This window comes from Oryza sativa, chromosome 6, assembly GCF_034140825.1.
Source record: "Oryza sativa Japonica Group chromosome 6, ASM3414082v1".
NCBI classification, from domain to species: domain Eukaryota; kingdom Viridiplantae; phylum Streptophyta; class Magnoliopsida; order Poales; family Poaceae; genus Oryza; species Oryza sativa.
The window spans coordinates 23085912-23226809 of NC_089040.1; the positions used below are offsets into that span (position 1 = coordinate 23085912).

Consider the following 140898-nt stretch of genomic DNA (forward strand, 5'->3'; position numbering starts at 1 on the left):
CGTTTCAGTCAACGGATTTGGCCCACATATTGCCAATAGAGGAATTCGGCCTTTGAATCAAATTAGCCCATTAGCCCATCAAAGAACACGGCAGCGGCGATCGCCTTCATTCCCTGCTTCTTCCGGTGACCGAGCCGCTCCTCCCTCGATCTCCTCATTTGTCAGATTCATTTCAGGACCTGACACTCCTCTTGCATTCATGTGATTATTGTTCCATCCGCATCTTTGCCTGGTGCTCTGACGAAATAACGGCATAATTATGCAGTTGTGGCAGCTTCCAAGTTTGATGGATTTGTGCATGCATTTCGGGTCAACAATCTCAGCGTGCCGTTTTGATGTTTAGATTGCTCTTGGCTCTATGTTCAGGAAAGATTAATGATTAATTAATAGTTATGTATACTGAACTGAACCTGCATTTTTACAATAATTTTCACCATTTTTACAATATATAAGAAGTGTTTGGATGAGTTTGGATTTAAAACTTAATTTTTAGAGTTGATTTTTAGTTTTGTTTTTTATTTTGTAGTGTTAGCTTTTAAGTCACTAAGAATACATATATAAAATGTTTATATTGCTGACTAGTTAGTGATGAAGGCCAAGGAAACTACTGACGATTATCTAATACTCTATCCATTTTAAAATGTTTGACACCGTTGACTCTTTAGCACATATTTGACCGTTCGTCTTATTCAAAAAATTTGTGAAATATATACAACTATACGTGTACATGAAAGTATATTTAACAATAAATCAAATGATATAAAAAGAATAAATAATTATTTAATTTTTTTAATAAGACGAACGGTCAAACACACGCTAAAAAGTTAATGGTGGCAAACATTTTGAAACGGAGGGAGTATATGACTATCCTCAATTATGTACTTTTACATATAATAGAGTGTCAAAACTTTAATACCTGGACGAAATCTGGGCGTAAGCTTCATGTGTTTAGCCTGCTACAGGCTACAGCTTACCGAAGTACCCAAACTTTGCTCGTCCTAGTAAACAAGCGCTCGTTTTCTCTCTCTTTTTGAGAGAAAATAAACTTGGCTCATTGAATTCTTTTGATATGCATCTGGGTTTGCAGGTTGCTAGTAGGGAGGATGATTCAGTGCCACGCACGCATCACGCTTGCGCAGATGTTACTTGTGTTGCAAACAACTTGCAGGGTTGACTTGGTTTTGTCTTTTACTACTGAGTACTGTAGATCTCAGATGTGTTAGTATTTAAATCATGCCATCGGTTTTGAATCTGGAAGTTCATCACATTGCGCAATAATGTTTTATTCTTTTGGGCAAAGGAATCATCCCGCATTTTGTGCTGCTATATCCGGTAACAAAATAATGGGAAGATGCTTATTAATTTTCATAGAAATAATTGCTAATCACATTCGGTGTGGTGGGTGCAGAGAGGAGGGGGGGTCTTGTAGAATTAATTTTGATTATTGGATCCACACCACGATTCGTGTCATATCTTATTCTCCTCCGGCAACCAGCGGTGACCCGATGAGTTAGAGTTTAGAGTTTGGGTAGGATCTGAGGTAGGAGTGGGCCGGGGGGGGGAGTTTAGATGAATAATCATGAGTAGGGAGGGTAATTTTACCTGTGGGTATGGGTAGCCACAGGTACTGCATCCAATGGATATAGGTATAGGTTAGATTTTGTGCCCATGGATATGCCAGATCTAAACCCAAGGTATTAATAGGCGTAGCATGGGTTTTATTCTATGCCCGTGGGTAACTAATGGGTACCCAAATATTTGTATTCGTACATGATTTTTTTTTAGAAAATTGTGTGTCAACACTAAAACATGAATATGTAAGTGCAATAAAGTCATATATTACTATTGGCTTAATCATTTGCTTTCTTTCACGGTGATGAAATAAACTATAATTGTAAAATTTATAGATTTTGGCCCATATTTAATACTTTGTGAATTTATAGCTTGTGGTTTTATACTTATTGGCTAAACATATATGTCTAATTGTGATGGTATGTATGTATTAATCGATATATTACATCACGCTGTTGAAAACCCATGGGTACCCGATACTCAACGGGTATGGGTTTTATTTATTTTACGTCCGACGAGAGTAGTGGGTATGGGCAGGCGATGAGTTTTGGGTCTTGAGTCGGGTATGTTCTTGCTTCGGCCGAACCCGACTTGACCCATTGTGCAGCGGAACATACGGTTGGAAAGGCGGCGGAGATACCATAGGAGCCACGTGATTGGTAGTAGATGGTGGGTCGACATTGACTAGTAGGGCAAAAAAGGAGCGAGTGCTTAGGCGACGTGCGGGGTGATGGTGCCATCTCTGTTGGGCGGGGAGCCGCTGGCCGAAGACGAGGAAGATAGCGGTAGTGAGGGCACCTTGCCACCACCAACTTGAGGAGGAGGAGAGGTGTGAAGGGGAGGTCTAGCAGGCCGCCAGGCCTTGCTAGCATCATTGGCCCCTCCTGGTGCCAAGAAGGCGGCGCAGTAGCGTGGTAATGGTGATGAAAGAGTGGGAGGCAGAGAAGTAGCAGCATCGGGGGTGAGGAGGGAGGAGAGGAGAGGAGAGGTTGGGGTTGGGGGAGTATCGCACGATCTCAAAGTGATCCAGTGGTCCAGAATTCATATAACTTTTTGGTTTTTCTTTCAAATACTCTCTCCGTTTAGAAATATAAGGATTTATAGGTTGTTAACCAAAGACTAAGATCAGGTCAAGTGATTCTCTTAATCACTTTAGTTATTTCAGTTATCAATTTCTTAATTTTGAATGGTTTATATTCACATTCCAAGCTGATTGGTTTTGCAACCATTGAAATGATGAGAATCGTGGAAATATTGTGGTATAAAATTTGAATCCTATAAATATTTATATGAGTAAATTTCACAAAACTACAGGTGTTTTGCACAATTTATCACAAAACTACAGATTTAAGAGCTTATTTCACAAAACTACAGATTTAGTGTCTTCGTTTATCACAAAACTACAGGTACATTGTACAATCTATCACAAAACTACAGATTTAAGAACTTGTTTTACAAAAATATAGATTTAGTGTATTCGTTTATCACAGTGCTACACATTTAGTGTCTTCATTTATCACAAAACTACATATTTAGTGTTTAAACGTGTAGTTTTGTGAGAATGGAGACACTAAATATATATTTTTGTGATAAATGAAGATATTAAACCTGTAGTTTTGTGAAAAATGAAGATATTAAATCTGTAGTTCTGTGAAACAAGTTATTAAATCTGTAGTTTTGTAATACAGTGTTCAAAATACCTGTAGTTTTGTGATAAACGAAGACATTAAATCTGTAGTTTTGTGAAACTAGTTCTAAAATCTATAGCTTTGTGATAGATCATGCAAAGTATTTGTAGTTTTATGAAATTTACTCTATTTATATTATGGAACGGAGAGAGTAATAGTATCTATGCTACGCAGTCTTTATTTTTTCTTTCTGCTGAAATGGAATCCGATCTTCTTCTTTTTTTCATCTTTAGAGGCCAGCCATATATAAGAAGGATGCATGAGGACTGAAAATGACAGATTGGCAGCGAAGTAGTTAACAACAAACAGAGATCAAACGAGAGAGAGATGGAGGGTAGCAAGAAAGTGGCAATATGCAAGGTGCTTGCCGTGACGATGCTCCTGCAGCTGTGGTTGGTTGCTACTCCGTCGGCTGCCCAGTTTTTGGCCTACACTGAATCCTATACTGAAGGCTGCGTTCCTTCGTGGATGCCGTGAGTCCATAATAACGTTGGGACGTCGTCGCCAATTGCCGAGCAAAGCAACTGTTGTGAGCCAGGGTTTGTCTGTTCTAGTTTGCCTTCTAACGTCGATATCTGCATACCAAATCCTAATGCAGCGAACCCCTAGAATGGTTTTTATTTTCTCTCACTGGAAAATGTGCTCTTAGTTGTTCTTAATTTCCTCTATCTGATGAGAGTGCTAAGTTTGTTGTTGTTAACTGCAATGTTTCTTTTATTTTCTCTGTTATTGGGGAGGTAGGAGAGGATGTACTGTACACCCTTTTTTATTTTCTCCTCTGGTTGAATAAAAGGGCAACGTGTGCTATGCTTCCATTGTTGGATGTGTACGCAACTGCACATCAATTGCTTTATGATTTTACACCTTAGTGTATCTATCTTATATGTACCTATGTGCCTTTCATCTAAACATTTTGTTTTTGTGTACTAGTTATATGTGTCCATTCTTTGCATCATAACAATTTACTAACATTAATACTGTTGGCACAATCTGAAACTTGCATTGCATATATCTAGAATGTAAAAAAAATGAGTTGCTTCCGATCACCTCTTTGTCCGTAGTCCATTGTCTGTCTTTGTCCGTCGCACACTGGAGAATCGAGGCATCGCAATCGTTTTTTCTTTTTTTTGTTAAAACATGGCTTTATCCGATCATTTTCTGTAATCCATCAGTTAATGTCATGTGCATGTCGTTCATGCATAATTCCCAACCCACGGCGCATGATCGCAAATCTAGTTCGGACTCAGTTCTATGCACACAAACGAACCCCTATCATTTCGTATTGGTACACCTATAAATTCCATAGACGGGCACACTATTATTGTAATGAATTTATCCTGTTATTTCCAATTTGTTCCCTAAATTATTATAAAACAGATTAGTTGTTCCATGCTTTGAAAATACGTATTTAAAAAAAGTTGTCTACTGTACTACTACTTGGACCAAATTATTTGTCAAATTATGTTCTAAAAATATTTAATTAATCCTTTTAATAAAGAAAAGGATCTGTGCCAATATTCCGTTCAATAATCAAAATCAAATTAGGCCTTAGCTGTAGATCAAAATTTCAGTTCTTCTCCCTATACTGTTTCTCCTTGCAACTACAAATCAAAGAAATCTCAACACAACGCGTAACATCATCTGTTTTCAATTACCCGCGATAGATAAACATGTTGCGCCATTCTTGGATTGAATCCTCCATTGCAGCAACAGCAGATCCCAGCACCAGGGTCCTGGACGCGCACTCTGCTCACTTCCTTCACCAACAGCCGAAAACGTTAATCGTCTATCAGGTTTTCATTTGGGGAGGCTTTTGTTGAAACTTTTTATTCTTGCACGTCTATACATATACGTACACATAAACATATAAATTTTATATTATAAATTTATGAGTAAATTTTATAAAACTACATATACTTTGCATAATCTATCACAAAACTATATATTTTAGAACTAGTTTCACAAAACTACAGATTCAATGACTTCATTTATCACAAAACTACAGGTACTTTGAACAATATATCACAAAAATACAGATTTAAGAACTTGTTTCACAAAACTACAGGTTTAATATCTTCATTCATTAAACTACATGTTTTAACAATGCTAAAACCTGTAGTTTTGTGAGAATGGAGACACTAAATCTGTAGTTTTGTGATAAATGAAGACACTAAATATATAGCACTATGATAAACGAATACACTAAATATATATTTTTGTGAAACAAGTTCTTAAATCTGTAGTTTTGTGATAGATTGTACAAAGTACCTGTAGTTTTGTGATAACCGAACACACTAAATCTGTAGTTTTGTGAAACAAGCTCTTAAATCTGTAGTTTTCTGATAAATTGTGCAAAATACCTGTAGTTTTGTGAAATTTACTCTAAATTTATATGTGTATGTGTGTGTATGTATAAATATAAAGTTTATACGTCTAATATAAATTTTATACATATAGTTTTTTATAATACATATGTATATACACATAAATAAAACATTTATATATACATATATAGATATAGATACAGAGTTGATACATATAGATATAAAATTTTATATGAGTACAAAGCTTACATATAAAATTTATACATATAAATACAAAGTTTATACGGATATAAAGGTTGTACATATATATGGGATGGACGTGTGTGGTTAGTCAGGCATTAGCGCTCCGCACCGACACATGCAACAATGGTGGTTGTGCGGTCATGGTTACACTTTATTTGTCGAACGAGAGGTTGGCCCACTATTGAATTTAACCCAGGTATTTCTCGCTGAAATGTTTAGCCTACAAGTGAATTCTACCCACTTAATTCCCATCAACGAAATTGACCCAACGCTAAACTTCGCCTACAATTTCCATCAACAAATTATGCTTAGAACTGAATCTACCCAGTTAATTATTCGCCAAAGTTTGGCCCATAAGTACCGGCTGTGTTTGGTATTGGGTGTTTACAACTACATACACATAAAACGGATAACTCATTAGCGTATGATTAATTAAGCAATAGCTAAAAAACTGAACTTTAGTTCCAAAAAGTGTGTGCGTGAAAAAGAGACCGTATATAAGTTGGGAAAGAGTACTTCCGAATGTGCCCACGAGTGAATTCGTCCTACTTAAGGCTGTGTTCTTCGGTGAAGGTTCCCAACTCTACTCTCTCTATTTTCACGCACACGCTTCCTAAATAACTAAACGGTATTTCCTCCGTTTTACAATGTAAGACTTTATAGTATACTCCCTCCGTACTCGTAAAGAAAGTCGTTTTGGACAGCGACACGGTTTCTAAAACACAACTTTGACTTCTTGTTTCTATAAAAATATTTATTGAAAAGTGATATATGTATATTTTTTATGAAAGTAATTTTCAAGAAAAATCTATTCGTATAATTTTTACATTTTCAAACTTAACAATTTGAGAGTTATCATGATTTATATTTCCAAGGTTTGACTTAAACATTGTCCTAAACGACTTTCTTTACGAGTATGGAGGAAGTATATAGTAATGAATCTAGACTATATATGTCTAGATTTATTAACATCTATATAAATATAGACAATGCTAAAAAGTCTGGCAATATAAAACGGAGAGAGTACGTTTTTTTTAAAAAAAATTATAGAAAAATTGTTTTAAAAAATCATATTAACCCATTTTCAGGTTTTTTAGCTATATTTAATTAACCATGTCTTAATCCGTCACTCTGTTTTCCCAACCATCACCTTATAACACAGCCTAAATCTCGCCAACAAATTCGGCCCGCAAGTGAATTCAGACAACCTTGTTCCCGTTGACGAATTCAGCCCACATCTGAATTTGGCCTACCCAATGCCAATCAACGAATTCGGCCTCCGAGTTAAATCGGCCCACGTAGCGGCCATCAACGAATTTGGCCCACCAACTTTATGGCCCGGCCAGCGAGGACACGGTGGGCCGTGACGAATCTTGCCTGTTGCCCCCTGCGCCAACGGCTGCGGCTGCGGCTGCTCACCGCCGGTGAACCGCGCCTCGCCAACTACCGGCGGCGCGGCGCTTCGGAGCGTCTCCGGGCGCCCGCCGGGGGCGTGCTCCGCCGACGACTCCGCGCCGCTTCCTCGGTGACGACTCTCTCCTTCCTCAAATCTCCTCACCACCCCCCCAAACCCTCTCTCTCTCTCTCTGTGTCTCGCTCAACGCAATCTTGATCCGTAGGTCACTTTCTATCAGCGTTTAATTTGGTATATGCAATTTGCTTGGTCCTGTATACTCAGGAAAGAAACTGTACTGAACTAGACCTGCATTGCTAGTTGCTAGTACAATAATTTTCACCATGGGGATAGTCGTAGTAATTTCGAGATGAGGAGCACCACTGACCAGTGAGTGATCGTAGGAACTTAACTGCCGTCAGATAGTCGCTTGTTGCACATACAATTGGATAAGTGCTGAAGTGTACAGGGGATTAGGGATAGAGCCATAGTGGAGTGAGATCAATCAATGTACAGCAGAGGAGAAAGAATGTCAAAGGTATGCCAAATGGAGACCTTCTCAGGAAATTCAGATCTAATGTTATGTCAAAGGTAGTCTGTAAGTTTGTAGTACATAATATCGCGCACCCGCAAATTTCAATTTCGTAATTTTATTGCTTTCCGGCCTCGTTTGGGATAGCTGAAATTGATGGATTATCTTATTTTTGTTATAGCTATTTTGAGGGTATAAACAAATGAATTGACCACTACAAAGTTGAAAAGTTGCTTTAGAAAAGTATTCCAAGAAAAAATTATATAGAATTTTTTTGGCACAAAATACATAGTTTAGGAGTTTAGGAAGCATTCAAACGAAAATCCATGTTGGTCAGAATACAGAATCATAAAATAATAGAATTGTCCGGTCGATCATGTTGGTCATTTTTCCATGCATTCCATGTCTAACTGTGTCGTATAGCCGCGGTCAAGTTTGGGCATGGTAGTGGTGAAAGTCTTGTGGTTTAAGGTATCTGGTGGCAAATTTTCCTTTCATCGTCAAATATCAGCCGTCATTCTCCATGCAAATCCTTGCGATGATGTTGAAGTTTGTGTTCAACACCCAGCACTCATATTTGTCAGATAAGATTGCGCGGGATTTCTAAGATAAGATTGCAGTAACTATTTTTCATGTCACTATATATCATTAATCAAAGCTAACACTGTGGTTACATTACATGCATCTTCTCAACAAATAGGATAAGAGGAGATAAATGCCCTTAAATTAAATGCCTAGGTGACAAGTTCTCCATTATATGTGGGACTGTTTGATCAAACACGAGTGTTGAGAATTCAAGGACGCAAAAGCATGTTTATGTGCCTTATTATCCCTGTTCATGTGTCCTCATGTACTGAAATGGGTTAGTTATCAGTTTTATCATTGACCTGATACTAGTCACAATCACCGTCCCTACGGTGTGCCGTGACAACTCTGAGATGGACCACCAGTACCATAATGGTAGGCTTGTAATGTAGTAGCTGAAGTGTCAATCTCATCCAGCAAGATTGCTTTTTAATTTCCTAAATGTATTTCACTGAATCTCTTGTACCTAAAAGAGTAACAGCATAGAAGTAAAGAAATATAAAAAAGTAATTCCATGACACCCAATCCATCATGATTCATGATCTATTCAGACCAATTTGGCGTTCAGGATACACTTCTTCGATTCTGCAGCGCTGCAGGCTTACATTTTGCAGATTTTTCACGCATTTGTTCATGATTATATAGCACAAGGAAGACATGCCCGGTGCCTTTATGTTTCCTTTATACTGTGGTCCTTGAGATCTGCACTTTTTTATCCACCCGGCAAATATCCCTGTCAGATTCCATCTTCCTTAGGTGCTTCCATTGTTCAGCAACAACTAACATTATATGGTTGGATGGGCCTTCAGCACAGAGCTGTGTTCTATGTATAAGGTCATTGCTGCATTTTGGTGGTATCACGTTGCTACACTGCCCTCTTTGGAGCTGAATTCGTTGTTCCCTACGATGGCATCGTTGATGGCATGTTGAAGGGCAGATCATGAATTCGGCCATGGATGCACCAATTCATAGATTGTCGACAAAAATGCCGGATGAAGGAAGCGCTCATCTTGAAAGCAGTGAGCAAACCACCACTAACAGGTGGCATTTTTTTTTCTGTTTTCAGATGCTAACATGTTGTCAGTATGCAACTGGTACGAAGGGCTGGTCTTGTTTGAACCAGCTAAATTTCTAGGTATCAAAGTCTGAAGTCGAAGCTTCACTTGTTTTTGGTGTCAGTATTAGAGTTTGTGGATGGGGAGCTCTGGCTATTAAACCATCAATCAGGCCAGCTTCCTTGTGCATTGTTGGTGTCATATTGCTGTAGTTCTGATGTTTGTTTCTTGGAACAACGATTGTGATTGGCATTAAAACGTGGCTTAGAATGCAGAGATCCTGGCAGCTGGAGTGCTACAATAGGTTCAGGGTGGTGGTTTAGATTTCTCAGTCCAATTATCTTTGAGCAGAAATATGTTCATCTACCATATGTTTCAGTTAAAACCTTTGCTGATTAATTGTCACCTTACTGTTAGTCTTACTGATTGGATTTCTGGCATTATGCAATGCAATGGCTATTTTGACAGATAAGGACAGAGAGTGATAAGAATTCCCAGTAGGATGGAGCTGTGAGGAAGTAACTGAAGATCAGAGCTCTGGATAAGGAAATTGCGTGTGGAAAGCTGCTAGTTGCATAAAGCAGATGTGTTATCCAAGATCAACACATCCTTGTGTGTGTGTGTATTCTTTGCCTAGCTACCCCTATCATTTTGTGCCTGAGCATGTGCTGCTACATTAAAAAACTAGGTGCAGTTGTTGCGTACTGGCGCATTGGATAAGAGGGTCTTGCAGGTGTTGAAATTTGTCGTCAGAGCAGTCTTAGTGGATCTAGTCAGAAGAGATGTGATCTGTAGTCAATATTGTGTGATATTGTATTGAGTAGTACATGTTTTGCTAGTTGTGATGCAAGATTTGAGTGGTTGGATTAGAATACTAGATTGGTTTATTTGTCAGGCTTAGAGCTACCATGTCTCCTAGGAACTAGAAATAACACCCTTTTGTTTTACTTGTCAGAGGAAGCTAAGCAAAAGGTGCACGAGAGGGTAACAAGAAGGAAGCAAGGAAGATGGGGTTAGCTCAGTATTTTCAGGAGATAGGATGAGCATATGTATAACTTGCACGTAATACTTTTACAGGTCAGATGGGTTGCTTTTCTGGTGGGACAAATATATCCATATTCCCCATCGTTATCCCTTTTTTTTAACAGCCTCACTCTCTTTGTAATACTGTACTGCAGCATGTTATGGTTTGAAGTGATGATAAATGAGATTGAAGGTAAGAAAAAAAAAAAGGTAATGGCAAGAAAAATTTCACCTCACTGAATTCCTTTTTTTTACCGCACTGAACTTTTTTTTTACTAACTGAACTTCTTTTTTTTCCTTACTGAACTGTAAAATAGTATGTTGTAGCTCAATTGCACTTGATGGATATTAGTTGAACATGCCTTTCTTTTGCTTTCGAGGTGTAACAAATATTTTGCAGGGGATTGTCTTGGTCCATTTGCTATAATTCTAATTAAATATGCTAGTGACAAGTTTGAGATCATTGCGATAAGGTTTGCATCTTGCATCTCTTGTTTTGGCACCTATGTTTTGTATAGGATATATACCAGTCATGAAGAACCGTTCTGATCTTGAACTTCTCCAGGCCTTAGGTCTGGAGAGATAAACAGATTAGATCTGGATTAGATCACTGCGGTTGTAAGGTGCATGATTCTTTGTAGATTCATCAGCTAAAAGCATAAGAAGTACTATTTTCATAAAATAAAAAGGATAGCGACGTTGCATAGCTGCGTCTTGGTTATTAGTTTTCACCGTCACTTTCTGAGTATTTTGGCATCTTTCAGTGAGAAAGATAGGAACGTACAAACTTCAGATTTTTTTATTATGTTCATCAGATAAAATGGAGGATCTGATTTTCTTTTTTCATTCTCTTGTTACTGTTAGTCTATTACTTGCTGTTGCTTTTGTTCCAACTAGAGGTTGATATTTATTGGGTCAATTGCTTTCATATAATCTACTCGAGTGCCAATGGACATTGCATCCAGACCACTTGTAGCATGGGGTTGTTGGCTATGAGAAAATGAAAAGAAGGGAATATATCCTCCTTTTATTTTTTAAAATTTCGTGCTGATACTGTCTTCAAGACTTTACAAGCTACTCAGATTGAAAATTTTGTGCTGTCATTAATATAATTATTAGAGCATTATGTCCATCTCTAGTACAAGATCAAAAGTTTGTGAGTACTATTGCCCAGTTATCTTGATCAGTGCATAACTATGGATGAGAAAGATATATGGCCAAAGGGAGGGTATGATTCAATTATTGACTTGAAAATGGTGTCAAGACTCGACCAAGGTCATCAAGGGTAGTTAGTATTTGGTAGAGAGAGGGAGAGAGCGCAAGATGCTCCCTAATGAATAAACAAAAGAAACAAGATTGCCAACAAGTGTAGTGCTGTTGTTAGGTGTGCTATCAGTATTCTTACCCTCTTTGTTAATGCCACTAAAACCTGCAGTGGTTCATGTTTGTGTAATTTATATCACCACCATGTGCTTTCATGGTAGTGGTATTTTCACAATGTTCATCACTAAACTGCAATCATTTTTTAATTTGGTATGTTAATCTCGATCGATAGCTTTACCCTGAAAGTCTTGGTAACTAATTAATTGCTATAGTAATATCTTGTATTTAGACTTTCTATATTGAAATAACATAAGTCATTTTCATTTTTTTTTCTTTTTGCAGAGCAAACTCTGGCCATCAGAAAGATGATGGATCGCACTCTCAACCAGGTTGATGAATTAACGCTTCTTTTTAGAGGCTTGGTCAGTAGGCTTACTGATCAAGCAAGAACTTTAGACTTTTGGTGCCTAGCACATGACTTCATGCTGTGAAACAGGATTAGTTCTTGTCACTGGAGTTGTCAATTAATCCAAAGAAGTTGGTCTGTCTCCTATGACATTATCCATCACCTGTCCAACGGAATTAACAGTTTGATTATATTTGATAGAGACCTGATACTTTGATATTGACAGAACTACAGAAGGATTAGTATTGTTGAGAGGCAGTACACCCAAAGGTGGTTTCAGTCTGAACTGATTCAGATCCTTGATGTTTGAGAAATTTAGGGGCATTGAGCATTGCAGAGGATTCCTAGTGATAAAAGTCAAGCATTTTTTTCTGCATCGTTTCTCACCATAAAGAATTTCCTTATGGAGATATCTTTTATTTTTATGGAAGATATGAAAAGAGATACACATCATTATCAGCATGCATCATGCACAAAGAAACAGCTTGGTCCCAGGCCTCTCCATGACCAAAGGCTTGAATTTTAAGCATTCCTTCCTGGCACTCTTAGCTGCAGACTCATCAATTTCTTGATGCCTTTTGCCAAATTTTCAGGTTGCGTCCTCTCTTGGCTAATCCTATAACAGTTGTCCTCTCATTTAATTTTATTATTCTTTTTTTTCAGAATATTAGTCCTTTGATTATTTGCCCAAGGAAAATAAAAGAGGTACTACGTATCAGCAAAGCATAATTCTTCATTAGTTGTACTTAGATTGTCCATACATGTACTGACACTGTAGATTAGATCTTAATCTTATCACGGCCATGTATGTGTAGGTGATGAGTGATGACTGGTCACTGATGAGTTGGAGTTGTTAGGGTAGGCCTAACTCTTGAGGTACTTCATTGTTGTTGGCTTGTGCTGGTATTGGCTGTTCTTTTGGGCCCCAGAAAATCTCCAAACATGGCAAGCCAAACCTCATATGACACCATCTGCACCTGAAATTTTTACATTTTAATCTGTTTTGATAACTTATTTTATAAATAAACTTTAAAACCCTTATTCCAAGAAGAGGCTTTTTTTTTCTCAACACAAGTGGCCCTGGTGCCGAGGTCATCATTAGCGCCGACACCCTTGCCTCACTACCCTTGCCTCACTGAGGAAGAAAAGTTACTGATGTGAAGGGGGTCGACACATTGGCGCGACGCCGACCACTTCACTCTAGTAACTTAGCTTACGTAGAGGAGCGAGGGTGTTGGTGCCAATGACGTTGAACTGCAACGTCAATGACCCTGGCGCAAGAAAGAGTCTATTTCTAAAATAAGTTTTTCTATGGGTCTATTTGTAAAAATAAGTTTTTAAAAGGGACAAAATGTAAAAAAATAATAATACAGCCATATGCATACGAAAACACTATTTAGCTAGGTTCCATTTGAAATGAGGATATTTCTTAGAAAACAGTTTAACTTCTACAGCAGCAGCAAAAACAATAAAAATAAAGCTTGGATTACAAAAATGGGGATTAATAATGGTTTAATTTATTTTAATTAGTCGGCTAAATATTACTACTTAGTTGAGTGGTACTGTTGTCACGATCCATTGTTAGCTGTCACTTTGTCTTATTTTTCTTCCTAATTATGCAATTTGCCATCTTGTCTCATTAATTGTCTTCTTTTTTATTATGTTCTCTTTTGTTGTCTAGGGAAAGTCTTGTCTTATGCATGATCTAGTAGCTGGCTCTACATCTACAGTACTAAAATGTTTTGTTTTACATATCCATGCATAGCTAATCATTCCAATATATTGAGGCAATGATGTTAGAAGCACGTACTACATGTATTACATTACACTGACAAAGTGACAATTATTTCAGTTACTCTGTGTGATATTGTACAGTATGAAAGAGAGTTAGAACCACTCTTTTCAATTTATGGACTTATGGGATTATTATGCGTATGACGTTTCTCAAACTATAATTTTAGAGCAATTTTACAATCCTTGAGGAAGTACCATGAAATACTAAAAATTTAGTGTAAAATTTGGTACCTCATAATATCTAGGTATCAAGAATACCAAATTTACAATAGAAAAATTGGTACCTCCTTAAGGACTGTAAAATTGTTCATAATTTTATCAACAAACTTTCTGCATCAATTAATATTGCTTAGATAATATATAATATTTTCATATATATAAACAATTATTTACAATATGTCCAATCACCTGTAAATAACAGAGCTTTACTCTAGTGACCTTTGTCTGTCTACTGCATTTTTTTTAACAAAATGCCTAATACAAATAACCATTCTCACATTGTTTTTTTAGAAAATGTGACCAAAACAGCTCGATTTGCGTATCTTCTAATGTGGGCTCTATAACTTTAGTTCAAAAATGCTGCTATTAACTGGTCCTCACTAATGTAGTAGCCACTCTTGGCCAAATGAAAATTAATTCGGGCCTACTTATATAGAATTTCCTGTCAAGCTAATCAACCTTTTAATTTCTTTAATTATTAATTAGGTGCATGAACGGTAATGACTAATAACGGATGAGCTAGCTTTAGCCAGTGCAGTTCAGCATATGCATAGTCGTTGGGGATTTAATTTTTTTGATGAGACGTCATGCAATGGGGATTAATCACACCCCCAACTAGTTAATTGGCCCATGAATTCTTTCTCTAACCTCCGCGTAGCATTCATTGTCGGTGCAGCTAGCTTTGTGAGTGAGTGATGAGCTTTTGGTTGTTGAGAGATCTTGTTCAGGGTCATGATAATAAGAGAATCAAATTATGATTTAGAATTGGTCATGGCAACTCGTTGACACCCTATCATTGTCACTCGCAATGGAGAGGTCGAAAAGATGGTCTTAACCACTAACTTGCCAATTTAATCACAATATTTGTCACCACACACTCCATATTTCTATAATCCATCTGTTTAAAAATATAAGGCATATTTTTATTTCGTCGCGACAAGGTTTGATCAACAATTATTCTGTTAGGATATAATTTTTGTGATGCAAAATTAAATTTATTGGATTTGTATTCAAAAGTAGTTACTTATGATAATGCTTTTGTATCATGTAAATAATATGATAATAGAACAATCATTAATAAAGTCTTGTCGCAACGAAATCAAATATACCTTATATTTTAAAATGGAGTAAAATGGAGGGAGTATGGCCTTGGTACATCCATTACAGTGATACATTCTGACGCTTAAAGGATGTACTACATTATATCGGCACTACTATTACACTATTACTTTCAGAAAGGCAAAGATGATACTACAAAGCTATGCAGGACTGATCATTGTTTATGTGCTACTTAATAAAAGATAAAAGCTGCAACCGTCGATAAGATGATGATTGTCCTCTTTGATTAATTTATGACTAAGCACTGTCTCGAGCCATGTAGCTAGAAGATTAGTAAGATATAAGAAATCGCATGCATGGGGAATAATCGAATGGTGCACTGATGCCAATCATCAGACCAGTGTCCTGTTCAGTACCAGACTACCAGAGAATAATAATCACCTTGCGTGTAGCTAGCAGCCATTTTGCATGCTTGAATCTTGTTATCTGATTATTTCATTCTTTTTGGGTCACACGAAAGACATTCTCACGTGCAAATCATCACACACACCATCACAAGCATGTTTGGTAAAACTCTAGCTAACTTCTAAATTTACCTCTAAGGGTAGAGTCTGAAGTGGAGTTGTAAAGCAGCCTAAACTCAAAACTTAGCTCCACCTCTCTAGTTCATTTTATGATAGCACTCCAACTCAGCTCCATCTCTCTCTAGTTCATTTTATGATAGCACTTTACCTAGCTCCGCTTCTATTTTAAGTGGAGCTGAAACTGTTTGGCTGGACTCCAGTCCTAGAAGAGGTGAAGCTGTAGCTGTGCTAAACGGCCCACGTAAATAAAGCTGAGTGTTTCGTCAAAATTTAACCCCTAATTAGTGGAGTCATGTAATTACAACTTTACTGATATTCCAGATACAGTAATCCTGCGTAGCCTATGTTTTCATAACTATGAAAAATGAGGCTTTATATCGTTTCTCATTTGTATTATGTGTACGTTGGACTGTCATCTTCGGCTAGGCTGATAATTAAGCTGATTGTCACTCTTGTCCCGGAGCTGTGACACGTGTCCACTCCCAAAACCTGCCACGTGTGCAGCGCGTGGCAACACGCACACGCATTCACCGTGCAGTCCTTTTGCATTGAAACTGGCGATCTCTCTGAGGATTTCGAAAATAACGGAACTGCATTGCATGCGTTGAAGCTATAGGCATGTAGCTTCGCTTTTTTTTTTATGCCTTATCTGAAAGCTCAGTTTCACCTCTCACAATTTGCAAAAAGTCATGGGGTTAGTTACGAGTTGCTACACCTTTAAGAAGCACAACTTTTACCCTAAAAAAAGGCTAAGCTTTGGATGAAGGGAATTAGGCATTTCTGCTTTAACTATTCGTCGGAAAAATGACTGATTTTGTGCGACTACGAAACATCATCACATTTTGACATGAGGTATATACTGTATTTCTCATTATGTAAAAAATATATATATACAACGCATTTCGTATATGGTATTTCCCAAACTGAATTAACCACCATTTTAATATTATTAAGTTAGTCATTTTAATATAACCATCCATATGCGTTGTGTCCACTCATGTTCCAAACCTGGTCAGAGATTGGCGCACGCATTCACCTCTCTTCTTAGAACCATCGATTTAAAAACTCCTCTTTCCATATCTACTCTCTCCGGGCTGATAATACTAGTCACTAGTCGTTTTAGACAAGGGTGAGGTCAAACTTTAGAATCTTTGATTATAAACCATTTTTAAAATATTTGTCTTTCAAATATGGTGACTACATGTATAGATTCGTCTTAAAAAGTATTTTAATAAAATCATATATTTGTTAACACTTTTATACATATTATAATGAAAAATAATGGTCAAAGTTGTTTTTTTGGAGACCGTGCCCTTGTCCAAAACGACAAGTATTATCAACCCGGAGGGAGTAGCTTTTTATATATATATATATAGGAAATAAACCAGGTTCTATATCAAGATATATCCAAACTCGGTTTAGGATTGCTAGCATTGAGTACCTAATTTCCCCCATGCTGCTACAATTAACTTCTTCCAGAATTGTTCTGTCTTTAACCATAAGCGACTAAACCTGGGGTTCCTTCATATCCACTCCTGCATAAGTATTAGACTTTTCTGACCATCAATCTTAAATGCTTTCCATGAACGGCTACAACCGAAAAGTGAGTGTAACCGCTTCATCAACCACCAAAATTCATCAAACGCTCATGAACAATGTTCATCCGGACTTATAATTGGGATGACTGGGACCAGGATGAACCGATGGCATATGCTATATTGTCAATTTGTCATGCATTTTCACTTGGAAGTAAAAGGCACTGCTGAATGGATGGCATGATTTCTGTCCAATTATCAATGAGATTTTTGACGCTTCTGCCATGTTTCCCCTCTTTATCATTCAAGTTTTTTCTCTATGCAATTATCGATATCGAACAACTTGGGTGCCTTTTAAAGGGCGATCTTAAAATAGTGAATTTTCAAAGAACTAGAGATTTTATCGGACGGATTTTCAGACGATCATAATTCCAAACATAATCTTTATCTTAGACGTAACTTGTAGCAAATTGCTCCATCGGTCATGATGTCGCTACCCTTTCTTATTGTCGGCGTTGTCATCCATCCAAAACCTCTAATCGCAAATGTATCCAAACTCCCGAGCTAATTCGCGTTAGCTTCCACCCTGTAACCTTTCTCACAAACATATACAAAACTCCCGAGCTAACCCTTTTACACAAGGGAAGACATAAGCAGTAAACAACATCATAGGATCGAGCTGGGCTGACGTGTTACACCCCTGGCAAATCCAGCGTGGAAAATGCAAGATTACACGAAAGGGGAGGGGAAATAAGAAAAAGAAAAACAAACCCCCTTATATATGTATAAGACAGAAATTTAGAAAGCCAAAAAAGAAATTTGATAAAAGACACGAACAGTGGGCCCCACACGTCTCCTCCAACCCCAGGGCTCCCTTCCAGCAGCATCAGCCAAAAACTCCTCCCATGCAGACTTCTTCTTCCTCCCCTGCTTCTTCTGCTTCACGCTTTCACCATTTCACCCCTCACGCCTTGCTCTCTCTCTCTTCCCTCTCCAATGGTGAACAGAATGGCGGTAATCCAAAAGCGAGGGAATACAATCAAACCAAGAAATTAAATTTAAATGAGAAGAAAAAATGCACAGATAATATAAATTGAGACACCGAAATCAAGAACTCGTATAAAAAGCCCACCACCACCACCGCTTCTCTCCTCTCCCACTCCTCTCCTTCTCCTTCTCCTTCTTCTTCCTCCATTGGCATCTCCAAGAAACCCAAGCCTTTCTACGTGCTTCGAGCTCGGCCACCGGCCGGCGGACGCGCGCGCGCCAGCCACCATGTCCGGCGGCGCCGTCGCCTTCCTCCTGCTCGTCGCCGCCGCCGCCGTGGCCAATGCCGCCGTCACCTACGACCACAGGTCGCTCACCATCAATGGCCAGCGCCGCATCCTCATCTCCGGCTCCATCCACTACCCTCGCAGCACCCCCGAGGTACGTATCCTCTCCAAGCTACCCAAGCAGTTCATCGCTCAGAGCTCGCTCGCCTGACCAAATTCCTCCCGTTTCCATGGCGGCAGATGTGGCCGGACCTGATCCAGAAGGCCAAGGACGGCGGCCTCGACGTGATCCAGACCTACGTCTTCTGGAACGGCCACGAGCCAGTGCAGGGACAGGTATGTAATATGTTCTTGCAAACTGATGAAAGTCTGAAACCAACACAAGAAAATGGAGAAAGAAAAGGTTAACTGAAACTGTTCGATCGCCATGGATGGATGGATTCCATGGCAGTACTACTTCAGCGACAGGTACGACCTGGTGAGGTTCGTGAAGCTGGTGAAGCAGGCAGGGCTCTATGTCAACCTCCGCATCGGCCCCTACGTCTGCGCCGAATGGAACTACGGGTGAGAAATCTGAATTCCGAACGAACCCAGCAGCAGCAGCAGCATTCGTCGAAATTCAGAGCTTCTTCTTTTTTTGGATTTCTGACAAATTTTGTTTCGGTTTTGGATTTCGCAGTGGGTTTCCTGTCTGGCTCAAGTACGTCCCGGGCATCAGCTTCAGGACTGACAATGGTCCATTCAAGGTAATATTGGTGACAAATTAACAGAGAAAATTTGGATGCTCTGTTTTACTCTGTTTTTTTTAAAAAAATAAATTCGATATGCAGGCGGCGATGCAGACGTTCGTGGAGAAGATCGTGTCGATGATGAAATCGGAAGGGCTGTTCGAGTGGCAGGGCGGCCCGATCATCCTCGCCCAGGTAATCAGCCAAAAAAGAACAGTTCAATCTTTGATTTTCGTTCCAGCTCAGTGACCATGGGTAATTGATCGCCGGTGATCACCGGAACTTCTTGATTTGAGAAAATGAGAGATGATCGGTCCGCGCATTGGCAGGTAGAGAACGAGTACGGGCCGATGGAGTCGGTGATGGGCAGCGGCGCGAAGTCGTACGTCGACTGGGCGGCGAAGATGGCCGTCGCCACCAACGCCGGCGTGCCCTGGATCATGTGCAAGCAGGACGACGCCCCTGACCCCGTGGTAATTTTTAACTGTCACTTTCCTCGTCTCTTTTTTTTTTTACTTCTCATTTCTCACTGCAATTGTGTCAAAGAAAAACTGGAGTTTTTACAAAAATGTAACTAAGTTGAGTGACTTTCTGGTCCTTGGTACCACTTTTAACTTTTTAGGGTACATAATTTTATCATTCTTAAGTAAGTAAAGGGAGATACTTATCTCGATGTATTAAAATTTTGATAATTACAATTACTTTTCTTACGAAAGATAAAATTTCTCTAACTTTTAAGGGTACCTCTTTGTACCGTCTTAATAAACAGTAAAAATTTCATTTTTTAAGTTGGGTTAAAAAACTTAAAATAGCTAATAAATTTGCATTAGCCACTCCACTTTGCTGGCGCCTAGCCCATATGCTTTCGTTAGGACATCACTACCAGCAGCATTCCTTTCCAGCAAGGCTGCCAACTTTGCTTCTTGGTGCCAAACAATTATACATGCCCTGCAATTTGTGCTACACTTTATTTCCAAAAAAAGAAATATCTTTTTTGAACATATTCTTTTTATATCTTTTGTTAATTCTTGCCTTGCGCCATGGATGGCCACAGATCAACACCTGCAACGGATTCTACTGCGACGACTTCACCCCCAACTCCAAGAACAAGCCTTCCATGTGGACAGAGGCCTGGAGCGGCTGGTAATAATCCAATCAAACTAAACTGAACTAAAACTGAATTCATGGATCAAAATCTTTAAAATAACAGAATCCGAATCGTAATCTCAAATACGAAAAAAGAATATGATCATTTTTGTTTTGTGTTTAAGGTTTACGGCTTTCGGTGGCACGGTGCCGCAGCGGCCAGTGGAGGATCTGGCGTTCGCCGTGGCGAGGTTCATCCAGAAGGGCGGCTCCTTCATCAACTACTACATGGTCAGTGCAGTGCAGCACCTTACCTGAACCCACATGGCTCTCACATTTTGGTCACACCAGTTGTTGACTTGTTTGATGTGCAAACATCATGTGTTATGTTCAGTACCATGGCGGCACCAACTTTGACCGGACAGCTGGCGGCCCGTTCATCGCGACGAGCTACGATTATGATGCGCCGATCGATGAATACGGTAGCAGTTTGTTGCGCATTTGCGTGAGATTTCAGCTGTATTTTCAGTTTTGTCTGAATTTGTGGACGTCTGAAGAGTTGTGTGTTCTGTGTTTCAGGTCTGCTTCGGCAGCCCAAATGGGGTCACCTGACGAACCTTCACAAGGCCATCAAGCAGGCCGAGACGGCGCTCGTTGCCGGCGACCCGACCGTCCAGAACATCGGCAACTACGAGAAGGTCCATCTCATCACAATTTTTTTCTGCAAAATTTCATACTTAACCAGCATTTTACCGTACTTAGGAAGTATTGCGAGCTACCATATTTTCTAATATAAATTTTGGTAACTCTCAGTACCTCCAATATTATAAGGTACCAAAACTTGTATTAAAAATTTTGGTAATTCTTGATACTTCCCCGCTTTAGATTATAAGTCATTATGACTTTGGTCAAAGTCAAATAGCTCTAAGTTTGACTAAGTTTGTAGACAAATATAATAATATTTACAACACCAAATTAGTTTTATTAAATTAATAATTAAATATATTTTTATAATATATTTATCTTAGGTTGAAAATGGTACTACTTTTTTTCTACCAACTTAATTAAATTTGGAGGAGTATAGCGACTCATAATCTGAAGCGGAGGGAGTACATATTAAGAACCGTAAAATTTCTTTAGCCTGCAAGTTCATGGCCGTGATCATTCTTTTCCTGCATTCTTTTTCAGGCATACGTGTTCAGGTCGAGCAGCGGCGACTGCGCGGCGTTCCTGTCCAACTTCCACACGAGCGCGGCGGCGAGGGTGGCGTTCAACGGGCGGCGGTACGACCTCCCGGCGTGGTCCATCAGCGTGCTGCCGGACTGCAGGACCGCCGTGTACAACACCGCGACGGTGACGGCGGCGTCGTCGCCGGCGAAGATGAACCCGGCGGGCGGGTTCACCTGGCAGTCGTACGGCGAGGCCACCAACTCGCTGGACGAGACGGCCTTCACCAAGGACGGCCTCGTCGAGCAGCTCAGCATGACGTGGGACAAGTCCGACTACCTGTGGTACACCACCTAGTAAGTGATCCGATGCCAACCAAACCATCTCCGATCAGGTCCTGACCTCTGAAGATCGGGTAATTTTACCATTCTTGATAAGATACCTAGAGGTAATATATTTTTATCTTAGGTACAAAGTATCTTAAGGCACCAGAAAATTTAGTGCAGAACTTAGGTACCTCGAGGTACTTTCTAAAGGATAGTAAAATTTCTCTATTTTCTAGTGTAAAATTTGATATCTCTAGATACTCCATCCGTTTCAAAATGTTTGACACCGTTGACTTTTTAGTATGTGTTTGACCATTCGTCTTATTCAAAAAATTTAAGTAATTATTTATTCTTTTCATATCATTTGATTCATTGTTAAATATATTTTCATGTACACATATAGTTTTACATATTTTATAAATTTTTTTAATAAGACGAATAATCAAACACGTGTTAAAAAGTCAACAGTGTCAAACATTTTAGAACGGAGGGAGTACTATAAGTAACTTAAAGTACTAAAAAATTTTAGTGTAAAATTTTGGTACCTCAAGTGACTATAAAATTCCTCTTGAATATTACTTGCTAATTAATTGTGTGTGTTGGCAGCGTCAACATCGACTCCGGCGAGCAGTTCTTGAAGTCCGGCCAGTGGCCGCAGCTGACCGTCTACTCCGCCGGGCACAGCGTGCAGGTGTTCGTCAACGGGCAATACTTCGGTAACTCTCACTGAAATTTCTTCTTGATGATGATGATGATGATGATCAGACATTCAGACAAATTAACCAACATTGATCTTGAGATCGGTTCACTGATGATTCACTGATGAATGAATGAATTTCGATGGTGTCGCAGGCAATGCGTATGGTGGCTACGACGGGCCGAAGCTGACGTACAGTGGGTACGTCAAGATGTGGCAGGGCAGTAACAAGATCTCCATCCTCAGCTCCGCCGTCGGCCTCCCGGTGAGCTCATCTCATCGATCAGTCATGATATTCAGATGATTCAAGATTTGTCATTCAGATTTCAGACTTTTCATGTTCAGAATTCAGATTATAATTTTTCAATCTTGGCCGTGATTTGTGCAGAACGTCGGCACGCATTATGAGACGTGGAACATCGGCGTGCTCGGCCCGGTGACGCTGTCCGGCCTCAACGAGGGGAAGAGAGACCTCAGCAAACAGAAATGGACATACCAGGTATAGTCCTATACTTCCCTCGTTCCACAATGCAAGTCATTTTAGCATTTCCCACATTCATATTGATGCTAATGAATGTGAGAAATGCTAGAATGAGTTACATTGTGAAACGGAGGGAGTACTACTTTACTAATCACGGTGGTCTTTACCGATAGTATTTTTTATTATCACAGTAAAAATAATCTCAACCACTAATTTATGAGTTTTGCTATCAGTAAAAAAAAATTACTACAAGTAGTTAATATGATGGGATTTGCTTCGGTCCAATAAAAAGTATGTCGAGGTACCAGTACCTTACGGTACTAAATTGTTTCCGATTATTAGGTCTAACAATGTCCATCCTACTTAACTAGATCCAATGATCAGAAACTAATATGATAGAAAAAATACATATGATTTATTAGATTAGAAGAAATGTATAAACTGATATCATCTCTGCTGCATCTATATGCTTAGATTGGCCTGAAGGGGGAGAAGCTGGGGGTGCACTCCGTCAGCGGGAGCTCCTCCGTGGAGTGGGGCGGCGCCGCCGGCAAGCAGCCGGTGACGTGGCACAGGGCCTACTTCAACGCGCCGGCCGGCGGCGCGCCGGTGGCGCTGGACCTCGGCAGCATGGGGAAGGGCCAGGCGTGGGTGAACGGCCACCTCATCGGCCGCTACTGGTCCTACAAGGCCTCCGGCAACTGCGGCGGCTGCAGCTACGCCGGCACCTACTCCGAGAAGAAGTGCCAGGCCAACTGCGGCGACGCCTCCCAGAGATGGTAAATTATTAAATAAATTTACTCAAAACGGTTAAATTTTGAGCTGGATTTGATCGAATTTCTGTTCTTGTTTGCCTGGAAATTTTAATCAGGTACCATGTCCCAAGATCATGGCTGAATCCTAGCGGGAACCTGGTGGTGCTGCTGGAAGAGTTCGGCGGCGACTTGTCCGGGGTCACGTTGATGACGAGGACGACATGAACAGGAGGAAGAATTGAAGTGGAGATGATTTGAATTGTGGATAATTTAGCAGGGGGAATTGCAGAATTGGGGATTTGGGAGCGAAGGAAAGTGGGGGCGTATAGCAATTATCTATACATACGGCGTAGATACGGATACGGCTGGGTATACGTACATACGTATACGTATATGAACTGGTAGAGTACTGTTATTTATTGATGGCTGCCGCGCTGGCCGGCCGTACGCCGGAGCGGCTGCAGGAACTGCGGCTCCGGTCACGGCTGCCGGCGGCCGGTGTACGGTCGCCGTCGATTATTTATTATTTTACTAGTTATTTATTCTGAGCCGTGGATGATGGCTTTGAGATCAGTGCACAGGTGCTTGGAGCCTTGGATCGCTTTACTCTCTCTCTCTCTCCAATTTTCTTCAGTTCTATGAGAAAATTTGCAACGTTGAGTTGTAAATGGGAACAGCACTTAGAATTATGAATGATAAATTATTGTCACCTGATTTATACCAAGAGGGAATAATTATTCTTTTGTACTATATTGCAAGTTTTCTTTGTCCTTCCCAGTAATTAAATGGTGAGATTTATACGTCTAAATTAATACACACATGGGCTAACAGTGTGATAGCTGCACAACTGCATGTACGGAGCATAGACAGCAGAAGTTGGGAAAAAGTTAGTTTGGTCAGTACTGTTCTAGTACAATCAGAGATCTATTTTGAAAGCATCAAAGGTACAGGCAGAGCAAAATTCAGCCACGATATATTCAGAATTTTTAGGTGACATTATTCTCTCTGTAAAACTTCAAAAATGTCAGGAGGGAGGAAATATGTTTGGTCCAAAAACGATAAGGGAAAAGTGCCGAGGAATAATTCGAATGCAGTCTTGCCGAGGAATAATTCGAATGCAGTCTATCTGGTTCTTCACCATCTGTAGACTGTAGTACTACTGACTACTGAGGGCTGGTTTAGGTCCCAAAAATTTTTCTCCAAAAACATCACATTAAATCCGTGAACATATGTATGGAGCATTAAATATAAATTAAAAAAAAAACTAATTACAAAGTTAGGTGAAAAATCGCGAGACAAATCTTTTGAGCCTAATTAGTCATCTCGCGGTTTCCATGTGAATTATGAAATTAGTTTTTTTTATTCATGTCCGAAAACCCCTTTCGACATCTGGTCAAACATCAAATGTGATATCCAAATGTTTTCTTTTCGCGAACTAAACAGATTTTGATGGTGATGGAAAACTAAGTCCTACATGTGAAATTATGAGAGCTCAATCAACTTTCATAACAGAGGGGTGTGAGAAAAAGAGAGAGAGAACTTCTGTTGAGTTGTTTCTGTTAGTTGGCAAGTCAGTACAAGAGCAAAACAGCTGGACGTACGGCCAAGATCGATGCAGAAACTGCCACTGCTCACTGCCAGTGTCACCGATCAGCAGCTCCTCCCCTAGCTTAAGTGCAACCATCAAGAAAATGACGGAATATTGAAGCAATAACAACCAACAGATTTATGTGACGATCCAGCAAAGATATATCATGATCAGTTGGTGACCAGTTCCTTTCTTCCCTCAATTCTTCTTCACCCAACAACCATGTCAACAATCTCCACTGCTTGCATTTGCATGCATGCATGAATGAATGAATGCATTTTCTATATGATATTGCACGCATAGCCCCCGCAATTAGAGGAGGTTCGATGGAGCTGACCAATCGATCGATCTTTGCAGCTAGCCCAGGCAATAATTAATTCTGGCGGTTGGTGCAAACAGGGAAAAAGGGGGTGTTTTCTGGTTGGTGATTGCTGTGCTCTTCGTGTGATTGCTTCCATGGATTCTTCTGATGGATGATGATGATTCGTTTAGGACGCTCCATTCGATTTGGAGACGCTCGTGGAAATAGTAGTACTACTGTAGAAGCAACAGCAAGAGCATGTTCGTTCCAGCTCGCCTGTCAGAGTAATGTCGTTTCGTCGCCATTTGTTGTTTCCTCTCGTTTTATTTATCCTCAAGGAATGCATTCAGCATTGCATCGTTGCATGCTGCCACTGTGCCCGTGCCACTAATGTTGCTGTCCAGACTGAACTGACAGTGCAAGTCCAATCAAATTAACGGTTTAGATTAACCCAACCTTATTATAAGAATTAGATTAACCCTACCTTACATCCCAATCACTATCATGCTTCTCTGTCCTAAACAAACGGTATTACTGTTCATAGCGTACTTGAGCCGGACAGTGATGTTTCTGTTCTGTGGGGCCTACTAAGATTAAGATATGATGAGATGGGCCGGGTACAAATTACAGCCCATTCAGATTGGGACTAGCTATCCATCACGCGACAGATTTTTGGGTCCAAATCACACAGATTTTAGATAGTTGGATTAGGCTCATTTGATTACTAGATTAGAAGAGTCTATACATGTATCAGCATATATTAATTATATATATTGCATGTATTTTATTTTTTAGATCTTTACATTGCAAAAAAATTATCACCAACCCATCTACTAAAAGTTACAGTGTAATTTTACTATAGTTACAGTGTAACTACACTATAGTTACACTGTAACTATAGTGTAATTACGTATAGTTGCACTGTAATTATAGTGTAATTACATGTAGTAACACTATAACTATAGTGTAATTACGGTATAACTATGTAAGTACACTTACATGTCACATCAACAGAATTTACAAATGTAATTTTAGTTATATAGGACTGTAAGTTTAGTAATTACACATGTAAGTTTAGTATTTGCACACTATAATTACACATTGTGGGGGCATTGTTGCTATTTTTTGTTGCATTGAGCCGATAAACCTAGTGAAAAAGATACTACATCATGTCAGGCTTAGAGTAAAATAAAACTCCTACCTCAGGGGACGGGTACCGAACACCCGATCTGACCCTACATCACAGCCTCAGTACAGATCTATACGTAATCCAACGGATGAAAATCTGACAAATTTTGACCGAGAAATCTGTCGCCAGATGCCTAGCAAATTCGTTCAGATTCGTTTGAACAGACCGAAAACCAGGCCCATATACATTTATGGGCCCATCCAAACATGGTTATCCAGGATGGGCCAGTATTTAGCCCACGCCAAACACGGCCGCACTCCAGAAAATTTCCCATTTTATTCTTTCTTTTTTCTCACTTTTGCCTCGAAACAAAAACGCGGGAAACCGCCACGCTCCCGCGCAACCACCTCGACGATGGAGCAATGGCTGCCGCTGTTCCGCTACCTCCTCGCCTCTCCGGCCCCCAACGCCGCCGCCTTCTCCTCCTCCTCCTCCTCCTCCGGCGACGACGACGTGCACTGCCCCACCGCGCCTCCTCCTGCCGCGGCCCTCCTCTGCCTCCTCCTCTCCCCGGCGCCCACGCTCCCGGCCTCCGATCCCCCCGCCATCCTCTTCCAGACCCTGCCGCCGCTCGCCCAGTCGCAGGCGCTCTCCTTCCTCGCCTCCTCCGCCGGCCTCCTCGACCCGGCGCTCGTGCGCTCGCTCGCTACGCGCGTCCTCTCCGAGCCGTCTGGCAGGTACGGCCTCTGGGCCCGTCGCGGCGCCCGCCACCTGCTCGACGGATTGCCGCAGGGAGGTGGCATTGATGCACCTGGGGAATTTCTTGATGGGTTCCACGAGCCGCCGCAGTGGCTTAAAGAAGCGGCGGCGAGGACACGTCCTGCACTTCCATGGCTACCTCTTGATCGGCACAGCGTCAAGGTTGGTGTTTGTAGCGGTCGGTATGGTTTCGATAGAGTTGGTTTGGATTCCTTGGTGTTGGAGAAAGACGAGGATTCGGAGATGCAGGAGGCTAAGTGTGTTCCATCTCCATCACAACCGGCTGCTCTTGGGACTCTGTCCGTGCAGAGGGCGCTGGCTCTACAGAAGGAGATTTTGATGGCAGAATCAATTTTGGTAGCCCAGCGTGTGGCGAAAGATTTGCAGCAGCTTTGTGTCGAGTCTGGGAATGCTGAGGCTGTTCTTAGCATAGTTCAACCATGGAAAGCTGATGATGATACTGTGAGGGTTCTGCTTTCCAGTTTAGTGCTCGACGGAGATGGAATGCATAGAAAAGGCCCAGCGCTTATGCTGTGTTCTCTTTTCTTGCCGAAGTTACTCGAAATTCAAAGACCAGTTTCATCAGTTCTTCTTTCTGCTGCATTGGATCTCTGCAAGCGCCACCCAGCTGCTGCACTGGAGGCTATCCTTTTACCGCTGGTTCTTAGAAAGGAAGGGCTAAATGTTCCTCAGTGCGATGTGCTCACACGAATTGTCAAGGATTGCATGCATCCGTTGCATGTCACTGCCTTCTGCCATAGATTGCTTTCAGGGGATGAGAGAGAGTGGAGGCCAGTTTGTATGCCTGAGCACCGGAGCAACATCAGTAGTAATTTGGTTTGGACAGAATCCCTCTTTGCACTGTTGTACAGCATACTGAATCAAGACATTTGCTTGACATCAAGCAGCACCGAAAATCTAGTGTCTGTGATTGATGAGATGGCATCAAAGCTCCCAAGATCACTGAAATTTGGTAATTTTCTGCTCTGCTTCATCTCGAAATGTTGGCGCGTATCTAAGATTCACAGCGTTTTGCTAGAGAGAGCTGCTGAGAAAACTGACACTTTCCTGACTAAAGCTATATTAGCAAAACTGCGAACGGCAAATTGAAATGCTTCCTTAGAAACTTCAAAGGTGAACATCTGGTGAGTGTACATTTCAGATTATCTGAAATATGTGATTTCATGAATGAACTGTTTTATTTGAGTTTTGAAATGGATATGTTTTTATTTCAAGAAACCATGGAAGTTCGTATATAATATGGCAATTGAAGTACTGTAGGAAATTTTATTTGCGTTCACATGTGGAATACAAATCTGTTATATATCACTCAAAAGCAATGGTTCTGTCATGAAATTTAAAGTATCACAGTATTCTCCTCATAGATACATCTATTAGCCATGAGCACATCCTCTCCGTTTGCTCCAGCCGGTGCCTCAACTTTTGGTGTACCGGTGACAGAGAAGCTAGGAAAGAGCAATTATTTGCTAGGGAAGGCACAAGTCCTTCTTGCCTTGAGGGGAGCGGGGAGCCCAAATGTTCGGCTACCTCGACGGCACCATTGTCGTCCCGTTGTAGGAGATCGGCGTAAAAGAGGGTGACATGATCACCTAGGCGCCAAATCTGGTGTACGTATAGATAGCCTCGGATCAACAAGTCATGGGCTATCTGATGCTGTCCGTCACGCGACATCGTGACACAGGTGGTGTATGTAACAACGATGACGCGGGTATGGAAGGCGTTGAACGATATGTTTTCCTTGAAAACTCGTGCACAGGCGGTCAACACCTAGATTGCACTATTTACTACAAAGAAGTAACATGTCAATCAATGAATATATCACTAAGATGAGAGCTCTAGGAGATGAGATTGCCGCTACTGGAAAGCCTCTTTATGAAGAAGACATCATGTTGTCGGCTTTCCAGTAGCTGCAATCTCCTCTCCTAAAGCCTTCATCTTAGTGATATATTCATTGATTGACATGTTAATTTTCTTTGTAGTAGATAGTGCAATCTAGATGTTGACCGCATGTGCATGGGTTTCAAGGAAAACATCCTCGAGCGCCTTCCATACCTTTGTCATCATTGTTACATACACCACCTGTCTCACAATGTCACACGTGAGGGACGACATGAGATAGCCTAGGCCTTGTTGATCTGAGGCCATCCACTAGGTGTACGCCGGATTTGGCGCCTGGGTGATCATTTCACCCTCTTTTACCCCGATCTCCTTCAATGGGGTGACGATGGTGCCGTCGAGGTAGCCGAACATTTGGGCTCCCCTCATGGTAGGAAGGACTTGTGCCTTCCATAGCAAATAATTGCTCTTCCCTAGCTTCTCTGTCACTGGTACACCAAACGGCAAGGCACTAGCTGGAGTAGATGAAGATGATGCGCTCATGGAAAATAGATATATCTATTAGGAGGTCGCTTTGGTACCGTGTAAATTTTGGTGGAAGCGTTCTCACCTCTCGAGGCAGCATATCTTTGTTTATATAGCCATCAAAATGCGGTATGGATTACACGGGTGGTTACGATTGTGAGGGTATAGCTATTCTTATCTTTTTTATTTTTAATACACTTCCATCTATCTATAGAAGGAGCCTATCTTTGGAAATCTATTTCTTTAACAAGACGATCAAATTATCATATTTGCATGGTCTTTCTACCAGTGGAGGATTTTTCGTAAAGCAGCTCTTTGTTTGATAAGTATGGCATATCACACATTTTCTGGTGGACAATTTGTTCACCAGGGGTTGTGGTATATCTTTGCAAAGAAATGAGTGTATGACAAGTGGGACCAGGAGACCAATCTCTGTTATGCCATAATTCTCTGCCATAGGCACACCTTCTTTGTCACTTCTTCGTTCTTGAATGAATCAGCTGACAATGGCATGATTTCTTGTATAAACATGCTTCATAGTCCTTGCTGGTAACTGTCATATTTCACATATTTAACATGTGGCATATGATAAGTCATAAAACAATATCATCACAGTAAGGCAATGAAGTAAATCTAGCGTATTAAGTCTTCAGTGGTCGTAGCATATTAACATAGTATAACCACATAATTTTTATCACCGCCAACTGTTTTTTGCCACAGATCTTATGCTATTTTCTTCAGACACGGAAATTTGAAATCCATACATTTGATATTAATGTATAAGTTACAATAGATAAAGTTAAAGCAAGCACTTTATTCTCTAATGAAAATAAAGACTTGGCAGTACAGCTAATACTTTTTATAAGGACCACTTGACTTTTCCTCTAGGAAGGTACACCATACAGATTGTATGTAGCCTTTGACATGTCGGTCACTTAAATATCATCTTTGTAGTTTGGAACCTTGATACTTTGTCAGTGAACTTCGTAGTGGAGTAAAATTCGAGGTAGTCTTTGAAACGGTATTGACTAGGATACGTAAGCTTTTGAGCTGGGAAGACTATAGCATCAGGACCTGGGTTGTAGAATGTTGCGATAGATAGGCGGCTCCCGTTCTTATTGGGTACTACCTGATGGCAAATGCTCTTATATATTCCATTGCTTATCACTTCAACCTGATCTCCAAGGTTTACGAAAATTTGATTGCCTTGTGTTGGTGGTATTGGCATCCATCTACCATCTTTCAAGAACTCCAAACCAGGGACCAAGTCATCTTGGAGTAGAAGTATGATTCCCCCAGCGTCAGTGTGTCCGCGGAGCCCCATCACAAATTCGGGATGACTGCACCTAGGGTACTTGGCCGCCTTTATGCCTACGGAAGGATTAGAAAACGCTTTCTTCAAGTAATCCTTGTCAAGCCCAAGGTTCTCACTCATAACTTCTGCTAGCCGCTCTGCCAACTTGATTACTTCTTCAGCATATTCAGGAAGAGTGGTACTGCATGATTCATTGCATTTTATTAGAATGCCTTGAAAAATTCTGATTTGTAAGTTTTGACATTTACTGGAGACAACTACTGTGATTCATGTCAATATAACTAATATGTTTGGTTGCAATTTACAGATGAAACTCACCGGACCAGCTCAGGAATATCATGAATGTTCGATTCTGGCTGGTGACGATACATAAAACTGCACTCCCAGTCAACATTTGAGACAACATTATCAGGACCTAGGTTCTTTGCCGTCTCAGAATTGTAGAAGTTCTTCTCCATGCTTTGCTCATAGTGTTTGTTCACCAATCCCTTGATTTTGTACATGAGATCCTCGTTGATCCCATGGTTCTCAAGCTAACATACAAAAGGAATTCATATTAGTTGTGGTAGAAAGGAATTCTTCTATGAAGGCGACAATATTATATCTCTTGCTTACCCAAAAGAAACCCCATTGAGCACAGGCATCATGGAGTAGCTGAAGTGTCTCTGACCTCTTCTCTCCATGCAGCTCATCCATCTTTATCACTGGGATTTCCATTTCCTGGAACACTGGAATATAGTGCTTCAACCAAATGTGTTACTCTTCAACCAAAAATGTGTTACTCTTCTCAAAGTTGATGTGCTACAGCTGCAGTAAGATAGGTATTTATAATGGCCTGGATAGGTGATGGGATTATTAGGAATTTCTTATCCTTGATTTTGAAACATGATGCGGTTTGAATAGGAAGGAGGCTTTGCTTTGATAGGAGGCATATGTAAGTCCTGTCCAAGTACATTTCACTATTCCCATGTGGTTTAGCTCAGATAACTTGCCTAGTATCCTTCAAAACTCATCATCATTATGGTTGACTTGTGAACTATACATGAGTTGTCAATCCTGTTTTACTTCTATATAAAAATGAATGATGATGGTAATAATCTAATCATTGAGATATCTAGTTGCCTTCAGTGGTTCAGCCTTTGCAGTTCAGCCGCCTTGAATCGTGGTGATGGTGTTACCGCGCGGCACATACTGGAAGGAGTAAAATCTCAGGTATGAGATCTCTCAGGCCACAATAATCATAATATGATAGTTGACTTTACAATTCAATGCATGAACCCTGTATGCAGAGTCAAATCTCAGGCAAAATCCATTGCATTCCTTGTGTTTAAACTTTAAACAAGCCTAGATTTTCTCAGGGATTTGCTAGATCATGTTCGCAGTTTTTTAATTTTTATGCCACACTTGTTGGAAAATATTCTGGTAGATTGATTCATCTTTACACAATTGTTATTAAGTAGATAGTTCCTTGCTGATCAATTAATAGCTGCATTCATCTAAAAGAAATGCATTGTTGCTTTGGCATTGGTCTCACGAAGTTGTAGCTTCTGTTTTGTCCTCTACCTATCAGGCCTCGTCTCGGGGCGGGCCTTGGATGGTTGCCTCTCTTTGATGGACTGTTGAATACCGAGGGCCCAAGAGAATTTGGCCCGTGGGATGTGAATCATTTCGCTACAATTTACAAATTTGACGACGTACTTCCAACTGTCCCAAAATAAGTATATGTTTTATTTATCACACATATACCAATACAAAACCAAAAAAACTACTCTCTCCGTCCCAAAATATAAGCATTTTTAGCGTAGTGTCAAATCAAACATTTTTAACTTTGACTATTAATAGCAAAAAAAATAAAAAAGATCAATCATGTAAAATTGACGTAACTAGATTTATCATTAAACAAACTATCATAATATGCAACTCTTTTTATTTAAAACATCTTATTTTAATAGATATTGTTAGTCAAAATAGCATCTCGAAGATTGTGCCAAGTCTAAAAATATTTATATTTTAGGACGGGGGGAGTAAAATACTCCTACATCATCAAATCTCAATGCATTCACGAATTTCACAAATTCCGATGTAATTGTTACTTAAAAAACCTTATTTTGGGATAAATGGGAGGATCCAAAAATAAGATTATTATAGAATTGAGGGAGTATTTTTCAGAGAAAATTCAGCATGAAAGTTTTTTTTAAAGTTGTTTTGGACTTAGTACGATGATGAATTAATAGAATTTTATGTTTCAGTGGTTACAAACTGCTAGTAGAATATAGAAATAGGTAATGCAATTCCCTGGAGAAGTCTATTTTTTTTGACATTTAGAAAATGCTAAGTTGCTGACACAAATGAAAAGAAATGAGAAATATGTTGATCTGAGCCACTAAGGCACCACCAATCCGGCACTAAGTCCATTACCTGACGCCTCTTCAATCTCTTCATGCTCTCCACTACTCCACCCAAAGTCAAAACCCCTTTTCTTTTAAGCGCGCGCCACCGCCACCCCCGTCGATCAATTCATGCACCACGTAGAACACGATCATGCCCACCATGCAGATGCATCCGCGCGACGATGATCTCGACCTCGCCGCCGGCGAAGCGGCGGCGCCGGTGAAGAGCGGTGACGGCGGCGAGACGCCGACGATGGGCGCCGCCATGGACAAGGAGAGGCAGATACCAGTGGACCCCGTGTCGCTGCGCCACCTGGGCATGGTGGCCGACGAGGACTCGCCGCTGTCGGCGCCGTCCGTGCTCACGGAGGTGGTGGTGCGGTCGTCGTCGCCGATGCTGCCGCCGCTCCGGCGGCCCACCTTCGTCGCCGCCAGCCTCCCGTGCTCGGCGACCTCCTCCCCGGTCCACGGCGCCGCCGAGACCGACAAACCCGCAGCGGCGACGCCCAGCCCCACGGCGGCGATGCGCGCCCTCGCGCGGCAGCACTCCGTCGCGCTCGCCCACTACGTCGCCGCGCCGGGCGCCGCCGCCCCGGCGCTGGCGCGGAGCGCGTCCCGCGCCGAGGGGAGGTCCATGGTGCCGCACGACGACGAGGGCGACGCCGAGGCGCCCAAGGCGATCGCCGCCGGTGAGGACGAGGGCTTCAACTGCGGCGCGCTGTGCATGTTCATCCCGGGCTTCTCCAAGAAGAAGTCCTCCGCGGCGGCGGCGGCGGCGGTGGTGTCGAGCATGCAGAGGCAGCAGTCGGTCGGCGCGAGGCCGCGGCGGAGCAGCAGCGTGTCGCGGCTGGCGTCGCTGGAGAGGTTCGAGTGCGGGTCGTGGAGCCCGCCGCCACCGATGGCGCCGGCGGAGCACTTGGCGCAGGAGGTGGCGAAGAGCAGCTGCGCCGACGACACGGAGGCGCCGGTGAAGATGGCGTTCGTGTTCGACCACGGCGAGCCGAGGGGGATCCTCAAGAAGTCGGCGTCGTCGCGGCAGGAGCCGGCGAGGCCGTCGGCGTCGTCGTCGCAGCGGCACGTGAGGTTCTCGACGGCGGCGGCTGCTGCGGCGGCGTCGTGCCCGACCTCGCCGTGCGTGACGCCGCGGCTGGCGAGGGCGAGGGCGGAGTTCAACGCCTTCCTCGAGGCGGCGCAGAGCGCGTAGCTTCGCCGTTCTCGGGGCGCGCGACGCGCGCACGACGCCGCGCGCGCAGCTCGCGGTTGGGCAGGAGGATTTTGTTTCCTGGCCATTGTCGTATTGCCCATGTCGACCAATGTTTGATTCTGTTTTCGTGACTGCGCATTCCAAAGAGTGCCAAACCATTGTTCCATAGAGGAAAAAAAATTAAGTATCATTTTGGAATAGAGTTTGGGATGATTTTGAGCTTAAAAAAACAGTTGTTGTGACTTTAACCTTTAGATTGATTGCCAAAAGATGTGGGGTATAACTATAATCGTAAACTCAATATATGCCGGTCCAATCTTCTGAAGGTGTTTATAGAGGTAGGATGTGTGCGTGTTTATAGGGCTCTGCGTGCATGTTTTATAAACGTATGTTTTTCTTCTGTATTCCTAAAAAGAGTTGTATATTATGATAGTTTGTTTAATGATAAATCTAGTAACATCAATTTTATATAATTGATCTTTTTTATTTTTTCTATTAATAGTTAAAATTAAAAATGTTTGAATTGATAATATTTTAAAAATGCTTATATTTTGTGAAGGAGAGAGTAGGAGATATGATTAATTGTCCTATTATCCGTGTCAATCTCCAAAGTACTCATGCCACTCTTCAACGCAATTATGTTCGAATATCAGCCGAAAAATGACCCGTATGTATCATTCCGCCACCTAAAAACATGCAACAAGCAGCATATCATTTTTTTAAGTAGAATTAACGTTAATGAGAGTGCTTAGCGCTATTTTGTTCTAAAAAAATACATAAATAATTTAGTTAAAAAAAATTACAACAATAGTTGAAAGTTTTAAATTTGTAGAGGAAAGATTTCAGAATTTGAGTTAAACGTTTTTGAATTTTGAGCTAAAAATTTTCAACTCAAATTTGGATAATTTTTTTTTAATTTTGTGTTGAAAATTTTAAATCCCAGTAAAAAGTGTACTCTTTATTTTGTTTTTCTGAGTTGATTTGGACGGAGAAATAAACGGGGTAATTTTTTTAGCCAAAACAACTACGTACACATGTGGGCATGCGTATGTCTCTACGTGCAATTGGAGAAAATATCTAGTGCAAATCACATATATAGTGGAAACCTGAAAACTACTGTTGAATTAAAAAATATACAACTATTATATGTTTATTTTTAGATACAACAATAGTTTCATGTATGTGGTTTACACTGCATATTTTTTAGCACCGCATGGGCCTGGTGTGCCTAAAAATCATGTGCGAGTTGGTTTCCATGAGCGTGGCGAATTAACTTTCTCGCACATATTGTATGTTTTCACTCTCCGAAAATTGTTTGTACTTTATTTTGGGTACGTTTTCGTGTAAAGACTTTGGATTTGAACGATTGAGACCCTGTTTAGATGGGACTAAAACTTTTTAGTCCCTATTACATCGGATGTTTGGACACTAATTATAAATATTGAATGTAGACTATTAATAAAACCTATTCTATAACTCTGGACTAATTCGCGAGACGAATCTATTGAGCCTAATTAATTTATGATTAGCCTTTGTGATGCTAAGTAAATATGCACTAATTATGGATTAATTAGGCTTAAAAAATTTATCACGCGAATTAGCTCTCATTTATGCAATTAGTTTTATAAGTAGTCTATGTTTAATACTTCAAATTCATCTAATATGATAGGGACTAAAGTTTAGTCGCTGGATCCAAATGCCACCTGAATCTCCGTGTGAAGAATTTTTTCTCCATCATGTCATCACCTTTTGGTTGGCAATTCGCCATGTTCGCCTTGCCAGATCTAGTTCCTCTTGATCTAGGAAGCTTTGTGACAGGTTTTTTAAATAACTAAACTCTAAGTATTTATGACCGGGTTTCTCTAGCTCAAAGAAGCCAAGAAATTCTTTAATTCTCATAATGATCTCTACTTTTTTTTTTCAGGATTCGGTTCCTCTTATTAAAAGAAGCCAAGAAATCCTTTATTCTCATAACAATGTCTGCTTTCTTCCGCTGGATCCGGTTCATCTTGCTATAAGAAGCCAAGAAATTGTTTATTCTCGTAACAATCTCTACCTCCATACCAAATGAAACCACTAGAACACGAATAAAACAAAAGGTACACCTCTAATACAAATGTTTTATCATTACTTTTAAATTATATTTATTAAAATGATTAAAAATATAACTACATAAAATGTTTTGTATATAAAAATCTACTTAATATAACTTCCACATTTTAAATATTATTTTTATTTATTAATGATTTAAGATTTAGAGATTTGAGTGCACGCACCAATAGCCATTGTGATTTTATGGAAAGAGGTGGAACTAAAACCAGTGGCGGAACTAAGTGTAACCTGTGGGGTCAGCTGACCTCACAGGTTTTTGCAAAATAGTCCAAAAACTATTGATATTTACATTGCAACCATATAAAACTTAAAGAATTTTACAGATATGACCGCACAGGTTTTCACCGCTGGCTCCGCCACTGACTAAAACAACACTAGCATGAACGTTCTATTGTAACATTCTTCAATTCTTAGGTTTGTTTGTTTTATGCCCAAACTCAACAAGCCAAAAACTTACCATCTATTTGGCTTATAGTTACAGAGCTGGCACAATACAAAAGCATCCGCTCATATATACGTACACACACTCATCCCTATGAACATATATACACACACCATACTCATATAAGCACCTCCGAGAGACTTGAGTATCATATCTTGAGATTGATGAAGTAACAACATATGCATCATTGTCGAGGGTAAGTTATCTACCATTGAAAAAAATAATTAACCATAAATAAAAACATATATGAGAGACTAGACCAGCATATCTTGAGATCAATAAAGTAACAACAGGTGCCTCACTATCACAAGGTACATCGTCTACTACTAGAAGTATAATTGACAGTAAGTACAAGCATCTCCAGAAGACTGGTCAACATATCTTTGATATTAACGAAGTTACAACAAACCTCTCACTGTCAAGTAGCACATAGCCTACTGAAAGAATAATTGATCGTTAATATGAGCATATGTGTCAAGTATATAACTTAAACTAGGTGACATATTCCACCACTAGAAACCTAAACAGTTGAGCTAAGATGATTTCATATATAGCCAAGTTATTTAGTGTAGTGCTAAATAGTTTAGTATTGAACAAATTCTAAGCTTGGTTCGATACTAAGTGCAACATTGGTAACCAAATAATACCTAGGTAAAATTTTAGCAATGTTAATTCCGAGAATACTTATAGTCGAATGTCCAATCAAGCCACAAATGTCCAAGAATAATTTTGATGTATAGGCATGTACCGACTTCTTTCTAATCTTCAAACATTTTTCTTCTAAATTACTTATCCGGTTGATGTATGATCCGATTATATTTTTGTACTCGTTACAATTAAATCAAGATCCGTTTGATTATATTTTGATGATTTTCTACAATATAATTTTTCAATATTGCACACATTTTTATATGTATGTTTCAATAAGTGTTTTTAGTGTCTTACTACTTTATTTATAAATGTTGTATGTGATGTTATTTGGATGTTTCAATAGTTATTTTATGATGTTTCAATAATTATAATTTGATGTTTCATATGTTGTATAAAAATGTTTTAATAAAATTAATTATTATTTTTAAATATATTGTATATTTTATATGTCTTTTTAAATGTTTCACTAGTTAGTATCCAATGTTTCATGCGGTGGTTGTTGGTGTTGCAGTCAATAATTTTTCTGAATGTTGCATCTCTCTAAAAATTGATAAGCAAAGTTGAAATTTTTTATCAATGATGAAACAATTTTAAACAAGCATGATTTTCTTTAAATATTTTATTATAATGAATGCAACAATGTAATTAAACCATAAATCGGATGAACAATTTAATGAAGAACCCATTAAATTTTAATAAATACTTAAGATATAACTAATTAAATAAGTAAGCGGTTTCTAATATATGTCAGAGCAGTGTGCCGGGAGAAGGCACCAAAGATAATCTAATCTTTTGGCACCATCAGACGGGGGCTTCTAATGGGCATGTGTGCGCTGGTTGCCTAATTGGCGCTGTCGCGCCCCCTCCCTCTACGCACCCTACATTTGCAGCTCAGCATTAATAGCGTTATTAGCATTGATGACATTAATTAGCACTAATGATAATTGTTAATATTTTTTGAAAAAAAAATAGAAATAAAACTTTTAACTTAGATTTAGAAAGAAATCAACTCAGATTTGAAGATGTGAAAACTTTCAAATTAAGATTTAAAACGTTCAACTTAGATTTGAGTACTTTGATTTTTTAAAAACTTTCAACTCAGATTTGAAATCTTTAATACTTTTAAGTCAAGAAGTTTAAAAATTATTTCAAGTCAGATTTAAAAACTTTCAGGCCAATATTTGAAATTTTTAACCCAGATTTAAAAATTTTCTAACTCGGATTTGAAACTTTCAACTCAATTTAAAAAAACTTTCAAACTCAAAATTTTTAACTAAATTTTAAAATTTTTTGACTCAAAATTTAAGTTGAACGTGTGCACGTGATTAAAAAAATTCACGGGAGAAAAAAATTATGAAAAAAAAATCAAGCGCGTGTGATTGAGAAAACCACGGAAAAAAAAATTAAAACATCTCTCGCTGGTTGCATGGATCTCCGGTGGGCTTGTCGGGAAAGTACGCTCCAATTAGCCGAGAAAAAACGCCATCAGACGTTCGACACGTACACACGCCCTGCGGAAAAAGAAAAGAATTTGGCAGGGTTTACGAAACGGGAAAGATATATTCCGTCGCGGGAGCCGACGTGTCTCGTTCCTCGTCCGTAGGAGCCACACCGGGGGGCTAATGCTATCCTTCCTTCCAAGTTCCAACTAAACAGAAGCGACGCAGCAAGGCACAGCTGGGCCGCCGACAATGGCGATGGCGGCGCGGGCGGCGTACCTGGCGGCGACGCGCGCGGCGCTGGCGGCGCTGGAGCGCAACGCCCTCCCCGACGCGGTCACCCGGCGCCTGACGCGGCTGCTGCTCGCGCAGCGCCTCCGCCTCGGCTACCTCCCCTCCTCCTCCTCCTCCGCGCCGCTCCACCTCCACCACCTCCTCCTCTTCGCCCACGGTAAGTTTTGGATGAACAGATTCTTGGTGTAGTGTAGAGTAAATTAAAAGGTGGAAACTTAATTTGGGGGGGGGGGGGGGGGGTGAAGTTTGGCTTCTCTCTTCTTTTCATCTTTATTATTACTGACTGTGATTTTCACATGGTTTAATTTGTGGTGCAGCTCTAGAAGAGATGCCCATCGCAATCGAGACGGAGAAAGCTAAAGACCAGCACTACGAGTTGCCCACGACATTTTTCAAGCTGGTTCTTGGAAGGAATCTCAAGTACAGGTTTGTGCCGTGCTTCATGCATAATAGTACAAAGTTCACTACTTTGGGAAACTATTGCATCATTTTGACAGGTCATTTAAATAGTTATTATTTTTTTAAAAAAAATGATATAATAAATCAATATGATGTATGCCATTCCACAAATATGCAAATTCAAATTCAATCTGAAGTGTTATTTTTTTTTCTACTCACACTAAATTTTCTTATTTTTTTCTACTTGTATCAGTTGAAATTGAATTTGCATGTTTATGAAGTGATATATCATATATTGATCTTGTTATCTTTAGTGAGGAAGAGAGAAAATGGGTATTGAATCTTATCCATTGAGCTAGCCCAAAGGGCAATATATTGCGTACAAGATATGAGAAATTACTTTAGTACCCTTGACACACTACTACACTTAACAAATCTATCTTATCATTTTTTTTCTAATTGTTTGATGATTTTTTGGGGTGACATGTTCAAAATGAGGGAATATCCCCTCGAGGGATGAAAATCCACCTCCCACTGTTTTGATTAGTTTTTGGGTTGCCGACTCTTAGGTAAAGTGTTATTGTAATTGCTTCCAACTTTCCATGATTAGAAACTGAGTTTAACATCCAAATTTTATCAAAAGGAATTGTATCAAAATGAATGCAATTCTAGAGTATTATTTTCCTCATTTAAATTTCTTCCTGTCTTACCCCTACCATCCTCCCACTCCTGATTAAATGAGGGGCATCTAAGTTATTTTCCTTCCTATTATTGTCTTTTTAATGCTATGATTGCATTCTTTTTATGACGGAGGGAATACTTGATTGCCTTGTTATAATAAGGCATTCAGGCAGTTTATAGAAAGGAATAAAGTTTAGTTCCAAGGTTGAAACCTTCACTCTTTTTTTTTATTATTTTGAGAATTGCTGGAGCCTTCACTATTTTGCACTAGGAGAAGATCTAGCCTGTGCATTTTGCTTATTCCACTTGAACCTTATGGCTTCATTGATTCATAGCATGTGTGCATTGAATTTACCAGCTCATGTTACTTCCCTGACGAATCGAGCACCCTTGAAGATGCCGAGGTTGCAATGCTGGAGCTATATTGTGAGAGGGCACAATTACAGGATGGCCAAACCATTCTTGATGTCGGGTGTGGTTGGGGATCCCTTTCTCTGTACATAGCGAAGAAATATAGCAAGTGTAGTATAACAGGGATTTGCAACTCGACAACACAGAAGGCTTTTATAGAAGAGCAGTGTAGGTAAGTGCAGTGGTTTCAATGATAAGGACTAGCGGAGTATCCAGTATTTTAGCTATGGTGGTCCTACTTACATAATGTTTTTAAACAACATAAATATAACAAGACAATATACAATTGAGTATAAAATTGATCAAATATGCATCATTTTATATTAATAATGGAGTTTCTTTTCTCTTTCAATTTTTTATTTATTTACATACGTGGCCCTTTGGCTACGTATTTTTTTTTGTTCTTGGGACCACCCTCCGGATATGCCTATGATGAGGAAAGGTCACATGAGTGCGTTCGTATGTTGTGATAATTGTGATATTTCCATTTAGGGAAAATGAACTATCAAATGTCGAGATAATTGTGGCAGACATCAGCAAGTTTGAGATGGAGCGATCTTTTGACAGGATCATTTCCATAGAAATGTTTGAGGTACAAATAAATTTGGTGTCTTCTTATAGTTTTTCTATTCAAGGCAAAGGAGATTTTGTGATGGCCTATCTTTTTATGCAGCACATGAAAAACTATAAGGCACTTCTTAAGAAGTTATCCAGATGGATGAAAGAGGACAGCTTATTGTTTGTTCACTACTTCTGCCACAAAACATTTGCATACCACTTTGAGGTCACTAATATTCCAGAACTTTTTTCACCGGTCACCGGTCATCTTGTCTTGGCTTCATCATAAATATCTTTCCTGTGTACATGTATCTGTATTTGTGTTGTCTGAAGTATGACATATTTAAATTCAAAACAGCTTATAGGCTTCAACTGAAATGAAGCTCCTGGTTCCTGTTTCTTAGTGATTGTAATATGAGTTCCTTGGGAAACATTATTCATTAATTATAATCATCACCAACATTATAGGAAGTAAATCTTATGCATATCTGCAGAAAAAATAGTATGATTGCATATTATCATGCTTTAAATTTATCTGTAGTTTTCATACGAATTATTACCTCATACATTCAACAGGACAACAATGAAGATGATTGGATAACAAGGTATTTCTTCACTGGAGGAACAATGCCATCAGCAAACCTCCTCCTTTACTTTCAGGTTAGGATTCTAACACAGCATAATATTTAAGGCTTTACATTACTGCCCTTATGCAGCTAGCTACAAAATTAATTATTGGCTGACTGTTGATCAATTTAACTCCATGTTTGTCAATTTTATTCTTCTTCTTGCAGGACGATGTATCTATTGCCAATCATTGGCTTGTCAGTGGCACGCATTATGCCAGAACTAGGTACCTTTCTGAAATCTCAAAGCATCCAAGTATAGTAGTACCCCAGGCATTCTAATATGAATTACTTAATTAATTAGGGAGTAATGAAGAATACATTTTAGAATCTACATTTTGATTTAGAGCAAAATGATGAGTCAAGATATTGAGAAGCAGAGGCAAAGTCTAATGTTAATCATCAAGTGTTGAGGGTAAAATTAGCATCTTTATTAGCACTAGATTATACCTGTACTTTTCAATACCTCCCAAAAGGACTCGAAAAAAATACTCTTATGATTTTCAGTGGACTGTGAAGTAAGTAACTGTTGGAGGATTTCTCAGTCTGCATTTCGCTACCGGTATAAACCAAAGACCATCGACCATTTCCAGTACAGAAAAATAACGAAAAATGTTACCTTTTCATATACAATTTCAGGCAATGAAAATAATCGAGCTTAATCTTATAAGTAAATCAAGCATGTTGCATGCTAATTGACTTATTTGGATTGTATCTGAAAATGTTTGGTGTTGCTTTTCCTGCAGCGAGGAGTGGCTGAAACGTATGGACAAAAACATCACGTCCATAAGGCCAATATTTGAGAAAACTTACGGGAAGGAATCAGCTACCAAATGGATAGCTTACTGGCGCACGTTCTTCATCTCAGTCGCCGAGCTTTTTGGATACAACAATGGCGATGAGTGGATGGTTGCGCATTTCTTGTTCCGGAAGAAGTAGAAGTCACCCCTGGAGCCAAGTACTCCCTCCATCCCATAAAAAACCAACCTGGTATTGGAGGTGATATTCCCTAGTATAACGAATCTAGGCAACCTTCTGTTCAGATTCGTTGTATTAGGAAATATCACCTCCAATAGTAGGTTGATTTTTTGTGGGACGAAGGGAGTAATTCAGAAGCATTCAATCCCTTTTCAGACCTCACTTGATGATTCAGGAATCGTGCTTTGCATGACCTCTATGAACATTTTCATTTTTATTGCGTTAAATTGCAAGTAGTGAGATGCTTTGCTGTGTTGTTTCGTTTCCAATAAACTGTAGTTCTTTTCCTTCATTTTTTTTTGTCAATGTTGATGGTTTTCCTGAGTGAACAAGGATATAGATCGTTGTGATTTACGGATTTTGTCAGATCGTGCCGACACCTTGGACACTGACTACTTCAGGGTTACAGCAAGAGAATCTTTGCTTTCCATGTACCCCTACGAACATTTCATTTTCTTGCATTCAATTTGTAGGGATCTTGCTTTCTATATACCTCTATGAACATTTCAATTTTCTTGCATTCAACGGTATCTAGTGGTGAGATGCTTTTGCTGTGCTATTTCCAGCGAAACAGCGACCCATGGACTTCTTCATTTTTGCCACTGTTGATTGTGTTCCTGAGGAACAAAGATACTGAACAATTATTTTTTAGACCAGAGCTGAACAATTAATTAACAGCATACAAAGAACTAAAAGAAAAGGAATTTTGGTTGCCACCAAACCACACTAGCATTAGGGGGGGGGGGGGGGATTGAATTCAGCAGCTGTTTTAAGTCTTTGAATAGCAAGAAGCCATGTTAGGCTTTAGGCTTCTCTGAACGTGACCAACCCTTAAGCTAACAAAACCATGTCCCTGTGCTACCATGATGTACAGCTATCTCAGTGGAACATAAAAATTCTAACTAACCCAAACTGCATAAGCCACAAAGAAAGTAGTAAATCCCATAACTACATCAAGATGACTGCGATTTCCATTGTTGTATCGCCACACGCAAGGAATGGTTGGGAATTATGGATAAATATTGGAGCCTTTGTTTTGTGACAGGGGATGTCTTGTGTTTCTTGAGCCAAGCTTTTATTGCCCTGTGCTCGTAGGTGTGCCCATCAGCAGCAACATAAGGGTCATCCATTACCTCCTGCACCAAAATTGTCATTGTTTCTATTTAGTCTAGGGAGATAATCAGAACTGGCGCACTCAACTAGTTAGCAAATTTTACCTGCAATATTGGGCAGATGAAGTGGCTCGGCACAGCTGCGTTTGGACTTCTTAATGTGGGAGAAGCAGTAATTCTGCTCAGAATGCTCTCGATCTCTGGCAGCACCTCCGATTCAAGGCTAGGCCTGTCTCTACATTTTAAAGCTGTACACCGCACCGCCAATTTTGCCAAGATCTCTGCCTCAGCGATTGGCCAATCAATCTGAGAACTGTCAAGAACATCGGAAATTGAGTCTTTTTTTATCGCTTCTTCTGCACTAAGTATCAGCCCGTGTGGGCGCTTGCCAGTCAGTAGTTGAAGAATGATGATCCCCAGAGCATAAACATCAGATTTCGGACGAATTGTCCCAGTTAACTGGTATTCCGGATCCATGTAATACAGTGTGCCGGCAACTGCAGTATCTCTGTACTCTGTGAGCCCTTCCGGCACAATATCTGATATGAGCTTGGCAAGACCTACATCACCAATTTTGCTGACGTAGTTCTTGTCGAGCAATATGTTTCCAGGCTTCAGGTCACGATGGACAATGGGCTCTGGTTTCGTTGCATGCAAGAAAGCAAGCCCACAAGCCACCTCAAAGATGATTTGGATGCGCAGGAACCAATGTAGTGATTGCTGACCTTTGTTGTTAATAAGTTGATCTTCTAGACTTCCATTCTCCATGTATTCATACACGAGGCATCCAATTTCAGGGCAGAAACCAAGCAGAAGAACTAAGTTGGGATGGTGAAGTTGGCTGAGGATCTCGACCTACATAATATCAGATAACCAAATAAGTAATTCTAAGCGCCAGTAACAACTTTATTGCCTAGCCAAGAAAGTCATCCATCAGTTATGATGAAGATTAGAAAAAGATAGGTTAGGATACCTCTCTCAAGAACTCATCAATCTTGTCACTGGAATCTTGCTGAATAACCTTGACAGCTACTTCAGTATGATCAAGGGTACACCTGTACACATTCCCATAGCCCCCCTCACCAATCTTCTTTGCATCGGAGAAGTTATCGGTGGCAAGCTGTATTTCACGTTTTGAGTACCGCCTGCAACTTTTGCCAGTTGACAGAAGAGCATCCATAACCTTTGTCTTCTCAGCAATCACCATATCAGCTACTATTTCAGCCTTATGCTTGGAAAAAGCCTCCTGAGCGAACAAAGTTTTTGCCATCTCAACTTCTGTAACAGCTTCTAGATGTCTGGTCTTCTCATCTGCAACCTTCTGCTTCAACAATTCCTCCCTATGTAGTGCATCTTGCACCTTCTTCGCTTCCTCAGTACACTCACTAGAAAGAACCTTAATCTGAAACATCAGAGTAACATGGAAAAAAACTAATTAAAACATTCACTTTTAATATATGAATATAGATATCTTCATGTACCTAGTAATGTAAAAAACTGGTCACAGTAACTCAAGCCAAACAGCAGCCAAAAGAACTTAACCTTATCTTGGTTAGATCATCACAAGCTTTATCACACATCACTAACCTTTTTCTTGGCATGGACGAGATCTTCACAAGCTTTATCATACATCACTAACGTATCCTGCAATTCCTTTCTCAGTTTTGCTACTTCATCTACTGGTTGAGACTGCAGATCCTGCTAAGAATTGAATCACAATTAATACAACTTATGGAAAGCTTATGAAAGCCAACACTAGTCAGAATATTTTCAAGGCTGGAAACAGGTCTGACCTCATCAATTGAGCTCAAGGCAACATAAGGGATTTCCTTCAATCGGCCAATAGCATCGGGATCCGTGTTCACATCTCTGCCCGGTGTTTTTCGCCCTAAGCTTCCAAAAAGGCTTCTTCCATGACTTCCTGAACTTTTACCAGCATTAGTAGAAGTGCTACGAGAGCTGCAGGTATGAGAGCCTGCATAACTCGTATCTCCAGAAGATTTTGGTGTTCCATCCTCAGGGTGGTCATGCAAAGATTGTTTGTCTAGCAGCCAGTTCTTCTGTATTCGGGAAAATGATTTATGACTGATTGACTGAGTCCTTACACAAGCGCTTGACTCTGCAAAAAATAGAAAGGTTTAAGGCAAAATGAGTGCCTCACCATTGCATTTCCCAAAAGAAATAGTAGAGAATATGGGCAAAACATACTGCTTGTTCGAGCCTGATTTGCAAACTTAATAGTCAATCTGTGCCTGGACACAACAAATACATTGCACGAACATGGCATAGCTTTCAGGACAGTAGAGGGCACATCTCGGAGCCGTAATATCCTGAAAAAGGTAACAGCAATACCATTTAACAACAACAGTGGATTTGGCAAAAGTGGCCAGAAATCGATTTACATTTACAGAGATGCTCATTAATTTTGCTTATGAGTTTAAAGTTGACAAATAATGAAGATAAAAATCCCCCGCATTAACCAGCTAAAGTGACTAATCTATTTATCAGCATCATGAAGACAAACTGATGTTAGTTGCGCTGGCTCTTACCAATATCTGTGGCTTCCTGGGTCCTAATTACTCAAAAGGCATAAATGCGAGAAAAAAAGAAACGAATGTCAACAGAAAAAGGAAAGTTTAATCAAGATATATGTACGTGCACACACCTATCACCTTTACTCAGAACAAGTGACACCATCCCAAAAAGGGGCTCAATCTTCCCTTTTTTTTTTCTGAAAAACTTTTTGTCCCATATACACAGCATATCTAGTATGCACTTTCCAGTTATTTTTATACTTTGGGGGGAATAAAGCTATACAGGTAAGAACAAAAATCCCCCTTATCCCTATCAATCTATCATTGGTAGTTGAATTCTCAAAAGCGAAATTCTAACCTTTACTAGTAGTTGGGAAAGGAGATTTGTCACCCAAAATAAAGTGAAGAGGATTATATTTTTCAAAAAAAAAACAATTAATCTAGTATACCTTTTGAACCAGTTGAGGGAGGTGGATCCAACCACGAGGTTGCGGACGCCGGAGTCCGCCGCGTACCTGACCAGCGCCGCCGTGACGCTCGGCTCCTCCAGAATCACCGTCTCCACCTGCAGGGGAGGAGGAGGAGGAGGGGGAGCTCGAATTTTGAGGCGCGGATCGAGCAAAATCGGCGGAGATTTTCGAGGAGGAGGAGGAGGAGACTTACGGTTGTGCGGGCGAAGAGGCGGCGCAGGGGGAGGAAGACCTCCTCCTGCGCACGCGCGCGGCGGTCCTCCGCGTACATCTCCACCGTCTCCGCGTCCATCTTCTCCACCGGCACCCTCTCCCCCGCTGCGCGCGCCACGCAGAGAAAAACCCATCAGCTCGAACCGAATCGACGACGGCGACGACGAGGAGGAGGAGGAAGGAGGAGGAGAGGGCTTACAGGGGGAGGGGACGAAGGAGACGGGGGGGATGACGTGGACGAGCGCGACGCGCCCGGCCCCGGCGCCGTGGGCGGCGAGGTTGGCGGCCGCCCACCTCGCCGCGCGGCGGCTGGCGCGCCCGTCCCCGCGCACCGCCACCGCCACGACGATCGCGCCCGCCGCCGCAGCAGCAGAGGCAGAAGCAGAAGCAGAAGCAGCGTCGCCTCCACCCGAGGAGGAGGCGAGCGACGACGAGGAGGAGGAGGAAGACGAGGCCATATGCTCTTCGTCGGCGGCGCCAACCACTCGACGGCGGCGGAGGCGGAGGTGGGTGGCGAGGGGGGAGGGGGGGAAGGGGAGCGAGTCAACCGCGACGAAATAAATAAACCGCGGGGGAAGGGAAGCAAGCGAGGCAACGGCTTCGCGCAGCTTTCTTCGGGTGGGACGAGGACGAGTCGAGTGATAAACTAACGCTCTTTTTTTTTTTTTTCGCGCGCGAGGCGGGGGCGGCTCAACGGCTGTGTGGGGGTGGGCCCACACGTGTGGGACCCACACTCTTGTTGTTGTTTGACTGTGGCGGCGAAGTCGCTGGCTCGCTGCTCACTGGAACTGGAATGTTTAACCACGTGTGGATATATGATGCTTTTATTATCCATCAGGCCCGCCAGATTTTTCTGGCTAGGCTGATATAAACAGATAGGAGGAGATGGGAGAAGAACGACTCTGTGTGTTTAAAGTAGTAAAGAAATAAAAATGATAGTATTAGGAAGAGGCTAGTAAGGCCTTTAGAATGAAGATTTTTTTTATAAATTTCATGAGAATTGAAATAGTTTATGTATGAAAACCTGGTGAAATTTTCACATTCAAAAAGAACTTTCATAAGGCATGTCAAAAGGTCACACTTGATTTTCGATGCATCCTACTCTAGTTACTCTAGTTAGATTCTCGGCGTAGCTCGAAGCGGGAAGATGATCACGAACAGCATGAGGGTGTAGGGATGGCAGCGATCAAAAACGACAATTGACTACAATTGAGCTATGTTCCCCATGCTGCTTGTACACATTGACAGAGATGGACTGATTCGGCTATTCACATACGTGGACAAGTTTGAGTGAGCAGTCATTTACAACAAATTAACCTTTGGGGGTTTGAAAACAAGAGTGACAATTGAGGTGGTTATTTCTTAAATCTTTATAACAAAATATCATATGGTAATATTTTTTTTAAAAAAAAAGATGTTTTACTCTTTGTTCTCTTTTTTTTTCACTCTGTTGCACTTTAACGTTTCCTTGGATATTGCACGTATTAGGTTCCTGATGTTGCAATCAGGTTTTCACTGTTCACCAAGTGATTAAACATTTTTTATTGAGCAGTGAAACATTTTAAATCATTTTTCTAAAATATTTTTTTACTGAGTATGAGACATCTTAAATCATTTTTTTTGCTAAAATAATTTTTATTGGGTGATAAAACATCTTAAATATTTTTGTACATATGGTAAAACACCATTCGGGGTTTTAATTATGATCCGACATCTGATCATAGTTGCCTTGTATTTTTCTTTTCTGCTAGGCCCGTCAATATGAGAGTTTCGTAGAGGTCGTATTTTTCTTTTCTGCCAGGCCCGCCTTTAAGAAAAATAGGAAGTGCTGTGAAGGGGATAGTAAGACATTCTTTACATTAGAAAAAACTTCTTAGGAATTGAAATACTTCCTCTGTTTCATAATATAAGTCTTTCTAGCATTACCCATATTTATATAGATATTAATGAATCTAGACATATATGTATATATAGATTCATTAACATTTATATGAATGTGAGCCATGCTAGAAAGTCTTACATTATAAAACAGATAGAGTAGTTTATATGAAAATCTCATAATTAAAATTATAACATTCAAAAATGCCTAAAATATAAGTTGCTAATACAGAGCAAAACTTCATATTTATTGAAAGCATAGCCTTACACTTGACTAACAGAAAAGATATCTTCATCCTTTAAGAGAAAAAAGAGAGATCCATGTTGTAAACAGGTGTTAGTGTGTGGATATATACATAAGGAAAACAGTCCAAACAACCACTAAACTTTTGATGGAAGTACATCAAGCACCTTTAACATTAAAACCAGACATCTAACGCACTAAACTTAAAAATACCGTTCATACTGTCAGGGTTACCGATAAGACATACCCTCTCTCCTAGAAATCATGAAATATACGGATACGATATATCCTCAAGTATACGGAAAGGACTCGTATTTAAGATAAGGAAATCAATGAGTCCGTATGGAAATATTCTTTAAGGGTGGAAAGTATTAGAGTACTACTTAGAGAGGATAAGGAGTGTGTCATATTGTACGAGGTCCGACGTCTCCGAGTTCTATTGGGAGACAAAGGTGATATGAGGTACAAATGCATACCCCCAGGAAGATACAAGGCATCGAATCTTAGTGCAAGACACCCGCCATCATAGACGCAATCCGGACGACTTGAAGCCTATTCACCAATGATCTCGTCAGTAATCTCGGAGTTCAATTGTTCTCTTTTGTACCACAATGTTTTCTTCTATAATACCATATAAACTGGATTAGGGCTATTACCTTACAGAGGAGCCTATCGTGTAGATTCTCGTACCAACGTACCTCAATACCCTCAGATTATAATCCGTGGTATCTCCCGTCGGCACATATTATCCTGAGATAGTTTTGATTGGTGGTTTGTGTATTTGAAAGCTTAAATGGGTGGCTTTGAATAACTAATATAATGTTTTTATATATAATCAACGGTACTCCCTTCGCCCCAAAAATATAAGCACTTATAATGTTCAAATTTTATCCCAAAATATAACAACTTATAGCGTAAAAATTTATCCTAAAATATAACAATTTTTCCACCAACATTCTCTTCAGCATTCAAATTTTCCAGCATCATAACCTTCCACCATTCAATTTTCCTCACTGCCTCTTCTCAACCAATCACAAGAATCCTAATCCTACCTACTTCTTTCTAAGTGAGAGTGAACATGAGGTAAAAAGAAATATTTAAGTGAAGATTTTAACACATATATCCAATGCCTATGTCATGTGATGTGATCAAACTCATCTACTGTATAATACAAATTAGAAAAAAAAAATACTATGCAAAGCTATATTAGAGGGCTATATAAATGGTATTGTAAAGTTTAAGGATCTAAATGTCCGGTTTTAAAATGTCCGGTTTTAAAGTTTAGGTGATAAATGAACTTCCATCAAAGTTTAGGGGTGTATTTGGACTTTTTCTTTTTAGTAAATAAAACCCATCCTAAATTTTTATCAAACTTTGGATGTTGGAGGTCCATCTTTACTTTCCTCTTCCCTTAGCATGTGGTTAACATTAGTAATCTTTCTAATGGATTGAATATTATGCATCACATAAATGATATATCCTATCTTTTGCACAACGACATTTCTCATATCAATGATGGGAATGGCTATATGAAGTGGGGATCTATATACTCCCTCCATCCCAAAATATAATGCTCAACCACTTTTCTCTCATATCTCTAATATAAGACGTGCATGCATACATACATTAACTAGCACCTCTTGGTCCAATAGAATTGATTTGTCTTAAATCCTATACCATCAAACCACCCAATCACATTACTCGCATGCATCAAGGTGATCCAATCAAGAAGGTGATTAAATGTTTTCTTGGTTTTTGTGTTATGAGTGGTTGAGTCTTATATTTTAAGATGGAGGGAGTATCAAATATGCTTGTCTCAACCTATTACATGCATGTATAGTACTCTATACTCAAGTAAATTTATGGGGATAAGATGACTAGAAGCACTTTATAGACCTTATTATATGGTCATGACCAATCTAGCTATAAATTCTCACATGGTTATACGTGACAGCGGGTATATATATGAAAAGCCATATGGTAAAAAGACAGTTGATCGAACAAGTTTGTGTATTGGTCGTTCTCGTATAAACAACAAAGACCCCCGAAAACCAAACATCCGTAGTCAAGATCGGAAGCAAAATAGTAGTGTCTCATTTCCATTGGAAAAATCCACAAAGGGCTTAATTTCGATCAATCTGCGGGCGAATTTCCCCGTGTCGTGTAGCGTGTACAAGGACATTAATTCTGAAAGCTATATGCATTGACCAATGAATTCTCTCTATCTGCAGTTGTCTTCTCCTCATCGGAAGCTTCAGAATTGACCGCTCGATCATACCAGTGCCATGCATGCTGCACTTTGCTCCGATGTGTGTAGGGATGAAAATGGTTCAGATAGTATTCAGTTTTTGGCTTTTTTTTCCGGAAACAAAAAGTGCGGGTCTGAATATTATTTTCAGAAAGTTTCGAAAACGGAAACAAATTTAGAATATTTTTTTTCTTCTTGGAAACGAGTATGGTAATACTACTATCCTTTTGAAACTGGAATTAGTCAAAAACTTTCCGGAAACGAATTTGAAACAGTAAGCTGGTTTTCAAGCCGTTTTTCACCCTACCCGTGTGCATGTGTGCTCATTGCTCTTTGTGGCAGTGGCGCATGGCAGCAAACGGCCGGCAAGGGAATTAGGTTGTGTTTAGATCCAAAATTTGTATTCAAACTTCCAACTTTTCTCATCACATCAACCTATCATACACACAAACTTTCAATCACATCGTTTTAATTTTCAACCAAACTTACAACTTCACCATGAACTAAACACAGCCTTAGGCTACGACGTGTGCAAAGGCGGCGCAGCGCCCTTGTCTCACTCGTGGTTTCTGACTTTGATCTTCTGATTTTTTTAAAAAAAAAATTTGCTGACTCCGTTCGTAGCTTGTTCCTGCTCGTGTGTCCCCCTCTTCTTCGGTTCTTTTTTTTTTCTTAAGGATTGTTCTTTGACATGATCAAATTGACTGAATATGGCTGGTGTTTTTTTTCTTTTAAATTTCCCCTTGACGAACAGATTGTATTTTGTCTGACAGAGAGCATGTCGCGAAAAGATCGATGGATTTAATTATTGGAAGGGTATGTTCTAGAAATGCGAAATGAAAACTCTTTTTTTTTCCTCATCTCGGTTGCTAATTAATGACAAGTGCGGCGATGTACGGGCTGATCTACTAGTCAATATGAAACTCTCTAGTAGAGTGCAGTGCAGTCATTTGGCTCAATTGTCCGGTTTGAGTCCAACTCGCGATCAAAATAACTGTTCCGAGTCCAACACGGTCCTAGCAGTATCCAGTCGGTCTCGAATGAAATATGTAGTTCTTTTCTACGCAGTAATATAAATATTTGTGAAAGGAGAGAGTATTACGTCCCTCCGTCCAACAATATAAACATTTAAAGCATTTAAATTTTATTCAAGAATGTAAGCATTTCTACACTACTATTTATCCTCTCCCAACTAAACTCCCACCTCTCTCTCCCAAAAACAAAACTCACCTATATTCATCTCTTATTTAATAAGTTTTTTTTCATCAATCTCAATTGATGTTAAACAACCTAGAAATATGTTTGATGGATGGATTACTATTGATTCGTACATAGTTAGCTAGCTGTCTGGTTGGCTCCATGGGGTTAATGGCGACAACGCCGACCAGTAGTTAGGTATAGCTTGGTTTGACGTCAAAGTCAGTCTCCATGTTGACGCGTTGCTCAAAACGTAGTACGTGGTATCCGTACTAGTCGCTGCTGGGTCTAGCTCACGGTCTACTCCCGGGCTGGAGTAGTGAATCATGAATTAATTAGGAGTAATCAATCTTGTCCCGGGCTCATGATTGGTCAGGACTCACAGGCCATAGCCATAAAAATTGGGTTCATGACATTGCATTGGAGGAGTAGTAGTAGCATAAGAGATGAAACTGCTTGTGTTTGCAGAAGAAGTTGGTAGTGATCGTCCACATGGAAGTTGGTGAAGAAGTACCCAGCCATCTTCCCCGATGCCTCTCGCTGATCTACTTGCCAATTTGGTCCCATTCTGCTTGAACTTTCCAAGGTGACAACTGTGACGTTGATCGATCTGTGAAGCTTCAGACCGGCGAGAACCGAGCATAGTGGAGTAGTACCTATATATGGAGTTATACTAGTACGTAGTACATACTACAAATGATAATGGCAGAACTTGTTTGTTTTCTTTTGCAAAATTAAAAATGGTGTAGTGGTGGCACGCATTCATTCTCTAGTTCGATGTGATCATGTGATGTGAAGTTACATCACATAACTCTTTCATCATCTCATGAATAAACATGCAAAAAAAACTGATGATGCATTCAACATATACTCCGTACTATATAAACAGAATGAAATGAGACAGGCATGCTAACAGACGAGACGACAATTTTTCAAAAACAAGAAAAAGTGTTCGGTACTGCATCAGGATTACCACCAGCGACACCAATTGATGGTTCTTGTCCTCAAAATGTAATCCACAAATCCATAATTCTGATGGGGCGAAATGGGCCAAGCGTCCATGTAACAGTTCTAGCTAGGCCTTCAGCATGTTGTTGTCAGTTTTATTTGTAGCGCCAGGTTTGTACTCGTCAACCGCAACTATGATTCTCTAGTTGTTTAATTTGTCGTTGGCACATATTATGTTATGTACGATCGCCAAGACTTTTGCGCCTTAGCGCATGTGAAACGTTTTTAATTGGGCCATTTATCGATCGATCAATCGATGTCTTTAATCTCTGGATTCTCACCTAAAAGAGAAGAATTCATGCATCTCGCAAGCTAGAATTCTTCAAGATTTCAAATCTTCAGCTAACTTCATCACTACATTGTGAATCTTGTGCAATTTGCAGAACAAAACCTTTGAGCACGTCCTGCGGTATGATTTTTTTTTCCGAACATCAAGGATGGCACATGATCAATTTAAGAAATACAACACAAAGATATACAAGTAATATTCCTGAAAGCAGGAGAGCATTTACCTCATGATCGATGACGCTTCTGGGCATAGCACCGGGATAAGCGATTTAACCAGCTTATTTCGCACTTTGATAGAACCGCTGCACTGGAAAACGAAGCCATATGCCTTGCTATTGTGAATGACATACAATCCTGCTGAAAAGCTTTGTCAAGGACATCAGAAGTCCATGATTTGGCATATGACTCCAAAATTTCTTCGTCACCCTACAAATTTAATGTGAAAATAAGAATTGCAAAATATGAAACTGTTTTATCGCAGACGCATGCAGGAAAGTACACACATGAAGATGGGAACAAGCATACAAAGAATCAAGGCATGCAGCTCAGGAAAATAGCATGCAGGTGTGTATCCTAGAGGTGTGTAATGTGCAAGCCCAAAATAGTTACTTTCTTCATTTTATATTATAAGACTTTCTAGTATTTCTAGATTCATTAACATATACTCCCTCCGTTTCGTTTTGTTTGTCGCTGTAGCTCATTTCAAAAAGAGTCAAAATGTTTGACGTCGTAGTACACCGGCCGATACCGTTTCCATCTTTACCCCTCAGTCGGCGGCGCGGAGAAGCAGGAGGAGCTCCTCCGCCGGCGGTCCTCCTGCCCCTGCCACGGCGAGGCCCTCCACGCATGGCGCTCAAGTCCGGCGCCGCCTCCCACGCGCATAGTCCCCTTCCGCCGACGAAGCGCCGCCGCGGCACCATGGCCGGAGGAGGAGCCACGCTGGCGGCGGCAGCGTGGGAGATCGCCGTCGTCTTCCGTCCTCCGGCCGCTCCTCGCCTTCGCCTTCGTCCTCTCCATCATCGCCCTCAGTACGGCTGCCCTCTCCTCCTCTCGATTCGGCTTTGGCTCGAGGGCTTTTCCCTGATTCTTTCGTTCGCTGCTCGCGGCGGCGGCGGGTTCGCAGGCTGATACATGGCGTGGAGGACGGTGCTGGTGCACGTCTCGTTGGTGCAGGAGATCGCCGGGCTTCGAAAAGCTCCATTGCCACAAGTCTCCTCCTTTCTTTTTTCTTTCTTCAGCTGGATGTCCAGAATTTACCTGATTATTTCATCCGGTTAAGATAGCTGTGCACTTGATTGCAGATTAAGCTACTGAACGGCCTGCAGATTGTCTGATTTGGTTAGCCGTATGTTGATTGTTGATGTTCGTTTTTTAGAGAATGCACATTGCATTTGCTTGGCTATTTGATGTTCATCGAAGGGGAAATTTTTCTGTTTCTGGGAAATTCTGGTCGTGTTCACTGGGGACTGATTGTTGTGTATTTGATCAGATGATTAGTGCTTAGTACTGTCAGTGATGTAATATGCGTGGGAATTTTGGATGTTATAATGAGAAATTGGAAACAAAAATTGGAACTTGAGATACAGATTCAGAGATGCACACCAAGCTTGTAAAGTGGCTGCTGCCATCCCAGCTGATGTTTCTTGTAAATTGAGATAGCTAGTCTGTAAACAGAGTATTCAGACACAGAGCTTGTAAAGTGGCTGCTGCCATCCCAGTTGCTATTTCTTGTAAATTGAGATAGCTAGTCTGTAATTATATCAAAGGACCATTGACAGTTCACACCATTGATCTTAGATAAGCTTAGCTAATGTGTTCATGTGAAATAAAAATACTAATAAAAAAATCAAAGGACATATTCAGGTCCATATATCCTCCTGCTTTCTCAAAAATCAAAGGACATGTTCTGCACAGAATGACTGCACACATGGGCTACTTTCTAGAAAAAGAGAGAAAAAAAAGAAAGCCTCCAATTCATTCTGTTCAGATCAACAACAGCACCAACAATTTCAGATATCAGCAACAGCAGTAACACCAACAATTTCAGATATCAACAACAGCAGCAACAGCAACAGCAGCAACACCAAAAATTTCAGATTAGCTTAGCAGCAATTTCATATCCGCACCCTGCTGCAGCAACAAACAAATTCATATCAGGTATCTGCCATGGTCCTGAAAAGGAGTAAAAAGAATGCCACTAATTAGCACACATCAAACTAGTTAGGCACATGAAGCGATTTTCATGAAAATAAAATATAACCAAAGTAGTTTACCTGAGATAATTGTTAGCATTATTTACTGACTTAGCATCACACCTTAGTTGCAAAGGAAGGCGACCTTGCCTTTCAAGCACTCCTTTTTTTATGTGTGGAAGATCATAGGAGTTGTCACCGAGTACTTCTATGACTTCCCTCATGCATGCGTGAAGAGACAAGAAAATCCTGTTTGATAGCCTCACTGGATAATCTTCAAATGCTCGATCGATGGCGGCTACAAGTTCTTCTGTTGTTGTTGAGGCTGATTTGTACTGGATGGACTGAATGGAGTTGAAGAAACCCAGATCCAAGACATTCAAATATGGGGAATTTGCCGGCTGGCAAACAAGTTTGATGTTAAAGCCGTCTTGCTTCGCGGCCTCACAAAACATTCTGTCGTCCGGTGCAATATGAGGCCGAGCATTATCCTGCTGGATGTATATAGGTTTGCCAGCGTCTTCACGAGGCCACTTAGCCCGAACAGCTGGCAATACCTTTTCTATCATGAAGCTTCGGATTACCTCCTTTGTGATTGACTCAATGGGCTTCATCTCGATTGTCCCTGCAGGACGGTTCACACTTGACCTCTTTGCAGCTGTGTATGTCACAAAAGGAAAACATCCAATTTTCATTTGAGTCAAACCTTGGTCTGGCGAGAGCTGTTAAGATCATTATTTTTGGGATGAAGTTTTTGTTTTGAATTGTCCTGATGCGACGCGAGGCAGTTGGAGCTGCGTAATATCGCACAGTCTTCCTCGTAATGTTGAACCACTTCTCATCTATGAAAATGAAATCAAACAGTGGTTTGAAGACAAGATTGTGAGGCACACTCCTTGGGTCAAGCATTTCAATACACCACTTCAGCCGATCAATTTTGTTTTGGTCTGTCAAGTGGGGATCCAATGAGCTAGATACACGCTTTATAGCACCCTCTTTTTTCATTCTGTAGACCTTACTCGTGCTAACACCAAGTTGAGTAGCTACATCTTGTATTGTGGTGCGGCTCAATATTGAAATATCTTCGAGACAGGACACATCCACCACCTTCTTCTTTCTGCCACACCTAGATCTTCCACTCGCAACATCAACTGAAATACCTTGATCCAAACAGCTTTTGCCTTTTTTCCATATCCGCTGTACTGTCCTGATAGGCACCGAGAATTTAGCTGAAACCTCCTTGCTCTCATGGCCCTTCAAATATCCTTTTCTTGCCTTTACAAGCATGGCGTCAAAGATTGCTCTCCGTTTGTCATTATCAAGCACGACATTCTTGTGTGTATTCTCCTGAGGAACTAGGATAGCATCATCAACATCAGAATCGAAGAAAGGATCAAACTGAGGCTGTACATTCTCCTGGCCAGGGTCAACACCTATCTCCTCTAGAGTGACTAGGACATCATCATCAGCATTTGAATCGAAGGGATCAAATCCAGCCTCTCCATTGCCTTGAGCATCTATGGCAGCACTGTGATCGAATCTAGCCTCTCCATTGCCTTGAGCATCTTTGGCAGCACTGTGATCAAATCCAGCCTCTCCGGGATCTGTGGCAGCATATGTATCTCCCGGTTCCAAATTTAAATCAATATCCATTGTTCTTTGCTCTCGACCTTGACAAATTCCATGGGTTGTAGCAGAAGGTGATGTTCGTTGTTGTATAGAAGGAGACCTTATCCGTATGCTAGGGGACAGTAACATTCTGCTCAACGGGGTTCTAAAGAATGGCATTGCCACGCAGGGAGACTTCCTTTTTTTGCCTCTTTTCCCTCCAACATTGGACCCATCTAGTGTAACCCTGCAAAAGGTGTTGCAACGAAGTTGTCATGAATGCACATTTTGGATTATAAGTTGCATCAAATGTTAAGAGTGAAAAGCATAGTAAGGTTCTGAGAAAAGATAAAAGCATCCATTCTGTAAGACATCTAGTACTGGTTGTATAGCATAACTGGACAGACAACCATGTGATCTAACAAGAAATTATACAATAACAAGAACTCCAATTTATGAAGCAATAAGATAAGGAAAAGACTTATGCTAAATGTTTGCATAAACTAGAACAACCAGCAACAGCTCCCTGTAAATAGAAATACAGTGCTATTTCCTTGCTCTAATTAATCGAATTTTGCACAAGCAGTAGCCATGAACTGAACTATGTGAGGTTAGATGTGAAAATTCATTTAACCTCGCAATAGTGAGCATCTATAGAGTTTTCCTGAAAATAACACATTTTAGGAACACAAAATACATCATCGAAAAAAAATCGAATACGAACCTTGGAGAGAGAGCAGTTGAGGACAAAGCCGCGGCAGCGAGGCGCTCGACACGATCCTCTGCACCGCCGTCGCCGACCTCCTGAGCCGCTTTCTTCCATGGTGTGACAAATTTGCGACGTCTACCTACCCTGCCCTCCTCCTTCGTCATGACCAACGGCGTCCAGGAAGAACACCCGGTATCTTCCATACAAAATCAAGAACGGACAAGAAATGAACAACCAAATAAACATGGTAAAAAATACCAGAAGACAAGAAACACATGGTAAACAACAACCGATCAATTCAAAGAAACTACTCCGTAAACCATACACTGTTGTCCAGGAATCAGATAGAATTTATCATTTTAATTTAGTTCTGCTGGTGTAGCTCAACTATAGTGTCAGCATTACATTAGGCACAAATAATGTTCAGATAATATCTACTTTATCCACTGATCTAGCTCAACTGTGGTGTCAGCATTGCATTAGTCACAGATTACCTAGGTAAAACTGCTAATTACAAGTGAAATATTGGTGCCATGATGGTCATTGTCACACTAAGCATTTTATTAGAAGCAAATCGTTCCTGCAAAATGAAGAATTATCTGCAACACACCTTGCAAAAATTCAGAGCAAATCTACAAGTAATATTGCGAATAATCAAAAGATCAAAAGCTACTGCCACATGAACAATTCAAGATCAAACCTTAATCACCACCCACTAAAACCTTATTAAACCAACATCAATTCATCATCATCATCATCATCATCATCTTGAACGTGATCAGCATCATCTAAACCCAATATGCTAAACCTCCAACGAGCCGCCGGACTTGGCAGTGCCGCAGTGTGAGTACTACCCTGACCAAAATCTCAGTACGCCAGCTTCTTGCTGGGCTCCGGCGATGGCGAGCCGGCGGCGCTGCCCAGTGGTGGCAAATCGCAAAGAACGCCACCCGCCACTACACTACTCTACAGCTTCGGAGGAGAGGATGCGTCGGCCAGATACCCCTAGTAGCCGGAGAGCGGCGGCGGGATGCGGTGGCCGGCGACTTCGCCGGCGGCGGTGGGCGCAGGCTCGCGAAGAGACGGGAGGGAGGTGAGAGAAGGTGTGGGAAGAGGGGAAAGAGAAGGGTGTGCTCACCGGCGGGGGGAAGCAGGATGCCGGCGCCGCTGCCCGTGGGAAGGGGAAGCCGCGACAGGGGTGGTGGGGAAGAGCACCGCCGTCCCCGCCGTCGGCCCTGCCACGACGCTCGGGATCGGGATGGGGCACCGCCGCCGTCACGCGTAGAAGGGAAGGGGAATGAATCAGTGAAGAGGAAGGGCAAAAGGGTAAATTCACGTCAACCTTAATCTCGCCGAAGCTGTCGGAAACGACAAACAAAACGAAACGGAGGGAGTATATAAATGTGGGCAATACTAGAAAGTTTTATAACCTGAAACGGAGGTAGTATAAATTAAGCAAACTTCTAAAACGAAATTTACGCAGTTAATTATACTACCAAAAACGCCACCGAAAAGACAAAGCAATGAAAAAACTTAAGAAACAAATACCTCAAGAAGCTAAGTATCCTTGGACGTCACCAATGCATTTTTTCCAGAGGAGGTAATTAATAACAGTTCAAGCACATAAGTATTAGACAGTAGTGCATTCCAAGCCACAAGGCGAATTGTGGATTCAACACTCCGATGCAAGTAATTAATGTCTCCAAATGGGAACAGCTAGCTGCAAATTGCTCAATAAGGCTATCGACAAAAAGTAGTATAGCTTTCATGAATGTTGTCTTGAAATCTGAGAAAAATATCGTAATATTTTTAACATAAAGCAAGCATATTATCAAAATATATTAAATTATAGTTTTAATGAAACTAATTTGGTATTATATATAGATGTTGCTAAATTTTTCTATAAATTTAGTCAAACTAAAAAAGTTTGACAAAAAAAAGTCAAAGCTAGTTATAATATGAAACGGAGGAGGTAGAGCTTATATATTCTTACATGGGCCTGGTTTAGTTTCCAACTTTTCCATCACATCAAAACTTTCTTACACACATAAACTTCCAACTTTTTCATCACATCGTTCCAATTTCAATCAAACTTTTAATTTTTGCGTGAACTAAACACACCCATAATTATACGTGACAGGGGTATGAAAAGCTAGCTATGTGATAAAATGTACGGTGATGGAACATGTATATATGAGTTCTCGTAGGCCTGTTTAGATCCCACCTCAAAATTTTACACCCTATCATATCGAACATTTAAACACATACATGAAGTATTAAATATAGGGTAAAAAAATAACTAATTGAATAGATTGCGACTAATTTGCGAGATGAATCTTTTAAGCCTAATTTCTCAATGATTTGACAATGTGATGCTATATTAAACATTTGCTAATGACAGATTAATTAGGCTTAATAAATTCGTCTCGCAGTTTACGGATTCTGTAATTAGTTTTTTTTATTAGTGCCCGAACACCTCATGTGACACCCCACATAATATCCGATGTGACACGCTAAAATTTTACACCCCTGAATCTAAAACACACTCTAAATAAATAAAAAAGGACCCCCACGAAACCAAACATCGATAGTCAAGATTGGAAGCAATACAGTGAAGTATTACTCCCTATGTCCCAAATTATAAGGCATATATTTTTTTACACGGTCTTCAATGATATACTTTGACCATTAATTTATTCCATATTATGTTACTAACGAATATGAAATTAGCATTACATGAAAGTACTTTAAAATATGAATCTAGTGATATAACATGCATAATACTTAGCATATATATGGTTAGTGTGATTGTTAGTCAAAAGTTATCGGGTTTAATTTTTCTTAAAAAGAGAGCGCCCTATATTTTGGGATGAAGGGAGTATTTCATTTCCTCGGGATAAACGAGAAAAATCCACGAGGCCCCCTTTCCATTGATCTGCGGGCGAATTTCCCAGGTCTTCTGGTAAAAAAAAATTCCCAGGTCTTGTACTAATGAATTCTGAAAGTTACGCTTACGCACATTGACTAATGAATACTCTCTCTCTCTCTCTCTGCGTAGTTGTCTTCTCCTTATGGGAAGCTTTAGAATTAGCAGTTTCTACCGCACGTTTTTTTTCAGACTATTTAACAGTACGTTTTGTGCAAAAAATTTATATATAAAAGTTGCTTTAAAATACAAATATATTCATTTTCAAGTTTATAATAATTAAAACTAATTAATTATTTACTACTACATCCGTCCTATATAAATTGCACTTCTATCTAATTTAGGACAAAATAGTAGGATTGAAAAATGACTATAATAATCATATTTAATGAACACAAAAGATGCACACATTCTATATATATAAAATTGATTAAAGGAAGTTTGAGACAATTAAGGAAACATTTTTAGATTAAAAGGAAGATTGTGGAATGAAATGTTAGGAGACTATATGAAACATATTTAGATTAATCAATTTGCTAGGTCTTACGTGATTAGAATTATAGTTTTTTGAGACAAAGCCTGAGAGCATAGTTGCAGTTTATATGGGACGGAGGTAATAATAGGTTTCACGTTTTACGTACGATAACTTACTCTTTATTTTCATCGGTTTCAAACACCACATTACTAGTGCCAATGCATGCTAGCTGCTTCTTTTTTTAAAAAAAAAACAACTACATGCTGCTTTTCTGCGTGTGTTTCCTTGCTCTGTGTGTCGGTGGTTCATGGCAGCTGACAGCCGGCAAGGCTTAGCTAAGACGCGCCTGTCTCCTCTCCTCTCCTGGCGATGGCGGCATCATCTTCAAACCGCCCGTATTTGAGTCCGAGGCATCATCTTCGTCTCTCCTTCTATCTCCTACCTTCACAAGTCCAGATCACTCGTGGTTTCTGACTTTTTTTTGTTGACTCCGTTCCCAACTTGTTCGTGGCTTCGTGCTCGATCGTACTACGTGTCCCCTCTCAGCCTCTTGTGCTCTTCAATTAGTTTAAAGGAAAGAAAAAAAAAGGGTTATTCTCCGTGTCAAATTGACTGCTGTTTTTTTTTTCTTTCTTAACGAACAAATTATATTGTCTGACTGACAGAGAACGTGCCGAAAAGATCGACCGACGACCTAATTATTGCAAGTGTTTGTTCTAGAACAGCCAAACTATGTTCTTTTTCCCTCTGAAATGCATGGCTAACTGGTAAACTAAAGACAAGTGCGGTGCGGCAATGGCGCTGCTCTGCTATAGTTGTTCATGCTCAAGGATACTATAATCTTCCTAATTGTCCATTTGACCCTGATGACGTGCATTTATCCGGTTTGAGTCCAACTCGCGATCAAAACAAATGGTGGTCCCTGATAGCGGTCGGTCTCGCTTGAAATAGTTCTTTTCACGCAGTATCAGACGAGAAGAACAGAACAAGTCATGTGTGCTCACATTTCTTAATCTCATGATAAATGTAAAATTAAGGATGTTTTTCTTCTTGGCACAGCACACGTACGTAAACTCATGTCTCATCAAGATGATCAGGGGCGGTCCTGGCGGAGATAAGTGTGGGGCAACTAACTATAGAAATAACTATAGATGCCGATTGGGAAACCCTTATATGTGCCGGTTTTCTCAATCGACATCTATTGGTCGGCACTTTTGTGATTAGAAAAAAAGGGCTCGATGCATCGGCTCGAAATTAAGCCGATGCACCGAGCCAACTCTCCATCATCATCATCATCGTCACAAATCAACATCATCCCATCAACTAAACACAATCAATATCATCCAAACACAATCGCAAAAAATGTCCAAACACAATCACAAAAAGATTACAATCACGGTAATCCCACGGCCTCCCATCGTCGCGTCGTGGCGGAGAGGAGGCCGCACCCACCGTGGCGGAGAGGACAGTGATAACCGAAGATCTAGGTTGCCCCCCAAGTATTTAATGGGACGACGTTGGTTTGTAAGGGTCTGTTTGGTTGCTACCCGAAAAAGTTGTGCTTCTGGATGTACGGATTTAGGATTTATTTGACTCTTCCATTGCGTTCTCTCTTTTTTTTTTCATGCTTTTTCTTTCAAGATTTCAATCCTCGTAATGTACGCAAGATTTGTGCTTGTGCATGGGAGGTTAGAGTAATAGATGGATCTTAGTTGGATCTTGTGCCAACGTCCCATTAATACTTCATTTAGTTGTATAATGATCAAAGGCATAATTGCGGGCTTAATTATTCACTTTATAGCCAATTTTATCTTTTTAAAATTTGGCATTGCCAAAATTTTAGCAAATTAGCAACATTAGTAAGTTTTGATAAAATTGGCTAAATATGAGATATGACCAATATTTAATAACAAACTAAACGCCACCATATATTTATCAATTTACCAAACAATAATATGGTTTAAAATATTGTTTAAAATGGTATTAATCTGAACAGACGGCCATGCATATTTGTTGCTCAGGCAGCAATAACCAACCAAACAAGCACATACTCAGGCTGCCTGACCAGGCTAGATGCATTGTCTTCTCATATGCCACTCAGGCACACAGAAATTTCAGGCATGTTGCTCAGGGTAGCAAGCAAACAACTCGTAAAGCTCCAGGGCAAACAGCTCGTAAAGCTCCAGGGCAGACTGGCAGTGACAGCCGGAGATACATGCGGCAAGTGATAACGGCAATTTATTTCTTTTCTTTTGCAAAGAAACAGGTATAGTGCTGGCACGTATCCATGCTTTGATAGTTCTACGTAACTTGCATCACATAACTCGTTCCTCTCATGAATAAACTTGTACAGAAAAACGTATGATGCATTCTGCTACCGATGTATGCAAGTTAGCATGTATAATTCTTTTTAGATAATGAGTTAGCATGTATATACAAACAGAATGAAATGAGATGGGCATGCTAACAGATAAACACCATGAATAAATGTCTTCTTTCAAGAACACAAGAGAGGGAGAAAATGTTGGATACTGGAGCATAAGGTTGGAGTTAGCATCTCTGTAACACCAGTCTGTTTCATTGTCCTTTAAAATGTAACCCACAAGCCACAACCGGGAGCACTCCTACACACACTGATGTTTTCCTTTGGTTGGTTTGTAATGCAAAGTAAACTCGAACAATGCAACTATTCTCTAGCCATTTGTCATTGACACATGTTACTATTTACAATCACCAAAAAAATTGCTCCTTCTCTGAGTGCATGTGAAATGCTTTTGGGGCCATTTATCTATCAATTGATGTCTTCAGTCTCCGAACCTCAGCTAAAAGAGAAGAATTCATCTCACAAGCATCCTTCATGATTTCAAATCGTCGGCTAACTTCATCATTACGTTGTGAATCTTGCGCAATGCCTTGTAGAACAAAACCCTTGAGCATATCCTGCGGTATAGAATTTTCCAAACATCAAGGATGGTTCATGATTTATGAAATATATGACTAATATTCCGGAAAGCACGAGGGAATTACCTCGTGATGGCGCTTCTGGCCATAGCACCGGATAAGCGATTTAACCAGCTTATTCCGCACTTTGCCAGAACCGCTGCACTGGAAGACGAAGCCAGAAAGGTGATGCCTTGCTACTGTGAAAGACATTGCATCCCGCTGAAAAGCTTTGTCAAGGGCACCAGAAGTCCATGATTTAGCATAAGACTCCAAAATTCCTTCGTCATCCTACAAAATTATTGTGAAAATAATAATCAGAAAATCTGAAACTGTTTTATCACACAGATGCAACAAAGTACAAGCAGGTGGGAACATGCTTACAAAGAATCATGGCATGTGCTCATGTATGTACCGAAATCAAATAGTTAAGAAAAATAGCATGCATTGTTTACTCTTTGCATACTCTATGTAATGTGCAACCCCAAAAGCAGTAGTATAAAGCAAACTTCTAGACCCAAATTTACATTGTTACTACAAAATGCCAACCAAAAGACAAGCATACAAGAAACTAAAGAGACAATACCTCAAGAGGCTCCAAGTACCCTTGAACATCACCGACGCATTTGTCTAGTGGAGGTAACAGTTCAAGCACATAAGCATTAGACAGAGCGTTCCAGGCCGCAAGCCGAATTGTGGGTTCAACACTCCGGTGCAAATAAATGGCTACTTGTCGACCAAAAAGAGCATCACCATATGAGACAGCTGCAAATTGCTCAATAAGGCTCTCAACAAAAGTAGTATAGTTTGCATGGATTTTCTCCTGAAATCTGAGAACTTCAGTCCTGGTCACCTTTTCTTCGTCCACAGAGGCTGATCCTTCTTTCTTGACAGAGTGAGCACTGTCATATTTCTGGCATAATCTATCCAAATGCAGGCCATACAGTTCTTGCAAAGCATGAAAAATATCCCTACTTCTGTCTTCTAGAAGCAAATCCATGCTACTGCGGATAGAGGCAGAAAGTGCATGCATCTTCCAAACCAAAGGAGCATGAAGACATGGAGCCGCTGAAATGGCTTCCAGACCTAAAAGAAAGAAGAGACCAGCTTTTGAAACATCAACAGCATAACTGGTTGATAGGTTGGCTTTTGGATCATCAATGCAACAGACTGCACTTAGAATCCAGTGCACAGGAAGGGGCAATCTCTGGTGTGCCCACTCTACAGCTAACACACTGCAAGGTGGATTTACAGCTTCTGCTAACTCTGTTTCTTCTTGAATCGTCTCCAATGTCTCTGGTATTTTTGGCACATTTGTGCCATTGTTATTTCTTGTAAATTCATCTGAATGCTTCTTCTTGATGACCAACCATCTGGATCTGAAATGTGAATTCAGTACACTGCTAAAATGGAGATACTCATCTTCAGTTATGTCCCATTCAAAAGCTTTTGCTAATTTCATGTGTGAGTCTAGTACTGAAGATTTGAGAAACTTCAGAACAGAAGGGTGGAAGAGGATATCAAAGGCTTTCTCTAGTGTAGATATCTGCCCAGGTCCTGCCATCAAAGATACACTGAGGACAGAACTGATTCTCTCTGAAGTGATGGCAACTGAATCAGTCACATTATTTCCTTCTTGCACAATTGGATTCACACTTTTATTGACGGTGACAAGGCCTTCTGGCCCCGTGGACAAGATTTTCATCAATTCTAGAACAAAATGTGAATCCAATTGTGCAAGAAGGAAATTCAAAGACCAAAATCCTCCACCATATGCTCCCCAACCAAAACCAACACCAGGTGCTGGTCCTCCTCTACCAAACATCTCTATGTTTTGTAATATGGACCACTGTGAGGAAATCATTGGCAACAATGAAGTTAGCATGTCCAACAAGTTATTACGCCAGAAATTGCAAATACCTTGTTCTAGTATCCTGCCAGCTATCCCTGTTTTTGATTCTTTCAGATGCTCTGTACAATTTGTTGTGGCGTTCTGGATTACTCTGTCAATAGAGCAAGATAGCTGCAATAACCTTTGGAAGCAACTAATTGAACACAATGATGTGTCAACATTACCCTGGGATCTCAAATGAAAAAGTCCCTGCACCAACGATGAACCATGGAAAGATGTATGTTGCTCAAGTTCAACGGCATTATCATCCAAGAAGTTGAAAAATCCATTAGTAATAACTCCCAGGCCAATTTTGGGTACAAAGTCAGGTATCCAAGGCAAGCAGTAACTTTTACCATCATGTGTACTATCTGGAGATATCCTTTCTAGTATTGAATCAAGCATGCCTAGCACAGAAGAAATAACCAAAGCAAAGTAGCTTCCCTCTAGTATATTCTTACTTTGCCCACTGATTAGCAAACACACATAAGGAATATCATTCAGGCATAGCCAAGATAGCGCCAAATCTACCATTGGAACTGCATGGCTCCACGACCATGTCTCAACTTGGATACCAGAAAGTCCCATGTCTTGCTTGCTAAGCTGCTCAACTGAATGAAGAAGTGGAAGCCTTTGAGCCAGAGCTCCTAATACAAGATAACTCTCTGTTGCAATGGAACTAAATTCAGCTACAACATTGCTTTCACTTAGCTTCTGAAACATCGAAGGGCTAAGCCACAGGCATAAAATAGGAAAGAAATCTGTGAAATGCGTTATACAAAACCCGTAAGAGATACAGGTCCTCCAAAACCGCAGCTGCTCAACCATTAATGCTGAAGTAAGCTTGCAGTGCTCCTTTCCAGATCTTATCCAATCCTCAAGAGTATAGGCTTTTCTGTACCAGTGCCACATAGCCTGATGAAAAACTCCAGTGTTCACAAAATTGAAGCATGTTTGCCTGTTGTACTTGGACAAAACCTAGGCAAAAGGAACAAGAAATTAGATGCTAGTGAAAAAAAAATCTTTGACAAATTTAGAAATAGAAGTAATGATTTTTTTTAGCATAATCTGAACATTCAAATCTTATGACTATGGTGTTTCTCATCTTACCATAATAATGAATTAATGGGGCAACTAAAGTGCCCGCAGGAGGGGGGGGGACCAAACAGTTGTGTGTTGACAGTGAAGGCATTGTGCAAGGAGTGTGATTGATTCAGATAACAGCAGGCATGGCTAATACAATTGCTATGTGTTAAGATATCAGAAGCAGCAAACAAAAAAAAAACTCATAATGATGCTGTTGGTAGCTAATTACCAACAAAAGGAAACCATTTCAGATGTACAATCAGCAATTGCAAGTGGTATTACTGGCAGACTTGATCTAGTTATCCTTCAGAAGGAATCCTTCTGAAGGATAACTAGATCAAGTTATTATCAACCAATGATATAGAAGAAAAACTATATAATAAATAATCTGCAACTTCCAAAACTACACAAAATCAGCATACTCCTATAATAAAAGATTATTTATATCACCAGAAGATACCTTCAAGAGATTGACTCCTTTAATTTGCGAGGAGTGAATTTCCATTGATCCTTGCTTGACTAACAACTTAACAACACTTTGAACGAGCCTTGGGCAGTTCAAGATAGCATCAGCAGATTGTGGAGAGTGTCTCGCTAATCCCAAAAGAATTGAAACAAGATTATCTTCTAGAATTGGATGTGGGTCCATCTGAATCAACAAAAACTTGACCATTAAGATCCGTAATCATGACCATCACTTTCTCGTAGAATAGGAAATGAAAACATAAATAAAAAGAAGACCAACTAGCTCAAATGATGTTTACTAGTGAAGTAATAGAACTGCAATATAAAGCTATCACTATAAAACAAACAGTCAACAAGCAAGAGCACCAAGGGTGAACAGAACAATCTACGAGACAGTCCAATAACCAGATAAGAAGTTTGAAAGATTACGGGTATCAGATGACATGACATCATAGAACTACAAAATACTTAAAACTGCAAATGGATAAGGCCCATAGCTTCAGGAAATAAAAAATATTGCTAAAAATGAAAGGCTATACACAATTTATCATAGTTTGGTTGTTGAATATCAAAATTGTAATTTTCCGATGGTAAAAGAACAATCAAAGCCAGCCACAAATTCTGCTGCAAACCAGATTTCCTGGTGAAAACAAGTGATGTGTCAACCAGGTAAGGAGGCATTTCACTGCCATTTCAAGGATGGATGGCAAGTACTAGACAGGATTGAACATCAAGGAACCAGACAATTCACGGATATAGTAAACAAAAGATGACCTAATGCACCCATATTGTGCATGCATGGCGGTGGGATTCTGGGTGCATGCATGGCAGTGGGATTCTGAAAGAAACAATGGCAGATAGGGGATGAGGGAGAGCAGATGGCCAGACCCTCACCTCCAAAAGGAAGCAGATCCGTGGAAGTATTCCCATTCTAACAAGACCAGCAGCAACATCTTGACCTGATACAACCACATCATCTTGAATGGTATGTTTCTCATCACCTTCTTCCTCATCATTCTCACCATAATGTGGGAGTATATTGGATGGTTTTGTGTTGTATTTCCAGAAACCTCCTTCAAGAAAACCCCCATTCTGATCAGGTTTGCTACGGAAAACAGGAGCTGTACAGATATCCTTCCCTTGATCTACTACTTTCTGTAATGTTGAAAATCAGCCATTTAAGGATAAAGTTCTCAACGAAAAACAAATTAGAAGATAAATTAGTAAAGTTACCTCTAAAACATCGAAATACATCTCATTCATTTCATAGCTCAGCATAGCATTGATAACTTTAGCACAAGTCAAAACTACAGAATCATGGTTATCATCCAATGACATCCTGCAGATATTCCAGTTAGTGATGACACATAAGTAGAATAAACAATGAAAAAAGCATAGGCCATTTTAAGGTCTAACACTGGTGCAATTAACTCATATAAGCAAAGAAACTAATTAGATGGCATATGAGAGAACTAAATAAAAAAAACCTATAGACAACAGTTAATTAGGTCACACCGCAGTTTTCTGAGATTATAACTTATTAGGGAAAATTCCATCTATAGCACAAAGTTTTCACTGGTACCTAATAATACCATGGATTTTTCCACCCTTTCAGAAATACCACAACTCAGAACAGAACAAGGCGGGGATGGACAGTGCCATTTTACAAAGAAAATGCCCAGATTACCACGAAGGCAATGGATTATTTGGCTTGATTCGCAGCAAATCCTGCCAAAACGAGGTGTTTTCTGTGGCCAAGAGAATAACACAAGGAGGAAATGGATTTAGGCGTTCGGATTTGGGGACATATGATTCGGATGCATGTGTGGATGTTGCAATGGCCGCCGGCAATAAGAGCATCATGGAGACCTGTGAGACCAAGTGATTGGATCACGCTAGAGCAGGTCAGAGGCATGGCCATGGTTGCCAGACCTTCATCGGTTACGGGAGGAGTGCGGAAGACTTCACCTCGAGAGCCAACGCCTCAGCGGCCTCGGCGCTGGCGGCCTCCGCGGCTGGCGGCGGTCGCTAGTCCTCGAGGACGGATTGTAGGTAGGACCGTGCTTCATTGCCGGAATTCGTGGCCACCAGCTTCACTTCATCTCGCCGAGAGAGAGAGAGAGAGAGAGAGAGAGAGAGAGAGAGAGAGAGGAGACGAGTGGAATCACGGGGAGACTACTGAATGCAGATTGAAGAAAGGCCAGGGGCAATTTTGTCCATGGTAATAGTTCAATTTGTCATACGTTCAGTTCTGTAAAATTTTGTGGTATTTTTTACGTGTGGTGTCACATTGTGGCATTTCTGGAAGGGTTGAAAATTGTGGTATTTATTAGTACCTATGAAAACTTTGTGCTATAGATGGAATTTTCCTAACTTATTATACATGAAACAGCCAACGTGACTGCAAAAAGAAAGACAATAAGGGCATGTCTAGTGCACACCTTGACCGATGCTAGCAAGCGGATTTGAAGGCTTAGTAATGATTCTAGGCACTAGAAGAGGAGATGCTAGGAACAAAATCGATGCATATATGGTTTGATGCGAAGCAAAATGTTTTATTTGCATACACTAGGAAAGCCAGTTTTTAAAATTTCTAGTGGAGTCCACTCAAAAACTAAAATCGATGCTAGCACACTAGAGAAGAAAAATTATCCACCCTGTGTATCACATGGCTGTGATGTGACAACCTTAGCTTCACCTACACTAGACATGGCCTAAGTTAACTGGATACATCTTCTTACAAGTGCTAACTGATAGCTAATGGACAAGATGACCTTATGCTGTTAATGCTTGCCTGCTGTCATGAATTCATGACTAAAATACAAGATGTGGCAGCCCAAATTTTCAGGCATACAATTTTAAGCATAGGTGCAGACACTAAAGCATGTGTTAAGGTTTCTTGATTATTTAGTCTTAATAGAATTGTCCGGTATATTTCAGTTAAGTACTCTTCACTTTGGTAACTAATAAACTCTTGCATGGAATAAGCAAATCCAAATTAAAATTATTATTATAGTTTGAAAACAACCAGTTTACCTTAGAGAGAGAACCAACTCAGGTTCAGGTCCGATGGCATATGCCCAAACCGCTTGCCAGTCATTAAACTTGTCATCATCATTTGATTCTTTAAAGTTATCAATTAGATCCGTCTTATGTAGGTTCTGCAAGGCCCTATTAAGAATCAAAGCAAGGAGCTGAAGCGCAAGCACGCGCTGTCCAGGAACCTATGGTTTGAACGTAAAAACTGAATTATTACATTTATTTATCTTGCAATATTTTGGAGGCACACTTTAGAAATGATGTAAGAAAAACATTAAGCGATGATGGTGTATCTCAGTTATGCATGATATGACATTTAAAAAAAAAAACAACAAAATCCATTCACATGCAAAGGTTAATATCTCTAAAAATACTAAAGAGAAACTAGATGTTGTATTGCATTGGGTAAAGTCCATTTTTAGCCCTTGAACTTTACTCAAAAGTCCATTTTCACACTGAACAACAAAAGAAAGTAACAAACCATGCTCCTGCTAAGTGCCACTGCTTCATTAATTGTGTACCCAACAGCTGCGGGATCTCCCTCTGTTCGAAGAAAATCACGCTCACCTACAGTTTCCACATGTGCTTTCTTGCCTGTAAGTGGGAAAGCCAGGTTGACATGTAACGGGTACCAGAACACTAGAAGCTAAAAGCAACACAAGAGCAAAGAAAAATGATTTACCATGTTGTTGCTCCTGACAAGATTGAAACCCCAAAATATCTCCTTCCAATGTGAACCTACAAGACCTGATCCGCTCTACTCTCTCACTCCATGCCTTCCAAGTGTGTCCACTATGCTCACCAGCTGACAACCATTCTCCAGGCATAGCCTTCGAGATCTTCCCTGGGCCTGAAATCCCCCCACCCTTGCCCTTTCCCCCATCTTTCCTGCTCCCAGACTTCTCCTTCCCCCGTCGTTTCAGCATCTCCACAAATGCCGGGTCCATCCTATTCAGGATCTCTGCCTGTGCCTCTGCAATCTCCCCAGCTGACATCCCTGCCAGCCTAGCCATGTTCTCCGCATTAATCTCTGCGGTAAGAGATGGTTCCCCATTATCCGATTCCATACCCTCTCCTCGCAATTCCACATTCCTCACATCATCTCTAGCATCAACCTGTTTCATCGGCTTCCTTGGCGCCACATCAGACATCAAAGCAGCTCCACCCAATTCTTCCTTACCATTTCCAACTTCCAGCTGCATACCAATTCCCCCGGAGCGCTTCTCCTGTGCGGTGCCACCCGTCGTTGCAGCCACGACCCCGGTGTCAATTTTCTGCGCAGTCTGTTTCTTCGGCTGCAACGGCTTTGCCTGCCTTCGCTTCGGGGGCGCATCGTCAGCGACGAACTCCCGCCACCTGCTGAAATCCATGCCCTTCTTCTCCTTCCTCTTAACGGGCCCAGCTGCGGCGGCCACGGGCTGGTAGTCCGTCTCGTCCACATCCATCCCTTCCTCCTCCTCGCCCTCCCCCTCCGCCATGGCAGCATCCCTCGCCGCCGGTTTCCAGTGCTGCGGAAGAGCAGATAGTCAGTCAGGGAGTACAAAACCAAAGCACCACATCAAACCTAGGGTTCCGAGATAGAGGGCGGCGGCGGAGGAGGCGTAGGCGGCTTACGGGGCCGTGGGAGCGGTGGCGGGCGACGGGGAAGGGGAGGACGGTGGGACTCGGGGCGGAGGAGGGCGCGGCGGCGGCCGCGCCGGAGGAGAAGCCCTTCTCGACGATGGCGCCGACGAGGCGGGAGGAAGGCGGCGCCACGGCGGCGGCCGGGGGAGGGGAGGGGTCGAAGGGCTCCTCCACGACCTTGCGGCGCGCGGGGTGGGCGGCGCCTGGCTGCTGCTGCTGCTGCTGCCGCCGCCTCCGCTCCGCCGCGTCGTCCATCGCGGTGGTGGGGTTTTGGTTAGGGGAGCTCGCTGTCGCCGCGTGGCGACGAGGAAGGGAAGGATTAGGAGAGGAGTAGGGTTTAAGGGGAGGAGGCAGGAGGGGGATGGTTTGGTGCTTTTGCCGATCACCAAGTCGGCTGTCGCGCCGCCACCGCTGTGTTTTGGCTGAAAGCGTGAAGGCGAGGTCGAACCGTCAAACAGGAAACCCCTTTGAAACAGATTATTTCCTAACAATTCCTTTGAAATTTGCATCGAATGGACCTTCCTAGAGCAATTTTAGAGAAAAATAAGTGTGAGGTCTCACCTCATGTTTTCCTCGTATGTCTAAGATTCCTACGATTTTCCTGTGTGATAATCAAACGCTAGTTTGGAGATTTTAATGTGTTTAAAATCTCATAGGAATCCAATAAGTGTGGCATTCTGTTTCTACGTTTTTCCTATTTCTCTGTTTTCTCAATCCTGCAATTTAAAGGGGCCCTTGGGCTGCGCTCGGCAGCCAAGGTTGTCGACTAATCACTTATATGCACGGAAACAGCCGTATATTAGCGTGTGATTAGTTAAGTATTACTTCCTCCATTTTATATTATAAGACTTTCTAACATTGCCCATATTTATATGTCATTAATTGTGGGCAATGCTAGAAAGTCTTATATAATTGTTAACAATGAAATTCGGTAAGCCCCTGAGAGAATTATCACGTCGCCAATAGTCGGATTCCTACTATATTCGGTTATGAAAATTAATCTGTTAAAGAAAGCTTATCTAGAAGTGACCGAGTTTAAGAAGGATGCGGCATGACAGTTTATCTATTAATTAGGCAACATTTGTTAGTTTTCTTTTATATTTAGGAAAGCGTGTTTAGTGTCCTATAAGAACTTTATGTTTTCCTTTTATCTATTTATGTTTTCCTTAGGAAAGTTTCTTTCTTGTCCTATAAGGACTAGTATCTTCCCATGGGTATAAATATGTACACCCTTGTGTTAACGACCAAATTTGGTAAGATATGAACTAGGTTCGGCATTGGAAACAGAGTGGATTCGGCAAAGAAATAGATTCGAAGAACAGAGTATGCATCAGCTGCGAAGGAATCGGCTGGAGTCTGCATCGGCTGAGATGGATCGGACAGAGGACAGCCGATATAGCCGATTTTGTTGAAGACAGTTGTAAAATTGTTTCTAGAATCAATCAACGTACTACACAAGGATTGCCACGATGCGAGATAAGCTCTCAGATAGATAATTGTACCTATTAATTAGGATATTTTAAATAGTTTCGTTAGAGATATGTTTAGGCAAAAGTCTGTCGTAAAGACTTATGTGTATCTTAGAGATTTAGAGATAAGAGTCGTGTCCACCAAGGACATATCATGTATCTCGGGTATAAATATGACCCGAACCCATGTAATTAACAACAACAGTTCAATAACACTTTCGGCGCATCGCCATCCTTTTACTTTCGTTCTATTTCGATGAGTTCTTACTTTCGGGTTGAGCTGCATCGGTTTCGATCTTCAACTAGAGGTAAACTTGTCATGGCGGTTTGCATTCTCGGGATTAGTGCTTCCATCTTTATGACACCCTAATCTTGTTTATGTAATTCGTCGAGTTATCATATATACTTCATAATCTTTATTAGTTGCTCTATGTAACTTGTAATCAGCTGGTTTTTACTGTTAGAAAGTAGCCGATAGAGTTAGATTTCGTTATTAATCTAGATTATATTGTGTATCTACCATCTCTTAGAGATTTTCATTATCTTGTTTAGATCTTACAGTTATCTTTATACTTAATGCTGCATCGGTTGAGTTCGATCTATTAAGTTATATCTATAATTGTGATATCTAGCCTGTTTCATGATCATCAGTAGAGATAGTGTCGGAGTTTCAGCCGATCTTATCTGATTTAGTTATTTTTATCTCATATGCTTAATTGTTATGCTAAATATGCCCTTTATATTAAGATCTTATTGCATTAGAGTATATTATGCTTCTTGTTTGATATATTTTGCTTGTTTTAATATCTTAGTATAAAGTGGTGTCGGAGTATTAGCTGATACATGCTAGTTCTATCTGACCAGCTATGCTATAAACGCCTATATAATCATTGCTTTAATGTATTTTTCGACTTAAGTGATTTATACTGTCTCGGCATGGCGACCAATCTATCCCAATCACTTAGTTTAAACATACGTCGAAGGAAAGATTATATGTCGTTAATATCTACAGCCGACCAAGTAGATTTAGTCTTATCTTATTCATTCATTACTGCCGATCGATTCCAACATGACATCGGCTCGAAGATAAATGATATATCATCGGCAACTAGCCGATCGGTTATCGTTTATGGATTTAACCTCATTTTCTTGTCTTTTATTCTTGTTGATTGCAGGATCAAATCAACTGGCACGCTCATGAACCTAAAAGCAAGATTTTGGACCTGCACAGGAGTTAAGCAGATCTTCCAGGCCAGTGTGTGTTTTTCGCATCAACACCGGGGTCATTGTAAACAATCTCCACAATCAATACAATTCGGCGCATCGCCACCTTTTACCTTTTCTACTTTATTTTATTGTCCAACGGGACTTGGCACCTGACGCGGGGCTCCATCGGTGTTCGATCTCCGGCGAAGGGGTAAGTCCAATGTTCCGCCGGCCCAGGCAATTGTCTCATCTACGTCGGCGTTGTTCAAGGCTGCATCAGTACATTCGACCTCTTGGATTGCTCTGGTTTGGATGATATATTTGCCTACCTATTTATCATATGTGTTAGTTAATCTAGTCTTAGTATCTTAATTTAGCTCTATCGGTTGTCTCTCGCTTTAGGGTTTCTGCCGGTATCAGCTAAATTGTTTTACTAAATTAGATTAGCTAAGGCATCTACCACCTTAAAGATTAGTCAAGGGCTTGATTGCCTAGATATTACGTTTCTTTTCATACTTAGTGCTGCATCAGTTAAGTTTGATCTACTAAGTTGTGCTTAGAACTATAATCTCTAGCCTGCTTCTTGACTGCCAATAAGGGTTTCATCGGGGTTTCAGCCGATGAGGTATCTGGACGTTGCATCGGTTTACAAGGATTGCATACATATTGGATTTAGCCGATGACAATAAAGGTTTTCAGTGTTTTATCTACTCTTATGGATTTTATGGCATTGGACCTCCAGCCGATGTATGCTTTAACCTTCGGATCAATACTCATTCTATCATATCATTGTTAGCCGAGCCGATTGGTTTCTACTAGATTATATTATTGTTATATTGTATTATCATCAGCTGATTGCCTTTATATTGGTATTTATATCAAGTGTCAGAATATACATTGGATATATATCCGGTAGCTCCGAATCCTATCACTATCGGCTGGTATCGGCATCGGCTGGAATTACTCCATCGGCTTGTCAGCCGATCGACTATTTGATCTGCTATTTCTATATCTTGTCAATTGAGGATCAAACTGACTGGCACACCCGCATCTCATCAACCTTTGGACCTGCACTGGAGCTAAGCGGATCTCCTAGGCCAGTGTGTGTTTTTCGCGTCAACACATCTTTGGCACGCCTGGTGGGACACGAGTTTTGCACCCAACATGTCTAAGAGGAAGTCAATGCCAAGAAGGAACAATCTCCTAAGTCGATGGTTGAAACATTTCAAGCTACAGTAGATGAAGCAGTTCATCGTGCCTTGTTCGATCAATCAGAAGTTTTGGCGGATACATTGTAAAATTTGATCAAAAGGACAGTTGATGAGTTAATTATGTGTGTGTGTGTGGGGGGGGGGGGGGGGCGAGCGGTGAAGTACGCACGTCGCGGAGGCAAAGCAGCTCGCGCGCCACCACAGCCCACGTAGGTTGTCCCCACACACTTCGCTAGCACCATGTCCTCCCTGAGTGTCGTTGAAGATGGGTTGCGCCCACATACTCCGCCAACATAGCGTCCTTCCCGGATAAATGGGTGGAGCACTCCTACGTGTGAGATGAGGGTCGTGCCGTCAGACGAAGGTCCCATGGATCTACACTGCCAAGAACGCTTGTGCCTCCTTGGCGAAGCGATGGAGTTGTCCGGTCATGCGGTCATGGAGAAAAGACACGACCTTGACGTCGGGACTCCTTGAGTGTGACAAAGAGTCCCTAGCAGAGGAGGCAAATCGGTCGTGCCCTAGTCGGTATTGTGATTTGGGAGAAGATTGGAAGACATTGGAGCTAGGATGGGAGTCTTGGATACACAAACACGAGTTGGGAAGATGCAAGATAGGTCTTGCGGTAGGCAAGAGATGTTTTGGCTCCTATCTTAATCAGGACGGTAGTTTTGGAATAAAGATATCGGACGTGATTTAATCAGAATAGGACAAAGGAAAAAAAATCATGATGGGACAAAATGCCTTATAATCTGTAATAGAGGGAATACTGTTATATTATTATTTTATTACATCATCATCAACCGATTGTCTTTATATCATTATTTACATCAAGTGTCATATTCTACATTAAACATATAGCCGATAGCTCAAAATCCTATTGCTATCGGCTGGTATCGGCATCGGCTGGAATTACTCCATCGGCTTATCAGCCGATCGGCTCATTGATCTGCTATTTGTATATCTTGTCAGTTGCAGGATCAAACTGGCTAGCACGCTCGTATCTCATGAACCTTTGGACTTGCACTGGAGCTAAGCAGATCTCTCAGGCCGTTGTGTTCGTCGACTTAGTTCGCGCCAATACAGTTCTAGCACCATCAGCCAAGCGCGGATTTTTCATCAACAGTAAGCACGGGGATCCCCAAACCCTCCCCAACGACAGTTTTATATCAGGCCTTATTTTCACATAGTGACTATGTTGAGGATGAAGCTCATGTTGTTGTACATGATAAAACTAGAAATGCCTATTTGATACCGCAATTTCCTTGTTTACATGTTGACTCCACCAATAAACAACAACTATTTGTACTTTGTAGTAAAATTGATTAGTTGCGCAATAATTATGGCAATAATCCAAAATCTGAGAAAAGGCATCACACCTAAACATGTGTTTGAGCTCCCATAAAGAAAGATTATTTCAACCACTGTCAATGCTGTTGTAAGTATTGATTGCTGATTCATTGTATATGACTTTGACACCCTTCTCAATGTTAGCGGCTGGTCGAAGAAAGAGACAAGACGGACTATAGCAATGGAAGAAAATATATAGTTCTTTTGGCCGCACTCTATTATTATAAGGAAGAAGCAGATTGGCTCGAACACTTTTGCTAATTTGGTAATTCGGTGTCACACTGCTACTAGCTAATATCACGGCACTTTCTATATGATGATGAGAAAATGTTGTGATATTTTATTTATCTTGATGATTTATTGAATGCATTGAACCAAAATGATAAATTGATGTGCCTCAATCTAGTTCTTAATGCAAGTATGCTATTAAATATATCCTAATGATCAGGCAATATATTCAAAGCCACAAACTATTTTCCTACAATCATTCCTGGTGAACAATGCACAATTGGACAAATGAGTGAAAACTAGACAAGCCATATGCCATGACTCATGGCTAATTTCCAATCACTAATTATAGCCAGAGATTTATAACACAACAAATATAGTGGCATATGACATATATTTTTATCTCCCACAAATCACATCATTATATTATACCAATCTGAACCTTAAATTTCTTTCGAAAGATATACAGATGCCGTAAGCTACAATTAGAACATATGGTCCCATTAGTTGACTATATACTGATAGTATGTGACACGATGTATTAGAAAAAATTGCGAATAAAAATATTGTGTAAAACTATGTTTTTAACGATTTAAAAGTAAATAAAATTTTTTTAATAAAACATTAAAATCAATATAAAATTTAAATTTAATGTAACCAACCAACCCTGCTAATTGAGCAATTGTATACGAAAAGCACCCGCAGACATCCCTCCACGAAACATCCTGTCTTTCTCTAATCTCTACACACCTGGAAAGCACTCCCCCATCCACCTTTCCCCCCGAATTAATTAAACAACTCGCAAAAATTTATTTATACTTTTCGCCCCAATCCAAATCACCAAACCCCCATCAAAGCCAAAACCAAAACAAACACCCTAAAAAAAAAAACAATTTTCCTTCCCCCATCCTATACAGGCGACGCGAGCAACCACGCGGTCGCAGAAGAAAGAGAGAGAGAGAGATGGCGGCATGAGCACCTCCTCCTGCATCGCCACCTCCCCCGATCCCCCGCAAACCCTAGCGACCGCGCCCCCCACCGCCACCTCCCCTGCGGCGGCGCCCTGGTGAGGAGGGAGGAGGAGGAGGGGGAGGTGGGGAGGGGGGAGGCGACGATGCCGTCGCACGCGGATCTGGACCGGCAGATCTCGCAGCTGCGGGAGTGCAAGTTCCTGGGGGAGGCGGAGGTGAGGGCGCTGTGCGAGCAGGCGAAGGCGATCCTCATGGAGGAGTGGAACGTGCAGCCGGTGCGGTGCCCCGTCACCGTCTGCGGCGACATCCACGGCCAGTTCTACGACCTCATCGAGCTCTTCCGCATCGGCGGGGACTCCCCCGACACCAACTACCTCTTCATGGGTGACTACGTCGGTAAGTTTCTAGCTCGCTACCCCTCTCTCTCTCTCTTCTCCTCCGGCCTCGGACGCGTGTGTTCCCCTTTTGGGCCGATCTGCGGGTTTGGTGTGGTGGTTCGACCAATCGATCTGGTATAAATGGGGCGTGTGAGGTAGGGGATGAATTCGTTAGATCCTGATGCAGTGTTGAGGTGCTGAGGTGTTCGGATTTGGGAGCTTTGAGGCAGTGCTTTGGTCTGATTAATGTGCTGAATTGATGATCATGTTCTTGTTATGTTGTCCCATGGATCGCTAGAATTTTGATGCTAGCCTTTCTTATGTTGTTCGTCTGGATTAGGTATATTAATCAAGTAGAAATTTATGTGAGTATTTATTGCTATTGGACATATTAGGCATGTTGGATTTTTTTTTTCTTGATGGGATGAACGTCCTTGGGCTTTGGAGTGTTTATTCCTTGGATTATATGGAGTCTTACTGTCTTAGGGAACTGATGAGATGTCTGTTAGCCAAGGTTTTGGTTTGCTTCATTTTAAATGTTTCAAGGTTGCATGGAAACGGAGAGCTTGCATGTACTTTCAACATAAATGGCATGTATAGCTTGTTGCCACCGGTACACTAACATACAAGGATCTTGTCGCTTGGTTCCGCTACACTGCTGCCGTGTTGGTTTTGGTAATCGTACATGTCAAGCATTCTTAAACTTGAGGTCATCATGACTATGGTTGTCTATGTGTATTCATTGCATGCTCATGATGTGTATTGATCTGAAATCTGTATGCAATACAACATGTCGGACAAACAGGGCACCATTCAGTTAAGGATTAGACAATTTGTACGGAATGCCTTTTCAGATAAGCAGTTGAATGATATGCCTTTTTTCTATCACAATTACTTTTTCCTGTATTGTGTTTATTTGTTTCTTCTATTTGTAGTTGAATTGATTTTGTTGTCGCTTGCTGCAGACCGTGGTTACTATTCAGTGGAGACTGTTACATTACTAGTGGCTCTTAAAGTCCGTTATAGAGACAGAATCACAATATTGAGAGGAAATCACGAGAGCAGACAAATCACCCAAGTGTGAGTTTCTATTCCTCTGATATGAAAAAAACTCTGAACTGTCTTCAATAGTTGCCAATTGCCAATTTTCAGCACAGTATCTCTATATTGCAATTTTTTGCAAAACATATATGACCATGCTGCAAATCTTACCAAATGATTATGCTTGAAATTGATCTTTTCTGCCTCCTTAGACAAAGAATATATTTTTGTTGGGCATGAATTAGAGTAACAGTTTTTTTTTTTCTGTTGGAAGATCACGATTACATTGTCTCGATATCTTTTGGTTTGTGCGCTTTTTTATTTGCAATACTAGTTAACATGCAAGAAAAACATTGTGACCTTAGTAGCTTTAACTTCCTTGATTAGTTGTATTCAAAAGCTTGTCTTATATAAATACATTGTTTTGATATTGAGCATAGCAATATCCTTGCAAAGGTGAACTAGCATATTAGTTGAACTAGATTCTGTGGCCACATAATATCTGTAAGATGCAAATTCTGGCACAGGCATTATTATATTTGGTTATTCAATTGTTTCCTTGGTACCCCATGGCCTATCCCCTGGGTATTTTGTTAGTCAACTTGTTCGATTTTAGAATCAGGAGGATTGCATCCTGTTTCTAGTTTTCATAGATGATACTCCACTTCCATATGGTTGAATACCCTCTAATAGGGGTAACATAATGGCTGTATGGTGTCATGCCAAACGTCAGAAATCCTATAAGCTGAATAAGGAATCTGTCTCTTGTCTTGGTATGGAAATTCATGCCATGTAATTCAACACTCTATTCTCAGTCTACATCTTATTAGATATGGAATTGTGGATTGAGTTAAAATAGTAATCTGGAGTTGATTATAAAGAGGAATTCAAACATTGATGAATTGTTAAAATTATGCAGTGGCAGAGTCACGGATCGCCTATTTTAGTGGTTATGTGTGCAGATGACTATGAAAACGTTATACTTTGTAGGAGCCTGACAACCCTCAACAGCAAAAACTTTTAGAAAGACTTACAAAGTTAAAATAATTTCTTGCAACGTAACACCCGTAAAAAACAACCTGGTTGCTTATTATGCAGGCAGTCTATTTAAACAACGATTTGCATTTCAACAGATATATCAATGACAATAAACAATCATTTAAGAAACAAATTCCTTGTTCTTAAAAGGCATGGAAAGTAATCACCAATTGCTGGCTTATTTGGTTGACTCGGGCTCCAGGCTACGACACCAACTGAACTCTGAATATTCCATTTCATGGAGAAAACAACAAAAGGTGATTTGTTATCTGAACTGGTGATCCAAAATGGCCAAAGGCATCCCTGCTAACCACTCTTGATTAAGAGGTCATGGAACAAAACACATTTATTTTTCTTGGACTCAGCACGGTATCTGGTACTGTAGTTTTTAGCTAGCATGATATCATAAGAATTAGATCATGTAATGTTGATGTCGCTTTATAAATCATAAAGTTTGGTAAATTACATGACTTTTTTTGGTTAGAAACCTAAAGAAAGAAATAATGCAAATTAGCAATAAAGATCATCAATTTATATTTTGAAATAATTAGCTGCGTAAGTATGTTTTGGGACTTTGTAAGTTGGGTTATGCGTTGCATGAGATTTGAGTTGCAGAGTTATTTAGAAATAATTTACAAGGGCTCCCAGCTTCTGACTCCCTAATCTGATCTAACAACCCCACATAGAAGTTTAGGTATTGGCAGCCAATGATCTACTGGAGGTTTAAGCCAAATTCCTAGAATATGATGAATAGATCTCAACTTTATGCTGACTTGCTGCCATGAACTTTCTTAAAGTAAAAAAGTTATGATTGCTCTGGGTCTGAAGATTGATGTAGCAAGAATCCTACTTTATAATGTTCTTGTCATGACATGAACTTTTGCCAATTTCTTCTGCTGCATTCTACTTTGTAAAATGCAAGCACACCCACTGTGCTAGGGTGTTCTTGACATGCAGTGTTTGGATACAGGTATGGCTTCTATGACGAATGCTTACGGAAGTATGGAAATGCAAATGTTTGGAAGTACTTCACGGACTTGTTTGATTATTTGCCTCTCACAGCTCTTGTAGAAAACCAGGTTAGCTCTTTTTGCCAAATGTTTGTTCTATTAATATGGACATTGAACTCAGCTTGTCCATGTATATGGCATACCTGACAAGAGGAAAAATTTCATTTTGTAGGTCTTTTGCCTCCATGGCGGTCTCTCGCCGTCATTGGATACATTGGATAACATTCGTGCCCTCGATCGCATACAGGAGGTATGCAACACTTCACCCATACCTTTGAGCTAGTGATCTAATTATGCATCATTTTGCACCATCGTCTTTACTTGCCATGTCTCCATAGTCCATAGGCACCCTCCTTTTGAACTGGAGGTAATGCTCATTCATGATAGCTTGAGAACAGGTCCAGGAGTGTTAAATAATTGAACCTATATTAGAGGATAGCATATACCATTCTTTGCCATTGGATGATTCGGTGTGCTCTAATAATTTATCTGCATCGTTTCACGTGCATGGCTCGAATGGCATTCTTCTCATATATGTTGATCTCACACAATAACTTTATATTAATATACATAAAATGTTCTGGGTGAGGATCAAATGATATACAAAGGTTGATATACCCCCTCCAGGTTGATAATACTTGTAGTTTTGGACGAGTACATGGTCTCGAAAAAACAACTTTGACCACTATTTTCTATTATAATATATATAGAAATATCAACAAATATATGATTCTATTGAAGTACTTTTTAAGACTAATCTATACATATGGTCTGCATATTTCTGAGACAGATATTTTGGAAATTATTCATAGTCAGATTTTAAAGTTTGACATCAGCCTTGTCTAGAACGACAACTATTATCAACCTGGAGGGAGTAATAGGTTCCAGTTACGCGATTTTCTGATGTACCATAGTGTGTTCTTTTTTACAAGATGCAATGGGATATGGGAGAAGAGCTCAGAAATTAAACAAACTAAAAGATCAATATTCCTGTACAATTTGCTTAAGTAGTTACAGATATTTCTTACTTTATTGTTGGCCAAGCATTTGGTAAGACTAAACAGGACCTCACTCGCCATGACCATTCACAAATAATATTATGCTTGCTGGTTTAGTGTTAGTACCTGCTATGCCTATATATCAAATTTGTTGGTTCGTGCCATTGTTCGTACATAGCTTAAACTAGTAACTAAAGGTGGCCCTCATTGAGCAATTGTGCGTAATAGTGACCGTCTTTGTGTAGAACATATGTGCTGTATTTGCACACTTTTTTGTCTTGATAATTTATAGTTTATGGAAATCATATGTTTTGACTTATGCACCCTGTTCTCTTTAATGGTTATAGGTCCCTCATGAAGGGCCCATGTGTGATCTTTTGTGGTCTGACCCGGACGATCGATGTGGGTGGGGAATTTCTCCAAGAGGGGCAGGATACACGTTTGGGCAAGATATTGCACAACAATTCAACCATACTAATGGCCTTACCCTTATTTCAAGGGCCCATCAACTTGTGATGGAAGGCTTCAATTGGTGCCAGGTTGGTATAAAATGTTCCATTTGCTTGTTTTCATTCGTCCCACTCTGAGAGCCCTGTTCACATAATTATTATTGGTCTTACTATGTTAGGCTAATCCATTTTGGTATTCATAATAATTTCTGGTGCTTTAGCTAAGTTATAGACTCATAGTTGCATGCTGATGCTGATTGCTGAATCTAGTAATCATTATGATGTTATGGTACCTGAACTTCGCATTATATAAGTTTTAGTAGCTTGTTCAACCCTTCAGTGATCTGTTAAACAATGACAACCCCTTCGGCCCTTCCCCCACATAGTTTATGCTGTATAGTGATTGCTGATTATTATCTAGGAGGCATAACATATTTACAATCTATGGCGGACATAAAGAATGCAACGCTTGATACAGTTCTATAAGATGAGCAGAACTTTTCTTGGTTTGGATGTATGGTATGTGGTTTGTTGTTGATCCTAGTATTATTACTATATGTTTGGTTTTCATGTATCATCACATAGGAGCATGTACATAGAACCTTACCTTACCATCAGTGACCTGCACTTGAGCACCAAATTGGAAAATTCTAACAAAAAGCTTGATACTTAATGACAATGATTGTTATGCAGGACAAGAACGTTGTCACGGTGTTCAGCGCCCCAAACTACTGTTACCGCTGTGGTAACATGGCAGCAATTCTAGAAATCGGGGAGAACATGGATCAGAACTTCCTACAGTTCGATCCAGCCCCACGACAAATAGAGCCGGACACAACGCGCAAGACCCCCGACTACTTTTTGTAATCGTGGCGTTGATCTTTTTTTTTTTAACTCCCGCTGTTGATGTTCCTCTCTGCTGCGTCTGGTTTTATGTAGATCTTCGTCCTTAGAAAATGGGTTCCCTCCTCGAGCCAAGCTGTACCCCCCATTCTTTGTTTGGAAATTTTGTTGCAGCTCCTCAACTTCCATAGAACATGTTAAAACGTACATGGCGTTGTTTTTTCCTTTTTCCTTTTTTATGTACCTCCCATTTTGTATTATTCTGAGACAGGAGAGATGGGAAGCTGCAATAGAGTTGTCTCGTGACATAAATTTTTGGTCTCCCGAAAAGATGCATGGCCTGGTGGTGTATATGCGCTGTATATGGGAAGCTGCTGTTGGAAGTTCATGATTAAGGAATAAATCCCAGTGTCGTTTGTGTGGATCTACTGCTGCGGCATTTCAGTGGGGGCACCCGACAGGAGTTAGGCGAATACGGATGAGGATTAGGTACATTATTACAAGGAATTATCCAGCTGGCTTACCATTCGCATCTTTGAACTCCACCCCCCAAAAATATGTTTGGTGGCTGACCGATGACCTGGCGTGTTGACCTGCTGAGAACACTGCACTCCCTCTCCCGCTGAATCGACGAGTCACAGGGGATCCTCTCAGCAGCAGCTCTGGACCTCTGGGTACTTCTTAAAAAATTCTGTTCTGTGAAATTTATTTTTAAAATATTTAATTTATCCTTGTAATAATAAAATATATAATCCGCGATAATGATTCGGTGAATAATTTGTTTAAAACGCTAGTACAATAACAAACGCTCGTTCCCCTAACATCTAATTACACAGTATATTACACTCCAGTTAGAAATATTTAAACACTGACCATAAATTTAAAATAAGTTCATAAAATCTACTTCCTCTGTTCCAGAATATAATAATTTTTAGTGTTTAGAATTTATCTTAAAATATAACAACTTTTTCGCCAATATTCTCTTCCTAATCAATCACAACTCTCAACCATTCAATTTTTTTTACCTACATTCACTTCTCATCCAATTATACATTTCCCACATTTAATTCTATATACTTTCTTAATAACTGTGTCCATAAAAAAGAACTTATATTTTACGACGGAGGGAGTAAATAAATATTTATGATTGGGGTTTACTCCCTCCGTCCAAAAAAAACCCAATTCTAGAGATAAATCTGGACACTTAGAATTGGACTTTTTTTTTTTGGGACGAAGGGTGTAAGTAACAACACCAGTCTCTCTTGCACATATTGCATCACCACAAAAAATAACTAAATATTTTCCCCCATTGATTTAGTGCTCTATGAAGCACAAGTGGTTCCAATAATCAACTGATCATCCGACAGTAACACGACCCACACCCTGACTTTAAGCAAAACATATGCATACTTGTTCAATGGCTGCATCTTCCACCAGGGGCGAAGCCAGGATAAATGGTCGACGGGGTCAATACTAATTTAGTGTATGATACATTGTTAGATCTTCTAAAATAGCGGGGGGGTTTTTTTTTCAAGAATCGCTCCATAATACTTTGCTTGCCTATTTATCTCTACTACATAAAAACAGAATTTATCATCCACCCTGAAAGAAAAAATACGGGGAAAAACCAGACCCAACAGAAAACTAAATAACGGGGAAAGTAATTTCATCCCTCGAGGGGATATCCCTCGTTTCGTTCATCTCATCTAAATAGCTAGATTAATACGAAATATATCACTCCACAAATATGCAAGTTAAAATTTAACTTCTACAAATTGAAACAAAAATAACAAATATAAATGCGAATGTACGATAACTATTTTCAGTTTATTTTTTTATTGTAACTTGTAGAAGTCAAATTTGATTTTGCATGTTTGTAGAGTGATATATTCCTTATCAACCTATGTTGTCAATTTTTTTATAACTATTTAGATGACATGCAAACAATGAGGGGATATCCCCTCGAGGGATGAAAATCCATATCCTAAATAATGCTACGAGCAACCATTGGCCCATAGGAGATTGTTGCAACGCACGGACATGTCTATAAATTATACTACCTCCGTTTCAGGGTATAAGACTTTCTAGCATTGCCCATATTCATATAGATATTAATGAATCTACATATTATGTATAGATTCATTAATATCTATATAAATGTGATCAATTCTAGAAAGTCTTATAACCTGAAACGGAGGAAGTATTAAAAACCGGACATAATTAATATGTAAACAAAGTAGACATTAAATGCACAAATACTCACTGCTAAGATTACCAAAATGTATATTGGGCCTTTGGGCTGACGTATAATCATTAGCGCTAGCTAATTCCTATTTGTTGCTTGCTAATCTCAAACGTGTCGTTTCAAGTTGCTAATTAATCAGGCTATAACAAATCATGGTTACCGGGGTCTAGTGTTTTTATCGACCGGGGTCATACACGGTAAAATTAAGTGGAGTAAGAAACGTACACAAGAAATCGTCGGGGTCAGTGGACCCCGATAGATGGCTATAGCTTCGCCCCTGTCTTCCACTAAAGTTCAAACCTGCAGTTCCAAGATGCTCACTCCATTAGCGGCCACTAGCCAGTGGCTTCTTAATAACTCTTGAAAGATCAACTCCAAAGCTGCAGCTCCACCAAAAATGGTTGCAAGCTCTGCCTCTCTGCTCCTCTTCACTCTGATCCACCCACTTTTGTGCATCTCAGCTCAAGATTTCCTCAAGCCAGGCTCCTCCCTGTCTGTACAGGATGTGCTCCATTCACCGGATGGCACTTTCACCTGTGGCTTCTACAAAATCTCCCCCAATGCCTCCACCTTCTCTATCTGGTTCTCCAACTTGACCGAAAACCCCGTCGTCTGGAGCGCAAATCCTCTCCACCCTGTGTACACCTGGGGATCCAAAGTTGAGTTGAAATTCGATGGTGGCATGTTTTTGAAAGATTATGCTGGCCAGATTGTGTGGGCTAACAACGTTAGCTCTTCAGATACCCAGTATGCTCAAGCTCAGCTCTTGGACACCGGGAACCTCGTTGTGAAGGGCGAAAGTGGTAACACTCTGTGGCAAAGCTTTGATTCTCCTACTGATACATTGTTACCCACTCAGAGCATCACTGCTGCTACAAAGCTTGTGTCTACAAATAGGTTACTTGTTCCTGGCCATTACAGTTTCCGTTTCGATGATCAGTACTTACTTTCACTGTTTGATGATGAGAAGAACATATCTTTTATCTACTGGCCAAACCCTAGTATGACTATTTGGGCAAAGCTAAGAAGTCCATTCAACAGCACCACAAATGGGGTTCTTGACAGCTGGGGACATTTCCTTGGAAGTGATAATGCAACATTCATAGCTGCTGATTGGGGTCCTGGCACAGTGAGGAGACTAACACTGGATTATGATGGCAATCTCAGGCTGTACAGTCTTGATAAGGTAGACAGAACATGGTCAGTGACATGGATGGCATTTCCTCAGCTCTGCAAAGTACGCGGTTTGTGCGGTCAGAATGGAATATGTGTGTATACACCTGTTCCTGCCTGTGCTTGTGCCCCTGGTTACGAGATCATCGACCCAAGTGACCGGAGCAAAGGTTGCAGCCCAAAGGTCAACCTCAGTTGTGATGGACAGAAGGTGAAATTTGTTGCACTCCGCAATACTGATTTCTTGGGGTATGATCTGAGTGTTTATCGTTTTGTTCCTCTTGGATTCTGCAAGAACATATGCTTGAAAGACTGCAGGTGTAAGGGTTTCGCCTACTGGGAAGGAACTGGTGATTGCTATCCAAAGTCTGTTCTTCTTGGTGGTGTAACACTAAGTAACTTTGGCAGCACTGGTACCATGTATCTCAAGCTTCCTGAGGGAGTAAATGTGTCAAGGTCCTCATTTCCCCATTCACAGCCTCTTGGTCCTAAATATGGCCCTAACTGTAATACAACAAACAACATTTCCATAGCAGATTTTTTGGATACACTTAATAGTGGGCAGAGCATATCAAAGTTTTTGTATTTCTACGGGTTCTTATCAGCGATATTTCTGGCGGAGGTATTATTTGTTTTATTAGGATGGTTTATTTTGAGGAGGGAGGCCAAACAACTCAGAGGAGTATGGCCAGCTGAGGCCGGATATGAAATGATAGCTAACCATTTTCGCAGGTACACCTACAGAGAGTTGGTGTTGGCCACTAGAAAATTTAAGGATGAGCTTGGAAGGGGAGCATCAGGCGTCGTATACAAGGGAGTCTTGAAAGACAATAGGGTAGTGGCCGTGAAAAAGTTGGTAGACGTAAACGAAGGTGAAGAAGAATTCCAGCATGAATTGAGTGTGATTAGCAGGATTTACCATACAAATCTAGTGAGGGTTTGGGGATTCTGTTCTGACGGTCCACACAGGATATTGGTTTCAGAATTTGTGGAGAATGGTTCGTTGGACAAAATCTTGTTTGGCAGTGGGGGCTCACAGAACTTACTTGGATGGACACAAAGATTCAATATTGCTCTTGGGGTGGCAAAAGGATTGGCATATCTTCATCATGAATGTTCTGAGTGGGTCATCCACTGCGACATGAAACCTGAAAATATATTGTTGGGCGAGAATATGGAGCCGAAGATCGCCGACTTTGGCCTTGCAAAGCTCCTGAACAGAGATGGATCTAACATAGACATATCACGGATCCGAGGAACAAGAGGTTATTTGGCACCTGAATGGGTTTACAGTCTGCCAATAACAGCGAAGGTAGATGTGTACAGCTTCGGAGTCGTGCTCCTCGAATTGCTGAAGGGAGCTCGTGTTTCAGAATTGGAAAAGAATGATGATGAGGACGTGAAAATGGCCCTGGGAAGGGTAATCAGGCTATGCTCAGAGCAACTTAAGTCAGATGGCGACGATCAGTTTTGGATTGCCGACTTCATTGACACCCGATTGAATGGCCAATTCAACAGCGCACAAGCAAGAATGATGATGGAATTGGCTGTTTCATGCCTTGAAGAAGATAGAGTCAGAAGACCTACCATGGAATGTGTGGTGCAGAAACTTGTATCAGTTGATGAAGTCAGTAGCACACCAACAGGAGGAAGTGAGGAACCACATTCAACCAGAACTTCATCACTAATAAGTTATTAAAGTCTATGCAAGAAGAGGGTCCAGATATAGAAGAAGTAATATTTGTGCAATAGCTAACTACTACTGTAACTAGTAATATTTACACAATAATCATGCTATATCTGTTGTAAAAACTCCAGCAATAACTGGAAGGCTGGAAAGTGTGCCCCAGAACAAGGGAATGTCGGTGACATGTTCATAGACATGCCTCTTTCAGTGAAAAGTGTAATGCTGATATTGAGAGATAATTTTATAATTACTTGTTTTACATGTATTAAATTTTCACCTATTTCACTTATTTCTACGGGCAGATTTAAGACCAGCTTCTGTGCTACATAACTAATAGACGCAACACCACCACAAATTGAATGTCCAAAGCAGTTCTGGGCTCAATCGTGTAATAGGACAGAGAGGAGAAATTGTCCATCCCAAACACATGGATGAACCAAACCAACATTTTAACAAGATAATAAGTACTACAATCCCTCGATATCTTGGAAAGAAAATGCCCAATACTACTTGTCTACGTCTACAGCAACCTTGACTGACGCAGCAACTAATATACAGTACGTCCACACGGTGGCTGTGTGCAATAAAATGAACAATAATAGATCATGTACTACTAGTAGCATTTCCCAGATCGGACGATTATCACCCAAAACACTTGGCAATATAGATTGTTCAGTTGGAAGAACAGAAGCGGTAGCGCGAAGTAGCCACTTTTCCCCATCCTCTACTACGGGACTTACCTGTCGAGTGGCGGACGTGGAGGCGGGCGGAGCATCGGTTTTGGGCGGTGAAGCTGCGGATCGGGTGGTCTCCGGACGCCGCCCTTGCGCCGCGCGCGGCCGCGACCGGACCACAAGGGCGTGCGAGCTGCTGCATCTGCTGAAGGTGGGCCGCCGCCGGCCGCGGAACAAAGACACCTAAAGCTAATTAACACCTACTATAATAAATCATTTCTTTGCTGTCGCTATTATACATAGGTGTCCCTATGTATCCATATGTAATTATAAAACATGAAAGTTTATTTGTAAAGGATAAAACGTTTCAAAAAAAAAGAGCATATAACTTGCCTTGCTGGCCTCCTGGGACTTCTGCGATATTCTCGTACAAAGGCCCTCTCTAGTTCATGGGTAAAAAGTTTAATTTTTTTTTCAAAATATACTGTTTATTTATTTTTTTTCTAAAAAAATTCGGGGTACAAGTTTATTAACAGAAATATATATCGATCTCGCACAACCGTTGTACGAGAGCACGGTCTCGCATAATGAAACAGCGAAACGGAACAATGAAGTAACGATACCGAACAGTATCGCACAAAGAAACAGTGCTACCGAATGTCTTGTACAAAATTAATGATTAATTACTATAATTAATTATTATTTAATGATAATTGATGATTAATTAGTTGCTAATCAATGTGATTAAGACATTAATCATTGGGTGTGGCAGCTAATGCCGTGCGGTCTCGTACATTGACTGTGCGAGGCCGTACGCTCTCGCGACACCCCTCGCGAAACCGTGTCGTGTCATCACCCTACGTCATTCTCGTGCAGTAGTTATACGATACCGTATCGTTTTCTCACTCTAAACTAGCGAGGACGGTATATTTGTAAAAAAGAAAAATTTGTATCCCGAATATTTTGAGGAAAAAATAAATAAACAATATATTTTCAAATTTAATTTTGACATGTCAGTCGGATATACGGACACATATTTGAAGTATTAAACATAGACTAATAACAAAACAAATTATAGATTCCGCCTGTAAACTTCGAGACGAATTTATTAAGCCTAATTAATCGGTCATTAGCGAATGTTTACTATAGCACTATATTGTCAAATCATGGAGCAATTAGGTTTAAAAGATTCGTCTCGCAATTTACACACAATCTGTGTAATTAGTTCTTTTTGTCTATATTTAATACTCAATGCATGTGTCGAAACATTCGATATGGCAGGGTGAAAAGTTTTTGAGTAGAAACTAAACATGGCCTAAATGGGAGCGTTGGAAGCGAGAAACAAAGCAAAAACGCAAACGAAATTGCTAAAAACTTTCGTAAATTTTTTCTTTTTGCTCAATGAACATTCAAATTTGTAGCCATTTGATTGCCTTGAGATTTGTGCATGAAGGAAAAAAATTGCTAGAAAGAAATTTCCACACATGTCATGTATAATATTCCGCTGCTAACCAACAAAACCATAATTGAATACAAGTTTTATATAAGCTATACCGTAGTTACAGTGTAATTACAGTATAATTACATTTCAATTATATTATAGTTATTTCTAGAAGTTTTTTCACTTTAGATACTCCCATAGGCAAAATAGTACATAAGACAACATAAAACAATACATCTAACATTTGTAATGATTTCTTTAAAATTTTAGAGCAAATGTGCATGTTGAATGTTCAATACCTAGTTAAAATGAATTAGTTATAAATCTTAGAAATTTTAACCATTGTAATCATTTGTAGAAGTTATAAACTGATATATGACGCATTATAACAAGATTACTATGTCAGTAGTGGGGAACCTGGCGTCAACAGGCGGGCCTCACGGTCAGCGAGGAAGGGAGGCCAGCTCTCGTGGACCAAATCCGCCGAGGTGGTCCACGAGAGGTCAATGACCGGGATTTGCCAGCACATATCGAAGCCCGGGATCACTGGTGCACGGTCATGTGTCCTTGCCATGCGACAGTGCACATGGCGGGCATGGTAGTCAGGTGCATTGAGGTGGTGTCACCACGGCACTGACATAGGCAGCCACAGATGATCCACGAGGATGACAGATTGGACGGACGGGGCGAGGAGGGGTCGGCTTGCCAGACAACCGGATGTGTGACTTGATGGTTGCCGGTAGCGACCATACGACGTGGCGATGGGAGTGGAAAAAAAGGAAGCATAATAGGATGGTGTCCTCGCCGAGTGCACAATGGTGAAGACGGCGGTGCGCATAGAGAGGAAACCAACGGCGGGGCGCGAAGCGGCAAGAGGCTTCGGGTAAGTGATATTGACAGCAATTCACTGGCAGTTGGTGAAGATGAAGAGGTGGCCAAGCATCTCCTTGACCAGGCGAAGGTAGGGGGTGGTGGTGGTGGTTAAGGAGGTCCACGATGCCATGAGACGCGAGAAATGACGGTCAAAAGTCAGCAGGGAGAGAAGACTCACGGGACACCGGCAAAGACAATGCTCCACCAGTCCTCAGCTGTGGGGAAGCCATGGCCGAGGACACCTGAACCTATGAAGGACATGGAGAGGCTAGCGGCGGTTGCTACAGTCCCTAACGGCGTCGAAACATCGTCGAAGAATGGAAGAGACAGCAATGCTTACCTTTCATAGCAATGGAGAGGTCCAGAAGCTTGGTTTTAGGAGGTGAGGGTGGAAAAAAAGTAGTGGAGGCTAGGGGCCCCTTTTTAGCCTTGGGAGGCAGGGTTAAGGAGAGGCAAGCGGTGGCTAGGGTGACGTGGAGGTGATGTGAAGGATAGAGTGGGTGGAAAGGCTAGCTATTGTGAGCGAGTGGGTGAAGAAGGTAGGGGAAGTGGGCGATGATCACGTCCTCGTGAGTTTGAATGAGCAATCGTGGGTGGGAAGGCGTGACAAGGGATCGCGACATGGCCAAGGTTAGGGATGATCCCGACAAGTAGACCCCACCTATCAGTGTGTCACGACCGGAATTAACCCAACAGGCATTCCATAAGTGCGTGTATTATTCCTTGTCCCAGGAGGCAAGGTACACCAAAAGTTGATACAATTCAGAGTTTAACAAGCGGAAGCGTAAATAGTTAATTTATTACATGGGCGACGAAGGCTCAGCACACACGAAGATAAACAAAAACAGTGGAAGACTAGGGCGACGACCACAGGCACTTGACGGCAGGCACGAGCTAGACACCAACGCCATCATCCTCCAGGAACTCCTCTTCTAGGTTGGGGAAAAAATGAGCAAGATTGAGTACAACCACCGTACTCAGCAAGACACACCCACAATTGCAGAATAAATGTGAAGGAGTATAAGGGGGTTATAATATAGGGGTTAGGATTTGCAGTAAACAGCATTTAGAAGACATTTAGTTGCTCAGGGCCATTTTGTAAAGACGATCCTAGAACTACACAGTGTTATTAATCAAGGCCATGAACCCCCACGAACCTGCCTTAACCCAAGGCCTATGATGATTCAGACCGAACTGGCAACCAGACCCAGCAGGTCCCAGTTCGTCCCAAGCCAACCCAGGCCAACCATTTCACATTTTAGTTGTTAAGCAAGTTTTAAAAAATAAACCACTAACTTGGGTACATTGCTAGGCTTGCCCATAACCAAGGGCGCGGCTATTCGAATAGATTATACTCTGATCAGAGGTATACATCTTTACCCACAAGACACGTCTTCCTCACGTGTAACCACGTGCCACATACCACCACGGCATACAGACGGAAGACATGACATAGTTCCCAACCCATCCTAGCCATAAACAAGAGTACCGACCCAACCCTGGCTATGGCCGGAATCCCGAGACAGGTAACCAAGGTTGAGCCCCTAGCAACAAGACACCGGCCCTGTGCCGTGACATCTCGACTATCGGGCCACAGCTTGTGTAGCCTTCATTTGTCCTCGAGATGTCCATCAAGCCTCGACTTCGTATATCCCTATCCATGTACTTTTGCCCATGACCAGACTGAGCCACAAACTACGCCTTACCCACTAGACATGTGGAAGTACGGTAGTGCTTTGCAACAGAGGCCCGAAGACCGGTCCTTATAGTGGCCGAGGTGCTTCTATCAAAACCATGCACCTCGAGCCCAGCCTAAAACCATTTTGAGGGTTTTGAATAGAGGAGAAGGTGTGTGTCCAATTCCACATAAGCCAACCATTCCACAAGGTACAACTGATATGAGAACTCCCAAAGTCTAGAATTATAAAACCACCTAAAATTTGTCTAATTTAAATGGCGAAGCATCTACCTAAAATTGGTACTAGTGAGACCATAATACAGTACACACCAGTGAGGTTTTAGTTACTCTAGGGTTAATAACAATAACAATAATAATAAGGTCATAACAAAGGTAAATAGGCATGGCTAAATAAAACAGTGATAACGTGGGAATTTGAATAAAGCGATAATGCATTAATTTAAAACAAAATAATTTTAAAGCATGGGACAACAATATGTTCAAAGGAGATGTGACTTGCCTTGCTCGCTTTCCCAAACGTCGGCTTCAACCTCCACGTAGAGCGGATCTTCCGAAGCTGCAGCGTCTACACGACCAACAGAAAGAAAAAAAGGCTTTTACTTTAATAAACTCCATATAACAAGCAGAAACAAAGTACATAAATGGGTTCTTGACTTCTTAAGGAAAAATTAGAGACTTGAACGGTCCAATTCCGAGTTCAAATGACCAAGATATAGCCATTTGAAGTTTATATGCTCTTAATGTGAATATTTGCGAATTTCTTCATTTAAATTTTAATTAAAAATAGGGTTTATTGCGTCAGCAGAGGGGAGAGGGTGCGTGGACCGGGTCCACGGGAGTGGGGCCCATGCGGCAGCCTCACGGTCCACGGTGGACTGGGTGCACTCGGGCTCACACCGGTCGGCCCCGTGGGCCCCACGCGTCAGCCGCACCCGAGGGCACGGATGGCTGACGGCCGAGCCCCACGCGGCCACACGGCGCGCTCGGAGGCGGCCACGTCGGCGCGGTCGGCGGGAGGCGGCGCCTGTGCCCCTATGGTCACTGGTGAGGTGGTGGACGGTGGTCCACGCCTCGAGAGAGGGAAAGGGAAGGGGGGAAAGGAGGCAGCGGTCCACGGCTCACCCCTGGCGATGACGGCGACGTAGGAGGCGGTCGGAGCGGAGAGAGATGGCGGTGCGGCTAGGGTCGACGGGGACGGCAGCGTTCTGGCGGTCGGCGAGCTCGGCGAGGCGGTGGACGGTGTCGGCGGTGACGCGGCGAAGCCGAGGTTGGCGGCGCCGAGGTGGGAGGAGGTCCGGGGCGACGATGGCGACGGACCGGAGCTCGGCAGCGATGGCGGAGAGAGAGGAGAGCGGTGCGAGCGCGTTTCCGAGGGGGAAAGAGGGCGGCGAGTGGTGGAAACGGTGGTGAGGAGCTCGGGGAGGGTTTAAATAGGGTCGAGGGCGAGAGAGGGCGGCCGGAGGGGAAGGAAACCGGCGCGGGGGTCCCGGTCGGCATCAATGGCGCCGGCGAGATTTGCGGGAGCAAATCCGGCCGTTTGAATGCGGGAGGGGGAGGGGAAAATGGGGGGGGGGAAAGGGAGAGGGAATCACGAGGAACATTTCCCCCCTCTTAATTGCACGCGGGAACGGTCGGGGGCAGCGGATTTGGCGGTGGCGGCGGTGTTAGGCGCGGGCGAAGGGAGCGGCGGGATGAGGGGGATGATGGGTGGGCCCCACCCGTCAGCGAGGGTGGCGGGCGGGCCCGCCCGTCAGCGACGTCCGCACGGGGAGGGGCCGAGTGGGGCCGCGGGGGAAGAGAGAGAGGGGGAGGGAGATGGGCCGAATTCAGCCCAGAGAGAGAGAGGGAGGGGATTTTTAGGGTTTTTCTTTTTATAAAACTTTTTTAACTTTGTTTATTTCTTGATAATTATTATTTGTGCTCTGAAAATTCCACTAAAATCTATTTACACATTTTAGCTTTTAGGAAATATAAAAAATCCCCCAAGCCTTATTTGACTTTTAACTTTGCACATTTTAATTTTGGAGGCTTTCACTTGGATTTTAATTATTCTGAGCATAATTTTAAGGATATATTTTTAGGGTCATTTTAGGACGTGACACAGTGTCCTAGGGTGACGACTACATGGGAGGCTAGGCTGGCATGAGTGTGAAGAGGATATGGCTATGGCGACTTGCTAGCATGCGCGGGCGGAAGGGGAGGAAGGATGCACCGAGAGTGGACCCAAGAGTATGAGAGTTTTTTCTAAGCTCTTATGAATTTATTTATTATGATATTTGTTTATGGGTTATTAAAAGTAGCTCCAATTCTCTAAAAAAAATCAAGCAAAAATACTGTGAGTAATTTAAAGCATGGGGAATTTAAGAAAATTACACCCAACTAGAATAGATTATTATTTAAGGGTTTTATTGTTGTAGATTTTCCTATAAGATTTTTTTGGCAATTTCTAGAAATGTACTATTAATGGAATTATTACTTAGGGGAAAAACTCAGGGTATTACAAATCTACCCGTATTAAATGAAATCTCATCCCTAAGATTCGGAGGTGCTGGCTAAGAAGTGCAGATGGGTGGACTTCAATTTATCCTCTCGTTCCCATGTAGCCTCAACTTTGAATGATTGCTTCATTTGGCCTTGTAGAAACTGACCACTCGTCTTTGTGTGTTTCTTTTGCTGGTTTGGATGCGGATGGATTTCTTTCCACAAGTCAGATCCTCTGTATCTCGATCTGATCCAGGCCAATTTGCTCAATGAGCACTCTTAAGCATTTCTTCAATTGAGAAACATAGAATACATCATATATGACAACCATGGTTGGGGGTAACTCCAACTGGTATGCCACTTGGGGTAACTCCAACTGGTATGCCACTTCTATGCCACTTCTCCTTTGTGACTCAAAACCTTGTATGTCCCCACATAGCATGGTGCCAATTTTCCCTTGGTTTGTAAGAGGGTACACCTCGAAACGGGGGGACTCGAAGGTACACAAAATCTCCTTCACTAAAACACAAATCTCTTTAACGACTATCAGCTTAGCTCTTCTGGCAGGATTGGGCTACCCTCAGCCTTTCTTGAATGATTTTCACTTTTTTCTCTGCTTCGTTTTGGATGCCAGTCCCAACTCCCAAAGAGCCGACATTCTCTCGTTTGATCCCAATTAAAGGAGAGGGGGTGCAGCATTTTCTCCTACACAATGCCTCGAATGTGGCTATCTATAAGGCTATCTTGATAGCTGTTGTTGTAAGAAAATCCTGCATAGGGCCAACTCTTATCCCAAGTCCCACCAAAGTCTAAGGCATAAGCTCTCGACATATCCTCTAATTAATATATGTTTAATTTGTTTTGTCTAACCATCGGTTTGAGGGTGTTTGTACTGAAATTTTAGGTTCTTAGTTCACGGTTTGAGTGGTACAACCGGTTGGATCACTGGTCTAAAGATGTTTTAAGAAATTAAAGATTTCATAGCTATCACACTAACATCAACGCAATGTAGTGGTAAGGAACTGCCTTCCCAACCATCAGTTTGCATGGTTCCATTTTAGTTCTGGTCGGATTATCGGTCTGGTCCCTTCATTTTAACTAAACGGGACCAACTAAGGCTCAACTTCTGTTTTTTATTTCCTTTTTTTTCTTTGCTAGTCTGTTTGGTCCGGTCCTAATAACTATACTCTTAAGTTTTTTGTTTCATGTGTTCTTGCGGCTGTTCTTGGGGATGTTCTTGGCTGTAGCTCATTAGCTATTCAACTTTTGGTGAAAATTAGATTCGGTCGTGAGATTTTTTGTATGAATGTATTTGCTAGTTGGGACAATTAGTAATGTATGTAATAGAATGTTATAAATAACTGGAATAATCATGCTGTAAAAGACTGCGATTGAATGTATTTGCCTCTGAAATTTCTTGCTAGTCACAGTTGTTGGCTCTATGATGTAAATAAGTGTAATAAATCATGTTTTATTAATTTGTTTTCCGCTAAAATAGGAAACACTGCTGATTGGATACATGTGCAAGCATGATGGAGTGGAGTATAGTAAATTAAAGAGACCTATATTTTTTGTGCCTTATCTATGTGTGAGGTGGTTTGTGGATACGTATCCCTCACAAAACAGATTATTGTGATTTTGGGGTGTCTGCATATGGACATGCCCTTTGCATGCCATTTTAATTATCAAATGCTTCATACGTTGCTCATGAATCAGGGGTGTTTGCAATTTGATGTTAATCTTAAGTTTTCTGATCGATTTTTGTTGACTTGATTTATTAGTGCAAATTAAATATTGTTGTTTGTAGTCTAAAGAAATGCAAAAATTGCACAAAACACTTCTCTGGCAATTTTTGGTAGTCTCACTTTGTTGACGCAATGGCTGGCAAACTGTGAGTTACTATGTACAAGTAACCAAACATCTTCTCTCTGAGGTAGTTGGTGGTAGTTAGAACATCAATTAAACTTACAGTACGTGAACCAAACATGAAATGTATGCTGGAGGGAGTAATAAAATGCAGGTTGAATGCATGATGGGATTGAGTCATGGAGATAGTTTGTCCACATTAAAATCCAAAATCCGGAGGATAGATGAATGAGGTTTGTAGAAAAAAAAACGCATACAAAATTTGGTTCTAAAGCATCGAAACTTAACGATTTCAGTTTTGAATTATATCGAAAGTTACCGGTTCACTTTAACAGTATCATGGATCTATAAATATATTTTGTGATCACTTGATTAATTAAGAGGTCAAGATTTCCGTGAAAAAAGGGAAAAATTAAGAGGTAAATGTTTCATGTAGCTTGCTCAATGGGAAGTAGAAATCAAGGTTCAAGGGTACGTTAATTAATATATACCATATGTATTACTCCAAATATAATGGAATTGAGAGTACTATAAGTCTATGACAGCTGCCAAAACTACTTAACCGATCACATATTCACATTCGCAAGCATAATGAAATGGAGAAAAGCTCAACAGAAATTAATGTAGCACACGCATGAAATTAATTAAACGCACTGATGAAGTAATTAATTCTTCAAGCAAGCAACAGAAATTACATATAAATTAATTTGGGCACATATGTATACTAAGCAATGCAAGCAAGCACGGCAGCCAGCTACGTCGCGATCTATCAAAGCGACAACTCATCGATAACAACTAAACTTAATTGGTACCCAATTTATTTCTAGAAAACAAAGTTAGAAGAAAGATGAGACGACGAGACATGCAGCTTCAGTGGCTGATAATTGCAGAAGAGCCTATCTCCGGTTCTTCTTCTTCCTCTTGTATCCACAGAAGCCACCCGACAGAGGGTGCCACATCCCGGTGCAGAAGATGCAGTTCTCCACGGTGCAATCTGTAATTGCAAAAGAAAACACACAGGATTAATATTTAGCTAGTTAATTAGTTGCCCAGATGCATATTGAAAACGCTTCAGTTGCATGAATCTAATTAATTATTGATCAGTTAATTAGCTGCTGGTGGTATATATGTGTGCTTGCTTACTTTCACTTTCTTCGTCCATCTCTTTCCACATTCTGACCTCCTCCGGCTTGTCTTTTCCGACGATCTCGGCGAAGGAGTAACGCTTGCCGCCGCCGCCGCGCCGTCCCGGCGTCTCGCCGGTAAACACGACGTGGAAGTAGATCAAATCGTCGTTGTCGTCGAACAGCTTCATGGTGAAGGCGTTGCTGTCGAAGCCTTGGACATTCTCCAGGTCGATGTCCTGCACAGGAGCATATATCACTCTGATCAATTATGCATACACACAAATATAATCGATTGGAAATGACAATATTCAATTCAATGCATGATGATCTATATCAAGAGATCTAGAGATGACATGCATGATAGCAGTTAATTAATTAGCTAGTCACTTACAATGTGGTCTAACGCCAGCTTGGTGCATGTGGTGAGCTGATCATCACCATCCCCATATCCTGGAAATTAGGGTAGCAATTACTTGGTACCATGTATAAAAATGCTGACTGAAGATATGAGTAGTTCTCAAAAAAAAAAAAAAAACTGACAATATGGATTATACTAACTGATGGTCAAGAGAGAATAAACTAAGCTAGCTAGCCATAATCAACTAATCAACACAAATACTGCATGTACCTACCGTTGTTGTTTGCCATTTGATGACCAAGGGCTTGAGTAAGCTAAAAGAGGCTTGAGTTTCTATGCATGCATTGCCTTATATATATAGTCATATAGTAATCTATCATGCAATCGATCAAGATCGTGTGATACTTGTGATCCTCAACCGATTAACCGAGACAGTTGTGTCATGCAACTACGACATCCGGGGACTGAACGGCTTCCTCGACATCAAGACCACCGCAATTAATTAAGGCCCGACGCGTTATATTAAAGAAGAGTGTCTTATTTTACTTAAAAATTGTTATCAAATCTTACAATACGCTGTTATATAAAACATTAAAACCTATGGAACAAGATCAGCAACTCGGCCCACACCAACACCCAGCAACTCCACTAGACTCATGCCATGAGCTTACCGCTTTGGGAAGTTAAAAAACAAAAAAAAAAAAAAGCTTACCTGAGCCTCGGTTGATGCCCTGTAAATAAAAATTTATAATTTTTTCTCTTTTTGCTCTATCAAAATATATATGAGGCAAAGCTTTTACCCTTTTTTTCTTAAAAAAAACTAAACTCATGCCATTGTTGCCACACATCACACATCACGTCTTCCAATGCTGCAAGCTTCGACTTCACAGTCACTCGTATCGTTTAAGAAATGGCTGTGCTAGATACATGCAACTGGTACATGAAAGTGTCAGCTCTACCAAAGGTGTGATGGTCGCTCTAATCCCACTCTAACCGCATTGATCTTAAACTGACGACGGACGCCCGGAACTACAAAATGGTGCTTTCAAACCATGGCCAGACCCAAAAAAAATTATGTTGGGGATGCACACATACATGTCACGAGAATTGTGACATATACTTCATCTATCCAGAAAAAAAAACCCAATCCTAAATTTGAATATGGATATAAACCCATGATTATTTCTTTTTGACAGATGGAGTATATATATCAATATCTTAATTCACTAAAGTTTGTAAGAAAATATGAAGTTAATTAATTATAATTATTGTGTACTACCTCCGTCCCAAAATAAGTGCAGCTGTGAATATCCGTGCCCAACGTTTGACCGTCCGTCTTATTTGAAAATTTTGTGAAAAAATTAAAAATATTTAGTCACACATAAAGTACTATTCATGTTTTATCATCTAATAGCAATAAAAATACTAATCATAAAAAATTTTCAAATAAGACGAGCAGTAAAACGTTGAACGTGAATAGTGCAAAACTGCACTTATTTTGGGACGGAGGGAGTAGATGCAACCAGAAGATACTTTTTTTTTAGCACGGTGAGTTACTCCGGTGGTTGGCCGGGGTTGATATCGTGTCTCAGCGTCTCCCGAAGCAATGGCGGAGCGTTTCCTCCAAAAATTGGGTTTCACCAAATGAAGGTTTCTTCGTCGAGTGCATCAGCAATGTGGAATGTGGAAACAGAGATCTTAAGCTGTGCATATATACACATCATGGGAGTGATCTTTATAAGGATCATTTGGATGAGCTAGCATTATACCTGAGACAATACCGTATCCCTATGAACAAAAAAAAGTTACTAAATATGTTCTTCCTATAAAAACTTCAATATTGTATTTAAAAAATGGTACCGACCAAAAAAAATCGAATCACAAGTCACAAGTCACAACTGCTTGTTGAAAACCAATGCATTGCTCAATACACTGTAATCCACTATTTTTTTGGTTGATAGCAGTAGTACATTTCGGTTTCCTGGAGATGTGTGACCTGTCGGCTGCACCGCTATTTCGTTGACAGTATGTGTTAGATTGCTGACAGTGACCAGGCGTGGTGACCTGCTGAGAACACTTCAAATTTGCACTCCCTCTGAATCCTATCATTGGGAGCAAACCTTAAAAAAGAAAGCAAAATTATCTTGTTTATTTACAAGTCAGTTTCTTTGAAAAAGCGAGATCAATATGTGCATGTGCAGCCATGAAGCATGGTAGTAGCACAGAATTCATCACCATGTTGCAGATGTTACCTTACTGCCTAAATTAACGGTTCCTGATCGACAAGGACAGGTCATGCCACATTTGCCATATACAGTGTATGTCAAGCAGGTTGGAAATGTATGCATAAAACCATGAATTACTCGCAACATTGCATTGCTGTGCAACTTGAAATCTTGCATACTCCTAAAATCCTATTCCTGGTTTGAAAGAAGCTTGCACACTGACTTGGACTGAGCACACAGGCTCGCTGAATGGCTGACTGGGTGATGACTCCAGTGCTATCAACCTCCTATTGCAATTGAAGGATGTCAGAATCTCTCGCGTTTTCTGGTGTTTTTGGCAATTGAAGGTTCTTATTTGAACAACGCCATATGAACAACGGATAAGGTTAATGCCTACTGGTGGGGGAGCCTAAATGTATGCTAATCAATACACTGTACCCCACTTGTTTTTTAACAGTAGAGATCTCTACACCCTTGAATTTTTAAGGAATGCATGTGTGCACAGTTGTTCAGAGGCTGCATCTGCCACGAAGTTCAAGCTTCAAAAACCTGTTATCCAAAGAAGTACACTTTTCTTTACTGGATCCAGAAACCACTGACCAGTATGGATTCTTATAATAAGTTAACAGCAACGCTTGAAAGACGAACACCTGCTCTCCAGCTCCAGCAAAAATGGTTGCAAGCTCTGCCTCTCTGCTCCTTCTCCTGATTCATCCTCTTTTGTGCATATCAGCACATGATTTCCTCTCGCCAGGCGCATCTCTATCTGAAGACGATGTGCTCTATTCGCCGAATGGCGATTTCGCCTGCGGCCTCTACAAGATCTCCCCCAATTCCTGCACCTTCTCTATCTGGTTCACCAACTCGGCTGACAAAACAGTTGTCTGGAGCGCAAATCCTCTCCACCCTGTCTACACTCAGGGATCCAAAATGGAGTTGAAATCCGATGGCAGCATGGTTTTGACAGATAATAGTGGCCAGATTGTTTGGACCAACAACGTGAGCTCTTCAAATGGTGAACAAGTTCAAGCTCAGCTCTTGAATACTGGAAACCTCATTGTGAAGGGCAAAGGTGACACCATTTTATGGCAAAGTTTTGATTCTCCTACCGATACCTTGTTACCCACTCAAAACATTACTGTTCGAATTAAGCTCACATCTACTAACAGATTACTTGTTCCCGGTCGCTATAGTTTCCACTTTAATGATCAATTCCAGCTTTCACTGTTTTATGAAGAGAATGATATCCCTTTTATTTACTGGCCAAATCCGACTCGGACTATCTCGGGGAGGGAAAGGATGTTGTATAATATCATACCGACCGGTACTCTTAATAGCTCGGGGCATTTTCTTGAAAGTGAAAATTTAACTTTCATGGCTGCTGATTGGGGTCTTGGGATTATGAGGAGATTAACACTAGATTATGACGGCAATCTCAGGTTATACAGTCTGAACAATTCAAGCGGAACATGGTCAGTCACATGGATGGCATTTCCTCAGCTCTGCAATGTACGTGGTGTGTGTGGTATAAATGGCATATGTGTGTACACACCTGTGCCTGCCTGTGCGTGTCCTCCCGGTTATGACTTCATTGATCCAAGTGATCAGAGCAAAGGCTGCAGCCCAAGAGTCAATATCACTTGTGATGTACAACAGAAGGTAATGTTTGTTAGCCTTCCAAACACTCAATTCCTAGATTCTGATTTAAGTCCTCTTCGTTATGTTTCTCTTGGAGCTTGCGAGAACATATGCTTGAAGGACTGCAATTGTATGGGGTTTGTATATTGGCAAGGAATTGGTAAGTGCTATCCAAAGTCCGTTCTTCTTAGTGGTGTAAGCTTACCTCACATTGGTAGTACTGGCACCATGTATCTCAAGCTCCCTATGGAAGAAGTGTTGGAGGAATTACAACTGTCGGAGCATTCAATGACTTCAATCCCACAGTCACAGCCTTTTGGTCCAAAATACGGTCCTGACTGCAATGCTAACAAAAATTTGGACGAGCATAAGAGTGGTCAAAATGAATCGAAGTATTTGTACTTCTATGGTTTCTTATCAGCAATATTTCTTGCAGAGGTAACATTTATTGTATTCGGATGGTTTATTTTGCGAAGGGAGGGCAAACTAGCAAGAGGAATATCTGAGGTTGGCTATGAAATGGTAACAAACCATTTCCGTAGGTACACCTACAGAGAGCTGATGATAGCCACCAGAAAGTTTCAGGATGAGATTGGACGAGGAGCATCAGGCATTGTATACAAGGGGATCTTAAAGGACATGAGAGCAGTAGCCGTGAAAAAGTTGTTAGACATAAACCAGGGCGAGGAAGAATTCAAGCATGAACTGAGTGTGATTGGCAGGATCTACCACATGAATCTAGTGAGGGTTTGGGGATTCTGTTCTGATGATCCACACAGGATGTTGATTTCAGAGTATGTCGAGAATGGATCATTGGATAAAATATTATTTGGTGCTAAGGGCTCACAGGCCTTACTTGGATGGAAGCAAAGATTTAACATTGCTCTAGGAGTCGCTAAGGGATTGGCATATCTTCATCATGAGTGCTTGGAGTGGGTCATCCACTGTGACGTGAAACCTGAAAATATACTGCTGGATGAAAACATGGAGCCAAAGATTGCCGATTTTGGCCTTGCGAAGCTGCTAAATAGAGGAGGATCCAAATTAAATGTGTCACGGATCCAAGGAACTAGAGGCTATTTAGCACCTGAGTGGGTTTCAAGTCTCCCGATAACAGCAAAGGTTGATGTGTACAGCTTCGGAGTAGTGCTTCTAGAATTACTCAAGGGAGCTCGTGTTTCGGATCTTGAAACAAATGAGGATGAAGAGGTGGAAATGGTCCTCGGGAGGATAATTAGGACACTCGCGGAAAGTTTGAAGTCAGGTGGGGATGGACAATCGTGGATTGTTGAGTTCATTGACACCAGATTAAATGGCCGATTCAATGACTTGCAAGCAAGAGCAATGATGAAGCTTGCTGTTTCATGCCTAGAGGAAGACAGAGGTAGAAGACCCACCATGGAAAGTGTGGTGGAGGTGCTTGTTTCAGTTGATGAAGCCAGTTCTACAATTTAGGAGTTATAATTCTGGTAAAGAGCTTTGCCATTTGACATCCACAGAATATATCTTGTAGTCTTTCATAATTGGCTAAAATATCATCTACTTAAGAAAATGTCTTTTGGTCTGATGCATTAAGAGGAACTGCTTAAGCCCCATTGTGTACTGAATGCATGATTTTTCATGTACTATGCTTTCTGAAATGTGCAATGTATCAATTTAGAAATAATGGGGTAGTAATGCAATTACTATGCTACATATATTTTGTTGCAATGATTCGAACTTATAGCTAGAACCTGGAGTCCTGGACAAAGTGTGCATTGGTGTCCTATGGTAGAATGAATCGTGCTGATATTTGCATCGCACCTTACTATTACGAACCCTGCTACGCTCCTAGATTGCTCGTTCCCATGGCAGATTTTGAGACGCAGTTGGGGCAATTCACAGCACCAGCACAGCCGCTGCTGCAGCTGTGATTCAACTTGATTGGATCAGATGAGCCGCAGCATCGGCTTTCGGCATCAATTTGATTGGAATTTAACAGGATGAACGCCGGGATGTCGCATCTCAACGATCCCCTTTCTAACCCCAAACCCTAACGACCTCGTGCAGACACAGAAAGACGGAGAAAGAGAGCAGCTATTGCTCGTACCGTTGCAGTGGAGAAACGGAGATGGAGTTTGCTGCAACAGGAGCGCCGCGGCCGGCGCGGGTCTCCGGCTGCCCAGCGATGCGCGTCGCCGGCGCGCGGCGGGAGGGCGGGCGGCGGCCATGATCGGCGGCGCACGGTGTGAAATGCTGGCAACGCGAGGAGGAGGACACCGTCAGCTGGGCTAGTTGGGCCTTGAGCTAACATCGGTTTACATGGGCCCATTTTGGTTGGAAGAAACGGTGGGCCCAACCGAGGCCCAAGAGAAGCTCATATAGGGATCCCAGGTCCAGTTAAATTCTGATGCAAACATTTGTCCTATTCAAAATAAGGAGCAATCTTTTGAAGAAAATCCATTTCGACTGCCTCAACTATTCGTATCCTTTTAACTGTAAAATCAGCCATAGAGAGGCTCCCTCAATCACTAAAACCAGCTCACTTTGCGTTCTGAGTGTATTTAGGTTGTGTTTAGATGCTAGGGTGAAAAGTTTTTGACGTGTCACATCGGATATACGGACATATATTTGAAGTATTAACCATAGACTAATAACAAAATAAATTACAGATTCCGCCTTTGAACTGCGAGACAAATTTATTAAACCTAATTAATCCGACATTAGCAAATGTTTACTGTAGCACCACATTGTCAGATCATGGAGTAATTAGTCTTAAAAGATTCATCTCGCAATTTACACGCAAGCTATATAATTAGTTTTTTCCTATATTTAATACTCCATGCATGTGTTCAAACATTCGATGTGACAGCAATTAAGCATATGACAACATCCACACACTGGTCCTGTATTTTTAGAAAATAAGAAATAAAACTTGTATTTTACACTAGCTCTGTGATGGACAAATTAGAAACCTACATGTCCCGTTCATTTCTCCAACAAGAGTTGGATGAAGATAAAGATTTTCGTGGCACACTTTTCAAACTGTTAAATGGTATGTTTTGTGTGAAAACTTTCTATATGAAAGTTACTCTAAAATATTATATTAATATATTTTTCAAGTTTTTAATAATTAAAACCCAATCAATCAAACGTTAATACCACTTTATTTTGCGTAAAAAACTTAATCTTTATCTTCATCTTTAGAAGAAAAAAACACCATATGATGTTGCTTGTAACAAATCACATGGAATGTGCACTGACTAGTACATATATACTTTATTTAATTGTTTCAGATCAGACAAAGAAAGAGTAACTCCAACACGAATTTACTGAGAATGAGGAGATGGATGTCCATGAATAACTACTCTCTCCATCCAAAAAAAAGACAAACCCTGAGTTTCCGTGTCCAACGTTTAACTATCCGTCTTATTTGAAAAAATTAAGAAAAAAAATTAAAAAAGACAAGTCACGCATAAAGTATTAATCATGTTTTATCATCTAACAACAATGAAAATACTAATTATAAAAAAATTTCATATAAGACGGACAGTCAAACGTTGGACACGAAAACTCAGGATTTGGCTTTTTTTTTTTTCTGACGGAGGGAGCACTTTTGGAAGATGTTGAAACTATCTGTTGGATTATGTTATTTTACTATGTAACGGACTGTACAAACTACCTGTTGGATGATGTTATTTTGCTATGTTGACTTGTTGAGACAATTTTTGGACTGGTGATATATTGTTAAGCACATTTGGAATGTTTGAAACCTTTGTAATGGACTGTCAAAGCTATGTGATGAACTTGTAATGGATTTATTGGTGTATGCAATTGTAATGGACTGATTGATTTGCAAGATGACTTATTTTTTTTTTTGAAAATCATGAATTATCTGACTGCAAAATTGTGCTCGGAGCGCCCCAAGTTTTTATACTCCAAATTTTCGATCGAAATTTTCATATTTGAATTAAAAAAATTTCGGAAGAAAAAATTCCGAAATTTCGGTTCTTTCGCCCAGAAAAAAAAACGTTTTGTAACTGCAAACCCTGGCGCGGCAAAGGAGGAGGGAGACAGAAGGGAAAGAAACGCGTCCGTCAACGCTAGGCCACCTAATGCAATGCGGACTCCGACGCCAAGCCGGTTTGGAATTGGATCCATAATCGATCGGTCTATATATTGGCGGGGTGGACCGTGGGCCGAGGCGAGGCCAGAAGCTGCTTCCATTCGTTGCCACGAGGAAATTAAAGCGCACGCAACGGATCGATCGAGAGGCGCGACATCCATGCAGAAGGACGCGCCTTCCCCGCTGCCGCCGCCGGTGCGATACTGCGGCGTTCTGGAAGACTACGAGCAACAGGTGGACGAGGAGCCACCCTCGCCCAAGTCGCCCAGCCGGGTCTCTTCCCCGCTGCCGCTGCGGAGCAGAAGCTGTCCGCCGCATACCGCGCGGAGCTCCGGCGACAAAACGCCCTCATAAACAACGGCCCACGCTACAGGTTTCGCCGCCCCGGCGAAAAGAGGAGGAGGAAGAAGAAGAAGAAACACAACAAGTCCAAGCACCACCACACGCCGCCGCCGCCTTCTCCAACGCCGAGGCCGAGCCCGCCTTCGCCGATCTGCCCCTACGAGGAATATCCGACCTTCGAACCCGACGACCCAGTCTGGATGCGGCAGAGCACGATGTACGCGGAGGCGGTGCTGGAGCACTACAACGCCGCCGTCGACGTCGGCGGTGGCGGCGTCAAGTACGAGCTCGTCAGGGCCATCTTCAGCGGCGCCATCTTCACCTGCAAGGCCGCCTACGGCCACGTACGTCAACTTCATCGCCAGGGCCATTGGCGGCGGCAGCTCGTGCGACCAGCGGCTCTTCTTCGCCGAGGTGCGCAAGGACAAGAAACGGTATATCCCGACGTGCCTCTGGTCCCTGGACGACGAGGCCGACCGAGTCGGCGGCGCCGGCGCCGACCCGCAGGTGGACCTGCCGGAGATCACCTCGCCGTCGCGGAGGAACTACTGGTTCAGCTGTGACGACGAGATGAAGCATCCCAAGGACGGAACATCCTACCATGCCGGACACTTCCTGTAGCCATCTACTACGTCCATTCCAAAATATAACAATTTTTATCTATAAATCTAGACATATAATTTTTATCTATAAATCTGGACATACAGTTATATAGATTCATAGTTAAAAATATTTACATTTTGGGACAAAGGGAGTAGCTAGCTAGCTACTTCAACTACAACTGCATGTATTATAGGCCCTGTTTAGATTTTAACTTTTTTCTTCAAACTTTCAACTTTTCAACTTTTTCGTCAGATCGAACTTTCCTATACATAAATTTTTCAACTTTTTCATGCTGCATACGTAGGTGGTGTGATGATGCACGGCGTCCGATATTTGACGTCCTACGCGGAGTCTTTTCCGAAGAAACGCATTGTCGTTCGCGCGTTCCGCTGTTCCGCACGCGTGACCTGATGCGACGCGGACACCGACACCGAGACGGTTTGGGACTGGATCAGAGTATCCGTCTATATATTTCATTCGTCGCCACGCGTCATCAGATCGATCTTCCTAGTAGTGCTGATCCAGAGACGATCGATCCATGGAGCAGGTCGCGCCGCCGCCGGTGCGATACTGCGGCGTCACGGAAGACTACGAGCAGCAGTTGGACGAGGAGCCACCCTCACCGCTGTCCCCGAGCCGGGTCTCTTCCCCGCTGCCGCTGCCGGAGCAGAAACTGTCCACCGCATATCTTGTGGAGCTCCGGCCGCGGCGCAAGAACGCCCTCATAAACAACGGCCCACGCTACAGGTGTGGAGATCATGGGTATCCCATATCTACACGGCGATGGTATTCGAGCTGGGCACAGGATACCTAATGTAGATAGAATTTCTTATTTGTATCTTGGGTTTGTTTCTTAACTTGTGTATCAAGGAAACACCCTGAAACTTAGTCGGTTACGACTGTATCTTACCTATATTTTCATATTCCGTTAGGGATATAGATTATCTTTTGTAACCCGGACTCCTTCCCATATATAAGGGGGGTCCGGGCGCCTCTAGGGGCATATGTTGATTTTTCTCGAATCATACAATCAATAATACACTCGGCGGATTCATCCCCGGACAGGAGTAGGGTATTACTTCTTTTATAAGAAGGCCTGAACCTGTATAAATCCTTTGTCTCAAAACCCATACACTTTTCCAGCTTGATAGCCACCCCCTTTTATTATTGCCGAAATCTAGTTTCGACAGTTGGCGCGCCAGGTAGGGGTAGCGTCAAGCTTTTCGCCGATCAGTGCAATGGGTCCTTTCTCCGGCATCGACGACCTCGTCTTCCCACCCGGGCAGACGTTTCGGTTCGGCAGCCTCGACTTCGTCACCAACAACTTCGGCAAGATTTCTCTCCTTGACTCGGAATCGGACCAGTCGGGAGAGAACCGGATCTCAGTCCCGTTTGGATTCCCAAACGCGGCTGAAACCTACTTCAAGACCATCTCAATCGAGTCGGCTTCAAACCACTCGGCCGAGATCGTACCTTCTCCAACGACACCAGATCAAGATGATGGGGCTTACCCACCAGTCCTGATGAAGCTCCCCGACGATTTAGCGGCCGTCTTCACCACGACAGCGTCTTCATCCCGTAGGCCTAGGCGGAAGTCGGCTTCAACACCGATTTCGCCTAGCTTCAGGGAAGTCGGCGTCATCCTCCAACCACTCGGCACGGTTTCGACGGATCAACTAGATGACTACAACAGCTCTCCCACCGTCGACTCACGTCCTACTGACATCGTGGAGTACGACGAATTTAGTTCTCGCTACAACGACTTCGACGACTTCGACGGAAGCCTTGATGACAACTACACCCCTCTCTACTTTGGCGTTTTCATGGCCAATAATGAGACGGAGGAGCAACGCCAAGCCCGGGAGACCGAAGAACGTCGCCGACTGGAGGAGGAGCATCAAGCACAAGAACAAGAGCGGCTACGGCGTGAGCAGCAGGACCGTGAGCGGATCGCCAAGGAGGCTGAAGATCGACGTCAGCGAGCTTTGGAAGCAGGGCGCCGAGCGCGTGATCTCATCGGCCAACAAGACGTCGAAGGGACACCGGTTTTCCGCACCCCTCAACAGAATGCGGTTGCCGCGATCACCCTCCTCGACACCCTCCTCAACCAAAACGAGCTCAATCGTTCCGACCACGTCGTCAACATCTTGAACCAGACAAAGACCATGATTGCGGCCTCGGTTCCAGTTAACTCCGAAAGCGTCCACACGCCGACTGGCAGCCGAGTCCCCCACTTCCGATCTCATGACTACCGTCATCCAAGCCTCAGCATCACCGGCGCAGGATCCAACCGCAGGAGCAGGGGTCACGACGAGCGGTCTGTTCACTCACCTCCCGACTTTCATAGGGAGCGCCGAGTGGAACGGCCTCGCTCACCACCTCGTCGCCGCCCCATCGATCTTCGCGACACAATCATACAGCGCCGAGCAGCTCGAGGCTACCATCACTCGCCGGACCGCCACGACGACGACCTTGATGGAGTAGCAGCCTTCACCGACGACCTGCGTCGAGTGGATTGGCCAGCCGGCTTCAAACCGACTGGAATAGAGAAGTATGACGGCACCACTAACCCTGAATCGTGGCTTACCGTCTACAGTCTCGCAATCCGCGCAGCAGGAGGTGACAACAAGGCCATGGCGAACTATTTACCAGTGGCTTTAGCGGATTCCGCCCGATCTTGGCTCCATGGACTGCCCCGTGGTACGATCGGATCTTGGGCCGAATTACGCGACCACTTCATTGCCAACTTCCAAGGCACCTTCGAGCGTCCTGGCACACAATATGATCTTTACAACGTTATCCAGAAATCCGGAGAATCCCTTCGAGAGTATATCCGACGATTTTCTGAACAACGTAACAAGATCTCCGACATCTCCGACGACGTCATCATCGCCGCATTCACCAAAGGGATTCGCCACGAAGAATTGGTCGGCAAATTTGGGCGCAAACCTCCCAGAACAGTCAAGCTCATGTTTGAAAAAGCCAACGAGTACGCCAAAGCCGAAGACGCCGTCACCGCATCGAAGCAGTCGGGTCCCAGTTGGAAACCGAAAAATACGCCGGCTACGGGAGGAGGTGGAAGTAACAATCATAAGGACCGCAAGCGTAAGCCTGAGGAACTTGTTGCGACCGCCGCTCACTCTTCTCGACAGCGTTCGCGCGTCAACACCTTCGACAAGATCATGAACTCCCAATGCCCGCATCACCCAAACTCCAACCATGTGGCCAAAGAGTGCTTCATCTACAAGCAGTTCGCGGAGCAGTACACCAAGTCTACTCGGAAGAACTCCGACGAAGAGCAAAGCACGTCCAGGAAGAAGGATGACGGCGACACCCCGGCTGGATTTCAAGACCACCGCAAGGAGCTCAACCATATTTTCGGCGGCCCCATGGCTTATGAGTCTAAACGGAAGCAAAAGTTGACTGAACGGGAGATCAATGCTGTTCAGCCCGACACGCCCCAGTATCTTCGATGGTCAGAGATTGCAATCAAGTTTGACCGCTCGGATCATCCTGACCGAGTGGTCCACCCGGGGCGGTACCCCCTGGTACTAGACCCAGTGGTCCGTAATGTCAAGCTTCGCAGAACCCTCATTGATGGCGGCAGTGCACTCAATATCCTCTTCGCCAAGACCTTGGATGATATGCAGATTCCTCGCTCCGAGCTAAAGCCAAGCAATGCGCCTTTTCACGGAGTAATTCCAGGATTATCCGCAACTCCACTCGGCCAGATCACTCTTCCGGTCACTTTCGGCACTCGGGAAAACTTCCGCACGGAGAATATCAGCTTTGAAGTTGCCGATTTCGAGACAGCATACCATGCCATACTCGGACGCCCGGCGTTAGCCAAGTTCATGGCCGTCCCGCACTACACGTACATGATGATGAAGATGCCTGGTCCCCGTGGAGTCCTATCCCTACGGAGCGACATCAAGCAAGCCGTCACATGCGACAAGGAGAGTTGCGACATGGCCCAAACCCGCGAGATGGCGTCTGCCCGAGAGGAAATCCGACTGGCTGCAACCACGGTGAGCGAAGGCGAAGTGCCCGCTGCCAAGATTTCAAAAGGTGGGGAAACAGAAGCCGCGACTAAAAAGATTCCCTTAGATCCTTCTGATCCTACCAAAACTGCTGTAATAGGCGCCGAGTTAGATTGTAAATAGGAAAGCGCGCTCATCACCTTTCTTCAAAATAATAAAGATATCTTTGCGTGGAAACCTTCGGATATGCCCGGTATTCCCAGAGAGGTGATTGAGCACTCCTTACATGTCAAAGAAGACGCCAAGCCTATTAAACAACGACTCCGCCGATTTGCACAAGATAGGAAGGACGCGATCAAGGAGGAATTGACCAAGCTGTTAGCAGCAGGCTTCATCAAAGAAGTCCTTCATCCCGACTGGCTGGCTAACCCGGTCCTGGTTCGGAAAAAGACAGGACAGTGGCGCATGTGTGTTGATTATACCGACCTCAACAAGTCTTGTCCCAAAGATCCTTTTGGGTTGCCTCGCATTGACCAGGTAGTTGACTCAACCGCCGGCTGTGAGCTTCTCAGTTTTTTGGACTGCTACTCGGGGTATCATCAGATCCGACTGAAGGAATCCGACTGCTTGAAGACTTCATTCATCACGCCTTTTGGTGCATACTGCTACGTCACCATGCCGTTTGGACTAAAAAATGCAGGAGCAACTTATCAACGTATGATTCAGAGATGTTTCTCAACACAAATTGGCCGCAACGTTGAAGCCTATGTGGATGATGTAGTCGTCAAGACCAAGCAAAAGGATGATTTGATCTCGGATCTAGAAGAAACCTTTGCAAGCATCCGTGCTTTCAGGATGAAATTGAATCCTGAAAAGTGCACCTTCGGAGTACCGTCAGGGAAGCTGCTTGGTTTTATGGTGTCTCATAGGGGCATCCAAGCCAACCCGGAGAAAGTTACTGCTATCCTCAACATGAAACCGCCAAGCACTCAGAAAGATGTTCAGAAGCTGACTGGATGCATGGCGGCGCTCAGCCGATTCGTTTCAAGACTTGGCGAGCGGGGGATGCCCTTTTTCAAGCTACTGAAGAAAACAGATAATTTCCAATGGGGACCCGAAGCACAGAAGGCCTTCGAAGATTTCAAACAACTCCTCATCAAGCCACCGGTCTTAGCTTCACCACACCCGCAGGAGCCGTTGTTGCTGTATGTATCAGCCACCTCCCAGGTCGTGAGCACAGTCTTGGTTGTCGAGCGTGAGGAAGAAGGCCATGTCCAGAAAGTTCAGCGACCAATCTACTTCGTCAGCGAGGTCCTGGCCGACTCCAAAACGAGGTACCCTCAGGTTCAGAAGCTGTTATATGGTATTTTAATTACTACCAGGAAGCTGTCTCATTACTTTCAAGGTCACCCGGTAACGGTGGTCACATCGTTTCCACTCGGCGATGTACTGCACAACCGCGAAGCAAATGGGCGGATTGCTAAGTGGGCTTTGGAGTTGATGTCTTTGGACATATCATTCAAGCCCCGCACTTCAATCAAATCTCAAGCGTTAGCTGATTTCGTCGCCGAGTGGACCGAGTGCCAAGAGGATACCCCCGTGGAGAAAATAGAGCACTGGACCATGCATTTTGACGGGTCAAAAAGACTTTCGGGCACTGGAGCTGGAGTGGTTTTAATTTCCCCGACTGGAGAAAGACTAAGTTATGTGCTTTGGATACATTTTTCGGCGTCCCACAACGTTGCCGAGTATGAAGCCCTCCTTCATGGGCTACGGATTGCGATTTCCCTAGGGATAAAGCGTTTAATAGTTCGAGGCGATTCACAGCTGGTTGTTAACCAAGTTATGAAAGAGTGGTCTTGCCTTGACGACAATATGATGGCATATCGACAAGAGGTACGCAAGTTGGAAGACAAGTTCGATGGACTCGAGCTCAGTCACGTTCTTCGACACAACAATGAAGCCGCCGACAGACTTGCCAACTTTGGATCCAAGCGTGAGGCGGCGCCCTCTGATGTTTTCGTCGAACACCTTTATACGCCGACGGTACCTCACAAAGATACCACTCAAGTTGCGGACACTCATGATGTAGCTATGGTTGAAGCCGACTGGCGAGAGCCCTTCATACGATTTTTAACTTCTCAAGAGCTCCCTCAAGATAAAGATGAAGCCGAGCGGATTTCAAGGCGGAGCAAACTTTATGTTATGCACGAATCTGAGTTATACAAGAAAAGCCCTTCAGGAATTTTGCAACGCTGCGTATCTTTAGAGGAAGGGAGACAATTGCTGAAAGACATACATTCTGGGATATGCGGAAACCATGCTGCTGCACGCACCATTGTCGGCAAAGCTTACCGGCAAGGTTTTTTCTGGCCTACTGCAGTGTCTGATGCCGACAAGATTGTGCGCACGTGCGAAGGTTGCCAATTTTTCGCCAGACAAATTCACTTGCCAGCTCAAGAGTTACAAACTATCCCGCTGTCTTGGCCGTTTGCGGTTTGGGGGCTCGACATGGTTGGCCCGTTTAAAAAGGCAGTCGGCGGTTACACGCACCTCTTCGTGGCCATTGACAAATTTTCCAAGTGGATCGAAGCTAAGCCTGTTGTCACGATTACAGCAGATAATGCTCGCGATTTCTTCATCAACATTGTGCACAGATTTGGAGTGCCCAATCGGATCATTACCGATAATGGCACACAATTCACTGGCGGAGTTTTTAAAGACTTTTGTGAAGACTTTGGAATTAAGATTTGCTACGCTTCAGTGGCACACCCCATGAGCAACGGACAGGTGGAGCGAGCCAATGGCATGATACTTCAAGGGATTAAAGCGCGTATTTTTGACCGGCTAAAACCCTATGCCGGCAAATGGGTGCAACAGCTGCCATCAGTACTTTGGTCTTTGCGTACTACTCCCAGTCGGGCCACAGGCCAGTCACCTTTTTTCCTTGTCTATGGGGCAGAGGCAATGTTGCCGAGTGAAGTCGAATTTGAGTCTTTGCGCTTCCGTAATTTCCGAGAAGAACGCTATGAAGAAGACCGAGTGGACGACTTGCACCGACTGGAAGAGGTCCGCGAAGCAGCTTTGATTCAGTCAGCTCGGTACTTACAAGGGTTGCGACGTTATCATAATCGCAATGTTCGATCTCGCGCCTTTCTAGTCGGCGACCTGGTTTTACGGAAAATTCAAACCACACGAGATCGGCACAAGTTATCTCCTCTATGGGAAGGACCATTTATTATCTCTGAAGTTACCCGGCCAGGTTCATATCGACTCAAGCGCGAAGACGGCACTCTCGTCGACAATTCTTGGAACATTGAACATCTTCGTCGTTTCTACGCTTAACTTTATCACTGTATTTCCCTATTTTGACTGTCAAACATCAAGTTTTCTCCTTGAAGTTGTCAGTCGGGGGCTATCATCATAATAATGGAGTGTGATTTTTTATCAATTTAGTTTGCTTACTTGGTTTATCATTGCCTTGTTTGGTTTTTCTACTTAGTTTGCGAGGACTGAAAGTTTTTAATAGCTTCTTTGGGTTCTAGGCTCAACTAAGCTTAGCAAAAACTTTTAAGAAATCAAAAACTTCGCAAGAATCATCAAGCACAGCATAAATACACCAGTATTGTACAAATTGAGCCTCCATGTATTACATTCAAACTCAGTCAGAATCAGTCCTTTCATCATCAGAGTCTTCATTACTCGGCTGGAGGTCGTTGTTGCGAAATTGCTCTACAACATCGCTCGCAATTTTGTCAGCCGCATTTTGCGCACTACTGATAAGATCAAGGGCAGCTTCTTCACTTGTCCCGTCTGCAAACCCATCAATGGTGTCAACCTCAATTCTCGGGTACAAGGATTTTGTCATCGCCAAGGCCATGCCAGCTCCCATGCTTCCAGCTTTCTTGATATTCTTGAAATATACTTCCGGAGCAACACTCAGCTTGTCAAATATTTCGGTTGCGTCGAGTGCACTCGGACCACCATTATTGAGGAACATGGCTTGGATAATTGGTGCAGCGGCATTGGCGACGTCATCTCTTGCTCCTTCAAGCCTCTTGATCTTACCAACCAGGACGTCAAACTGAGCTTGAGACTTGATTTTACGGTCTACAAAACACATTTATAATCAGAATCTACTGCATTTAAAAGAGGAAAGTTCAGATCATCAGCCGGCAGTACCTTCAACTTCTTTCACGGCTGAGTCCCTTTCTGCAGCCAGCTCTGTTTTGTCTTTTTTCAAGGCTTCAATCTGTTTTTCCATCTGAGCTATTCTGGTGGCTTGCGCTGTTTGAAATCCAAGTGTTTGAGGATGCAATTATGACAGCATAATTCAATGGAACAGATCTGGATGATTACCTTTGGATGAACCACTCAGCTCATAGTTTGAATCCTGGAGCTGAGCGATTCGGTCCCTTAACTCCTTTTCCGTCTTCTTGGCGTGCTCCTTGGCCTCATGTAGCTGGTCCCTAACCGCTTCAAGAGTTCCCAAATGAGGAACCAGCTTTTCCAAAGTTGTAGTCTTGGCCTCATTGCGAAGATGGATTCTCTGCACGATGGTTCACGGTTAGGTTCTGCTAAAAAGAAAACAAAGTTACCGAAGGCCGTCACCCGGAAGACTTACATTTACAATACGAGTGGCTTCTCCGAGCGCTTTCTTCAGCTGGCACACTTCTTCATCTTCTTTTTGACGGTTTATGACTATGCCTGCGGCTTGTGAGTTCTCGTCCCACCATTTGATCAAGATAGGAGGACGAGAGTCGTCGGTCGCCTTTATGCGAGGGATTTCTTCTCCGTCATCTCCTGATGGTCCTGATGTGTTTCCAAGCCATTAGACAGATAAACTGAGGTTATTTAAATCGACATTGTTTGAGAAGACAACTAACCTGAAGATGTACCTGGCTGAGCGTGAAGTGATCTTTGTTCTTTACCCGGAGACCCGATTGTCGAGTCGTTACCAGCCTCTGGTCCTTGCGAAGTCGTCGTCTGCGTTTCTACTTCGGGAATTTCTTGATCAGGGCCTGCGTCCGACTGGTTTCCAGTCGGGGGCTCTTGAGTTGTTGCCGTTTCAGTTGTTGCCGACTGGTTTCCAGTCGGCGGCAGGTCACTCGGATTGGCCCTATCTCCCGAAGCATGGGCGCCAGTCGGCTGGCTTTCAGCAGTCGGCTGGTTTTCAGTAGTCGGCTCGGAGTCCTTGGATATATTTTGCTCTGTCTTAGCCGGATCAGGGTCTTTTCCAGATGGATCTATATCAGATGGTTTCCTGCAGAGTGTTTTTTCAGTATTTAGCATTATTTTCATCGGAAAGCATGCTGAAGCGGAATTATACCGAGAGGTCTAATACCTGGAAGATGTTCTGATCTTTGGCATTGCGCGGCCAGCCAGTTTTTTCCTGGGCATGGTGCGCTTTGGGGGTTTGTTAGGCGAGCCCTTATCCCCAGTTTTATCATCGTCGCCTTCATCATCATCAAGTACCAGTTTTCTCTTGCGAGGACCTGTTTGACCAGCCAATTTGGAGGTCTGAGGTTGCGGATCTGGTCTGATCGTTGGCCCTCCACCTCCCTGAGCGGTGTGTTGGCGAGGAGACCGGCGCTGAGAGACTGGTGGATCTGACTTCATCAATGCATATTCCTGCACAAGATGCTTCCATAGTTAGTCAATTCAGCATGAAGATAAAACTATGTTCTGATCATGGTTTGATAGTTTCCGATGCATACCTGTGGAGGCGGATTGAATGCGTTGAATGGCACGACCGGCAGTTGGTGAGAGTAGCTGACTACAATTGCATTTGAGAAGATTTTATACATCCTCTCCTTCATGATTTTGAAATCCAAGGAGTCTGGTTCTTCACGGTTGGGATCATGTTTGCCGTCGAACTCGAATGCTGTGCGGGATCTTTCCTTAATTGGCGCCAGTCGGCATTTGATGAAGTGCCGAGTGATTTGCTCTCCCTGTAAGCCTTGTTCTTTAAGATTTAACATACGATCCAACAACTCCAAGGCTTGTACTGCTTCATCTCCGATCGGAAGAGAGTTCCAAGTGTCTTGGTACATTGGAGGAAGACAAGAGTACCCGGGAAGAGCAGGCTCGGGATTCTGAACATAGAACCAGTTCGCATGCCATCCTTTGTTCGAAGTCTTGAAGGGCATCGAGAAATATTTTTGGCTTAGAGTTCCCCTTAGTTGGAATCCTGCCCCCCCGACTACACACGGTTTGTTCTTGTTTGGTTGGGGTTTGAGGAAGAAGATCCGGCGGAATAGGGCAAAGTGAGGTTTGATCCCCAAAAAGGCTTCACAAGCATGGACGAAATTGGCGATATGCACTATGGAATTCGGGTTTAGGTGATGCAAGCTGATTCCATAGAAATTCAAGATCCCGCGGAAAAATTTTGAGGTCGGAAGAGCAAAGCCGCCGTAGAAGAAATGCGAGAAGACCACAATCTCATGAGTATCCGGAGACGGGAAAGCCTCACCGTGCGCTGGTCGCCACCCGATGATTTCCTTGGCAGGGAGAACGCCGTGCGCCACCATCTCCTTAAGATTCTCCTCCGTTACGTCGGATGTCGCCCATTGGCTTTCGAAGCTTTCTCCCTCTTCCGCCATCGGTTTCACTCAAATGTGCTGATTTGATTCGAGGGATGGCTTGGGAGAGGTGAGGGATTGAGGCGGTGGATCACGAGAAGGATTTTGATGCACTTTTCGGAGGTGGATTTGGTCGGAGTTGTGAACCCTAGTTCGCAGGCGCAGCTTTGCACTGTAGCAGGGAGTGGGGAAAATGGCGAGAGTTCCGGCGGGGAAGACGAAGCGTCGCTTGGATATCGGATTTTTCAGTTAAGGGTATCGGAGGTGCTAATGGGCCTAGGCCTGAACAGTACTTCAGCCCAATACTTTTAACAGCGTGGCCCATTGTGTTCCTTAGGGACTTAGGCATATTTTGCTTTGGCAATATTATGCGCACAACAGTGTTGCCCAATGCTGATAAAATCCTTTTTATGCGGTCATATAATTCTTTGGAATTATTGCAATGCAAATTAAAAAGGTGCCCGACAGAAAGGCGTTATGCTGTTTTTGCAAGCTTTTTTAGGCTACAAAAACTGTTTGGGTTAACTAGGAATGACTTGTTTTTATTATAGTCATTTCCTTGGCGTCTTATATGCCTGTTTTTATGGTAAATAGTCATGGCCTAGGCTATTTGACTTATTTATTACCATAATCTTTATAATACTTGATGAGTAATCTTTAGAGTTTTTATTCGGATGCCTGTCAAGTGTGTTCATTCGTGAACCTTTTAGAGTGTAAACCACTCGGATTTCTTTTATTGTGGCTAAAAAGCAGTCGGCTAGCATGCCTATTTAGGCGCCGCGTACGCTTTTGTCATATAATGCACAATTGTGTTATTATTTTGTCTTTCAACTATATGTTTAGTTTGTTAACTAATCACATAGTTGGGGGCTACACCTAATTAGGTGCATCTATTCGATGCACCATATTCTTTATCTTTTCGCCCTTTACAGTCCACTCGGCAGATTTTGGCTTGAAGAGTTTGAAGTACTCGGATTATCATCTTTGAGAAGGCTACGATGGTCGACTGCAAAGGACTCGGGGGCTACTGTGGAGATCATGGGTATCCCATATCTACACGGCGATGGTATTCGAGCTGGGCACAGGATACCTAATGTAGATAGAATTTCTTATTTGTATCTTGGGTTTGTTTCTTAACTTGTGTATCAAGGAAACACCCTGAAACTTAGTCGGTTACGACTGTATCTTACCTATATTTTCATATTCCGTTAGGGATATAGATTATCTTTTGTAACCCGGACTCCTTCCCATATATAAGGGGGGTCCGGGCGCCTCTAGGGGCATATGTTGATTTTTCTCGAATCATACAATCAATAATACACTCGGCGGATTCATCCCCGGACAGGAGTAGGGTATTACTTCTTTTATAAGAAGGCCTGAACCTGTATAAATCCTTTGTCTCAAAACCCATACACTTTTCCAGCTTGATAGCCACCCCCTTTTATTATTGCCGAAATCTAGTTTCGACAACAGGTTTCATCGCCCCGGCGAAAAGAGGAGGAAGAAGAAGAAGAAGAAAAACAAGAAGAAGCCCAAGCAGCACTACACGCCGCCGCCGCCGCCGCCGAACTACGAGGTGTTTCCGACCATGGAGCCCGACGATCCGGACTGGATGCGGCAGAGCGTGATGTACGCGGAGGCGGCGCTGGAGCACTACAACGCCGCCCTCGTCGTCGAGGGCGGCGGCGGCGGCGTCGTCAACGAGCTCGTCAGGGCCATCATCAGCGGCGTCATCATCACCTGCAGAGCCGACTACGGCCACGTCAACTTCATAGCCAGGGCCGCCGCCAGTGGCGGCGGCACCTTGCGGCAGGAGGAGCGGCTCTTCTTCGCCGAGGTGCGTAACGACGGTGAAGGTTGGATACCGACGTGCCTCCGGTCCCTGGACGACGAGGCCGACCGAGTTGGCGGCCTCGCCGCTGGCGACGACCCGCCGGTCGGCCGGTGGAAATCCCGGAGATCACCTCGCCGTCGCGGACGGACTTCTGCTTCAGCTGTAACGGCGAGATTAAGCATCCCAAGGACGGAGAATCCTACCATGCCGGACACTTCCTATAGCTAGCTAGCTGAACCCTGAACAACTGATGTAATTACGAATTTAAGATCGATACAAAATTTTCAGTTGATGTTATTAGCATATCCCTGGAGGCAATAAAAAAATCCACATATTTTGGAAACTCTCTATTAAGTGAATTTAGTTTATTTTTTGTTTTACAAAAAATGTTTTACCTATTGTACTCATAATGTTTCATTATGTATAGATCTAATGTTGCATTGAATAAAAATATTCCATTGCAAAAAAAAACCCATATATTTTGAAAACCCCCTATTTAGGGAATTCGTTTTATTTTTTGTTCCACCGAAAAATGTTTCACCTAGTGTACTTATAATGTTTCACTATGTATGGATCAACTGTTGCAGTTAACTGAAACATTCTTTCGATATTTGTTGAAACATTGTTTTTATATAAGGTGAAACAACACCCGATCTAAACGAGTGAAACATTTTCGATCTACTTAGTGAAACAATTCCGATATACCTGGTAGAACATCGTGCAATATTTAAAATTATTCAATAATAAGCTATTTTTTTCGTCGGAATATATCCATGTGTGGTCTTGTTTTTAAGATTTAATTGCAACGAATTTAATGGTGCAATCGGATCATGATTTGGATAAGTAATTTAAGAGAAAAATAAGTTTAAAGTAGTTTTGCACGTAAATCGGTGCTGACGTCAGCGCCCGATTTTACTCCAAATCGCTCGGGCGCCCGAGCCGTAGGCAACCCAAAATTATTTGCGCCACGCGCGTACGTGTACAATGGTGTGGTACTATGACAGTTGATGTTTTTTCAAAAATTTATATCCCAATAGGTTCTATGAATATCATACTATTTATAAGATTTTATTTGATTTTTTTCTTTTTTATCAATTCAGATTTGAATTTGGATGAAACTCATCGAAATCTCATACAGCTTACTACTTTCGAGCCTCATCGAAATCTCGAAATTTCACTGTATTTGACCGGTCTTTATTGGAATTATGAACCCTGGTGCTGTGCTGTGTCGTCTGAGAAGCTGTTTTTACAGCATTGTTTGGTGTAAATTGATATCCCCTTCGTGACTCTGTCTGGATATGTTGCCTATATCTTTAAGGCTGAGTTCGTTTGTTGCAGTCAGAAAGTACTCATTAGCATATAATTAATTAAGTATTAGCTTTTTTTAAAAAAATGTATTAATATGGTTTTCTAAAGAAATTTTCGTATAGAAATTTTTTTAAAAAATACACTGTTTAATAGTTTAAAAAGCGTGCATGTGAAAATTGGGGGATGTGAGCTGAAAAAGGTAACAAACGAACAAAGTCGATGAATCTGTCCACGTCCCGTATTAAGTTTGTTTATTTTAGGTAAGGATGTAAATGTTTTGTTCAAGCAATGGGCATTTGATCGGAAGAAATGTCTTCACAGATTTGTTCAGCCAATAAAAAAATATTATTAAACTCTCCTTACTGTGTATGCTTGCTGAAATCTCTCGTTGAAGATTCCACGTGAGTATACTCAAAGCTGAAAGGGACCCAATCACAAACTCACAATGCATGAAGTACCACATGTAAATAAAAATTAGCATGGCCAATTGCCATTATTTTTGTGTTCAAATGTTCAAAGCCTGAGCTTCCCCGTCATGTTAGAAGTCAGGCTTCTTTGGAAATGGGGGATGAATATGTGCATGTGCAGCCGTTTAGGATGGACCTATGGACTGGTGAAGTACACTGAACTCATTACCATATTGCAAATCTTATTTTACTGTCCAGATTTACGGATCCTGACAAGGACACGTCATGCCACAGTGCCACTTGTGCAACAGGTTGGAAATGTATACACGAATCATTTGCCAACATGGTACTTGCATTGCATAGTTTGGTCCAAGGAAACTGCCCATTGACGCAAAATAACTGGCAGACTGAATTTAGTCTTATCACCTTCGTAGTAGTATATAGAATGTTAGAATCTCACTTTTTTCTGCAAGTTTGGGCAGCTAGTTCCGATAACAGCTTGCATTGCTTGTCATTTGAAAGATCAGCTTGAATGCGGCAACCACCATGGATGCAATCTTCACCTCTCTGCTTCTCCTCACATTGATCCATCTGCTTTTGTACTCCTCCTCAGCTCTTGAATCCCTCTTGCCAGGCTCCCCTCTCTCTGTTGAACGCAGCTTGGATCTGCTCTACTCACCAGATCGTACTTTCACCTGTGGCTTCTACAATATCTCCCCCAATGCCTCCACCTTCTCCATCTGGTTCTCAAACTCCTCCGAGAAAACTGTTGTCTGGAGCGCAAATCCTCTCCACCCTGTGTACACATGGGAATCAAAATTTGAGTTGAAATCCGATGGCGGCATGCTGTTGAAAGATTATAATGGCCAGGTTGTGTGGACCAACAACGTGAGCTCTTCAAATGCGGAGCAAGTTCAAGCTAAGCTCTTGAATACTGGAAACCTCATCGTGAAGAGCAAAGGTGACACCATTCTATGGGAAAGCTTTGCTTTTCCTACTGATACCTTGCTACCCACTCAAAACATTACTGCTCGAATTAAGCTCATATCTACTAATAGATTACTTGCCCCTGGTCGCTTTAGTTTCCACTTTGATGATCAATATCTACTTTCGCTGTTTTATGATGAGAAGGATCTCTCGTTGATCTACTGGCCAGATCCAACTCAGAATATCTGGGAGAAGCACAGAAAGCCGTTTAATAGCACTGCAAACGGTGCTGTTGATAGCCAGGGACATTTTCTTGGAAGTGATGATGCAAACTTCACAGCTGCTGATTTGGGTCCTAGGATTATGAGGAGATTAACACTAGATTATGATGGCAATCTCAGGTTGTACAGTCTGAACGATTCAAGCGGAACATGGTCAGTCACATGGATGGCATTTCCTCAGCTCTGCAATGTACGTGGTGTGTGTGGTATAAATGGAATATGTGTGTATAGGCCTGCGCCTACATGTGTGTGTGCCCCTGGTTATCAGTTCAGTGACCCAAGCGATTGGAGCAAAGGCTGCAGCCCAAAGTTCAATATCACTAGAGAACAGAAAGTAAGGCTCCTTAGGCTCCCAAACACTGATTTCTTAGGGAATGATATAAGGGCTTATCCTCATGTTTCTTTGCACGATTGCAAGAAGATATGCTTGAATGACAGCAACTGTGTGGGGTTTGCATACTGGCAAGGAAAAGGTTATTGCTATCCGAAGACTGCTCTTCTTAGTGGTGTAAGCTTAATTGGTAGTACTGGTACCATGTATATTAAGCTTCCTCAGGAATTAAAAGTGTCGGATCATCAAGTCCCCCGTTCACAGCCTTTTGATCAGAAATATGTCAAATACTGTACTACAGTTGACAAATATTTTGTACCGGATTTCTTGGATAAGCTTAAGAGCGGTCAAAATGAATCGAAGTATTGGTACTTCTATGGTTTCTTGTCAGCAATATTTGTTGTAGAGGTATTATTCATTATATTTGGATCACTTATTTTGCAAAGGGAGGACAAACAACTAAGAGAACTAGCTGAGGTTGGCTATGAAATGATAACCAACCATTTTCGCAGATACACCTACAGAGAGTTGGTGACAGCTACTAGAAGGTTTCAGGATGCAATTGGACAAGGAGCATCAGGCGTTGTATACAAGGGGGTCTTGAAGGACAAGAGGGTAGTAGCTGTGAAAAAGTTGCTAGACATAAACCAGGGGGAAGAAGAATTTAAGCATGAACTGAGTGTGATTGGCAGGATCTACCACATGAATCTAGTGAGGGTTTGGGGATTTTGTTCTGATGATTCACACAGGATATTGGTTTCAGAATACGTGGAGAACGGTTCATTGGATAAAATATTGTTTGACAGTCAGGAATCACAAGCCTTACTAGAATGGGAGCAAAGATTTAAGATTGCTCTAGGTGTGGCTAAGGGATTGGCATATCTTCATCACGAGTGCTTGGAGTGGGTCATCCACTGTGACATAAAACCTGAAAATATACTGCTTGATGAGAATTTGGAGCCAAAGATAGCTGACTTTGGCCTTGCAAAGTTGCTACATAGAGGAGGATCCAATTTAAACGTGTCACGGATCCAAGGAACTAGAGGCTATTTAGCGCCTGAATGGGTTTCTAGTCTTCCGATAACAGCAAAGGTTGATGTCTACAGCTTTGGAGTGGTGCTTCTAGAACTACTAAAAGGAGCTCGTGTTTCGGACCTTGAAACAAACAAAGATGAGGAGGTGGAAATGGTTCTCGGAAGAATCATTAGAATGCTAGCAGAGAATCTAACGTCTGATGGGGATGAACAGTCATGGATTGCTGACTTCATTGACGCCAGATTAAACACTCGATTCAACAACTTGCAAGCAAGAGTGATGATGGAGCTTGCAGTTTCATGTCTGGAAGAAGACAGAGCCAGAAGACCCACCATGGAAAGTGTGGTGGAGATGCTTGTTTCTGTTGATGAAGCCGGTTGAACAATGTTGGAGTCTTCTATTTCTGGGTGAAGAGATCTGTCGTTTGACTGTGTGGTAAATTTTCTCGCAAGATATCATCTACTATACTACTATAAATGTGTCCAAGCCAGTGAATGTATCATTTTATTAATTATTATGTACTACATACACAATGTGTTGTTTTAGAAATAACAGTACTGGAACTAAAGTGCAATATTTTGTTGCAATAATGCCAACTATGACTGAAGAGTGGATCAGATCAGGCAGTTTCCATTGGTCTCCCGTGTCCTCCTATTGATAAAAGCTAAATTATAGTGCTGATATTTGCATAGCATCTTGGCATACAATATAGTTCTAGCCTGGTACGCTACGCTTATCCATAGCTCGTTCCCTTGGCAGATTTGGGACTCGTTTTGAGCTCTTCACAGCGCCAGCACAGCTGCTGCTGTGATTCAACTTCATTCAGGATCGGATGAGTCGCGGCATCAGATTTTGGCATCAATTTTTCAGTTGGAAGTTTAACCGGACGAATGCCCGCACTCCCCATGTCGACGATCCCCTTTCTACACCCAAACAAACCTAAATGACCTCGTGCGGGACACAGGGACAGAGAGAGAGGGAGCAAGTATTCCTCACACCAGCGCCAGTGGAGATTCGGAGATGGATCCTGCGCTGCGCCGCACCGCGGGCGCCTCCAGCTGCCCACCGATGCGCGTCGCCGGCGCGCGGCGGGAGGGCGACGGCCGACGGCGACGAGGCCACGAGGCGGCGCAGGGAGCGACATGCTGTGGGAATAAGTTCATTCTAGGTCCCTTAACTTGACACTGAATCTGATTTTCGTCCTCGAACCGAAAAACCAGATACATCACATCCTCCAACTAAGCCTGCCAATGGGTTGGCATCCACCCCGAATCCAACCCAACCCAAAGTGACTATAGCAAAATTGTCACTCCAATCCATACCAAGAATTCCTTGAGCTAACCCCACCCAACCCAACCCACAAAGTTGCTCAGTCCAGATTCAACACAATCCACGGGTGGAATCCATTTTCCAACCCATACCCAATCCACGGCAGGAAGCAGAGCAGAGCAGAGCAGCCGGCGAACACTCACGCTGCATACAGCTACTAGCATACTTACAAATAACATAAGCAAGATGCAAAAATAATCAATCAACACTACTAGCATACTTAGAACTTTTGATGCTTTAAGTAGTGCCATCCAACAAGTTTTGGCAACTAAATATTACAATTATCACTAGAGATTCTACTAGAGCAACAGGCTCAAGAGAAAATCTCTAACAAAAAAAGCTATCAAGCATTACAAGCCTCAGAACCATGTATAACTGAACACCAATAATTTCTTCATGTCTCAATCTTTAGATTACCTTCTAAGATAACCAAAACCAAAAACCCTTCCAATTCTCAGCCACACATTCTTGCAGATGACAGTAACCTGAAAGAAGTAGATGTCATCAAAAATTTATATCCAGGAATAACTAGAAAATTGTGAGTTCGTTGCTTAAGAAAGCAAATATACAAAATTACAATAACAATTTAAATAATGTGACCTTTGCAGTGTTATCAAAACAATGTGCCAAATTGATTCAATTGGTAAATAATGAATAGTAACATTTTATATACAAACAGAATAGGCAACAAAGTGGTAAACTCAATTTTGGAAAAATGCAGGTTCAAGAGAAGTATTCCATTCCAAATTTCCAATACGCCAAAGGAAAAGTTGAATTTAAAGTTGCATATATGTATATGGAAAGTCACCTTTCCATCTTCTTCACTTCACCACCTGAATAAATCAGGACAAATTTCCACCTGTAAATGATATATGATCACTACTTCATGATTGAAATACACAGAACATTTATGGAGGAATCATTTATCACTATTATACCTTCAGCACCTGGAATATTGATCAAAGGATCGTTGGCTTTAATTAACCAATCTTTCGCACAAATGAGAGCTTCAAGCATTTCAGGTGTTAACGAACTTCGTGTGTCACCAAGTATCCTGCCCCCACAACTGAATGCTGATTCGGAAGATACAGTGCTGAGGGGTATTGCTAGGAAATCTCTGGCCATAGATGACAATACTGGGAATTTTTGAGCATGTCTCTTCCACCAGTCCAAAACATCGAAACTCTCACTATCCTCCTCAACATCTTCTTCTAAATATATGGCAAATTCTGATTTCGTTTGCCGTGCAGTTCTCCTTCGAGACTTGTATAAAGCAAACTCTTCCTCGAGTTTTCTTTTCCCAAGAACAGGTGATCCAACACTGTTGCTGCCTTCACAAGAATGTGAAAGCATGTGTTCATCATTTCTTCTTACAAACCCTTCGTATTTTTCATAATAATCCTTCAACCAATCTTCAGCAGAACCCACTTTTTTGACAATCTCTGTCACACTGTTAGATGTTTTCTCATAAAAGAAATTCAAATAATCTCCTTTTCTTCTTGGATCTAACATTGTGGCAATGACAAGTGCAGAGTTAAACCCACTGTCCCAATATTTGACAAACTTTGAGAGCATAGCTGCAGCCAATACCTTTAAAATATCACTAGTCTGCCAATCAGGGTCATTCAATGCATGACGAATTTGTAGCACCAAGGGCAAGAACCTATGTGCTGTTGGTTTCCTATCTGCTGACACCGATAATGTAGCTTCTTCAAAAGCTTTAAGAAAAGCACAAATTGATTCAACTTTCTGCCATTCTAGTTCAGTAGGTGCAACTTCACCATGTTGATTTGCATAGCTATCCAGGACAGATATGTACATTAATCCTTCTACAATCATTTTATAGGTGGAATTCCATCTAGTCGGTGTATCAAAAGAAAAACTCAACTTCGAAGGAAGATTTTTCGAGTTTGCCATAGAATTGAAATCTTGCATTCTTGATACTGAAGAATCTAAATGCTTCAACAACTCACGTAGCTTGTGTATTATAGGTTTAATTATCTTCATACCATCCTGAACCAAAATATTTAGGATATGGGCACAACATCTAACATGCAAATGCTGACCCTCAAACATCAATGCATTCTTGTGATTCTTTATCAACTCTTGACATGCAGAATTGTTATTACTGGCATTATCTAAAGTTATAGTAAACAGTTTGCTCTAATGCCTCAATATGTCAAGCAACTCATTATAGCTTCTTCAATGGCGAATCCCGTGTGGGGATACTTCAATTCCTTAAAGCTTATAATTTTCTTCTTAATGTTAAACTCTCTATCAATATAGTGTGCTGTGACAACCATGTAGCCTATATTTTGAATTGAAGTCCACATATCGGATGTTAGACATACGTGCGAATCAAGATTATGTAATTCAGCATGCAAGTCTTCCCTCATTCGCTCATACAAGTTAAAGGCATCATCACGAAGTGTTTGACGCCCCACAACTTTGAAAGTTGGCTGCATGGACTCCACCCACTCCAAAAAATAAGGATCCTCAATTTTCTTGAATGGCACCTCTGCATGAATGAAGAATCTGACCATTAGCTCCCGGCTTCTCTTGGGAACAAACACGAAACCTTCCCCAGTCTGTTTCTTAATTGTTGCAAGGAAGTTGATTCTAGCATCACCATCAATAGCTGGACATGATTCGGCTATGTGATTAATAAGGTGACTTGTTCCTGACTTTTTGGTGGCTGTCAATCTTAAGCTACAATATTTGCATTGAGTCTTGGGGACACCATCTATCATTACAACCTCTTGCTGAAAGTGTTCCCATACTTTAGCTCTCTTACGTGTTCTTGAAGATTGATTATTATTTGGACTATTAGTACCTGAACTCTCTGACATTTGTATGGACATATTTATTATTGAGTTTGTTCAATTGTCTGCATAGAGGAAGAAATCTAAAATCAAGATAGTTGAAAGAACATGGTCTATAATTATTTTTTTCACACATTGTACATGTGCTACAATCTAAAAATTGCACACTAAAATTCGATTGACCATAGAATTAATTTGCATCTCAAAATCATATCAGGACTCAATCTGTAATGATATGTTAAATAATTTGCATTGGGAGATGAAGGGAACCTGCATTCACTATACCTCCTTATCTTCTTCTTGAAATCTTGGAACTCCTGCACATAAACCCATCGAAGATTGTAATCTTGAGCAAGTTAACTCCTCAGTAAAACCAACAAAAAAAACAAAATCTTATAGAAACTATCACACCAATCACACTGTTCACATACGTCGTGGTACTTGGGCTTCTTAGGGAGATTGGCGACGCGGCCGGACCGCCAGAGGAGGACATCCTCGCCAGCGCCCGGCGGCGCACGCACCTTCCTCTTCTTCTGCTTCACCTGTACCCGCAACCACCAAGATCAGGAAGAGACCCAAAAAAAAACACAAACAAAACAACCAGGATATATCAAAGACCGAGAAAAACCAGGGAAAAAGAAAAGCAATGGTGGTGGGGGAGGGAATCTGACCGGCGACGGCTTGGCGGCGGATTCGCGGACGGTGGCGGAGAGGTGGAGGAGGCGAAGCAAGGGGAGGGAGCGGCAGCGGCGGAAGGAGTGGAGCCGTGGACGACTGATGACGCTAGGTTTGGACTTTGGAGAGTACTGGACTGTCTAGTGCATCCAAAGAAATCCATGGACTGAATCCAATTTGGATCCAAAAATCAGAAACCAAAAACCAATCCAATCCAAACCGTTTCCACCTCCACCCTAACCAGTCCAGCCCATTAAACTCCTCAATCCATTTCCATCCATCCAAACTACACCCAAAGCTGAAACCAATCCATTGGGCCCATTTCAATCTAGCCCATTGGCAGGCTTACCTCCAACTTATAAAATCAGTACAAATGAAGTCCCTCGGCGATATTGAACCTGGTTTTGGCTGACGTGTCGTCGACATGGCTTATTTGACTAAGTCTTCGTACCACGTGGCAATGATGTGGCGCTTAAGTGGCAATCTAATCTAAAAAATAATAAAAACTGTGGGACCCACAAATCAGGCACATACAAAATAATAAAAAATGTGGGACCACGCGGGACCCACATGATGGGGTCATTCTTCTGTGTTCGCAACCGGAAATCCCCAATTCACCGGCGGATACGACGCATCTAGCCGGGGGCTCGCCGGCGAGAAGCAAATCGACACCGCCGCCAGAATGTGTAACGGAATCAGCTCGTGCAGGTAAGACGAGCGGGCGGTTTTCCGGCGGCCGCTGCCATCGTTCGGGCTCGAGCGGAGGGCCGCATGTCGGGCCACGCGGGCTTCTCTCCGTCGGGCGCCACCCTTCTCTCCATCCTCTCTCTCTCTCAGTTGCTTGGCGGTGGAGCGGGGCGGTCGGAGCAGGCGACGGGCGGGGCAGAGCGAGGTGGGCGGCGGCGTCCGGAGCAGAGCGGCACAGCCGCACAGGCGAGGAGCAAGGCGGCGGAGGACGACGACAGCGCCGACGCCGTGGATAACACTAAGTCGGGGTTCTTCGGCACGCAGTCTTCGTCGTCGCGCCTCGCGGCGAGGCCCGTGCCTGTCCCGGCGGCCCCATAGCTCGGCGTCGGGGTGGCGGTGGACGCATTGGTGGTCGGCGAGGACGGGCGGCCGAGATGGCAAGCTCGAGCTCGCCGGCTCCCCTCTCCTCTCCCTCGCCTCTGTCCTCTCCTCATCGGCTGCCGCTTGCCGCGGACGGGTTCGCTACCTCCTCCTCGCGAACCTCCGACTGCCACAGCCGCCTCTTCTCCGCCGCCGCGGAACGCCGTGGCTCCCTACTCACCGGTCACCTCCCAATGCTGCTGCAGAGGCGGCACAGGGGGAGGAGGATGGAGGCGGTGGGCCGGCGAGGGCCGGGGGAGGAAGGGAGAGAAAGGCGGCGGTTCGGAGGTGGAGTGCGGCGGTGGCGCGCGAGGTCGCCGAGGGCGCCGCCGGCTGCCCGCCTCGCTCGCCTGCGGGAAGAGGGTGAGGATGAAGAGGGGAGAGGAAAGAAGGTATAAGGCTGACATGTGGGGCCCACGTGGGCCCCACCATTTTTATTTAATTTTTGTGTGTGGCTGGCGTATGGGGCCACGATTTTTATTATTTTTCAAGTATCGAATTGCCACATAAGCGCCACATCATATGCCACGTGTGACGAAGATCAAGTCAAACTAGCCACGTTGGCGCCACGTCAGCCAAAACCGCCTTCTAAACCGCCAGGGACTTTATTTGCACCGGTTTTAATAGGGACCGATTGTATCTGTTTTTTGGGTTCAAGGATAAAAATCGAATTCGGTGTAAAATTAAGGGGCCTAGAATGAACTTATTCCACATGCTGTGTGACCCCGTACGTCGTGGTGGGCCGTCGTGCGGAAGCAGAGCAGCTTGGCGGGCTATGGGTGAAACCGCTAGCTGGGCCAATGAGTGATTGGGCCTTGATCTAACATGGGTGTAATGACGGGCTTATTTTTGTGGAAGTTCACCATACATCCCTCAACTTTACACCGAGAGGCTGATCGCTTGTGGTTGCGCTGCAGCAGCAACCAAGGAAAAAGTACACCAGAGGTCCCTCATCTTGTCATCAGATTACGAATCATCTACCAATCACAAAACCAGATATATGCCATCCCTCAACTTACAAAATCGGATCACTTTGGATCCTTAGGCGGTTTTAACCCTGGTTTTATCTGACGTGGCAGCTGAGTCAGCATGGGACCCACATATCAGGGCGACCATGTCATCTCTTTCCCCTCTTCTCTCTATTCCTCCTCTCTCACTTTTCTCCTCATCTGGGGCAGGCCGGCCGGTGGGTGGGGAGGAGGCCAGCGAGCTGAGGCGGGAGAGGAGGTCCGACAGCTTTCGACCGACGACGGGTGACGCGGACGACGACGCTGGAGCAAGAGGACCGACCCCCATGGCGGTGGGTGACGCAGCGACGGCAGTGTCCACGCTCTCCTGTCGCGCTCCCCGTCCCCGCCGCTCGTCGGAGGTGATGGCGCGCCATGGCGGCGTCGGGGCAGATGCTACCGCGGCCGTCGCCAGAACCACCCAGCCGACAGGCATCTCCCGTCGCAGAGGACGACATGAACACCATCAAGGCCCTTCCGGCGCCGAGGAGCCGGTTCCGGTGCAAGAGGAGCAGAACGCCGGGGACAGGGGCGGTACCACCCATTAGGCGGGGTTGGGCGGCCGGCCCAGCTACGGCCCGCGCCGCCCCAACCCTCCATATCATTTTTGAGCCGCCCCAACCCTCCATATCACAATTGGCCCATAAATAAGCAGCCCAAGTGTCCAATTTTAATCCTGCGTATGTGATGCTTTCCCGACTCAATTCCTCAACATTGCTCACCCCCGTCCCCTACTATAGGGCCTAATGTTTTTCTCTCTCTCCCTTCTAATCTAAGCAAAATAATAATCATCTTATTCTGGGTATGCGATATCTTCTCATATATTTACTTTTTAAAAGATATCTATCAACCATGCTTTATGAATTAACTCATATTTGCAAATTGATATGTTTACTAGTATATTTTTATGTATGATGAATTATGTATGGCGCAAAAATTATTACTCTATTTTAATATCATTTTTGTTTTTTGTTTGCCTTAATTTATTGATTATACTATATGTTTATATGATTACAATATAAATATGGTATTTTTTTGTGTTTAGTTGTTCTTATTGAGATGAGCATCTTCACCTCATTTTTATTTTAATCCTGCGTCCACCACTGTAGACTGGCCGGGGAGACGGTGCCTGCTGAGCCGGAGGTGCCCCCGCTCATCTCCCGACGGCGACCCGACTTCCTGAACTTGAACGGAGATGCCATGTCCGACGAAGAGCACGGGCAGCAGGCAGCAGCTGGCGCTCGCCCTGTTCACGACGAAGAGCACGGGCAGCAGGCAACCCAGCCGGGTCGGCGCCAATGCACGACGCGTCCGACCCCTCGTCGACGGACCGGGAGACGGCGCTTGTCCAGTCCGCGACCTCAGCATGCTGGTGCTCGACGGGATGTACAGCCACTCGACGGCGGAGTCGACGGCCGCGAACGCGCATGCGTTCTACGGCAGCGCAAGCAGCGTGGCGTTGCGGCTGCCTCATCATAGGACCAAGGGGATAGAGATTAGTAACCTTATCGAGGCGGAATTCAAAGCAGAACGAACCCTGGAAGCCTCGCCTAGTCGCCTGCATGCATGCTCTGGAGCTCCCTGAAGGCTAGAACATAGAATACAAATCGAGATGGAGAGGCCGTCTCGATCAGACGAAAATCACAACAATTTTGCTAGAAGACTACTGTATTTCTTTTCTTATTTTGTCCTGTCCCTCTACCGCCATCGATCTAGCCTGAATTTCTCACGAGGATGCGCCAGTATCCCGCGCTCCTCCTTGATTTTTCTCGGATTTTTGGGATGTGTTTTGATCGAGAAGAAATAGGACGAGATAGAGTGCGTGAAGTCCCGGAACGGGATCGCCGCCGACGTGCGGGCCAGGGCCTACGCATGATGGTGCTCGACAGGATGTACAGCCACGCGATGGTGGCGTCGACGGCCGCGAACGAGCAGGCGTTCTCTGGCAGCGCGAGCAACGTGGCAATGCCGCTGCCGGGGCGCCGATGCTTGTGGTGCCCGCGCCACCCGGAACCAGCGGCAGCGGCGCCACGACGGCATGCATCGTCGACCCCTTCGTGGCGGACGACAAGGAGAAGAGTGGGAGGAAGGGAGAGAAGAGGGGAAAGAGAGATGATGACATGGACACCCTGACATGTGGGGTCCACGTGGGTCCCACAATGATTCAGCTGTCACATCGGTTAAAACCGTCAAAGGACTTAGAGTGAACCGGTTTTGTATTTTGAGAGATGTTATATACCTGGTTTTGTGGTTGGGAAATGATTTTGTAATCCGATGACGAGATGAGGGACTTCGTATATACTTTTTCCTAACAACCAACAAGCAGCTGCTCTTTGCAGCAGTGTGCACATTCAAAACATAACAGTTGCTGTAGAATTTTGGGTTGCAGCCGATCGTCTAGGCTGGACAGCTGCAGTCCAAAACGCCGCAGCCAACTGAACCGATCAGGCCCCGAGTCTCTTTTAGGTCCCCTAACCACAATACCAGAAATGTGTACCCCCAAACTATGTAAAACCGTCTAAAAAAAGGTCCCGACATAGTATAGATGTCTGGTTTCGTTGACAGGGTATCCTAGTCAGCAAAAATAACTAAAATAAATATGTAGGCCCACATATAAGTGAGAGAAAATGGTGTGGGCCCCACATCTCTCCTTTCTTATTTTTCCTCTTCTCTCCTGATTCTATCGAGTTGGCGTGGTGACAGAGGGGAGAGAGGCGGCCAGCGGCGGAGCGGAGGCGGCGGGAGAGGGGGAGAGAGGCGGCCAACGGCGGGAGAGGGAGAGAGAAGAGGCCGACGCGATGGCAGTGGCGGGAGAGGAGGAGAGGTGGCGGCCGGCGCGACGACGACGACAGGAGAGGAGGAGCGCGTGTCGCACCGGCAGGGGAGAGGAGCAGCGCAGCGGGCACGGATGAGCGCCAGATACGGCCGGCGGCAGATGTTACCTCCCTCTTTCTTGCCCGCGCACGACTGTCGTGGTTGTCGACGGTGGCTACTGTCGACGACCGGCAAGGAGGGAGCTCCAACGTCAACGAACGCCGCTTTAAGGAGGAGGCACGAGAAGCAGAGAGGAAGGAGATGGGGAGGCCGGCGAGCAGGCGGTGATGCAAGACATGTAAAATGTTACCACTGGACGAATGATGGAAGAACAATGGTAAATGTCAGATTCAATTTAGGTTTTTTGCTCCTGTCGAGTCACTACTCACATTCAGATGATGTGGCTGTTAGAGACCCACTCAACAATGTAATTTCAGAAATAGCAGTGCCAAATCTAATACAGGGAACAACCAAGTCTGTTACAATAGTGGAGTGGTTCTGAGGTGGAAGATGGAAGGATACAAGGGCTAGAAGGCTCTAGTAGCTTCTAGACTAGTAGAGAAGAAGGGAGATAGACGAGAGATCGACAAAGAGGCCAGCCAGCCTCCAGGTCACCGCCGCCGCCATTTGCCGCCTTGGCCAAATGAATCTGTTCGATCCATCTCCTATAAGCTGCTGCTGCTCATATAATTTTCAGCTTGGCCTTGCTTGGGCTTCTTGGCGATGGGCTGACCAGCCCGTGGTGCAGCCAGCGGCCCATGTGCAGCCCACCCGAGTCCTTGACAATCCCCTCTTCTTGAAATTTGGCTTGTCCCCAAGCCGATGAAGAAAACCTCCTGGATCCCATGGTACCTGTAGCTCTTGTATTTCCTTGGAATTGCTCAGCTGTAGCTTGATAACTTGCTCTATATTTGTCTGTCTTGTACTGAATGTCTCACATTGCAGCAATTGTTCTATCTTGACATCACCTAGTAACAAGTGGCGTATTGGGCACCCCTCTTTTATGACCTCGAATAATTTAACAGACCAATAATCCCTGTTTGCAATTGATGCATATATCATCTCTGAATCTGTCCTGGTATCAATCCCATCAATGGAAAACCTTGCTGCAGCACTACCATCACTAGGATTATTCTCACAGAAATCAAAAATGGAATCATAACTACATGTCTTAACCTTCCTATTCTGATTCTCACCAGCACCTCTAGCAATAATCTCAGAAATCCTTCTGACCCCAAAATGTACCCCCACTGGACAGTTAAACAACTGACCATTGTATAATATGTTTGTTGGGTTCTGTAGCCAGCTCTCAACATGATTAAGTGTCATGCGCATGGACTTACAAATTTTGTAAGTTCTTCCCTTAGCTATATCATTTAACCCTTCTCTAGCCTCCAACCAACAAGCTCCATATATATATTTTGAGTAGATGTTGTTGTCATTGTAGCAGCAGGAATGATCAAGTAGTTGCAGTTTACTGTAATTAGGCCATATAACATTCCCTCTATAACTTTTTCCTCACCACCCACATAATGGAACTGTTCCAAGTTAAATATTGCCACCAATGTATCCTTATGAGCTCGATCAGATTTTTCATGATTTAAATCTCCTTTAGGTGCACAATATAGTGCAACAGAAGGTGTTTGGTCTCTTATGCAATTTGCACTGCAAAAATCATATCCCATCAAATGTGCAAAAACTGGTGCAGGCTATGGGACTTGCTCAGTTCACATCACGCCTCCGCTATATTGACTTGGTTGTGGGTCAGGCCACGGTTTCAGCTCTACTTCCGTCAACCATGTGTTTACCAGCAGCCAAAGTATTATGGTTCCAATTTGAGTTGGTGGTGGCCATGGTGGCATGAAATAAAATATTATCCCCAAATAATTGCCCGCAGCCCAAGGCACATACCACTCCTTCCATCTTCTAACCACTCTACCTGAGCAAGGAGGTGGCCATGGGTTTCTCTTGGGATGACTCATCAACAGCTTCTTGTAGCCCTTGGAGCATTTGGTCGAACACCTGTTGAGCGCCACCCATTTTAGGCAGAAATTGGAGTTAAGCTTTTGTGCCATGACTAGTGTGGCCTTTCCCGAGGATGCTATTCCTTCTGGCGCGCCAAGCAATAGTGAGTACGCAACCCCAGCCTGGATAGTACCGGTGTTGACGTTGGGGCCCAACATCAAATGGCTTGGGTGCATCACCTTGGGAAGGTGAGTGGTGTCAGTGCAGGTTGCTTTCTCGTCAACCATCAACTCCATGGACTGACTTGATATCGGAACGACCTTGAACACACCCATCCTACTTTGGAACACAATCACACCTCTATCAGTGACACCGTTGACATCGGGGCCAAACAACAAACACTTGGTGTGCGTCTCCTTGGAACAAACACGGGGGTCAATGTTGGTGGTGCCGGTTGCACCATCGGTGGCTACCAACTCCTTGGAGTCCATGGCAGTGTTGGAGCATGTAACCACCGCAGCCACGGTGAAATCAGGCTCGACGTCGAGGCTTGAGCATATTGTCAAACACATGATAGGCGTCAACTCGGAAAGGTCCTTGCTAATGATGAAGGGCATGCGATCCTTCCCCTCACCATCCCCAAGCTCCAGGATGATCGTCGGAGTAGCCCCCTCGTCGTCGTAGATGGATCTCGCTGTTGTGCTCGGGCTGCTGCCATTGGGGCACTCCATTGAACAGGTGGTGGGCGTCACCTTGGACTGCTCATCCTCAACCAAAAACTGAAGGTCTTCAGCTTTCTTCTATTCTTGGGGCATCCACGAGTCTATTGTTGCCTTGAGAGACAGGAAATCTGCTCTCCTTCTTTGGTCTGCCTCCTCCCGCCTTCGCTCGCACTCTTCGAGCATCCTTAAAAGCATGTTAAACTTGTCCTCACTTCCCATGGCAGCTTGCTTGATGAGCTTGGTGGGGATTGGCTCTGATACCAAATTGTTAGAGACCCACTCAACAATGTAATTTCAGAAATAGCAGTGCCAAATCCAACACAGGGAACAACCAAGTCTGTTACAATAGTGGAGTGGTTCTGAGGTGGAAGATGGAAGGATACAAGGGCTAGAAGGTTCTAGTAGCTTCTAGACTAGTAGAGAAGAAGGGAGATAGAGGAGAGATCGACAAAGAGGCCAGCCAGCCTCTAGGTCGCCGCCGCCGTCGTTCGCCGCCTTGGCCAAATGAATCTGTTCGATCCATCTCCTGTAAGCTGCTGCTGCTCATATAATTTTCAGCTTGGCCTTGCTTGGGCTTCTTGGCGATGGGCTGACCAGCCCGTGGTGCAGCCAGCGGCCCATGTGCAGCCCACTCGAGTCCCTGACAGTGGCTGCGACGAGGGCACAATGCCCAGCTGCCGCTGCTGCTGCTGATAATGATACATGCTCCCGTTCGCCTCCTGCAGGAGATCGCCATTGAAGAGGCTGCCAAAGCCAAAGCTCTGCGGCGTTTCTTCTCCCGTGGCCATGAATCGGACACCTGCCGCGGCGTAGGACGCCGGCAACACATGCTGCTGCTCTCCGATGAGGAAGCCTCCTCCTGCAGGTAGGGGGGCGAAATGCTCGCTCCCACTGCTGTTGTTGAAGCTGCTGTTGCAGATGACCGGGTTGGGGGAGGGGGAGGGCGGGCGCTGTGTCGGTAAGCGGCATGGAGGAGCGCACCGAGCATCGTGGCGCTATCGTCCATCACGGCAAAGCCGAGGCTGAGGCCGTCGCTATGGCGCAGCAGCTCGGCCTCTGCGTGCCAGTCCTCTCGTCTCTCCTGCCGCCACGCCACGCGCTGCTCCTCTCCTTCGCCGCTGAGCTCACTGTTGCGCCGTCCGTCTCTCCGCTGCCCCTGCTCCACTGCTGGCCACCTCTCCCCCATCTGCCACAATGCCCGCTCGAGAGAAGCGGAGAGAAGAGAGGGCCCACACTATTTTCTCTCACTTACATATGAGCCCCACATATTTATTTTAATTGTTTTTGCTGACTAGGATGCCACGTCAGCAAAATCAGGCATCTATACTGCCTCGGGACCTTTTTTGGATGGTTTTATATAGTTTAGGGGTACACATTTCGGATATTGTGGT

General features: G+C 42.5%; 14 protein-coding genes, 2 long non-coding RNA genes and 1 pseudogene across 20 annotated transcripts; 12 read left to right on the plus strand and 5 right to left on the minus strand.

Annotated features, from left to right (window-relative positions):
* The first annotated feature begins 7183 nt into the window (after positions 1-7183).
* Positions 7184-13104, plus strand: LOC112939324 (uncharacterized). The gene is made up of 6 exons (XR_010742247.1): positions 7184-7352; positions 10348-10469; positions 10571-10625; positions 12081-12737; positions 12808-12849; positions 12960-13104. It is a non-coding gene; the product is annotated as an uncharacterized lncRNA (long non-coding RNA).
* A 5160-nt stretch (positions 13105-18264) lies between these two features.
* On the plus strand, positions 18265-24651 carry LOC4341358 (beta-galactosidase 9-like). Its single transcript, NM_001421633.1, has 16 exons — positions 18265-18763; positions 18850-18945; positions 19061-19173; positions 19289-19355; positions 19440-19532; positions 19667-19810; positions 20392-20480; positions 20609-20714; positions 20818-20905; positions 21003-21121; positions 21612-21946; positions 22523-22632; positions 22769-22878; positions 23002-23112; positions 23569-23873; positions 23966-24651. The coding sequence occupies exons 1-16, from the start codon at positions 18611-18613 to the stop codon at positions 24072-24074; spliced, it is 2148 nt and encodes a 715-aa protein (NP_001408562.1). The 5' UTR covers positions 18265-18610; the 3' UTR covers positions 24075-24651.
* Positions 24652-27232: 2581 nt separating this feature from the next.
* Positions 27233-32425, plus strand: LOC9268333 (uncharacterized). The gene is made up of 2 exons (XM_015787857.3): positions 27233-28771; positions 31631-32425. The coding sequence occupies exon 1, from the start codon at positions 27282-27284 to the stop codon at positions 28734-28736; it is 1455 nt and encodes a 484-aa protein (XP_015643343.3). The 5' UTR covers positions 27233-27281; the 3' UTR covers positions 28737-28771; positions 31631-32425.
* On the minus strand, positions 30746-32040 carry LOC107278688 (1-aminocyclopropane-1-carboxylate oxidase 1). Its single transcript, XM_015787861.3, has 3 exons — positions 31939-32040; positions 31642-31856; positions 30746-31504 (listed from the first exon to the last, which is right to left on the minus strand). The coding sequence occupies exons 1-3, from the start codon at positions 32038-32040 to the stop codon at positions 30940-30942; spliced, it is 882 nt and encodes a 293-aa protein (XP_015643347.1). The 3' UTR covers positions 30746-30939.
* A 1299-nt stretch (positions 32426-33724) lies between the features above and the next one.
* On the plus strand, positions 33725-35236 carry LOC107278198 (uncharacterized). Its single transcript, XM_015787860.3, has one exon. It carries the CDS (start codon positions 33865-33867, stop codon positions 34915-34917), a length of 1053 nt encoding a protein of 350 aa, XP_015643346.1. The 5' UTR covers positions 33725-33864; the 3' UTR covers positions 34918-35236.
* A 4474-nt stretch (positions 35237-39710) lies between these two features.
* Positions 39711-43862, plus strand: LOC4341361 ((S)-coclaurine N-methyltransferase). Of its 2 annotated transcripts, XM_015787859.2 has the most exons (8): positions 39711-40012; positions 40173-40281; positions 41294-41518; positions 41839-41938; positions 42020-42130; positions 42481-42564; positions 42699-42757; positions 43277-43862. In XM_015787859.2, the coding sequence occupies exons 1-8, from the start codon at positions 39814-39816 to the stop codon at positions 43467-43469; spliced, it is 1080 nt and encodes a 359-aa protein (XP_015643345.1). In that variant the 5' UTR covers positions 39711-39813; the 3' UTR covers positions 43470-43862. The 2 variants fall into 2 exon arrangements, with proteins under 2 accessions (XP_015643345.1, XP_025882010.1); XM_026026225.2 differs by lacking the exon at positions 41294-41518.
* Positions 43863-44117: 255 nt separating this feature from the next.
* LOC4341362 (U-box domain-containing protein 34) lies at positions 44118-48443 on the minus strand. 2 transcript variants are annotated; one of them, XM_015787856.3, is made up of 9 exons: positions 48037-48443; positions 47818-47942; positions 47604-47719; positions 46829-46950; positions 46414-46739; positions 46208-46318; positions 45594-46022; positions 44726-45475; positions 44118-44644 (listed from the first exon to the last, which is right to left on the minus strand). In XM_015787856.3, the coding sequence occupies exons 1-9, from the start codon at positions 48293-48295 to the stop codon at positions 44462-44464; spliced, it is 2421 nt and encodes an 806-aa protein (XP_015643342.1). In that variant the 5' UTR covers positions 48296-48443; the 3' UTR covers positions 44118-44461. The 2 variants fall into 2 exon arrangements, with proteins under 2 accessions (XP_015643342.1, XP_015643341.1); XM_015787855.3 differs by having other exon boundaries at positions 46208-46321.
* A 6988-nt stretch (positions 48444-55431) lies between these two features.
* On the plus strand, positions 55432-56144 carry LOC112939338 (uncharacterized). The gene is made up of 2 exons (XR_003242956.2): positions 55432-55728; positions 55824-56144. It is a non-coding gene; the product is annotated as an uncharacterized lncRNA (long non-coding RNA).
* An 8998-nt stretch (positions 56145-65142) lies between these two features.
* Positions 65143-73993, minus strand: LOC4341363 (transcriptional elongation regulator MINIYO). The gene is made up of 10 exons (XM_015787580.3): positions 73646-73993; positions 72714-73539; positions 72513-72625; positions 72029-72216; positions 70226-70331; positions 69887-70147; positions 68988-69176; positions 66137-68419; positions 65638-65841; positions 65143-65550 (listed from the first exon to the last, which is right to left on the minus strand). The coding sequence occupies exons 1-10, from the start codon at positions 73907-73909 to the stop codon at positions 65395-65397; spliced, it is 4590 nt and encodes a 1529-aa protein (XP_015643066.1). The 5' UTR covers positions 73910-73993; the 3' UTR covers positions 65143-65394.
* Positions 73994-80002: 6009 nt separating this feature from the next.
* Positions 80003-86272, plus strand: LOC4341364 (serine/threonine-protein phosphatase PP2A-1 catalytic subunit-like). The gene is made up of 6 exons (NM_001421635.1): positions 80003-80485; positions 81432-81546; positions 83516-83624; positions 83728-83805; positions 84901-85092; positions 85696-86272. Exons 1-6 carry the CDS (start codon positions 80233-80235, stop codon positions 85867-85869), a joined length of 921 nt encoding a protein of 306 aa, NP_001408564.1. The 5' UTR covers positions 80003-80232; the 3' UTR covers positions 85870-86272.
* Positions 86273-88078: 1806 nt separating this feature from the next.
* LOC9268658 (putative receptor protein kinase ZmPK1) lies at positions 88079-91220 on the plus strand. The gene has a single exon (XM_015786015.3). The coding sequence runs from the start codon at positions 88488-88490 to the stop codon at positions 90960-90962; it is 2475 nt and encodes an 824-aa protein (XP_015641501.1). The 5' UTR covers positions 88079-88487; the 3' UTR covers positions 90963-91220.
* A 9388-nt stretch (positions 91221-100608) lies between these two features.
* LOC4341367 (uncharacterized) lies at positions 100609-107577 on the minus strand. Of its 3 annotated transcripts, none has more exons than XM_026026556.2 (4): positions 107422-107577; positions 101503-101561; positions 101128-101347; positions 100609-100978 (listed from the first exon to the last, which is right to left on the minus strand). In XM_026026556.2, the coding sequence occupies exons 1-4, from the start codon at positions 107540-107542 to the stop codon at positions 100881-100883; spliced, it is 498 nt and encodes a 165-aa protein (XP_025882341.1). In that variant the 5' UTR covers positions 107543-107577; the 3' UTR covers positions 100609-100880. The 3 variants fall into 3 exon arrangements, 2 of the variants coding, with proteins under 2 accessions (XP_025882341.1, XP_015641228.1); XM_015785742.3 differs by lacking the exon at positions 107422-107577 and adding an exon at positions 101744-101796; XR_010742216.1 differs by lacking the exons at positions 100609-100978; positions 101128-101347; positions 101503-101561 and adding an exon at positions 103697-103981.
* Positions 103190-106787, plus strand: LOC107277432 (putative receptor protein kinase ZmPK1). The gene has a single exon (XM_015786879.2). It carries the CDS (start codon positions 104367-104369, stop codon positions 106785-106787), a length of 2421 nt encoding a protein of 806 aa, XP_015642365.1. The 5' UTR covers positions 103190-104366.
* Positions 107578-113015: 5438 nt separating the features above from the next.
* Positions 113016-114534, plus strand: LOC136357030 (uncharacterized). Its single transcript, XM_066311754.1, has 2 exons — positions 113016-113825; positions 114523-114534. Exons 1-2 carry the CDS (start codon positions 113016-113018, stop codon positions 114532-114534), a joined length of 822 nt encoding a protein of 273 aa, XP_066167851.1.
* A 3489-nt stretch (positions 114535-118023) lies between these two features.
* Positions 118024-120964, minus strand: LOC136357031 (uncharacterized). The gene is made up of 8 exons (XM_066311755.1): positions 120835-120964; positions 120080-120138; positions 119707-119993; positions 119249-119625; positions 118987-119174; positions 118722-118911; positions 118545-118649; positions 118024-118472 (listed from the first exon to the last, which is right to left on the minus strand). The coding sequence occupies exons 1-8, from the start codon at positions 120962-120964 to the stop codon at positions 118024-118026; spliced, it is 1785 nt and encodes a 594-aa protein (XP_066167852.1).
* Positions 120965-124415: 3451 nt separating this feature from the next.
* LOC4341368 (putative receptor protein kinase ZmPK1) lies at positions 124416-127692 on the plus strand. The gene has a single exon (XM_026025949.2). It carries the CDS (start codon positions 125039-125041, stop codon positions 127445-127447), a length of 2409 nt encoding a protein of 802 aa, XP_025881734.1. The 5' UTR covers positions 124416-125038; the 3' UTR covers positions 127448-127692.
* Positions 127693-140474: 12782 nt separating this feature from the next.
* Positions 140475-140898, plus strand: part of LOC136357032 (uncharacterized) — a 3649-nt pseudogene continuing 3225 nt past the window's right edge.

Bases quoted from the DNA above. Each gene is read 5' to 3' on its own strand.
- LOC9268333 (XM_015787857.3), top strand. From the start codon at position 27,282: ATGGAGCAATGGCTGCCGCTGTTCCGCTACCTCCTCGCCTCTCCGGCC.
- LOC107278688 (XM_015787861.3), bottom strand. From the start codon at position 32,040: ATGGAAATCCCAGTGATAAAGATGGATGAGCTGCATGGAGAGAAGAGG. The intron at 31,857-31,938 runs GTAAGCAAGAGA...TTTGTATGTTAG, and splicing joins CTCAATGGGGTTTCTTTTGG to CTTGAGAACCATGGGATCAA. The intron at 31,505-31,641 runs GTGAGTTTCATC...TGAATCATGCAG, and splicing joins GATATTCCTGAGCTGGTCCG to TACCACTCTTCCTGAATATG.
- LOC4341358 (NM_001421633.1), top strand. From the start codon at position 18,611: ATGTCCGGCGGCGCCGTCGCCTTCCTCCTGCTCGTCGCCGCCGCCGCC. The intron at 18,946-19,060 runs GTATGTAATATG...ATTCCATGGCAG, and splicing joins ACGAGCCAGTGCAGGGACAG to TACTACTTCAGCGACAGGTA. The intron at 19,174-19,288 runs GTGAGAAATCTG...TGGATTTCGCAG, and splicing joins TGCGCCGAATGGAACTACGG to TGGGTTTCCTGTCTGGCTCA.
- LOC107278198 (XM_015787860.3), top strand. From the start codon at position 33,865: ATGCCCACCATGCAGATGCATCCGCGCGACGATGATCTCGACCTCGCC.
- LOC4341363 (XM_015787580.3), bottom strand. From the start codon at position 73,909: ATGGACGACGCGGCGGAGCGGAGGCGGCGGCAGCAGCAGCAGCAGCAG. The intron at 73,540-73,645 runs GTAAGCCGCCTA...GCTCTTCCGCAG, and splicing joins GCCACCGCTCCCACGGCCCC to CACTGGAAACCGGCGGCGAG. The intron at 65,842-66,136 runs GTATTGTCTCTT...ATAATTTTGTAG, and splicing joins GGTACTTGGAGCCTCTTGAG to GATGACGAAGGAATTTTGGA.
- LOC4341368 (XM_026025949.2), top strand. From the start codon at position 125,039: ATGGATGCAATCTTCACCTCTCTGCTTCTCCTCACATTGATCCATCTG.
- LOC136357031 (XM_066311755.1), bottom strand. From the start codon at position 120,964: ATGGCGGAAGAGGGAGAAAGCTTCGAAAGCCAATGGGCGACATCCGAC. The intron at 119,626-119,706 runs GTATTAGACCTC...AACACTCTGCAG, and splicing joins AAGATCAGAACATCTTCCAG to GAAACCATCTGATATAGATC. The intron at 119,175-119,248 runs GTTAGTTGTCTT...GAAACACATCAG, and splicing joins TCAGCCAGGTACATCTTCAG to GACCATCAGGAGATGACGGA.
- LOC4341367 (XM_026026556.2), bottom strand. From the start codon at position 107,542: ATGGCCGCCGCCCGCCCTCCCGCCGCGCGCCGGCGACGCGCATCGCTG. The intron at 101,348-101,502 runs GTAAGTGACTAG...GCTCCTGTGCAG, and splicing joins AGCTGGCGTTAGACCACATT to GACATCGACCTGGAGAATGT. The intron at 100,979-101,127 runs GTAAGCAAGCAC...TTGCAATTACAG, and splicing joins GATGGACGAAGAAAGTGAAA to ATTGCACCGTGGAGAACTGC.
- LOC4341362 (XM_015787855.3), bottom strand. From the start codon at position 48,295: ATGGCCTCGTCTTCCTCCTCCTCCTCGTCGTCGCTCGCCTCCTCCTCG. The intron at 47,720-47,817 runs GTAAGTCTCCTC...CCTCCCCTGCAG, and splicing joins GCCTCTTCGCCCGCACAACC to GTGGAGACGGTGATTCTGGA. The intron at 46,951-47,603 runs GTATACTAGATT...TACCTTTTTCAG, and splicing joins TCCCTCAACTGGTTCAAAAG to GATATTACGGCTCCGAGATG.
- LOC107277432 (XM_015786879.2), top strand. From the start codon at position 104,367: ATGGTTGCAAGCTCTGCCTCTCTGCTCCTTCTCCTGATTCATCCTCTT.
- LOC4341364 (NM_001421635.1), top strand. From the start codon at position 80,233: ATGCCGTCGCACGCGGATCTGGACCGGCAGATCTCGCAGCTGCGGGAG. The intron at 81,547-83,515 runs GTGAGTTTCTAT...GTTTGGATACAG, and splicing joins AGCAGACAAATCACCCAAGT to GTATGGCTTCTATGACGAAT. The intron at 83,625-83,727 runs GTTAGCTCTTTT...TTCATTTTGTAG, and splicing joins CAGCTCTTGTAGAAAACCAG to GTCTTTTGCCTCCATGGCGG.
- LOC9268658 (XM_015786015.3), top strand. From the start codon at position 88,488: ATGGTTGCAAGCTCTGCCTCTCTGCTCCTCTTCACTCTGATCCACCCA.
- LOC136357030 (XM_066311754.1), top strand. From the start codon at position 113,016: ATGGCGAACTATTTACCAGTGGCTTTAGCGGATTCCGCCCGATCTTGG.
- LOC4341361 (XM_015787859.2), top strand. From the start codon at position 39,814: ATGGCGATGGCGGCGCGGGCGGCGTACCTGGCGGCGACGCGCGCGGCG. The intron at 41,519-41,838 runs GTAAGTGCAGTG...ATTTCCATTTAG, and splicing joins TTTATAGAAGAGCAGTGTAG to GGAAAATGAACTATCAAATG. The intron at 42,131-42,480 runs GTCACTAATATT...TACATTCAACAG, and splicing joins CATTTGCATACCACTTTGAG to GACAACAATGAAGATGATTG.